The 143,480-nt window shown below is 39.0% G+C and overlaps 10 protein-coding genes across 16 annotated transcripts; 3 read left to right on the forward strand and 7 right to left on the reverse strand.

The window, feature by feature from the left end:
• The first annotated feature begins 6,066 nt into the window (after positions 1 to 6,066).
• nif3l1 (NIF3 NGG1 interacting factor 3-like 1 (S. cerevisiae)) lies at positions 6,067 to 14,974 on the forward strand. Of its 2 annotated transcripts, none has more exons than XM_060863882.1 (7): positions 6,067 to 6,197; positions 6,697 to 7,233; positions 7,340 to 7,496; positions 8,620 to 8,743; positions 12,443 to 12,581; positions 13,553 to 13,636; positions 14,790 to 14,974. In XM_060863882.1, the coding sequence occupies exons 1-7, from the start codon at positions 6,107 to 6,109 to the stop codon at positions 14,972 to 14,974; spliced, it is 1,317 nt and encodes a 438-aa protein (XP_060719865.1). In that variant the 5' UTR covers positions 6,067 to 6,106. The 2 variants fall into 2 exon arrangements, with proteins under 2 accessions (XP_060719865.1, XP_060719866.1); XM_060863883.1 differs by having other exon boundaries at positions 6,179 to 6,197; positions 6,722 to 7,233.
• Positions 14,975 to 15,085: 111 nt separating this feature from the next.
• gdpd3b (glycerophosphodiester phosphodiesterase domain containing 3b) lies at positions 15,086 to 23,198 on the reverse strand. The gene is made up of 10 exons (XM_060863884.1): positions 20,042 to 23,198; positions 19,651 to 19,693; positions 18,560 to 18,695; positions 17,968 to 18,013; positions 17,721 to 17,839; positions 17,555 to 17,644; positions 17,285 to 17,418; positions 15,717 to 15,776; positions 15,311 to 15,362; positions 15,086 to 15,223 (listed from the first exon to the last, which is right to left on the reverse strand). The coding sequence occupies exons 1-10, from the start codon at positions 20,184 to 20,186 to the stop codon at positions 15,098 to 15,100; spliced, it is 951 nt and encodes a 316-aa protein (XP_060719867.1). The 5' UTR covers positions 20,187 to 23,198; the 3' UTR covers positions 15,086 to 15,097.
• Positions 23,199 to 23,340: 142 nt separating this feature from the next.
• On the forward strand, positions 23,341 to 28,056 carry tbx6 (T-box transcription factor 6). Its single transcript, XM_060863885.1, has 8 exons — positions 23,341 to 23,410; positions 24,227 to 24,437; positions 24,742 to 25,009; positions 25,144 to 25,287; positions 25,394 to 25,464; positions 25,550 to 25,614; positions 25,704 to 25,965; positions 26,114 to 28,056. Exons 1-8 carry the CDS (start codon positions 23,341 to 23,343, stop codon positions 27,720 to 27,722), a joined length of 2,700 nt encoding a protein of 899 aa, XP_060719868.1. The 3' UTR covers positions 27,723 to 28,056.
• On the reverse strand, positions 25,746 to 35,980 carry prodh2 (proline dehydrogenase 2). 2 transcript variants are annotated; one of them, XR_009647929.1, is made up of 12 exons: positions 35,830 to 35,980; positions 35,347 to 35,699; positions 33,707 to 33,897; positions 33,490 to 33,616; positions 31,266 to 31,337; positions 31,076 to 31,156; positions 30,854 to 30,997; positions 30,450 to 30,616; positions 30,248 to 30,358; positions 30,008 to 30,096; positions 29,606 to 29,849; positions 25,746 to 25,880 (listed from the first exon to the last, which is right to left on the reverse strand). XR_009647929.1 is itself a non-coding variant. In XM_060863881.1 (11 exons), the coding sequence occupies exons 2-11, from the start codon at positions 35,587 to 35,589 to the stop codon at positions 29,668 to 29,670; spliced, it is 1,407 nt and encodes a 468-aa protein (XP_060719864.1). In that variant the 5' UTR covers positions 35,590 to 35,699; positions 35,830 to 35,980; the 3' UTR covers positions 28,446 to 29,667. The 2 variants fall into 2 exon arrangements, 1 of the variants encoding a protein (XP_060719864.1); XM_060863881.1 differs by lacking the exon at positions 25,746 to 25,880 and having other exon boundaries at positions 28,446 to 29,849.
• Positions 35,981 to 38,248: 2,268 nt separating this feature from the next.
• eif3c (eukaryotic translation initiation factor 3, subunit C) lies at positions 38,249 to 52,644 on the reverse strand. Its single transcript, XM_060863887.1, has 22 exons — positions 52,510 to 52,644; positions 51,629 to 51,746; positions 51,480 to 51,545; positions 51,183 to 51,372; positions 50,924 to 51,049; positions 50,532 to 50,583; positions 50,110 to 50,231; positions 49,160 to 49,281; positions 48,462 to 48,734; positions 48,116 to 48,257; positions 47,903 to 48,028; positions 47,706 to 47,799; positions 47,396 to 47,583; positions 43,523 to 43,747; positions 41,824 to 42,015; positions 41,563 to 41,734; positions 41,278 to 41,437; positions 41,061 to 41,126; positions 40,888 to 40,975; positions 40,632 to 40,797; positions 40,389 to 40,430; positions 38,249 to 38,571 (listed from the first exon to the last, which is right to left on the reverse strand). The coding sequence occupies exons 2-22, from the start codon at positions 51,727 to 51,729 to the stop codon at positions 38,495 to 38,497; spliced, it is 2,790 nt and encodes a 929-aa protein (XP_060719870.1). The 5' UTR covers positions 51,730 to 51,746; positions 52,510 to 52,644; the 3' UTR covers positions 38,249 to 38,494.
• Positions 52,645 to 58,706: 6,062 nt separating this feature from the next.
• ppp4cb (protein phosphatase 4, catalytic subunit b) lies at positions 58,707 to 67,202 on the reverse strand. Of its 2 annotated transcripts, XM_060863896.1 has the most exons (9): positions 67,057 to 67,202; positions 64,750 to 64,969; positions 64,509 to 64,560; positions 63,270 to 63,320; positions 62,251 to 62,352; positions 61,791 to 61,964; positions 60,516 to 60,642; positions 60,144 to 60,333; positions 58,709 to 59,524 (listed from the first exon to the last, which is right to left on the reverse strand). In XM_060863896.1, exons 2-9 carry the CDS (start codon positions 64,845 to 64,847, stop codon positions 59,395 to 59,397), a joined length of 924 nt encoding a protein of 307 aa, XP_060719879.1. In that variant the 5' UTR covers positions 64,848 to 64,969; positions 67,057 to 67,202; the 3' UTR covers positions 58,709 to 59,394. The 2 variants fall into 2 exon arrangements, with proteins under 2 accessions (XP_060719880.1, XP_060719879.1); XM_060863897.1 differs by lacking the exon at positions 67,057 to 67,202 and having other exon boundaries at positions 58,707 to 59,524; positions 64,750 to 64,873.
• Positions 67,203 to 67,744: 542 nt separating this feature from the next.
• Positions 67,745 to 79,972, reverse strand: si:ch211-136m16.8 (trichohyalin). Of its 3 annotated transcripts, none has more exons than XM_060863898.1 (7): positions 79,890 to 79,972; positions 79,452 to 79,634; positions 69,955 to 74,964; positions 69,645 to 69,858; positions 68,573 to 68,661; positions 68,329 to 68,420; positions 67,745 to 67,928 (listed from the first exon to the last, which is right to left on the reverse strand). In XM_060863898.1, the coding sequence occupies exons 2-7, from the start codon at positions 79,506 to 79,508 to the stop codon at positions 67,865 to 67,867; spliced, it is 5,526 nt and encodes a 1,841-aa protein (XP_060719881.1). In that variant the 5' UTR covers positions 79,509 to 79,634; positions 79,890 to 79,972; the 3' UTR covers positions 67,745 to 67,864. The 3 variants fall into 3 exon arrangements, with proteins under 3 accessions (XP_060719881.1, XP_060719883.1, XP_060719882.1); XM_060863900.1 differs by lacking the exon at positions 79,890 to 79,972 and having other exon boundaries at positions 69,955 to 72,482; positions 72,657 to 74,964; positions 79,452 to 79,850; XM_060863899.1 differs by lacking the exon at positions 79,890 to 79,972 and having other exon boundaries at positions 68,573 to 68,655; positions 79,452 to 79,850.
• A 616-nt stretch (positions 79,973 to 80,588) lies between these two features.
• Positions 80,589 to 95,171, reverse strand: si:ch211-180a12.2 (uncharacterized). Its single transcript, XM_060863901.1, has 13 exons — positions 95,010 to 95,171; positions 92,504 to 92,797; positions 91,404 to 91,703; positions 89,907 to 90,212; positions 89,644 to 89,754; positions 88,105 to 88,266; positions 87,687 to 87,962; positions 87,454 to 87,504; positions 87,035 to 87,292; positions 85,924 to 86,268; positions 84,958 to 85,212; positions 81,498 to 81,755; positions 80,589 to 81,138 (listed from the first exon to the last, which is right to left on the reverse strand). The coding sequence occupies exons 1-13, from the start codon at positions 95,059 to 95,061 to the stop codon at positions 81,104 to 81,106; spliced, it is 2,703 nt and encodes a 900-aa protein (XP_060719884.1). The 5' UTR covers positions 95,062 to 95,171; the 3' UTR covers positions 80,589 to 81,103.
• An 11,877-nt stretch (positions 95,172 to 107,048) lies between these two features.
• aldoab (aldolase a, fructose-bisphosphate, b) lies at positions 107,049 to 111,090 on the reverse strand. 2 transcript variants are annotated; one of them, XM_060863902.1, is made up of 7 exons: positions 110,933 to 111,090; positions 109,587 to 109,703; positions 109,162 to 109,428; positions 108,915 to 109,075; positions 108,575 to 108,833; positions 107,513 to 107,712; positions 107,049 to 107,431 (listed from the first exon to the last, which is right to left on the reverse strand). In XM_060863902.1, the coding sequence occupies exons 2-7, from the start codon at positions 109,696 to 109,698 to the stop codon at positions 107,336 to 107,338; spliced, it is 1,095 nt and encodes a 364-aa protein (XP_060719885.1). In that variant the 5' UTR covers positions 109,699 to 109,703; positions 110,933 to 111,090; the 3' UTR covers positions 107,049 to 107,335. The 2 variants fall into 2 exon arrangements, with proteins under 2 accessions (XP_060719885.1, XP_060719886.1); XM_060863903.1 differs by having other exon boundaries at positions 110,938 to 111,086.
• Positions 111,091 to 115,190: 4,100 nt separating this feature from the next.
• On the forward strand, positions 115,191 to 134,915 carry LOC132841546 (integrin alpha-M-like). Its single transcript, XM_060863905.1, has 30 exons — positions 115,191 to 115,336; positions 120,824 to 120,932; positions 121,332 to 121,432; positions 121,552 to 121,622; positions 121,825 to 121,927; positions 122,013 to 122,140; positions 122,867 to 123,000; positions 123,106 to 123,256; positions 123,460 to 123,610; positions 123,724 to 123,797; positions 123,964 to 124,087; positions 124,922 to 125,055; positions 125,202 to 125,360; positions 125,962 to 126,156; positions 127,083 to 127,216; positions 128,013 to 128,155; positions 128,285 to 128,433; positions 129,408 to 129,539; positions 129,658 to 129,731; positions 129,833 to 129,974; positions 131,284 to 131,382; positions 131,579 to 131,658; positions 131,885 to 131,971; positions 132,191 to 132,269; positions 132,363 to 132,458; positions 133,247 to 133,327; positions 133,466 to 133,576; positions 133,673 to 133,786; positions 134,236 to 134,346; positions 134,457 to 134,915. Exons 1-30 carry the CDS (start codon positions 115,297 to 115,299, stop codon positions 134,550 to 134,552), a joined length of 3,402 nt encoding a protein of 1,133 aa, XP_060719888.1. The 5' UTR covers positions 115,191 to 115,296; the 3' UTR covers positions 134,553 to 134,915.
• Positions 134,916 to 143,480: the final 8,565 nt, after the last annotated feature.

Below are 143,480 nucleotides of genomic sequence, written 5' to 3' on the forward strand. Positions count from 1 at the left end.
AATGAACTGCATTTAAATATTCATTAGACTCTGATGTGAGTATGTATCCAGTGATAAAGCCAGCAGAAGAAATCAGGAGGTTTTATACCTCCTAACTGCCAGGGGGCAGTATGTAATATGACAGTGAGACTTTTCACATACAGATATTTATCCAGGATTTATAGGTAGCTAGCATCCTTCTGTTTCATCCTCCCTACACCAACATTTTAATAAGGACTCATTTTAGGTCATCTTTAAATTATTGTATGTGGTACTCGCTGCTGTTGTGGAAAGCCCTGGGTGGACAGCCTAAAGATTTGTGAGACTACTGTGGATGGTACCACTAAAAATTCATGAAAATGGCATTGGAGTGCATTTGGTATAATCAGTTTTGATACAATGGCTAATTACCAGAGGTGGGAGTAAGTCACACATGTGCAAGTAAGTCTCAAGTCTTAACCTTCAAGTCTCAAGCAAGTCCGAGTCAATTTTTGTGAGTGTCAAGTCAAGTCAAGTCAAGTCAAGTCACTGCTTTATGTCAAGCAAGTCAAGTCAAGTCGTAGCTTGAGTCAAGCAAGTCACTGGCAAGTCATACAGATGCTTGATGATTTAACTAAATGTATATATTAAACAAAGTTAAATCTACAGTATATATGGTATTTTCAGTATTTAAAACTCTGAGTTTTATTTGCAACAAAAATGATTATATGCATTTATTTTTAAAAGGTGTCCACATACAGGTGAGTTGTAAATACAATAAAAATCTAAAAATGAATAAAAATCAAAACAACAAAACCTAAGATGTAAATGTAACAGAAATAAGGCCAACATAAAAGCATGAAAAGTTTCAATATGCCACAAACATGGCAGAAGACCATGGAAAAGTATATATATAAAAAAGTACAATGGTTTCTATGCAACCAAATGGCATTTTTTGAACAGGCATTCCCTTTTAATGGGACATGAACACATCCTTAAATTAGATCCTTCCTTTTTAACAACAGAATAACAACAACAATCACGTCAACCAAAAAATGTAAATTATTGAACACAAACCTTGAAGTGAATTAACTATTGGGGAGAGAGAGAGAGAGAGATTGGGGTGAGTATAATTTATTAATATTAAAGGGATAGTTCACCTAAAAATTAAAATTCTGTCATCATTTCTCACCCTCATGATGTTACAAACCTGTTTAAATTTCTTTGTTTTGATGAACACACATGTAGATATTTTAAGGACTGTTTGTAACCAAACCATTCATGAGCCCCATTCACTTCCATAGTATTCTTTTTTCCCCACTATGGAAGTGAATGGGGCTCATGAAAGGTTTGTTTACAAACATTCCTCAAAATATCTGTGTGTTCATCAAAACAAAGAAATTTATACAGGTTTGTAACATCATGAGGATGAGAAAATGGTAACAGAATTTTTATTTTTGGGTGAACTATCCCTTTAAATGGAATGTGTGTGCGTGTGCATGCGAGACAAGAATATGGCTGTGCTTGCAACGCTGAGTTTATATATATATATATATATATATATATATATATATATATATATATATATATATATATATATATATATATATATATATATATATATACATACATACATACACACACACACACTCAAACCCTAACACTGAAGACCAATTATAAGTGCTATTGCAAAAACATTTCCACATAAACATTTACACTACATTGCACTTGCAAAAAATAAAATTTGATATAAGTTTGTCACGAAATTGTGAGCGATGTGGTCGCATCATCACCCCACCATGGCTGAACCCCACCGTTCAACAGGTGCACTTGATGCAGGGATGGTAAATAACTCTTACCGCTACCTTGAACAAAGAGGGGAGGGTGTGCCTGTTCACAGCCTAAAACTGCAGTGAGTCCTGTCCATCACAAAATCCCGGTACCCGAACTTAATTATTTTTGGTTAATTATTGCAGCGCCTTCCATGTTTCTTCACGACTGTTGAGGTCTATTAGTTAGTGCGCGCTCTCCCTCTGCTTCAGTGGCGGAACTAGAGTTTTATACATGGGGTGGCCAGGGCAACTATAGGTATATTATGTATTTTATGTATATTATGGCTAAACTGATGAACGAACCGATCTCTCTTGTCTGATTAATCAGTTAATAGCGTCTAACGTCAATTTATATAGCGACGTAACTTTCGAAATATTTTTCTGGTAAATCCTGATGTTTAATCTCAAAACTTCCTGAAATTTGATGTTTTAGTATTAGACTGTTACAGTATTCTTCTCTACCTCTCAACTCTTTATTGTCATTGATTGATGGATTTGAAATGTTGAGCGGCGCCACGACCAAACGTCAAACAAAGACTTCTTTTGATAGGTGAAATGAGATGTCGATCAGCATCAAACTTCCAATGCTATCAAATAAAAATTCGGGGTGGCACCTGGTGTGGCCAATCAGATGTCAGGGACACCCCTCTGGCTTCGCCACTGCTCTGCTTGCCTGCTGCGTCACGTGGTTATATTACGATGCGTTCAAAAACAGATTTAAAAAAAAAAAAAGCTATTTCGAGTCTTTTAACTCAAGTCACAAGTAAGTCTCAAGTCATGAATGTCAAGTCAAAGTCAAGTCGAGTCTTTTTTTAATATTTGTCAAGCAAGTCTCAAGTCCCAAATTTGAGACTTAAGCCTGACTCGAGTCAAGTCATATGACTCGAGTCCCCCATCTCTGCTAATTACAATTGCTGTGATAGCTTTAAGACAGCAATTGCCACAGTCAGTGTCGCACTCAAGTGTTCAGCAGGGATATCTTCAACAAAATAAACTAAATGTTAAGACTACGTGGTTACACAACTGCACAGTTATAGAAGGGAATTATTTATAACCACACTCCGTTGTCACCCAGATGAACATGGGTTCTTTGTTGAGTCTATGATGAGAACTATGGGTTACTAGGGGTCATCCTTGGATCCTCTCAAGGATCTCAAGGAGTTATTCCTCACACTCATGAATAGGACTGATCAAACTCTCCCCAATTGACAGATCTGATATCAGACTCTGACTGAAGGATAGAACTGATATCATACTCTGGATAGAACTCATATTAGACTCTGACCGATGGACAGAACTGATATCAGACTCTTACTAAACGATAGAATCAGACTGACTGATGGTTAGACCTGATATCAGACTGACTGATTGATAGATCTGATATCAGACTCTGACTAAAGAATAGATCTGATATCAGACTCTGACTGATGGATAGAACTGATATCAGACTGACTGATGGGTAGATCTGATATCAGACTCTGACTGATGGATAGAACTGATATCAGACTGACTGATGGGTAGATCTGATATCAGACTCTGACTGATGGATAGAACTGATATCAGACTGACTGATGGGTAGATCTGATATCAGACTCTGACTGATGGATAGAACTGATATCAGACTGACTGATGGGTAGATCTGATATCAGACTCTGACTGATGGATAGAACTGATATCAGACTGACTGATGGGTAGATCTGATATCAGACTCTGACTGATGGATAGAACTGATCTGCTATCAGACTCTGACCAAACAATAGAACTGATATCAGACTGACTGATGGATAGAACTGATATCAGACTCTGACTAAACAATAGAACTGATATCAGACCAATATACAAAATAATTCCAGCCAGCCATGAACAGTGCTGCTGTCTCATCACCTTAACACCAGTCAGAAAGCATGATTAGTGAGAACTTAAATCCCAAACTGTCCTGGATCTGGCTGTCCTTGTAGCTGACTAAAGCTGTACTGAGAGCATGTAATAAAACCGAGACCAAAATCTGATTCAAAACCGGGGAGGGATTAACAGACAATCCGTAACGTTCAAACCTTTTATCACATATGCTTAGTGCTATGCTATTTTCTGCTATTTATAGTACATCATCTAAGCACAGGTATCAAATGACCACAGATCAGGTAAGTTCTCTTAATGATACGTGATTAAAATCGGTCACACACTGATTTTGCTATCTGAAATTCGGCTAGCTGTGATCAGAAATCCAATGGCAACCATCAAGGGCAAAAGAAACCGTAATACAACTGTAATGTAATGACAAACAGTCAATGTTTATCCACCAGTCAAGGCTTGAGAGACAAAAATTAAACAACACCATGTAAGCATGCAGAAGAGAAAGAGATAACACTGCAGATAATACTAGCACTTTTTGCACTTGATTTGGGTTTCATGTCCCCATTCCAGGACATTTCTGCTTTCTCTGCAACTCATTAATCCAAATTAATCCGCCCTTGTCTTGCCATGACCCCGTTTATACAGTAGCATGGCCACTGATCTCAGCACTTCTTCTGTACAGCTACTCTTAGCTTTCCCACTGGCTCAGTCTTCCTCTGAGACATGATTTGATTCCCAGAAACCTGAACCTGAATCTATGCCAAATAAGAATCACTACACTGAAAATCAGAGACTCCTTTAAGCTGTGGCTCAGCTGCATTTACATGGAGATTTACTCGATCTGCATACCAGATCATGCAAATTATCTGCGTGTAGTTCACACTTTAGCTGTTTTTCTTCTTTTTCTTTTAGTAGAATCATCGAAGGCAAGGATTTCCAGGGTTTAACACTGTTCAATTTCTTTCTTTAAAGACAAGTGCACCCAAAACAAAAAAAACAAACAAAAACAAATCAGGGATAGTAAATGCTGACAGAAAATGGAAATAATGTTGTGGGATTTTTCCCCTTCTATTTCTATACATTCTAGTATACATCCAATATTCTGCTGCATGAAGAGTGCAAATTCTAACTTTTTAACCATTAAGTCTAGACTTATGCTTGTGGTCTGAAAATATAAATGTCCAATTTTACTAAGAGGCTTACAGCATAAGTTTTTCATCCGGTGTCTCTTTCACATCTGTCATGCACCATGCACGTTTGTCAGAATTTAGCAACAGGGTAAAAGGTAAAATATGTGATTGGATGCAGACAAACTGGCAACTATCCACTATAAGAAGATACTGTGATACATCCAGGATGTTCCTGTACTCTTGCTGTTTATTTTATTAATCCAAATTAATCTGCTCTTGCCTCTTTCATGACCCAGTGCTGTTAAGCCGCACAGCTGGGTTTAGTGGCACAGCTGATTTAATGGCACGCCCAGTCAGCCAGGGACCATCAGAACATACCCAAACATGATCATATACATATATAATATGCATTTTTTTAATCTAAAAAACAAAATGTATCATTTGAATGTGCCTCATTGTGATGCAATGTATACATGACTGTTGTACATTACAATTTTTTTTTTTACAACATATTAAATAATAATAATAACTAGATCTGTAAAGTTCGTCGCGACAAACTTTGATGTTGGCTTTGACGAGGCAAGTATTCGCAAAGGCCGGTGCTTTTTGGAGGCGAGTGGGCATAAGGGTCAGTGTTACTTTTGGAGACAAGTGGACAGAAAGCTAGGGTGCCAAAACATTTGGAGGCAAGTGGAGACGAGCAGGTGACGTCATCCGAATACTCCTGAGGAAGCTCCCCTCATTGGGCTGAGTGTTTTGATATGTTACATGTTCATGTTGTGCTAATTTTTGATTTTCACGTGACATCACGTGATGTCATGTGACGTTATCAGAATACACGTGAGGAAGTTCCCCTCATTGTTCTGAGTGTTTTGATATGTCACATGTCCATGTTGTAAAAACTTTTTTGATTTTGCATATTTTGGGGCGGGGCTGCGGCACAACCGAAAGGCCAGTTTTACACCAATTTAACACTTTGTTCAGAGTATCACCCTAAAGGAGCTGGCCGAGTTTGGTGTAGATCGTTCGAAAGCTTGCCGAGTTATAAACTTCCAAATTTTATAATGGGAGTCTATGGGAAAAAAGGCCACTTTGAGACCCGGTACCGGAAGTACCGGTACTCGGATCGCTTAGAAAAGTAATAGCAACAAACTTCAGACCAGGTTCTACAACAAATCCGAATTTGGTGCATGTGGCTCGAAAGCCCTAGGCCACATTAAATTTTATAAATTTTTATCTAAGCTTAAATAGGAAAACAGAATGTTGGCTCTACAAAGCCAACATAATAAAAAGAAAATCATATAAGTCATACAGAGGACTTTTGTATTTAAGATGTATTTCAGCCTTTCAGTTATTCATCCAATGAGAGTTGGCGTTGTTTTGAAAGACCCGCCCACCGGAAGTGTTAGCAGTGTCACCGCTGGTAAGATGGTGTTAATATTACAATATTTAAAGCTATTTCAGTTTTAGTTTGCATTTCCTAGGCTATAAACAAACGCTTGTTTGTTTTTTGTATGGGTAATACTATTCATTTTGTCTGCAAACAGTCTATTCAACAATAGCTTTTTGTAAGGCTAATATAAAGCTCGCTAACGGAAGTGGTAGTCGCGGGCTACATAAATAAGGGCCTCGTCTCAAATCGCTTCTTGATCCCTATCCACGCGCACTGCGTAGGGTTCATGGTAACCGCTCCTGCACCTGACGTAGTGCACTGTATGTTTACCACGAAGCCAAATTGCATTCAGCCGTTTGTAAAAGTTATTGGTCATGCAAACTGCTGTTAGTTTCACAAAAATAGAAAGACAGCAATCATTTTTAAGACATTTCATTTCATATCAATATCATATAAATGGAATTTAATTGATCCACCTTTAAAAATCCTGACCAAAAATATAATCTTCTCATTGTTTATATTTTCACAGAAGTGATCTCATCCATGTTTACTAGGTTTATGAACATCTCGAGAAGTTTCTTCAGGTTCTTCGGCCTGTTTCAGTCGAATCTCATCTCAATCACTGCCCCGCGAAGAAAACACAACTTCCTGAGAGCAGCCTTTAAAACATCCTATCATTCATCCTGTTTTTTTTCTCACTCTCCTTCCTCGATGGATTTAAAGACAGTTCTGGAAGTTCTAGAGCAGCTTGCTCCTCTGTCATTGGCTGAATCTTGGGATAATGTTGGTCTCTTGGTGGAACCGAGCAAACAGCGTCCGATCAAGACGATCCTGCTCACCAACGATCTGACTGTTGACGTAATGGATGAAGCTGATGCAACGACATGTGACCTCATCGTTTCGTACCACCCACCTCTTTTCAGTTCTTTTAAACGCCTTGTTCAGAAGGACTGGAAACAGCAGTTGGCCATCAGAGCTATAGAAAGCGGCATAGCTGTCTTCTCACCTCATACGTCATGGGATAGCATGAGAGGAGGCCTTAATGATTGGTTGATAGAAGGCGTAGGTTGGTTGTTTTGATTAAAATCTAATCTCATGTACATCTCAATAATATCTTTTATTCTGGTTCTTTTTATTAATCACAAATTTCAATCGTGTTTTTTAATCTACAGGCAGTGGACAGGTGTCTGTGTTAAGACAGGCTCACTGTAGCGACTACCAAAAGCACAGACTGGAGTTTACATCCAGAAATGAAGAGGAGCTCAATACTATCATGAAGCACATAAAAAAGACAGAAAATAGTGAAACCTTTCAGTACGACATACTAAGGTATGTGGACAAAGATATGAGTTTTGATTTGCATCAACACTTGTTTAGGGGGATTGAGCTATGATCACTTCCATCTACTATCGCTAATCAACAAAATGATTAAAAGTATATCATATAGATATATCTATCTATCCATCCATCTATCCACACTGTATGGCCAGAAGTTTGTGAAAACCTGACCATCACATCCATATGAGGTTCTTCCCCAAACCTTGTCACTACAGTTGTCACACAACTGTAATAATGCTAGAGCATTAAGATTTCTCTGTTTTCCCCAGTGCACTTAGCAAGCTTCATTAAGACATGGTGTGGGAGTGAGAGATTCTTGATCTCAACCCCGCTGAACACCTTTGAGATGAACTGGAACCCCAACTGCACCTCAGACCTCCTCAATCTAGAAAGAACTCTGAAAGAACTATGTGAACCTCAAAGATCCCTGACCTCAACCCCACCTCTACACCTTGATGAACTGTAATGTCAGTGGTGCATAAGACTTTCTCACATCATACATCAGCCTGTATCTAGACTTCTTGTTGCCACCCTCTTAAATCTAGTGGAAATGCTTCACAGAAGAGTGGAAGCTGTTATAATGTCAATCGGGGACCAATATCGATATATCGACATAGGAGTGTGATGGTCAGGTGTCCACTTACTTCTGCCTGTATATTATATACATGTGGAATGGGGTATGTGGTAGCCTAGTGGTTAAGGTGTCTATCAATCGGAAGGTTGTAAGTTCGAAGCCCTGGTCCAACAAGCCACCATAGCTGGGCTAAAACATGAGATACGAATGTAAGTCGCTCTAGATGAGGGCATCCGCTAAATGTGACCTCTTCAGCAGGTCATATGTAGGGTCTCTGAGTAATAACGGCAGTATAATTCTTAAATATGACTACAGACCTGGTATTAGGTTGGAAAATTTTATTAGCAAAGCAGAATCCAACCCAGATATACAGCATCCCTGGATGGTTGAGGGTTAAGTAACACAGGTTCCTGCTACAGTTCCATGGCAATCCTTGCATTTTTGCTCACCATCCCAGACATGACAGCAATATAAGACTTCAAAGGTTAGAATTTAGAAATTTTCTAATTCAGAAACATGTTTATTTACGTATGTTTTTAGGACTGAAGAAGAGGCACAGCATGTGATCCTAAACTGTTCCAGCTCAGAACTGACCACTGCTGTTCAGGCTATATTAGGCAATGCCACAGCCGGCCAGTCTCTCAACATCACACAGGTCCAGCAGGTAAAAGAAGTCGTATTTACACCACATAGACTGACTCTATTTTCTCTTCAATGATACGGATTCCTTTGTTTGTAGCTGCAGAGCACTGCATTTTATCTCTGTGAGACAAAATTGCTCTAGAAAGTCACCAGTAGGCGTTCCTTCTACTGGTTGCCATATTAATAACGTTTATCGGTGTGTGGAGTAAGTCGATTCAAATCAGTCAAGCAGTGCGTCCTGTTTTTTACATAAACTTTTCTTAATTTGATGTGTCGCCAGCTCTAGTTGAAAATAAATGGTCTCCGGTTGCTTTGCCGCCATGACTCTCTGCACTTGTGAACACACCTTTACATAATACATAAAATACAGTTGTATCAGAGGAGGAATTATGCAAATTAGACCAAAACGTGGCAAAAATAAATGACACAAAACGTTTTGTTTGCAATAGTAATAAGTATAAGCTAAAGCAGCAATAACTGGGTTCCATGCAATCACCTTTGGCAATTACCTTTGGCAACTCTGTAAATCAAACACATACTGAAAGCTGATTGGCCAGTGCTGTCTTTCAACTAATGAAGTCATTGATGGAAATCTGATGTGAAGCTGAAGTTTGTAGCTCCTCCTACTGAAATACGAGCATAAAAATTGGTAGCCTGCTTCAGACTCATGGATTCAACATGTGCACTAAATTTGGTGTCAGTACACAGAAGGTGTGTATGGGGTTTTCACGGTCATACCCTTGGTTTTGAGGATCTGTGTACAGACAGATGTACAGATACACGGTTTACATTGTGTTCCACCATTTACATTGTGTTCCACCGTTTACATCATGTTCCACCATTTACATCGTGTTCCAAAGACGGCCGCAAAAGATAACATAACAGAGCGAAGCAAATGGAAGTACGACTGATAAGCGAATGCAAATTTGCCTCAACTCAGAGAAGGTTATATGGTTGAGGTCAGTATTTTTGCTTATGTAAAACCAGCAGTTCTCCCAAGTTTTCTTTTCTCTCCAGTAGCCTTAGGGCAGTTACAAAATGGATGGAAACATCAAACCGATTTGGAAAAAGATGTCCTTAATATAATATACTCAAGTAATTAAATTGATTTATTTATTTATTTATTTTTTTGGAAATTTGATATTCTATTTTTAAAGTACAAAGACGATAATTCTGTTATATTTGTGTTGCTTTTAGTCAATTAGTTTGAATTCTATTTTACAAGAATGCACTTGTTTTTGAAAAAAAATTTTTAATTGAATTCAGTTTTATTTGTACTTGCACAAAGATTTGAGCAGTTTAAAAATTTTAAATATTTAAAACCTTTACATTTCTTAGCCTAAATTTACATATTCTGTCACGACAGCGTCCGTTGTTAAAAGGGATATACAAATATTTATCTTAATCTAGTCTTACCACTTGATGAGCACACTTTAAATTCAATTCATTTCCATTTAATTTGTATATTGCTCTTAACGACAGACATTGTGGCAGAGGAACATATACGTTTAGGATAAGAATGACAAATTTTAAAATGTTTACGTTCCATTGTCAAAGACGCTACACAAATAACTGAATTTGATTCAAATTGTTTTTTTTTAAAATAAGCACATTCTTGTAAAATAGAATTAAAGCTAATTGACATTAACATGCAGCTAAAATCAATACAAATTAATTTTTTTGTACATTAAATAGAATAAGAAAATTACTTGAGTATATTACATTCAATTTTAATTAAGTGTACGAATTTTTTACTGAGTACATATATAGTCCCTGACAAAAGTCTTGTCGCTTATCTATTTTGTAGAAACACCTGCTATTAACCTGACTTTTAATTAATCAATTGGTGTTAGAAATAGCTCATATGAAAAGCTAAAACCCTCCCAAATGATGTTTAATGCACTGAAAAAATTAGTTTCACTGAAAAAAGATTTATCATTTAAACAAGACAGAAAAGTCAAATTTTGGCAAGACAAGTTTTGTCGCCTATACGGAAATTGAACAAATTTACTGCAAATACAAAAATATGTCAGCAAATTAAGTAGTGGTGCTGTGAGATCCAAATTTAATATCTTGTATGACTTCCATGAGCTTGAAGGACTGCATCCATGCGGTTTGGCAAGGATTCATACAATTTATTGATGAAGTCATCAGGAATAGCAAAGAAAGCAGTCTTGCATGCCTCCCAGAGTTCATCAATATTCTTTGGTTTTGTCTTCCATGCGTCCTCTTTCATCCTACCCCACATATGCTTAATGATGTTCATGTCTGGTGACTGGGCTGGCCAATCCTGGAGCATCTTGATCTTCTTCACCTTGAGGAGCTTTGATGTGGAGATGGAAGTATGCGATGGAGCACCATCCTGCTGCAGAATTTGGCCTCTTTTATGGTTGGGAATGTAAGAGGTAGCTAAGATTTCTTGGTATTTTAGACTATGGATTTTGCCTTCCACCCTGCAGATCTCTCGCACACCCCCATACTGGATGTAACCCCAGACCATGATTTTTCCGCCACCAAACTTCACTGTTTTCTGGGTGAATCCCGGATCCATGCGGGCTCCAGTAGGTCTCCTGCAATATTTGCGGCGACTGTGGTGTAATTCAACAGAAGATTTATCTGAAAAATCCACCTTCTGCCACTTTTCCAGCGTCCATCCTTTTAGCAGGCTGTGGGCCTTGGCAAATGCCACACGGTTTTTCAATTGTCTTTTGTTTAGTGCTGGCTTCTGGGCACTGATTCGACCATGGAGGCCATTTCGAGACAGAATCCGACAAACTGTTCTGGTTGACACAGGGACTTCAGGTGACCAGGTCTTGTGGAGCTCTGCTGCAGTGGAAAATGGGCTGGCCTTGGATTTTTGAGCCAACAAACGGTCCTCTCGAGCAGTTGTCTTGCGGGGTCTGCCTGACCTGGGCTTGTCCAAAACGTCTCCAGTCTCTTCAAATCTTTTTTTTATCCTCTGTACTTGATGCTGAGACACATTGAAGGTATCTGCCACATCAGCAGTGGATCTGGTCTTCAGCCTCTTGATAATCAAAACTTTAGTCTTTAGTGAATCTTAGGCATGTTTGCAGAGGTCTAGTTGCAGTTGATCTGAAGGTCTAGTGTACTGGGGTTCTTTTTATACACCTGAGACCTAATTGATCCATTATTAGTCACAGGTGAAGCTCATATGACAAGGCGACAACACTTATGTCTTTGCAAAAATTGACTCAATGGGCTTTACCAAGCTGTGAATATTAGAATACTTTTTGACAGTTTTGTTTTGCACTGAAACATTATTACAAAAACTGTTGGGATTAAAATGAGCCATTTCTTGATAATTTCTTGAAATCTTGATTAGAAATATATTTCAGGCACTTCAGGTCAATTTGTACACAAGCGACAAGACTTTTGTCAGGGACTGTGTGTGTATATATATATATATATATATATATATATATATATATATATATATATATATATATATATATATATATATATATATATATATATATACACATACATGCATTGATATGCATTATATGCATATGATATATGCATTGATCTTTTAATATATATTAAGTATAAGTTTAAAATACATGGCATTTGATATTAACTGCCTCTAGGTCTCCTGAGAAAGGAAATGGAAAAAAAATTAAAATAATTTTATTGCTTATGTCGGTATGAACTTTTGGCCAGTGCAACAGGAAGCCATCCATCTGACTGTGTTTATCTGTAGCTCCCTTTACCAGGTTGTGGTCAGGGACGTCACGCCGTGCTGGACGACCCGATATCTACAGCTGCGGTACTCCAGAGAGTAAAGAAACACCTCGGGCTGCCTTACCTTAGACTGGCTCTAGGAAATCACAAATCATTAGGTAATGATGAGCAACCGGTGTTAATAAGAACTTTTGAATGTAATATCGCTATATGTATGAAAACGTAAGACAGACAAACTGATCCGAATATTCAAAATTCAATATATATGTATATACATATATATGTGTGTGTGTATATATATATATATATATATATATATATATATATAGTGTCCATGTCGGGTGGAAACCTCCTATGTCCAAATTTTGTCAATTTCATGTTTTTTCACATATCTATGCTATTGGTCAGTCCCCATTCTCCCCCCCAGTCTCTTATTTTTACAAGTTATTGTAGCTTGAGCGCAAATCTTAACGCCATTGGACACCGCAGACTTTATTGAACACTGCTGGCAGCAGCGACGTCTGTGTCTGTACCATTCTTATCAATGACAGCATAATCTCGTATCTCCCTGCTCCCAAGTCATAAAGCTTGTATCTTCGATAAAACGTGACTTTGGGAAAATGTTGTGTAAATGTTGGTACACAACAGTATATGATAGCAATATAAGGTATAATAACAACTTTAACGATACAATGTTTAATAACTCAAAAAAAAAGGCGTTTTTTTAATTTCCTGAAAATAACGGTTTTGGAGATACGAGGATTCCGCCCGACAGCGACGATATATAATATAACATTTATTTTATTTCTTTTTGTTTTTCCTTTATTTCACTTTATTTTATGTTAATTTATTTGAATTTGTTTTCTTTCTTTGAATTTTTTCACCATTGCAAGTGGTACGCAAAAACTTACCACGCTGTTAAATTTTAAATAACAAATTCTTTTTTATCTCTGTTCCAGTTTCAGCTTTGCACAGGAAATTCAGCTTTCATAAAAAAGGGAGAGTTCAGACTTTAGCGCTAGGCTCATTCCGTGAAACTTATTGCATCGTGAAACCAGGTGTGTTTATTTCCTGTTGTTTACACTTCAGTTATTGAAGGCTGTGTGTCGTGTTCTTAATATTTCCCAAGATTCTGTGGTGAAGAGCGTAGCTGTGTGTGCTGGCTCAGGAGCGTCAGTCCTGCATTGTGTGAAAGCAGACCTCTACATCACCGGTAAACTTCACACATGCACATGCACACACACACACACATATATACACACACATGCACACACACACACACATGTACACACATGCACACAGACACGTACACATACACACACACACACACACACACACAACTCAGTTCTGTCATAGGGGATTTCCTTTATTTGATCTAAAATACGAAATTCAACAGAAACAGAAGTCATTTAACATTTAATTCAAATTTTACTTCATTTCATTTAAGCTTTGAAATAAACAAAGAATAAAAGAAAAGAACAGACATTGAAGCTTGTAGGTTAATGATCAGTATTACTAGACATAATACAGCGAAGTAAGTCAGAAAATGTTTTCCACTTAACTATGTAGACATGGAAAATACAAATTGATGTTAAACAAGTCCTCAAGCTGAGCGAGTCCATTAGAGATTGTTGAGTCCTCTGGTGACTTTACTTCAACTGCACTTCATGATAATCAAACCAGCAAAAATGACATCATTAAATATCTAAATAATTAATACATTCATTAATAAGTCTTTAAAATTTTTATTACAGATGTGACAGGTTTATGTTCTGGATCTCTCAGTCCTCATTCTGAGCTTCTGTAACTTATTACAATTCCTGGTTTGGCAGAATGGTGTCTGGCTCTAGAGGAAAGTCTTTAAAATTTGTTTCTTCTCTCTCGGAGTAGGTGTGGAAACAAATCGGAAACAAATTCAATCTCGGAACACGGTCATGTCGATACGTTTAAGCAGATTTATCGACACATTTCACTTCTTTTAGTTTTTCGAAGCGACTTTGTTTTAAAATTAAAACGATTTGCATTCGTGTCTTTTTACGACAGCGTAAAATTTCTATACAATCTACTACCTTTGTGTAATTTTAGGAGGAGGAGTGTTACTGTATTTTGATTTCACGAAAGATTTATTTATTTTATTTATTTATTTTTACAAAAAAGATAACAGTGACGATTATAACGGTCAAGTCCTCATAAAGATATCATTTGTTATTCTATAGCGATAGTAGGATCAATCCAGACATTTGGGGACTTTTTTCAGGACAATGAAAAAGACTGGAGTAAAATTAGTAGCGCATCAATTCTGAGATACAGTGACATCTGTAATACTAATTACGAAAGAAAAGGGTGATGTGTGTTTTATTTCTCAGGTGAAATGTCCCATCACGAGGTGCTGGATGCTGTGTCTAAAGGCACGAGCGTGATTCTGAGTGAGCACAGTAACAGCGAGAGAGGTTTTCTCCCTGTGTTTAAGGAGCGGCTCACCGCACGTCTCTCAGACTCTGTTCGCGTGATCATCTCCCAAAAAGACAAAGACCCGCTGCAGGTCGTGTGATCTCATTATCTCACACTGAGGTACTTTACTGGAGAAATGTCTGAAATGATTTCACAATAATAAACACGATTACTATGCAACACGTGTCACTTTTCTTTCTTTGGCAGATCTTTGTCACAAACTTTAAACAGGAGGATGTTTTTGTAGGTACTCTGACAGTACGGTGGGATAATCAGACATCACTCCTGTAGCGCCGACCGCGAAAGCCGCAGCAATATCCTCCTCATTGTTGCACACGAACAACTGCACCTGAGGACGAAAGAACACAGGACATCTCAGTTTTAGAGTTTCACGGCTGTATGATTTAAACCTGTTTACAGAGGAACTGACACACACCTGCATGCCTCGCTTCACCAAGTGCTCAAACAAAGACTTTCTCATAGTCAGGCTGGAGAAGAGAAAAAAAATGCACTCAACCTTTTCTGTCACAGGGCATCATGTGTACAGGCAAACACACACACATAAATACACTCACATATACACACACATTTACATTTACATATACACATGCACACAGACACATACATACACATACATGCGTACACACACAGACACATATACACAATCATAGACTTTTACACAGAAATATACAGACACACATGAATAGCCATGCATAATCTCATTCACACACAGATGCACGTACACACATTCACACACACACGTACACATACACGCATGGCCATGCATACACTCATTCAGACATTAAGGCACACGTTAAACCAGGATGAAATACCTGACTTACTTTTCAATAAGAGAGACCACAAATTTTCTCTTAAGGAAAGACTCCTCAGGAATGTAACTCCTGTAAGAGTAAAAACAGGTTGCACAATATAGCACATAAATCTTCTGCACATGTACATGACTATGATGTTTGTATGTGTTTTTTTTTGAGCAACCTATTCCAGATTTATAGGTGTTGGAGCATCAGTGAGGAGGTCTGAGGTTCAGTCAGTGTTTCAGTTCATCCTAAAGATGTTCAGTTAGAGTCAGGGCTCGGTACAGGACACGCGAGGTCTTCCAGTCCAACCTTAACTCATCATAGCTGGATCTGGATATCCCTACTGCTCTATATACAGTGGGTGAATAGCAGCAAAGGACTAGTATGTCCAGATTCTCAGTACCCATAAAACAGAATCAAAATGAATCGAAAGCAGCAGCTACTGAATCAAATACATTAGGAAATGAATCAAATGCAGCAGCTTCTGAATCAAATGCATTAGGAACCTGAATCAAATACATTAGGAAATGAATCATATGCAGCAGCTTCTGAATCAAATGCATTAGGAACCCGAATCAAATACATTAGGTGCTGAATCAACAGAAGCAGCAGCTACTGTATTAAAAGCAGCAGCTACTGAATCAAATGCATTATGTCCCGAATTAAATGCAGCAGCTACTTAATTAAATGCTTTAGGTACTGAATCAAAAGCTCTGGCTCCTGAATCAATAACATGAGGTGCTAAATCAACAGCAGCAGCTACTGAATCAAATGCATCATGTACCAAATTAAATGCATTAGGTACTGAATCAAAAGCAGCAGCTACTGAATTAAATGCATTAGGTGGTGATTCAAAAGCTCCAGTTCTGATTCAAAAACATTAGGTGCTGAATCAACAGCAGCATCTACTGTATTAAAAGCATCAGCTACTGAATCAAATGCATTATGTACCGAATCAAATGCATTACGTACTGAATCAAAAGCTCCGGCTCATGAATCAAATGCATTAGGTACTGAATCAAAAGCAGTAGCTACAGAATCATATTTGGCAGCTATTGAATTGAATGCATCCAATCAAATGCAGTAGGATCTGAATCAAATGCAACTGGTACTGCCACATTATGTGATTTCAGACGCAGCTCATGTCTTCATGGAGCTTTGTGCACAGGAGCATTGTCATGCTGGAACTTCTTTGAGCCTCGTGGTTCCAGTGAAGGGAAATTGTAAAGCTACAGTCAAGAAGTTAAAACTGGTGTCTGTTATTCTGAGGCATTTTACTGACATTTACATTAATGGCATTTGGCAGAGGTGCTAATCCAGAGCGACATACAAATGTGCTTTGAAGTCTAACAGCTCATTCACCTTCATCCTATTGTTAAACATTTCTATCCCGATGGGCGTGGTGTTTTACTAGATGACTCCGCCCCATTTCCAGGGCATGAAGGCTCACTGAATGGCTTGAAGAGGATGAAAATCTGTATTTAAATCTGGGCTGGTAAAGTTCATTCATTGACTAAAATCTCAGCATAATCTCAGGAGCCGCAACTGCACAACTACAACTGGAAATAAAAGCTAAATCTCTCGCTACTGACCTGTTGATTACTCTGGGCAGGTAGAACTGGAGTAGACTTTCTCCCAGAGGGCAGAAGGGCAGAAGGCCAGTGTAGTAAAGTGCTAGAAGAAGGATTCCTCGTCTAATGGTGAAGCTGTATGGCATGAAGGGATTCTGTGAATGCAGTTTCACAAGTCAGTTCATAGAACATACTTTGGCCATTAACATACTTCAGCTGTATAAATAATAATAATAAAAATAATTGTGATAAACAGCGTCGTCTACATCACCGACACGTGTACCGCTGTACCTGTTTCCTGCATTTTGCCATGATGTGAGAGTCTTCCGTAGCCCAGACAGTGATGCTGTCCCTGTTGTACTTTTTCACCAGGAAGGACACCTAAAGAACACAGCGCTGTCATTACAGCTAACATCAGCTAACATCTCCTAACGCTAATCAGTCGAACACTAAATACCTTTCGAATTAGCAGGTCGTTGTTTTGTTTAACCTCGATGTTGATTGGCATTTGGGGGAATTTTTTGAAGACATCCTCCAGTAGCGCGATTCTTCGGTCTCGTCCTGTACTGTTTTGCCCTGATGTTGATTTTTTATATTTATATTTTTGTGAAGTTCATTCTAAGAATTTTTTTTGATTTTACTCTTCATAGCATTAACACCACATAGTGTAACATGTTCTTGTTCTGGAATCTCAGCCAACTTACCAACACTGAAGGTGACCTCAATCTTCTCCCTATAGAGAGGCAGGTCCTAAATAATAAAGAAGAAAACATGGTGTTAAACTGTAAAGTAAAATCAAACCAAACAAAGGAATTTGTTCTGTCTTTCTTTCTTTCTTTCTTTCTTTCTTTCTTTCTTTAATTTCTTTCTCTCCTTTTCTTTTCTTTCATCTTACTTTCGTTCTCGTTTTTCTTTCATTTGTTCTTTCTTTCTCTCCTTTCTTTCTCTCATTTTCTTGTTTCTTTCTTTCGTTTGTTCTTTCTTTATTTCTCTCCTCTCTTTCTCCTTTTTTTCTTTCATTTATTCTTTCTTTCTTTCTTTCTTTCTTTCTTTCTTTCTTTCTTTCTTTCTTTCTTTCTTTTTCTCCTCTCATTTCTTTCTTTCTCTCTCTTTCTGTCTTTCACTCTTCTTTCTTTCTTTCTTTCGCTCATTCTTTCTTTAATTTCTTTCTTTCTTTCTTGCTTTCGATCTATCCATTTCTCTATAGAGAGACAAGTCCTAAATAATAAAGGAGAAAACATGGTATTAAACTGTAAAGTAAAATAAAATCAAATGCAGAATTTCTGGAATGCCCACCTGAAATTGAACCAAAGAGATGTCCAGGTCAGATCCGGTCTGTCTTTCGAGGTTTTTGTCATGACACACAACGACATAACCATCTCGAGTTAAATGACAGTCCAGTTCCAGCATCTGGGTTCCCACGTCCACCGCACTGAGAGTGACAGCAGACGACTCATTAAAGTATCACATCATTAATGTCAACATCAACATTTCCTTGAAACACACTTCCCCAGAATATCTGTCAGTTGGACTCCATTGTTTTATTTAAATCTCAGCTGTAAACTCATTTGTTTAAGAGGCTTTTTGCATGTTTCTGCTGTCTGCTGTTCCAGTGAATCTGAATCCTCCCTCTGATTCTACACTGTCTTAAACTACTAAAGAAAAACAATTGATATTGGTATATTGTTGTTATTATTCATCATAATAATTATATTTATAATCTAATATAATATTAAATAATATAATATAATAATAATATATACATGGTTTTTAGAATGAAAATTCATTCATTAAAAATCACTCATATAAAAAGGTAAATGTGTGTTTTTAAGGCAAGAGCAGAAGGTTTAAATGTTTAAAATAATCATTTAAAAAAACATTTTTTAAATTGATTTTTCTTTCTTTTTCTCTTTCACTCTTCTTTCTTTCTTTTTTCTTTCTCTCCTTCTATCATTTCTTTCTTTCTTTCTTTCTTTCTTTCTTTCTTTCTTTCTTTCTTTCTTGCTTGCTTGCTTTCTTTCTTGCTTGCTTGGATTATTTTATATAACAGCTAGTAAATATCCAGAACTACAAAAAGTCTCCAGATATATATATATAAATATATATATATATAAATTTTCAGTAAAGCAGTGATGTGAAACCTCTTACATATTTTTCATTTTATTTTCAGCATTCAAAGGGTTCAAACATGTTCCACTGTATTGTAACCTAATGTTGGATTATAATAATATTAGAACAGCCCGATGGTGTGAAGTAAAACAAACTATATAAACGTATAGAATATATTCGTATCAGTTGTCTAAGAGGTTTGGCGTATAAAACGAGAGACGGAGAAATCAATGAGAGAGAGAGAGAGAAAGGGAGAGAGGGAGAGATCTGTTACTTACTGCATAAAAGCCTCCATGGTGTTTTCTATCCTTTCACCAGCACCTGAGCAAAATGGACACACAATGCATCTTATCACTGTGTAAGACGATCATCAGTCAAACACCTTCTAATATAATATAAGTTTATAATACTTTTTATTAATTGTTATTATTAATATTGTTATTATTATTAATAATATTATTATTTATATTTCTTTTATGTTTTATTTTATTTTATTTTTATTTATTTATTTAATAGTTTTTTATTATGAATTAATATTTTTTTTTTTTCCATGAAACACTTATATCTATATAAAAAAACAAACAAATAAATAAATAAATAAACCCTGAACAGTGTTTTAGGTTGATGGTAACATAAGTATGTAACCTAGTGAATAACTGGAGCACTCACCCCCTCTGTGAGAGATGTGTCTGCTGTAAAAGGCTAAACGTTTCTTCTTGTGGAGAACAGCTGGGTTACGCAGCAGATACACAGAGCATGAGATGTAAAATACTACAAACACAACCAGCACCGCGACCCCAACCTCGGCCTCCATGGTGCGATGAAACGATTCCTCAACTGTGCAGCAGATCTATTTATCTGTCCCGGACTCTGAATCTGATCATGTTGTTCATACATGACCTGAGTTTCCATGTGAGGGACCATGTGAGTGTATGACACAACCATGTGAGGGTATGACACAACTTAAACACTTCTAACACAATTACAGAGTATGTGAAAATGGTGTCTAATGGAGCGTGAAGTGAAATAAATACAACAACAAAGAGAAAATCCTGAAAGACACAACCACAAACCATCTGTTTTCCACCAGACGTCACATGGACAGTTGACCTCTTCATAAGACGTCTGGGATATCCTCTTTCTAAAAGTGTACACTATTGCACACGTCTTGGTGTCAGGGTTAAGCGCTGTGGATCACAACGGACACCACAAATCTGCTTACCACAGTTACACAATTATGGTGTATTCCAGCTCGACCTTAAAAGGACTTCCTCAGACAGTCTGGATTTTGACTTAAAACAATATATTTGAATGGGATTAACAGGTATTTAGCACTCATGTGTTACAAATGGTGTGTTAAGTGCATTTAGTACGGTTCACTGTTCCAGCATAGGAAACACACACACACACACACACACACTCATTACCAATAATATCATGGAAGTGTGTCTTGTACTGCTACTGGTTCTAGAGCAACACACCTGTCCACTCGTAAACACATTAAAGGTCATTACACTTAACAATCTCTGATCCCACACTCCCTTACACACACACACACACACACACTCTTGGGTATGTATTGACCTTAAGGCTGTGAGACAAACTTTAGGAGGCGGAGCATTCACACCTCAATTTCCTCTCTCTCCCAGTTTGTCTTTCATTAAACCCCCCGTCAAGCAGCAAATAAAAACAACAACTACAACAACACGGAAAATGTGGAGCCTGTGGACATGGAGAGAGAGAAGTTCATCTAGAGGAGATCTTCCTGAGGTGGAGGTTTAGACTTCCTAGTCAAGGTCGTCACATTCTTTCAACACATATAGTGTTGTTTGAGTTGAAGAAGAAGATTATCTGTATCTGAATGTAGAAAGGACATTATTCATAATAACACACTCTGTTGTTTATAACAGTTTATAATCACACCCTCCAGTATCACCCAAATGAGGATGAGGTTCCTTTTTGTGTCTGGTTCCTCTCAAGGTTTCTTCCTCTTCTATCTAAGGGAGTTTCTCCTCACCACCGTCACCGTCACCCGACTTGTTCATTAGAGATCAATCCAAAACACATTTGAATATAAGTCTGATATTAATCTGGAACTTTTTGTACTATATACAGTATCTTATGTTCTGTAAAGCTGCTTTGAGACAATGTCCATTGTTAAAATCGCTATACAAATAGAATAGAATTATTAGTTTCACCTTTGGGTGGGGGGCGCGGTGGCTTAGTGGTTAGCACGTTCGCCTCACACCTCCAGGGTTGGGGGTTCGATTCCCGCCTCCGCCTTGTGTGTGTGGAGTTTGCATGTTCTCCCCGTGCCTCGGGGGTTTCCTCCGGGTACTCCGGGTTTCCTCCCCCGGTCCAAAGACATGCATGGTAGGATGATTGTCATCTCTGGAAAATTGTCCGTAGTGTGTGATTGCGTGAGTGAATGAGAGTGTGTGTGTGCCCTGCGATGGGTTGGCACTCCGTCCAGGGTGTATCCTGCCTTGATGCCCGATGACGCCTGAGATAGGCACAGGCTCCCCGTGACCCGAGGTAGTTCAGTTAAAGCGGTAGAAAGTGAGTGAGTGAGTTTCACCTTTGGCTTGTTCATTAGGGAGTCCTGTATTTGTTATATCTCAGGAGAATAAAACTAAAATGTCTAACAATACACTCCACACTATTCACCTGACTAAACACTATTAAAGGCTTTTCATGGCTGTGGGAAGTCGTTATTTCTTCCAGCACCTCGTGGGTTGTTATTCCGAGGCTCAGTGTTATTGTAAGGCTGTTTCAGTCACATGAGGATGCATGGTGTCTGAGCTGCAATGTTTACCTAGAAGACCAAACTGCAGCAATAAGACCAAATTGTGCCACATGCTTCCAACCGAAACCCCTGCCCTCTTCACCTCCGTCGGAGGGACGGAGAAGTATAGATAAAGTAAAAAAAAAAAATAATGTTCAAATTCGGAGTGTGAGATATCTGATACTGTTTCATATCCTGTATTCTGGTAAAAGATTTCCTGACCACCTTGTACTTGACTTTTTAAACATATTCTGATAAATTCAACCAACAACAGTGACTTATAGCATTGTAATCCTCAGTACAAATGAATTTAATGACCCTAAACCTGCAGTTCAAATATTACACTTGCTTGGTTTTTTGTGAATGTCAACAAAAACAATTCGCTTGTCCAATGAAGCCGTAGAGATTTTTAAATTTTATTTCCTGAAAATTTCTACTTGCGTAACACGTTTCAATTAGATTTCAATAAACGTTTGTAGGCCTCAATGTTTTCGAGTTTTGAAAGGTTTGGTTGATTTGTTTAGTCTGAAACAAAGCTGTGAAGCAAAATATTAAAGATGACAGTTCCCACTTTGACACCTGCTCACTTCTTACAGATTTATGGAGACGAACAAAGAAAGTCTAAGACACGTTTTAAACCCTGTACTCATCAACTATTCCATTTTCAGCAGAACTTCTCACTCAGCATGATATCAATAAGAATTATGAGCTGAAGCTTAATCTACACACGACTATATAACCCCGATTATGGAACACACTTGAAGTCTAACCTAACTGTATAGAATTAATTGCTCCATATTGTGTATTTTTTTTTTAGGTTTGTTTGTTTTGTTAATCCCGAGTGTGTGAGAATTTTGTTTGTCTTCGTAGATATTTGCATGCGTGTGCCTGTGAGTGTGTGTGTTTGCTTGTTTAAACAGTATGCAAAGGACAAGAGTGTGGTCCTTATGGAGACTGAAGGAAAGGGAGGGAGTGTGAAAACTTTGCCATTTGGTTGATATGCTAATCAAGACTCACCTATATAACACAGAGACGCAGAGCCACTGGCTGCTAAAAGAAGCAGGAGAAGAACAAGAGAATAAGACGTAATAAGCAAAGCATGTTAAGACGTTCTAGATAAATTCGAAAAAACTATAGAAAGGATTTGTCGAAGTTCTAAAGGGACCACAGGACAGGCAAGAGGATGTTGGGAGTAGAGATGTATCCCAGTTTAGCTCTCGCGGCACAGAGACTCGGAGACTGTTGCTATAGAGGTAAGAGAGTGTTTTGCGTTTAAAGGCAAAAAGAGAAATCAAGCAGCCATTAAATAAACAAATAACTCTTGAAAGCATTTAAAATCTCAGAATAAGATGAGCAGTTGAGTCGAAGAAGAAATTGAATGTCCAGGACTTGGAGATTTAATGAAATGGAAATGATCTGGGAAATTTCAATCACATATTCCCAGGTGTTTTTGATCACTGTGTATTATTCACTCTGTGTGTGTGTGTGTGTGTTGCGTAAATAACTGATATTAAGAGTATTAAATCAAGCAAGATTGACAGATAAGACATGTCAGTTAATGAAAGACTGCTCTAAGATCATTTTGATTATGTATTGATAAGCTGAATGAAGGACAATAAACAGCTAAAGGTAATAAGCAAGTATTCAATATTACTGTGTTTTATGTGTAGACATATTTCTTGTAATAACTAGAATTAAATTCCTGGTCACATTTTTAACAGTTATAGACGTGACTGATTTATATTTACACTCTTATAATGTCACTCAGGTGAGGATGGGTTTCCTCTTGAATCTGGTTCCTCTCAAGGTTTCTGCCTCATAATGTCCTCACCACTTTCGCCTCTGGTAGGCTTGTTGACAAATATGACGAATTTCTATCCTGAATTTTATACTCATGTCCATTGTTAAAAGCGCTATAGAAATATTATATATAGGTTGTGAACACCTCAGATAAGAGAACGCTGAGATGCGATCATTAACTGATATACCAGATATACAGGAATAAACTGTGCCAGATTCTACTGCAGATGCTCTATGCATGATATAATTATCATTCTTCTGCCCTCCAGATCGAGAGCCACCGGCCCATGTGCCCCTGTACCCTACATCATGTGACATGGCGGCCCGGAGCCTGCCACCCCATCTGCTACCCCCACCCCCGGCAAAAAGAGATAACTTTGGGAAATCTGAAGACGTTATAAAGATAGAGCTGGAAAATGTTTCGCTCTGGAAACAGTTTAGCACTGTTGGCACTGAGATGATCATTACCAAGAAGGGCAGGTAGTGCATTGTTTTAAATTATTATTTGATGCATAAATTGACATGAAAGCTGCTAAATTCATTTCAGAACTATGGAACTAGTTTTTAGTAAAAATAATGGTTATTTGTATCCCATTTGCATTTCCATACCCTTTAACTCTGTCAAATTTGTTAACATTTTGAACATTTCTTTATGAATAAGTAAAACAAAATAAAATGGTATATCTTCACATAGAAGTGAAGATTTACCTCACATTTGAGTGCTGAAGATGAACGAATGACCTTAATGTTATTAAACATTTCTATATTCATTTCTCTCCATCAGACGTATGTTTCCTCAGCTAAAAGTAAAGGTGTCTGGCTTGAACCCATCCCTGCGTTACATCCTCCTGCTGGACATCATACCCGTCGACTCCTTCCGCTATCGTTTCCAAGATGACAATTGGCAGGTGGTGGGAGGAGCTGAAGCTCGACTTCCAGACAGGGTGTTCATCCACCCAGACTCTCCTGCAACTGGTGAACACTGGCAAAACCGAACCATATCTTTCCATCGAGCCAAACTCACTAACAACACACTGGATGGACAAGGATATGTGAGTATATACATCATGCTTCTCAAATTTTCCCTAAGAATCACAATTTTTACAATCACAATCACTCTGTAATTAGAAGGGCAAGTGTCTCTTTAAAAAGCATTTTACCCTTCTTTGTAATCTCTGTCCACCAGATCATTCTCCACTCCCTGCACAAATACCAAGCAAGAGTGCATGTGGTTGAAACCAGGGATGTGATGATGTGGGGTGGAGCTCAACATACCTTCACCTTCCCTGAGACCCAGTTCATCACTGTTACAGCCTACCAGAATAACAAGGTATAAATATATTAATGTTAATGGACAAACAGACTAGTATCAACCACTGGAAGAGGGTCATCCCACCTTAATAGTACTTGATAATAGTCTTCTATTTTTTCTTCAGATAACTGAACTGAAGATCAATTCCAATCCCTTTGCCAAAGGTTTCAGGGAGAATGGAATGAACAGCAAGAGGTAAGTTATGTCCTGTCAATTGTTTATAGAAGAACATATGTATGGAAAAGCATGGGGTTATTAAGCATATCCTTTTTTCTTACAGACAAAGAGAGGCAAGGCAAAAGAGGAAATTAACCCACCCCAATCAAGAGGAACCTTTAGACATTGGTAGCCAAACTCACTTCAGATTTATCAAAACAGAAACCAAGTAGACTGAATTGTTTCTGTCACTCACTGTTTGTCTTTCTTTCCACCAGAATCATGTGACCCATGTGATTCCACCGAGGTGTTACCACAGCCCATGGGACTTGAAAGCACCACTCTGTCCCTGTCTGATTCAGGTTTCTGCTCTGATGTGCCATCTTTACCAGAGCAGACAGTACGGCAGCATAGCTCAGGTCGAGATTTTCTGACTTCCCAGATGACCCAGATGTCTGAAATGTCAGAGATTCCAGAGTCAGCGGAGAACCAACCTCAGTCGACCTCTAATAATGAGGTGAACAATGGATTGCTTGATGGGTGAGTTTTATACTACCAATAAACCTAGAAGAGCCTATTTATAAAGTGTAAACTGTAGTAGTATGCATCTTTAAATCTATTTAATGAATTATGTGAAAGAAAACACTAGCAGTGAAATGTCAACCTTTCAACTGTATCTTTTTTGCAGGTCAAACCAGATGATGGGCCTTTCCACATACACTACATATGCAGCTCCCTCAATTACACCCTCATCTCACCTTCCAGTGCCTCTATCAGAGCCTACAGCCCTTTATTCATCTTTGTCCTCAACTCAGACTGATCTACCATCCTCTCATTCCAATGCAACATCTGTGCAAAATTATTCATCAATAGCTTCATCTCACTATCCTACCATGGATTCGTCTTCTCCAATCACCTCTTCCTCTACATCTCCTCATGATTCTACACATACCTCTATGTGTCACTCATCTTCTTCACCCCATCTGCCCTCTTCCTCCTACCACCCTATTCTGCCACCCCAAGAAAACCCTCACACACCCACAAACCCACCTTTCCATTCTCTTCCCCAACCTTCTTGCCAGTCCATCAACAGTTGTGAGTCTGGTCTTACTGTTGACACAGCTCAGAACCAGGCGATTGGTGGCTTGGCTTCCTCCAATTCTACACCTTCTGCTGTCCAAGACTCCACCCCAACAGCCTTCCCCTTTCCACCAGTGCAATCTTCCAATAATCCAGATTCCACTACTCCCCCATCCCAAATCTTAACCCAAACTGCCTTTCCCTTTCCTACAGTGGGGCATCCAAATAGACAACCAGATTCAAATCAAGTCTCAACGGCATTCACCTTTAATTCTGTGTCAGAATCCACCTCCACCCCTCTAAATACCCCATCAGATCAGGATAGCAACACCACTGCTTTTCCTTTCCCATCACAACCCAGCAATACAAACTCTTCAACCTCTTTGCCTGTACAAACTATTGCACCTTATTCTTTACAGACATCTGCAACTTCTCATATGAATCCTTCAACTTATCAAAATCCTACAAATTCAGCACCTAGATCCTTTGCCCAAATGTCTTTAAATTCTATAAATGGAGCCCGTTCACAGGTCTTTACCAACCCCATAGCCAATTCAATCTCTCATGTAGTCCCTGGGTCCATTTCTAACTCAACTCCAGCTTCACACATATCGTATCCCTTACCTGCTTCAATCCCATCTGGTCCCCCTCCTCTCCAGAATGTAGCAATTCCAAATTTTGCATCTTCTCAGGTTGTTCCAGCTCTTCCAAATATATCCCAGGTCCAGCCAAATATGACTCAGTCATTCTCAACCTCTACTTTGTCCAATATTCCTCCTCAGTTTGCAAACACTTCTCAAGTCCCATCTCAGTGTTTTGCTCCTATGCCAACATCTACATCCTCACTTCTTCCACATTCAGCCCTACAAAACCACCCCATCCCACCAGGATCAACACATACACAGTACCCTGCCACTTCCACTGCATATGCTCCAGTAGCTCCATCAGAAATAGGGTCCTTTCCTCAGCTCAATGCAGCTGCCCCCTACCTAACTGATGTGGTATTGCATCCTTCCCTTCTCCCTTCATTAGATAACACTCTGCCCTCTTCTGCTACATCCCTCTATAACCCGTTTCCTTCTTATCCCCTCCGACTCTGTCAGGACCCCCGATCTTCCTTTCATTTACAGCTAAGACACATTTACCGGCAGCCCCAACACGTACATGCTAACAGCCAGGGGTCCTACCTAGACCTTGCAGGAAGGCCTGCATTTTGAAAAGAGTCACAGAAGGAATTTTTGGTTGACATCCTTTTATTATAGGCTACGTCTTTAAATTTCTATGTAATGTATTTAGTGTTATTTTTGCATTCAGGATTGCTTAATCAAATGTATCATTTTTACCTATTTTAAAAAAATCTGTATACTGAAACTAGGAAATAAAGTCTGTTTAACTATTTTCTTTCTGTTTATTTATGACTGAAAATCACAAAATATGAACAAAAGAAATTCAAACAACATAGTTAATGTATTTTCATGTATGTACCTTTATAAATTCATTGAAGAAAACAAATTCCATATACACAATTAACTCCTTTTCATTTTAGTTCTAATCATTTTCATGTACACAGAAAACACTGAGACATTCTTCAGTTTATATTCAAATAAGAATTACATACACACTTCAATTCATGTTAAACCTATGACATCCGACATTTCTCCACCAAAATCATCTATTCAAGTAAAATGTGTCAAGCAGCATGTAGTCTGGCCACTTCACAGCTTCAGGGCATTCCATGTTTCCTCCATGTCCTCCAACACACACAAACATTGCCCCTTAGGTGTTAAAAATTGTGTGAGTGTTTGTGCAATTAGTGCCTTGCAATGGATTGGCATACCATCTAGAATACCTTCCTGCCTCATACCTAGTGTTCCAGGATAGACTCCAGATTGACTCTGACCCTGACAAGTTCTTACTAGATTTTTGAGCCCCATTCTAGATTTTGAAGAAAGACTTTGATTTGTTACAGATATTAAGACATGGCAGTTTAACAGATTTGAGGAATATTTCATAAACAATCCTTTAATTCACCAGACTTTGAGGGCTAAACTTTCTCTTGTACCTTCTATAAGAGTCCATAAGTCATGAGAAGTTAGGTGAATGAACTGGAACACTTCAGACTGTAAAGTTGTGTCCAGTGTCATTTTGAATACAAAGATTAAAGATACCCCATAGAGCCGGCCCTGGAGCATCGGTGTAAACCCATAGATTATATAAGGAGATGCATATGTTGAAAACGTCTATGGGTTCCACCACTCCTTTAGATCCTTCAGAAAGAGTTTTGGTTCCCTACCCCAAGGGATTCAACTGGCTTTGACGGACACTCACGCAAGGTCCTGAAAAAACTGTGGATGGCACTTGTAGATGTTCATGTTTGTCACAGATTTCCTGTTGCTCAAATTTCTATTTGGTGTTATTTACACCATGAACTTTGAACCTTTGAATTTTTGCCCTTTTTTCTTTTCTCATCAGTATATTTGTCATCCTGCAGAAGAAAAGATTGCAGGTCCATTTGCTCAGGAACAGGTTTTGAATGGGAGTGAACTGGCTGTAGTTCTGAAAGTCATTAAAGAGCATGTGATAATGACTGCAGAGCCCTCCTCTCTTTTTTCTCTCCATTTGGTGATGCAGTGGATTGGAGAAAAAGCAGAAGGCTAAGTAAACAATTCTTTGAGGAAAAACAACAGAAGCCTTCAAGCTGATGAAATACGAGCAGAGAGGTTTGTAGGAAAACACCACGTCGAGAGTATACATACTAGTCTTGTTACATTTAGCAAACCATACCTCTTGGTTGTTTATTAAAAACACTTATCAGAAAATCATGTTTTCTCTTCTATTTTTGTACCAATTGCTCTGTGCTTGCCCTGCGATGGGTTGGCACTCCGTCCAGGGTGTATCCTGCCTTGATGCCCAATGACGCCTGAGATCGGCACAGGCTCCATGTGACCCGAGGTAGTTCGGATAAGCGGTAGAAGATGAATGAATGAATGCTCTGTACTTTTACTTCAATTCAAGTCAGCTAGCAAAAACTAGCAGTTTAACTAAATTCCAATTAATTTTCTAAAGGAATGCCATAGTCCCTTTTTTGTCAGATTCCTACCTCATTCATACCTCAGACCCTTATCTTCTCTGATTTGTTGTTTTTGCTCTTTCTGCCTTTCTTTACTTGGCTCCAGTGATCTTCTCCCGGAGTCTACGACGTAGCTCTTGCCTCAGCAGGTCTCTCTCTTTGCGGATCCCCTGCAGCACGGTGCGGTTCTCCTGAGCCCGCCGGACCAGATACGGCAGGGTGTCATCCACTGAGCCGTAAGGCACTGACTTGTACACGGGGAAACCCTGCTGAGCTGGAAGGAAGTCACATAGTCAAAAACAAATCAGCGTTTGGATTATACAATCTAAGCCATATAATTGAATTAAACTGGTGTTTTTTTATTTTCCCATAACAGCACTGGCCATCTAAGATTATTCCTTACATCATAGAGGTGAATGTTATGATATTTACCCAGAGTAAGAGATACATGATCGCACATCCCCAGAAGCTGACCAAAACACACTGAACCCCCTTCTCGAGCAATCCCTAACTCGGTCATCCTGAAAAAGATATTCATTATATTCTCTGCACAAATGTTTCATTTCAAAGCCACAGAACTAAACATTTCCATAATGATTGGAAACAAGAAGAAGACCTCATGAGCAGCCTCATCATAATCAGAATCAGAATCATGTGTACATCCTGCCATACCATGTCACTGCCTTTCTGACGGATTCTTCATTATGAGTGGCTACGATGATCTTGTAGCGGTCAGGCTGCTGTGAAATCAGGTTAAGCATCACTTCAAGAGACCTGTTATAGCTGCAATCAAAAGTGGGCACAGCATGAAAACAGTAACCAGAATGCAGTACATTTCTGGATTCTTAACAAACTGAATGTGTGATTCATTCACCTGTCGTTTGTGTGCTCCCAGGACTGGTGAATCGGGTCATCTCGTCCTTCCTTGATCGCCAGCTTCCTCTCCTTGTCCATGTATGCACCTCGGACAAGTTTAACCCCGAGGCAGAAAGACTGGTCCACAGAAAGACGGATAGCATCAAAAATGAGGTCTCTGGACTCCTGGAAAGAGACAGGAAAGCATTCATTCATCCATCCATTCATTCATTCGTTCATTCAACAGCTTTATTCTCAGGATTTTGGAAACCATAGGGCATCCTGGGAAACACCTGGAAGGAATATCATATGGACTAAGTACCCACATTCACACTTAGGGACAATTTGGCTTGTTTTGGGAAAGTGAAAGCAGAAGAAAGAGCATATCTGTGCATAAACTGATTAAATTAAAATTAAACTAACCTTCAGGTAGCACTGGTATGTGTTCCAGATCCAGGCGCTATCCCGATTGAACTTCTTCATCATGGCCATAGTGACGAGCGAGAGTGCAGGATTCATGTACGTGTACTCGGCATCCACTAGCACCCTGACTTTGTTAACACTTGCCTGTTGATCATTTCTTGGTCAGCATTTTTTTTTTAAATGATCAATATTTTCTTTTTTAAGTGTCGTAATATTTGGTACCTCTCCGATTCGGTTTAGTCTGTTGAGTCCAAGTAGAACATGTGTGTTTTCAGTTTCACTCAGTCCAGGAAATGTAATAAACTGGTTAGGGAAAGCGTTTCCAAAAACATGCAATGTTAATCAAATCTTTATTGGATTTGTAACTATAGAACAAAAGGAACAAGAGAATAAATTCTCCAAGCTTTTGTACCTCTCCGTCCATAGCTTTAACCACAAAGTCAAGATCATAATGATGTTTCTTCAGCAAGGACGTCAACTTAACCTAAACATCGTCACAACATTTAACAAAGCAGTAAACAGCCAATACAGTAAAGCATCAGGTCCAGCTGATATACTTGAGCTAGGACGTTCCTGGATAAAACCTTCCTGTCCAAACAGTCTCATTTCCTGTTAATAAATACTGTGGAGAGGGGCATGGTGGCTTAGTGGTTAGCACGTTTGCCTCACACCTCCAGGGTTGGGGGTTCGATTCCCGCCTCCGCCTTGTGTGTGTGGAGTTTGCATGTTCTCCCCGTGCCTCGGGGGCTTTCCTCCGGGTACTCCGGTTTCCTCCCCCGGTCCAAAGACATGCATGGTAGGTTGATTGGCATCTCTGGAAAATGGTCCGTAGTGTGTGATTGAATGAGTGTGTGTGCCCTGCGATGGGTTGGCACTCCGTCCAGGGTGTATCCTGCCTTGATGCCCAATGACGCCTGAGATAGGCACAGGCTCCCCGTGACCCGAGGTAATTCGGATAAGCGGTAGAAAATTAATGAATGAATGAATGAATGAATGAATGAAATACTGTTGATTACTTTTTCCCTTTGCGTGTGTCCAACATGTGTCTATCCACTACGGTGGCCGGGAAGTGCAAAACACATTAACAAATCCGAAAACACATTAACAAATCCCAAAACAAATTAACAAATCCGAAAAACACATTAACAAATCCCAAAACAAATTAACAAATCCCAAAACACATTAACAAATCCCAAAACAAATTAACAAATCCGAAACCACTAACAAATCCCAAAACAAATTAACAAATCCCAAAACAAATTAACAAATCCCAAAACAAATTAACAAATCCGAAAACACATTAACAAATCCCAAAACAAATTAACAAATCCCAAAACAAATTAACAAATCCCAAAACAAATTAACAAATCCCAAAACAAATCTGAAAACAAATTAACAATTCCCAAAACAAATTAACAAATCCGAAAACACATTAACAAGTCAGACAACCCAGAAGCGGTTGGAATAGTTTGTGAATGGAACAAGACACCTTTCATTCACCTGTATATCTTTAATGACAGTTGTCTTGTCCAATGATCGGTAAGTTTCCATTCACAAACTATACCTACCGCTTCCGGGTTGTCTGAATCGTGCATGAAACACATTAACAAATCAGAAAACACATTAACAAATCAGAAAACACAATGACATTTCAGGCAACCCGGAAGCGGTTGGTATAGTTTGTGATTGGACAAGACACCTATCACTCAAGGTACACATGAATTTCAACAGTCTGCCGCAGGGAAAAGTTGGAATGGATTACTGTGGATTAATTCTGTTATTTTCTTATATTTAAACGGAGAACTTTACACATTACACATAAGGTTCCATACCTGTATATCTTGAGTGACAGGTGTCTTGTCCAATGATCGGTAAGTTTCCATTCAAAAACAATACACTACCTTTTCTGGGTTGTCTGACTTCTTGTTTTTTCGGATTTGTTAATGTGTTTTCGGATTTGTTAATTTGTTTTCGGATTTGGTAATGTGTTTTCGGATTTGTTAATGTGTTTTGGGATTTGTTAATTTGTTTTGGGATTTGTTAATGTGTTTTGGGATTTGTTAATGTGTTTTGGGATTTGTTAATTTGTTTTCAGATTTGTTCATTTGTTTTGGGATTTGTTAATGTGTTTTCGGATTTGTTAATTTGTTTTCGGATTTGTTAATTTGTTTTCAGATTTCTTAATTTGTTTTCGGATTTGTTAGTGTTTTCGGATTTGTTAATTTGTTTTCGGATTTGTTAATGTGTTTTGCACTTCTCGGCCACCGTAATCCACCCATCCACCCATCAACCCATCCAAATCCATCCACCCAAAAATATAATAATGGGAATTATTCAAATAAAATTTAGCTAAGATACCACAAAGCTGTTTTTTTAGCTAACTGACATTGTTATATTCATAGTTATGGCTAAACTGCATGATCGATTCGGAACACCAATTATGTTACAAAATAATTTTCATATGATTGTGGTATCATCACGGTACCTGGAAACTACACCCATAGGAACCAGGAACTAGTGCATCAATCTTTATGATGAAGAACAGATTTGGTGCCCATTGGAAGTAAATTGTTTAAGCATGTCTCACAGACACATTACCAAGTTAATAAGATTAATATTTGAGATCAGTCACCTACACAAAGCTCGGGGTTGATCAAGGCTGTTATTTTCAGCTGCATCATGGGATCTTTGCACCAGGCATTGCTGTGAGACATGCACACACACTCCAACATGGCTGCCAAGTTGTCATCATACCTCTTCTCTCTGTTTAGTTCAGACAGGCAGTGACAATTTTACACCTCTTTCTTATTTTAAACGTAATAATGTCCTTATGTCCGGTGTTTGTTTTACTACCCAGAGCTTTCTCCTAGATCCTCTTCAATGGGAACAGCCAACATTGGACGTAGTCCTAGAGAGTTCATCTTCTCCATGGACGCTGCAATCTCACTCTCTGTTTCCCCGGCAACAAACTGAGCGTACACAAACGGCCGAAGGACTGCGGCGAATACTCTTTTTCCCAGGGCGGCCCGTGTGAGGGACATAAGCTGAGGGAAAATGGGACATACATAAAAATTGACATATAGTAAACCTTATATACTATTACATTTTGAAAGGTAAATGTTCATAGTGGATACACATTGAAAAATATCATGACATACTTGGACATATGTCTTATATACAGTACATACAGCTTTCTACGAAATGATTGGAACCGCATAACCAATTTCTTTTGATGCAAACTGAAAACATTTAGATTTGTTATTAATATGAAACCATAGATCAGACTTTTCTGCTTTTATTTCCTGATTTTTAAATGTAGTTGGGGGGCAGTGGTGGCTCAAGTGGTTAAGGCTCTGGGTTGTTAATCAGAAGCCCCAGTGCTGCCAAGCTGCCAATTTTGGCCAATTGAGACAAGGCCTTTAACCCTCCCTACTCCAGGGGTGCTGTATCATAGCTGTCCCTGCTCTCCAACCTCAATCTTCTCATTGGGGATATACAAAGAAATGAATTCCATTGTGCTGTAATTTATATGTGGTGGTAATAAAGGCTTCAATGCCCCAAATTTATTTCATTTTTGTAATGTTTATGATACAAGTATTTAAATAGATCATATGAAATGCATTCCAAAGTGATGTTCAGAAATAGTTCAGAAGATGTTGCTAACATCTGGCTTGAAAAAAATTTGTAATCTGGGAGAAAATGTAAGAATTTGACTCACTGACTCATATGAGCTAGAATTTCTATTATTCAATTCAATTCAAATTTATTTGTATGGCGCTTTTTACAATTGATATTGTCTCAAAGCAGCTTTACAGAACATAAAAATAGAACAAAAGGCTAATATAAAGAATAATATAAAGATTAATAGAATACAAAATTTAAGATTAATATTAAATATATATAGTTCACAATGTGTATGTATTTATCTCCAATGAGCAAGTCTGAGGTGACTCAGGCAGCAGTGGCAAGGAAAAACTCCCTTAGATGGTAAAGGAAGAAACCTTGAGAGGAACCAGACTCAAAGGGAACCTCATCCTCATATGGGTGACACTGGAGGGTGTGATTATAAATATACAGTCTGACAAATGTTGTATTGATGCAAAAGACCACATGGAGTTCACATCTCCTCATTAGTAACGCAGAGTCCAACTGGAGCTGGTAGATCTATTATTATTACTGCGATTTGACTGCATATAGAACACATAACGTGTGTAATAATAAATACACGGTATATAAAGTATATCTATTATTTACTGTAGCACTTATCCTACACAGGGTCGTACAGAACCTGGAGGCTATCCCAGGGGGCTTAGGATACAAGGTGGGAGACATCCTGGACAGATTGCATGTATAACGTATGTCTTTGGACTAGAGGAAAGGTAAATATGTTCATTCACATTGATGCTGCTTTAGACACTATCATCTTTTACTAGCACATAACTGTATGAAATGGAAACCATTGAGAATCCTTACTGAGGCTTGGACCCACTCACCTTGTCACAGTTATTGACCAGCACAGGGTAAGAGCAGAGTCTAAAAACCCCAAGTGCTCGTATAAGTTCCCAAAAGCTCTTAGCCTGGAACGCTCGAGGATCCTTGAAAGTTAGCAGTGCAGGCGGAATTGGGTCCCTGAGCTCGTGACCTCTGATGGGCATGAACCCTCTGGCCATCCGTGCTCCTGTTACGCGAAGAAACCGGAAGTGATGTAAAGTAGTCGAGCGGAGAACAGAGTACATCTTTGTGGATTTTGTGCAGAACGTTGTGGATGTTGAAGCCCTGGATTAAATCATTCCAAATCCAAAACTTTTCTCCGGTAGAACTTACTAGTTCTACTTACTTACTAGATCTGTACATGAAGAAGGTGTTAGTGAAAGCTTTAACATGTAGTTATTTCCTTACAATGGAAGATTAAAATGTATACAAAACTCCAATTATCTAAAAGTCAGTGAGCAAACAGCAGAAGTCCAAGATCATACCTTCTCAAGTCTGAGCGTTACTTGAAAGTAGAAAGACGAAAGAAGATTATTATTATGAGAATGTTGAAAATCTGGAAGGTTGCTGAATATTCAATTTGGATGAAAGAGGAGAAAGGATAGTGGTTTGGGGTTTATGTTGGGTCTCATGGTTAATTACTGACAAACAGAATGAACTTTGGGCCAGGACAAAACCTCATCTTTTCATTTTGGTTGGTGCACTTAAAAAAATGGCTGAACGTGTTCCAAAAGGACACGGTGACGTTACTGGTTAATGACATGTCCAACTCAAAGCAGACTTTGATCCAAAACTGATCCTGCAAACAAACCAGGGGCCAATAATGAACCTACAACATGCAGCAGTACCCCTAAGTTCTGACCCCTAATCACACTGCCATGATTTCTCATCATTCATTCAAATTAAACAATAAAACGAGTTTCAGTGAGAATTAAAGTGAACACTAATCATGATTTGATTCATGACTCATCTTTACTCTTATCTATTAAGATGATAAAAATAATAATAATAATAATAAGAAGAAGAAGAAGAAGGTGGCTCACAACTCAAGCACATTATTGGATTTCATTCCCGAAGAATCTTCACCGTTCTTCGCCTTCAGGGATTTCATGTAGCTACTTTTTAGTAAATGTTCTAGCTAAATACTTTATGCCACTCATGAGTTCCATCCATCCTGAAGCCCTAACCCTGGTTGAAGTCTCATCACTTGTTGGTCACTCTGCTGGGGAGCGATCTGCATGGACAAACTGGGACCCATGGAATGGGATTACAGTAGATAGAAACACTTTAAGACAATCACCCCATCTTTGATCTGCCATTGTCTTGATCATCTTTGTGCTCAGGTCTTCATCAGTGAACATTTGAAGACTTCTCCAGGAAGGAATTAGTGTTAAGTCTGAAACGATCTCAGAATTGACTCGGACCTGTTAGTTCATCAGGAGCTCTTGGTTCCACATTTCCACTGGACTATAAACTGTTGTAGAAAGGAGATTATTTACACTTACTGTCCAGTGCCACCTAAATGAGGATGAGGTTCCCTTCTGAGTCTGGTTCCTCTGAAAGTTTCTTCTGTGAAACCTCTCACAAGTCCTCCTCACTACTTACTCCTGACCCTTCTTGACCTCATGAGCCCTTTTAAGGGTTAAAGGCAGGGTCTCTCCGAATTTGAAAGCCAATGTTGACATTTGAAATCACCCTAACCCAAATGGGTCCCACCCCTGTATCGATAGCTCCGCCCACACATACATACGTAACCCAGGCAACTAATGGAAAGAAATGTGTCTATCATAGCTGAAGGGAAGAACAATACGATTGCAGATAAACAAACAAGCAAAAATGACACACAAGCATAATCATGCAAAGGACGGCAAATATTAGTTCTGTGAAACAAAACAAAACCAACGTTACTCACCTCTCGAGAAGGAAAAAAGTGCCTCGGCGTCTTAAGTAAAGTTGGCCGCATATTCACAGATTTGAGTTTCCCGAGTCAATAACTCCTGAGCTAAACGCTGTTACTAGCAAAACAAGGTTGAAGCTGCCTCTCTACATTACTACGATAGAAAAGAGGTGTTATTTGTGTCGTAACAGCGTTTAGCTCAGGAGTTATTGACTCGGGAAACTCCAATCTGTGAATATGTGCCAACTTCCCGCTCCTTCAGTTCTCTCCAGCGCTGGAAAGCTGATCCTATATTAACACGGGTCCTACTTCTTGCCTTATCGTAAGCCTTTCATCGCTTTCTTTGTTTTTATCCTCCATGTCAATGCTAAAACCGCTTTCTGCTAATGTCACATGCGCACTGAACACTCTCTCCGCCGCATATTGACAAGCCTGCCCCTCATTGGCTACACGTTTGTTTTGATTTTTATTATTCGGCCCGACTGAAGCATTTTCTGAAGCATTTCTCAAAAATCGAAGACCCTGCCTTCAAGATGCTTTATGAATAACTTATTTAGGTTCTTCTAGGAATTTCGTCACTAGGTAGCTTTACGATAAGAATTTTCTGACCTGACATGTAATTACTTCCTCTTTATGACAGATTTTAATAGAATTTAAACCAATATACTACTGCATTTATTACACAGGTGTGTTCAGGTAATGAAAAATAAAATCATGTTTCAAACGATCACCGTCTCTCGATTCACCCTAAACACGCTGCCTGCGTTCAACTTTGGTGGTTCGAGCAAATATTTGAACTGAAGGACCTGCACATTGACCTGTATGTTGCAGTGTTGATCTACAGGCAGCAGTGTTGCTGTTTTGCACGATTGCACTTTTTGCCCAACACGGTTAAAGAAGGGAAATGATTTACATTTTAAGGTTTCTCTCTCACATCATGGAGATGGAGGGGAAAAATAAACACACAAACAAGAAATAAAATAAAAAAACTCAAAGAATCAAGCAGATTGATCAGCTGGATATTTATTGATTTATTGATCACAGGAAAAAGAATGGGAAAAAAAAAAAAGCTCCCCATGCCTGCTGATGTTCTACCTTAAAATCTGCTCCACCCTTTAATGCGTTCAAACCAGCAAAGGGGAAGAGGAAGGTCAAAGATCTGAAAACTTCACTGGAGAAAAAGTGGTCAGTGTGGTGATCCTGGTGAAGCAGAGGAGATGAAGTACGGAATGAGAGATACACTCTGAATGTACTCAATAAGAGCTCTGGTTCTGGTTCCGGTAGGATCCTCGCTGGTAGTTTTGTTTCTGTTGGTAGGAACCTTTCTGATCTGAGAACGAGAACGAAGAGAAAAAAGGAAGGAAACCTTTAGAAACGACAGCGCGGAATTAACCCTTGTATTGTCCTCCTATACAAATTAGGAGCGCTGAGTCAACTTGACCTTGTCTGTTTTGACTGCTTATAAAAAATGAAGTATATATGATAGCCTTTTTTTCACCTTTTTAGTCTAACTTGTTTCCAACATTTTATTTATATATATATATATATATATATATATATATATATATATATATATATATATATATATATATATATATATATATATATATATATATATATACACACATACTTTTTTTTTCGGTATAATAATAAACCTTATTTATATACCAAAATGCCTCATTGTTTAGTAAAAAAAAAAAAAAAAAAAAAAAATTTGAATTATTTTCACTATCGAGGCACAAAAGTTGATGCACAATTACAGGCTGCTATATTTCAAGGGCAGGAGATTGTTTTGAAACCATTTTGACCATTTTTAATGTCAGCAAATAATAAAACCTGTTTTTTCTAGGCCAAATTGACTTGAATGCTTATAAATCAAAAATTCTACAATTATCACCATTCTGTGTGTAATATCTAATTTTACACTTGTAATATCTATTTTGCCCACCTGATGTCATCTGATCAACCAACAACAGGCTACACACACACACACACACACACACACTCAAAAACATGCCATAATTTCATGTGAATAAAACTTTGTTTACCTCCCTATGTTTTTTTTAATTATACTTTATGAATTTATGAATGATAAACCTTATGAAATTTTGCCATGTTTTGAGTAAAATAAGCAGACATTATTAAATATTATTTTGGATAACCACTGACTGATACATGTCAAACATTACTCAGCATATCTCCAGGCCAAAGCTGACTGATGCAACTAAATTCATAAATAAGAGAGAGGAAACAAACATGATTTCAATATGAAAACACAGTGTGTGTGTGTGTGTGTAAAGACTGTTGGTAGAAGAAGAAGAAGAGAAGAGAAGAGATTGTCCCCAGCTGGACAAATGCATATAACAAGTGTGAAATATTTACAAATGATTGTTTTTGTTTTTTTGGTGGCCCAATGAATTGCAATGCCCAATGCTTGTGTGTGTGTGTGTGTGAGTGTGTAATGAAATGCAATGGCAAATTTGTGTGTGTTTTGGGTGCGTGTGTTAGTGGACATTTTACGTGTGCATTTTTGTGTCTGTATGTATGTTCATTGCGCTCAAAAGGGCAAAAGTGTGACCTATTGCCCCACTAAATGTGGCCAAGTCAAAATGACCCAAGCAGATCAAAAACGCGTAGTATATACACTAGTCTGATCACATAGTTCAACGAAAATAGACAAAATTAATTTTGCTTGCAAAGTTCATAATTTGGAACAATCCTGCTAAATGTCAGGCAAATATGTGGAAGAAAACCCAAGTTATGACACAAATTCTTCCAGCGGGGTCAAAAAGACCCAGGGACAATATTAAGGTTAAACGGCCGGATTTATAAGAAACTGTAATGTAATACAAACAATAAAAGATACATTAAAGAAAGAAAAACAAAGCAAAGAGCACCGGCTTCATCTTGTTTCGCTATTGAGTAGTTTAACACGTATGGAAGGAGTCTCCGGTATTGGTCAACTAACAGGAACTACTACAGACCATTAAATGTAACTATAAACAGATATAAAGTATGACGAGCTCTTTTTTTTTTAAAAAAAAAGTGAATTTAAAAATAGAGAAATACAGAGGTAGGGGTGTGTGTGTGTGTGTGTGTGTGTGTGTGTGTGTGTGTGTGTGTGTGTGTGTGTGTGTGTGTACCAACCTCTCTGGTAGCCCTGCTTCTGTTGGTATCCTCCTTTCTGATCTGTTAAACAGAACGAGAAGTGAGATTCAAGAGTCTTGGAATTTCTCAGGACATAAGAAGCATCATAAGTGGAGAAACACATGAGCATGGAAAGCTATGCTCCAGTTTTCCCTTTACTTCGATGCCACGTTATTTTCAGAAACATCTGATCTCTTTTCTCAGAACATCACGTCTTGATGTGTCTGGTCCGCGCCCGCTCACCTCTGTTGAAGTAGCCTCCGTAGACGCCCTGTTTGAGGTCAAAGACTCGCTCGTTGTTCTCCACCAGGCCGCCCAGCTTCTCGGCCAGCTGCAGCGCCATGTTCTGCAGGCACGTGGGCTCCGTCCTGTGCATCACCACCGTCTGAGTTGGCTGGTCAAGAGAAGCCTGGAAGAGAGAAGCGGCAAAAGGTGAAACGAACCTTAACAGGAAACGAGCAACTCCGGCGTGATGGTCAGCAGTGTTAGTGGTGTTTACCATCAGCTCCTCGTTGATGATCATCTTGCTGATGATGCTGTGCACTGTGGGTATCTCCAGCTCAAACATCTCAGATAGAATTGCCATACTGTTGAAACACACACACACCATGTTAGTGTCAGGTCTCAAGTGATACTCAAGTAGTTATGTCTAGACCGCACGCGTAGTTGTACCTGATAGAGTCGTAAACGCTGCTGTAGGTAAACAGGTAGGTACGTAACGACTCCTCCTGAATCTTCCTGTAGAATTAAAAAAAGGAAGAAAAAAAAGTTTAACAATAGCCATTTCTTATTTCTAAGACTCCCAAATCAAAGATTAATTATTAAGCAAATTTCTTGCCTTAGGTTAGTACGTTTAAGACATGATGGTAATCACGAACGATGTCTTTACCTGACGAGCATTTCACGTACGCACTGTGCCTCAGGGAACAAGTCCCACACTTTACTGTTCATCTTCTCGTTGATGATGAAGGAGTGGCACGTGCGCCAGTCGCCCATCTTCATGGCTTTGCTAGCAGCCACAACATGCTCCCTCATGCTCTCAGGAGGACCTGAAGATTGACAATGGGTTTATTTTAGCGGTAATGTGACCCTGAGTGAGAGCGTGTCTGATTGGGAGTCTGAAACGTAGCAACTAAATGGAAGAATCTCAGACAGAATGCACTCGGGCACTCACCCAGTAATGGCTGTCTCTCGCCTACACGCAGCTGGTGGTGAAACTGTTTGCTGATCATGCGGCGACGGGCGTCAAACTCATGCGCTGCCATGTATGGGATCTCCAGCAGCATGGCTGACACCAAATACACACACTCCAGCAGCTCCAGGTTGATGTGCATGTGGAAAGGCACCTGAGCAGGAAACATAAGCAACAGAGTAAACCCTTTTGCTCAAAGCTGCCATCGTCGCTAACAACTCTCTGCCACTTCTCTACGCGTACCTGTCGCCTCTTCTCGATCTTCTCTTGCTCTGCGTTTCTCTCCTGCATGTTCCTCATGAGCAGGCCCTGACCAAGTAGTTCCTTCGCTCTGCCGCTCGACTGGATGTCCAGCAGGGCGTTGTGAGCGTCTTTGATCATGCCCTGGCGGAACGCGCAGATGCCCAGCTGCACCATGGTCCTGTTGTAGAGGATCTGTGGGGCAAAAACTTTTCAATCAATCGATCCCAGAATGTTGTTTATTAAGTATTTATTACGTATGCATAATGTTTAAGGTTTTCTTGGTTTAGGATCTAATCCATTATGTATGTATTTAGTACCACAGGTGCATCTCAATAAATTAGAAGCGACTAAATGGATGATTAAATGATTTTGGTTCACATTTAACAAAAACCCACCAATTCACTCATTTCAAAAACAGAATATGGTGACATGTCAATCAGCTAAATCAACTCAAAACACCTGCAAAGGTTTCTTGAGCCATCAAAATGGTCTCTCAGTTTGGTTCTCTAGGCTACACAATCATGAGGAAGACAGTCATGAGGCTGATGTGACAGTTCATTGTTCACAATCATTGACAGCCTTCACGAGGGAAAGCAACAAACATTCATTGCCAAAGAAGCTATACACAGAGTGCTGTATCCAAGCATGTTCACAGAAAGTGTGGAAGAAAAAGATGCACAACCAACCGAGAGAACCGCAGCCTTGAGAGGCTTGTCAAGCAAAATCCATTAAAGAATTTGGAATGGACTGAGGTTGGGGTCAAGGCATCAAGAGCCACCGCACACAGACATGTCAAGGAATTTGGTTACAGTCGTCTTATTCCGCTTGTTAAGCCACTCCTGAACCACAGACAACATCAGTGGCATCTTAGCTAAGCTAAACAGAAGCAGGACTGCTGCCCAGTGGTCCAAAGTCCTCTGAGGCTGGAGGAAGGGTGGAGAAGCTCATAGCCCAAGTTGATTGAAGTCCAGTGTTTAGTTTCTATAGTTTGTGATGATATAGTGTACAATGTCATCTGCTGGTGTTGGTCCACTGCGTTTTTTGAAAACCAAAGTCACTGCACCCATTTACCAAGAGATTTTAGAGAACTTCCTGCTTCCTTCTGCTGAGCAGCTTTTTAAAGATGCTGATTTCACTTTCCAGCAAGATTTGGCACCTGCCCACACTGCCAAAAGCACCAAAAGGTGGTTAAATGACCATGGTGTTGGTGTGCTTGACTAACCAGCAAACTCACCAGACCTGAACCCCATAGAGAATCTATAAGCTATTGTCAAGAGGAAAATGAGAAACAAGAGACCAAAACATGAGCTGAAGGCCACAGTCAGAGACCTGGGCTTCCACACCACCTCAGCAGTGCCACAGACTGTTCACCTCCATGCCACACTGAAGTGAGGCAGAAATTAAAGCCAAAGGAGCTGCAACCATGTATTGAGTACATACAGTATATAGTAAATTAACAAACTTTTTTTTATTGCTCTTATGAAGTATTCAAATTTTTTTGACATAGTGAATTGCTGGGTTTTTGTTAAATGGGAGCCAAAATCATAACAATTAAGAGCCAAAGACTTAAAACTACTTCAGTCTGTGTGTACTGAATTTATATAATACACCAGTTTCACTATTTGGAGTTCACTTTACCAGAGCTGCAGCTGTAAATGACCGTAACAGAGTAAACGGAACCCAGTTCGCCAGTGTGTACCTGTACAGGAGGGTCAGCATGCTGAATGTTGTCCTGCAGGTGACTCATGAGCATGAGGTCCCGAGCCTGGTACCAGCGGCTGTGCAGCGCATGGTGGTAGATGTGACACAGGATGGCGCAGGTGCGGATGCGGTCGGTGCGGTCCTTGGCGTAGATGAACTTGCACAAGCGGTCCATGATGATGGCGCTGTCCTCCCCTTCACTCTCCTCCTGGTCCTGCTCAGACTGGGGGAGAGGGGAGGGATGTTTATAGTTAAGAGCCAAAAGCAACAAAAAATATGCTTTTACGCTTCTAATTGTTAATAAAGCCCTATGACTAGTACACACAGAGACAGACAGACACACACACACAGAGACAGACAGACACACACACACAGAGACAGACAGACACACACACAGAGACAGACAGACACACACACAGAGACAGACAGACACACACACACACAGAGACAGACAGACACACACACACACAGAGACAGACAGACACACACACACACAGAGACAGACAGACACACACACACAGAGACAGACAGACACACACACACACAGAGACAGACAGACACACACACACACAGAGACAGACAGACACACACACACACAGAGACAGACAGACACACACACACAGAGACAGACACACACACACACACAGAGACAGACACACACACACACACAGAGACAGACACACACACACACACAGAGACAGACACACACACACACACACAGAGACAGACACACACACACACACAGAGACAGACACACACACAGAGACAGACACACACACAGAGACAGACACACACACAGAGACAGACACACACACAGAGACAGACACACACACACACACAGACACACACACACAGACACACACACAGAGACACACACACACACACACACACAGAGACCCACACACACACACACAGAGACCCACACACAGAGACCCACACACAGAGACCCACACACAGAGACCCACACACAGAGACCCACACACAGAGACCCACACACACAGAGACCCACACACACAGAGACCCACACACACACACAGAGACCCACACACACACAGAGACCCACACACACACACAGAGACCCACACACACACAGAGACCCACACACACACAGAGACCCACACACACACACAGAGACCCACACACACACACAGAGACCCACACACACACACACACAGAGACCCACACACACACACACACAGAGACCCACACACACACACACACAGAGACCCACACACACACACACACAGAGACCCACACACACACACACACAGAGACCCACACACACACACACACAGAGACCCACACACACACACACACAGAGACCCACACACACACACACAGAGACCCACACACACACACACACAGAGACACACACACACACACACACAGAGACCCACACACACACACACACAGACCCACACACACACACAGAGACCCACACACACACACACAGAGACCCACACACACACACACACAGAGACCCACACACACACACAGAGACCCACACACACACACACACACACAGAGACCCACACACACACACACACACACAGAGACCCACACACACACACACACACAGAGACCCACACACACACACACAGAGACCCACACACACACAGAGACCCACACACACACACACACACAGAGACCCACACACACACACACACACAGAGACCCACACACACACACACACACAGAGACCCACACACACACACACACACAGAGACCCACACACACACACACACACACACAGAGACCCACACACACACACACACACACAGAGACCCACACACACACACACACACAGAGACCCACACACACACACACAGAGACCCACACACACACACACAGAGACCCACACACACACACACAGAGACCCACACACACACACACAGAGACCCACACACACACACACAGAGACCCACACACACAGAGACCCACACACACAGAGACCCACACACACAGAGACCCACACACACAGAGACCCACACACACAGAGACCCACACACACAGAGACCCACACACACAGAGACCCACACACACAGAGACCCACACACACAGAGACCCACACACACAGAGACCCACACACACAGAGACCCACACACACAGAGACCCACACACACAGAGACCCACACACACAGAGACCCACACACACACAGAGACCCACACACACACACAGAGACCCACACACACACAGAGACCCACACACACACAGAGACCCACACACACAGAGACCCACACACACAGAGACCCACACACACAGAGACCCACACACACACAGAGACCCACACACACACACACACACACAGAGACCCACACACACACACAGAGACCCACACACACACACAGAGACCCACACACACACACAGAGACCCACACACACACACACAGAGACCCACACACACACACAGAGACCCACACACACACACAGAGACCCACACACACACACACACACAGACCCACACACACACACACACAGAGACCCACACACACACACAGAGACCCACACACACACACACACAGACCCACACACACACACACACACAGAGACCCACACACACACACACACACACAGAGACCCACACACACACACACACAGAGACCCACACACACACACACACAGAGACCCACACACACACACACACACAGACCCACACACACACACACACACACAGAGACCCACACACACACACACACACACACAGAGACCCACACACACACACACACACACAGAGACCCACACACACACAGAGACCCACACACACACACACACACACAGAGACCCACACACACAGAGACCCACACACACAGAGACCCACACACACAGAGACCCACACACACAGAGACCCACACACACAGAGACCCACACACACCCACACACACACACACACACAGAGACCCACACACAGAGACCCACACACACACACACACACAGAGACCCACACACACACACACAGAGACCCACACACACACACACACAGAGACCCACACACACACACACAGAGACCCACACACACACACACACAGAGACCCACACACACACACACAGAGACCCACACACACACACACACAGAGACCCACACACACACACACAGAGACCCACACACACACACACACACACACACACACACACACACCCACACACACACAGAGACCCACACACACACAGAGACCCACACACACACAGAGACCCACACACACACACACAGAGACCCACACACACACACACAGAGACCCACACACACACACACAGAGACCCACACACACACACACAGAGACCCACACACACACACACAGAGACCCACACACACACACACAGAGACCCACACACACACACACAGAGACCCACACACACACACACAGAGACCCACACACACACACACACACAGAGACCCACACACACACACACACACAGAGACCCACACACACACAGAGACCCACACACACACAGAGACCCACACACACACACACACACACAGAGACCCACACACACACACACACAGAGACCCACACACACACACACACAGAGACCCACACACACACACACAGAGACCCACACACACACAGAGACCCACAGACCCACACACACAGAGACCCACAGACCCACACACACAGAGACCCACAGACCCACACACACAGAGACCCACACACACACACACACAGAGACCCACACACACACACACAGAGACCCACACACACACACACACAGAGACCCACACACACACACACACACAGAGACCCACACACACACACACACACAGAGACCCACACACACACACACACACAGAGACCCACACACACACACACAGAGACCCACACACACACACACAGAGAGACCCACACACACACAGAGACCCACACGCTGACATACTTTGCTCTCCCCCTGCAGGCCCAGGCTGCGACGATGAGCCTTGTAGTCAAACTTGTAATAGGTATGCATGATGCGGCGCAGGTAGACACGGCACACTTCCTCCGTCGTGCCTTTGCTCTCCAGGTATTGCAGCAGGCGGTCGATGATGTTGCAGACGTGTCCCTCGTCTTTCAGGTTGTCCACGTACTCTGGAAGAGCGAATGTGTATGTGAACTGTTAGCTGTCCGTGATCTCCGTATCACGTTAACGGTTTATTAGCAGGAACGATACGCGCTCTTCATTAACCTGTCAGCTTATTTATTGAACTCACCCTGGGAATGAGGGTCTGTGTTCTGCATGATCTTGGTGAACTCCTCATCCATTCTCTCCACCAGGGTCAGGATGCAACCACGCACACGGAACGGCTGCAACACGAGCGAAAAAACAAATGAGGAATTGTTTTTTTATTTTTTGGGGGGGAATACTACAGCCATAGTACAGTTAGGCTTTTTTAAGAGAAACGCTGACCTGGTCAGAGACAGCCAGGTTCTCGCTGTCCTCAGCGATGTTCTCGCCAATGAAGATGTTGTTGTTGGCGAACAAGATGTCCAGCAACTCGTCGATGCATTCCAGGCACTTCTTCCACATATCCGCCTGAGAACAGAGAAGACAGACAGGAGGACGCATTTATGCGTGACTGACTGGACACTGGAATAAAGTGCGTCTAGAAAAATCACCCACCTTCATGAAGGCAGCCAGATTGGGGTTGTAGTCGTACAGAGAGGCGATGATGTTGAACTTGATCTTAACCAAGATGCCTTCACCCAGGTTGTTCTCGTTGGAGATGCCCGCAAGAGCATGTAGGAGCTCGATCTGAGCCGCTCTAACACACACAGCATTTCAATACTACTATATACAACTAATCTGCGGTAACAAAATCCTACACAGACTGACTAGTGGACATGTTGCAAATTCTGGCAAAGCAGAATTCAAGAGAATTCAAAAAAAAGAAAAGGAAGCTGCTGATTGGTCAGTGAGATATTCTAAACTAGCTAAGGCCAGCGGTGTGTGAGGAGTGTGTGAATACCTGTCTGTCCCCTTCTTTCCTCGTGCCTGCAGGATCTCGTTGAGTTTCTTGACCACCACGGCAGTGTTAATCTCTGTGCCCTTGGCGAACATCTTGGGCTTCTCCTTGACCAGCGGCACTCCTCCTCTCACCTTCTTCCAGCCTCCTTCATCGCCGTCCGCTCCCTCTTCCTCGCCTTCCTCACCCTCCTCGTCGGCTCGCTCTTTCTTTTTGGTCCTCCGCTTCCTGTCGTCCTTCTTGCGCTCGCCCAACTGCTTGTCTCCATCCTGGGTCCTGAGAAACACGGGTTTAGTTCACTGTGACGGTGACGACTGAACTAACAAACTAACATGCGTTCAGCTAAATATGTCCATTACAGAAGACATTATAAGACAACCTCAAATAAATACATTTCATGAGTAAGCAAATAAACAGTTCAGTTAATTACAAATACAATCAATAAATGATTGATTAATAAACAATAAACAATCCAAAAGTATAAACATACCATAAGTGTATAAACATGCAATAAATAAAAAAACAATCAATAAAAAAGAAAACTATATAAACAAACTAAATAAATTAAATAAACAAAATTAAACAAAGCAAAAACATTAATACCATCAATAAACAAAACCCAAAATATATATATTTTATATACACACACAAAAGAAATAAAACAAATAAATAAAACAAACACACTCCAGTGTCAGGTTTACTTTTTGAGAAAAGCGGTAGCCAGGGACGTAGTGTTGCCTTCGTTATCGTCGCTTTCACTGCTGCTGTCCATGGAGTCGCTGCCCCAGTCTTCGTCATCGCTGCTGCTCTCGGATTCCTCATCCTGCGGTACAGAATCGTCAGCCGACACCACAGACAAGCACTGGACATGTTATAAGATCAAAGCGATCGATTTTATCAAGATCACATGAGCGGCAGTGCGGTTAATCCTACGGTTAGACTAAAAGCATGGCCGTGACTCAGCTGCAACTATTCAGTATAACCTCATGGGGACGATGTTGCTTCGCATAGAACAGTTCTAGAAATACTGAACCGATCACATTGGTCGACCAGCACTAACTGTTATATAAAAAGAGTTTTTAATGATTGAAAAAAATTATAGATTATTGCCTCCTGACCAATCAGCTTCCAGAATTCATGGGCGTTGTGTGTTAGATTTCTCTACCCTCTAACTGGACTCCTAAGTTGCCTGTTACTATGACAACTTGTGGATTCCTCTGCTGCCTAACAAGCAGCATATTTAAAGAGTACACAAACAAACAAACTAGATTCATAAATAAATCAGATAACACTCAGTGTGTTTGTATGTATAGAAACACCAATTTGCTGTCATGCAATATACATAACGTGTTAAAAATCTAAACTTTTTTGAAATTTTTGTCTAATTGTGACTTGGTCCCCCCATGCACCAAAAGGGCCTGACCATCAACTCATGTTTTTTTTATGTATTTTTAAATGTATTTTTGTAGCTTTTTATTTATTATTATTATTATGATGTATTTTTAACCTATTATTTTTGTAGCGATTGTTTTTATATATGTGTTTTTATAGCTATTTTATTATTATTATGTATTTTGTGATTATTGTTTTTTATTTAACGCATTTTTGTAGCCCTTGTTTTTCCTGGTATAAAAGTGAGAAGTTAACTCACAGCTGCCCCCTTGAGGAACTTGCTGGCTTCTGGCGCCGGCTCGGCCGTGGGCTTCTTCTTCATAAAACTCTTCGCTGTGGCGCTTTCTCCTGCTCCCTCTTCATCACTGTCTGAGGACGAACCTGCACATCACACACAGACAGAAGAAATGTGTTTAATCACAGAAAATGATCCAAAAAAATTAATGAATACAAAATAAAAAGGACATCTGGACAATACGATAATTATAATTCCAAAAACAGAAAGGAATTTACGCCACACTGGGAAATATTCAATTTTGTATTAATATCTAAAATAATACATAAATAGATCCTCAAGCTGGCTAATGAGTTTCACTAGCAGTTTCTCAACACGCGTCATGAGCATTTCAGACTGGTAAGCGTGTGATACTTCCAAAGCCATGACACAAAGCCGTGACGTACCTGATCCGGCTTCCTCCTTCTCTTCCTCTTCATCAGCAGACTGTTCAGGGTTCTAAGGGCACAGAAGAAGGCAGCTTAAGTATTGAAGATTTAAATATTAAAAACGACTCAAAGGTGAAACAACAGGAACTTCACCTTTAAGACAAAAACTGTCAGAGACAGACACCACTAAAAATCATAGATCAGTTCCTAAATCATAATTATTGTGTTATCAGTTCTTCCATAATTCCTGAGGGTTTTCTTGTAGAAAACTTCTCAAAATGGTGAAATTACGAACGCAGGATTCTTCAGTTAATGATTTTTTCCTATGATCGCTCTATTCGTAGCCCTCTACTCGAAGGCTTTGGCTGAATGTGGGTTGTGATGACATCATAAGTGTGATGTTGGCTGACCTCCTTGTAGGTGGCGATGTCCGTCTCGAAGTCGCGGTTGTACTTGCGGATCTTCTGGCGCAACGTGCTCAGAGCTTTGGCGTTGTTTTTGTTCATCTTCTTCTTGCCCTCCTTGTCCTCCCAGAGCTGCAACGGCAAACCACACGCGTGTGTTCAACTCTCAAGACATAAAAAGTCACCAAAATGTTCTCAAGGAAATAAAGCTGAACCAAAAAAAAAAGCCAATGAAGAGACCTTTACTCTTGTTTCTCTCCTGTACCTGGTTGAGGTAATCCTCCAAGTCGGCCAGCAGGCGAATGTAGAACGGTGGAACTCCTTCTTTATCTACAATCGCTTTGCTCTTGAGGAACGCTCGACACAGCTGCTCAAACTCCTCCAGACACTTGGCCATGTCTCGAATCTTCATGGCGTTGCGGATGGTCTTGATCAAGTTTGTCAGCTCCTCAAACCTTAAACAGAAAAAAATAATTTTATCGTCAATATGCCGACTATATGTATGTCTCACGTCGTTATTTCAAACCGAATTTTGAATTTACACGCACAAACCCGTGCTCACCTCTTGTCCTTGGCGCTGCGCACCACTCTCTTGGTGTCTTCTTCATCGTCACTCAACAACAGGGCTCTGAGAAGGGAAATAAATATACTATATCAGAACAAAACAGGATGTGTGTGTGTGCAGAATGTGAACGTGAGATTAACACTGACTGTTTGTTGAAAGTAGTCCCAGTCGCTTTAGGGGCGAGCTCGTCGGCAGACGAGGACTCTTCCGACTCGCTGTCGGATCCGGTGGCGAAGAAACGGGACATAGTGAAGGCTGTTCACACTGGGAGCAAAACGAATACGTGTTTAGCACCAGCGAATAAATCCGCAGACACTCCACATACTAATTCTAGTCTACATGCACGAGTTGCTGCTGTAGAAACAATGTCGTATCAGAATACGTGCTTTCATTTTAACCTAGCGTTTATATTACAGCCGAATGTTATGCACGAGACCTCAACGCACACCATCGGACCAATCCGATTCGAGGAGTCTGCAGCGCCATAATCAAAATTTACATAAATTTACATCTCTCTGATGGCGCGTGACGTCACGCAGTGCGCACGAGCGACATTTAGCTAGTTTCCCCTGAAAAGGCCTGGAAACGCTTTACTGTGCTGTGGGCTGTGAAAACACGGATATATTAACGATAAATAAGTAAATAAATACATAATAAATAAATAAACTGTCGCTTGAGCACGAGGGAAGAAATGAATAAACATGAAGCTGAAATTTAACCGTTACATTTTACAGCAGTTAAGATGCTAAGTGTTTATAACGGGAATAAGTAAATACCATCCGAAAAAAATGCAGATTAGTCGGAATAAATAACACACTGACTCCTAGAACAATGACAGTAACGCGACTGTGATACTGATTACGCCGAAATCCGCCGCTAAGCTCGTTAGAATGCTAGCTAACGCACGACCGCTGCTTGCCGGTTAGCATGCTAGCTAACGCACGAGCGGCTGCTAGCCGGTTAACATCTCCACATAAACATTCACATCCTCGGTGTGAATCGATCACAAACCCACACACAGACTCACCTGTTATCTGACCAAATTAAACGATTCTTGTGTTAGGAGTTTATTTAGACCCGATTTATAATCCAGGTTTTCAGATTTTCCAGCTCAAATGGCGCGTGCGTCAGAGCCTTTCTGGCTACTTCCGGCGAGAGAGGAAATGACGTTGCGTAGCCCGACAGAGCAACTGCCACCTGTTGTTGTGGCGAATAAACACCAAACTACACCGCAAACCAGCAATAAACTGCCATTGATTCGTTTAAAATATGTCTATGTTTATGTTTAGTACAGAAATTATCACTTTAATGCACGATTTGGCCAACAGTATGTGATATTAATGCCATGACAACTGAACGTTGCATCCAAAAGCAATGGGCTTTAATATGGACTCACTTTTCTGGAAGGCTTCCTACTTGGTTTGGATGCTGTGTTGATTCATCCTCAGAGCATGAAATGTTCAAACACGAGTCTATGTCACTGTGCATCTCAAAATATTTTCAGTTGGGTTGAGAACAGTGAGATTGGACCTCCAGTGGGATGAGGCAGACTCTGTAGGAACCTGAGAGGATCCTGAGGTACCTAGAAATTGTACCAGCTCAGATTGTCTTCCGTTCCATGAAGATTTTGGACCTCTACTGGGATGAGGCAGACTCTGTGAGGATCCTGATGCATCTAGAGATCTACCAGCTCCAGTTAGACTCTGCGATACTAAAGAGGAGATGCTGACTCCATGTGGTCTTTGAGGACAACAATTTCCCAGACTGTATATTTATAATCACACCCTCCAGTGTCACCCATATGAGGATGAGGTTCCCCTTTGAGTCTGGTATCTAATATTAATCTTGAATTTTGTATTATATTAATATTTATATTATTCTTGATAATAACCTTTTGTTCTATGTTTCTGTTCTGTACAGCTGCTTTGAGACAATGTCAATTGTAAAAAGCGCTATACAATAAATTTGAATTTGAATTGAGATTGGATTGAGACCAATCTCCATTCGAGTTCTTCTACTACAAACTTGCCTTTAAGAGCTTTGCCTTGTTTGGGCCTCTTAGTTTCAGGGAGGAAAAACTGTAATATGCCATATTTACTATACAACCAAATGCTTCCAAGTTTGTTGTAACTAACTGGAAAGGAACCACACATGGGTGTGATGATCAGGTGTCTACAAACCATTGATTTCAGTTTTACTTATACATGTGTGAAATATTCCTCAAAACTGTACAATTACTATACAGTGATTTCTCGAGATACGAATGCTTTGACATACGAATCTTTTAAGATGCGAGCTGTGATTCGACCAAATTTTTGCCTTGAGATACGAGCATCCGAGCTGCCGCCGAAACAAAGATCCCCAACAACCACGTGTGCTCTGTTTCCCCCGCCTCAGCTTCCCGCGTCTCACTCGGTTAAAGCCGCCTTTCCAATGCACACGACAAACGTCGGTCGATAAACTGGAAGTCATTCATTTCCTATGGAGAGTCGCAAAGGCGCTGCGTGAGGTGCCGATCATCAGCGGATCCGTAATTTTCGGATCCGTTTTGAGCGTTGGATCCGTTAAATAATTTAAAAAAAACTTGTGCGACTACACCGCATCTGATATGCCGACCGGACAGGTTTTTATTAAAACGACCGGCAGATGTTAGTGAGGAAAGAGTGACAAAAAAGGCAAAAACAAGTGAAGAGAAAAGCGATGAAGAAAATTAAGCAAAATTTATGTAAAGAAAACAGAAATTGTAGCAATTAAGTTCAGTTAAGTTAAGAGAATTTCAGTTCTGTCAGCATCACTTTGTCAAAAGAGAATTTATTAGATGATATGCATACAGTTAGTGTTGGCGGTATGGTTCTGTTCTAGGCAAGAATCCACGCGCTCGTCCGTGCGAGCAGGAGAGGGAGAGCAGCGACTAGAAAATAGAATAAACCCTCCGTATAACAGAACCACTAATCATGCACAGTATTAGATATGCTCGCTTACGCGTTTTTGGAAAGTAATAAATGAATGAATGGATAAATAAATAATTACATAATTAGAGGGGGGGGGGGAAAGTATGTGGAGATTTATGACGTAAACTGGTACAACGAACACGGGTTCCGGCATGGTGGAGTCGGGGTTGGAGGAGGGAGTTTAGATCGCAGCAGCAGCGAAGCGCTAGAGCGACTCAATGAATGGGAATTTAAATGGTCGGGTAATATGGATGTCGTAACCGGATTGGTGCGCGTCGTGGACAGCTGATTAACAGCTGATGCACGCTTGACGACGTGGCCTGCCAGAACTAACGCGATGCTTGATTTAAGTTCGTTAATTTTAGTGAAGTTTAGTTAAATTCCATATAAGTGTAAAGTAGCATTAAGAGTGTACAGTAGCGAGTAAGTGAACGAAAGCGAAAGTGTTCGTACAAGACAAAATTCCTCCGCCTGTTTACTCCTCCCTCAACCTCCGTGCGCATCTTCCGTAAAGTAAAACCAGTTTATTTTTTTAACATTCTCTTTTATTACTGTATGTTTTTATACAATATTTGTCATTCATAAATACAGGTACTGTACATTTTTCATATTCAAAACACATAAACAAAACAACTGGAGTGGAATTTTGCGAGCTGGAATGGATTAATGGGATTTCAACTAACCCTCCTATTGTCCTGCTATACAAATTAGGAGCGCTGAGTCAACTTGACCTTGTCTGTTTTGACTGCTTATAAAAAATGAAGTATATATGATAGCCTTTTTTTCACCTTTTTAGTCAAATTTGTTTCCAACATATTAACATCTATTTTGCAAAAAAAAAAATAAAATAAAATAATAATATTTGGTATAATAAACCTTATTTATATACAAAAATGCCTAATTTATTAGAAAAAAAAATTGAATTATTTTCACTTCAGAGGCACAAAAGTTAATGCACAATTACAGGCTGGTATATTTCAAGGGCAGGAGATTGTTTTGAAACCATTTTGACCATTTTTAATGTCAGCAAATAATAAAACCTGTTTTTTCTAGGCCAAATTGACTTGAATGCTTATAAATCAAAAATTCTACAATTATCACCATTCTGTGTGTAATATCTATTTTACACTTGTAATATCTATTTTGCCCACCTGATGTCATCTGATCAACCAACAACAGGCTACACACACACACACACACACACACACACACACACACACACACACACACACACACACACACTCAAAAACATGCCATAATTTCATGTGAATAAAACTTTGTTTACCTCCCTATGTTTTTTTTATTATACTTTATGAATTTATGAATGATAAACCTTATGAAATTTTGCCATGTTTTGAGTAAAATAAGCAGACATTATTAAATATTATTTTGGATAACCACTGACTGATACATGTCAAACATTACTCAGCATATCTCCAGGCCAAAGCTGACTGATGCAACTAAATTCATAAATAAGAGAGAGGAAACAAACATGATTTCAATATGAAAACACAACGTGTGTGTGTGTGTGTGTGTGTGTGTGTGTAAAGATTGTTGGTAGAAGAAGAAGAGAAGATATTGTCCCCAGCTGGACAAATGCATATAACAAGTGTGAAATATTTACAAATGATTGTTTTTGTTTTTTTGAAGGCCCAATGAATTGCAATGCCCAATGCTTGTGTGTGTGTGTGTGTCTGTGTTTGAGTGTGTGTGTGTGTGTGTAAAGCTTGTTGGTAGATCAGATTTTGCCCCCAGTTGGACAAATGCATCTAACAAGTGTGAAATATTTACAAATGAGTAGCTTTTGTTTCTGGAGGCCTAATGAATTGCTATGCCCAGTGCTTGTGTGTGTGTGTGTGTGGCATCATTTCTGTAGATCATATTTTGCCCTCTGTGTAGCTTTTTTTTCTGGAGGCCTAATGAAATGCAATGCCCAATATGTGTGTGTGTGCGCATGTGTGTGCATGTGTGTGTATAAGTGTGTGTGTGCGTGTGTGTGAAATGTTTACAAATGTGTAGCTTTTGTTTTGTCTGGAGGTCAAATGAATTGCAATGCCCAATGCTTTGAACAGTATTTGACTGTGTGTGTGTGTGTGTGTGTGTGTGGCATCATTTCAGTAGATCATATTTTGCCCTCTGCTAGGCGAAGGCATATCAAAAGTGTGAAATATTTACAAATGTTTGGCTTTTTTTTCTTTTCTGGAGGCCTAATGAAATGCAATGCCCAATTTGTGTGTGTGTTTGTGTGTGTGGGGTGTGAGTGTGTGTTTTGGGTGTGTTAGTGGACATTTTATGTGTACATTTTTGTGTCTGTATGTATGTTCATTGCGCTGAAAAGGGCAAAAGTGTGACCTATTGCCACACTAAATGTGGCCGGGTCAAAATGACCCAAGCTGTTCCAAAACTCAAAGTATTTATTTTACGAGCACATAGTTTAACGAAAATAGACAAAATTAATTTTGCTTGCAAAGTTCATAATTTGGAACAATCCTGCTAAATTTCAGGCAAATATGTGGAAGAAACCCAAGTTATGAGACATTACAATCTTCCAGCCGGGTCAAAAAGACCCAGGGAAAATAGGAAGGTTAATTTAAATGGGGAAAATTGTTTTGAGATACGAGCAATTTGAGATAAGAGCAAGGTCACGGAACGAATTAAACTCGTATCTCGAGGTATTACTGTATATATAATCCTACAGCCTTACACAGTAAGGTAACAACAAATTCATTTCAATAAGCACTCAGATATGAAGCTTGCATGACCAAAAAGGCCATGTACATTAACATGGGAGTGTGCTGGGTGTTCGTGCAGCACTGAGCAATGTATTTACTACAGTAAATACTTTGTCCAGGTCATGGTGTTTTACATTACTTTATTTGTATTTGAAAATATCCCTAGAATATGCAGGAGTGGGTGGCATTGTTCAAACCTTCTGCTGGAGCAGATGACAATTCCTAAAGGCATAGACAGGGTAGGTGGTATTGGTTAGAATTCCTCCAGTAGTGGGCTGGATTGATTGGAATTCCTTTGAGAGTGAATGAGATTGGTCAGAGTTCCTTGGGGTGTGGGTGGGATTAGAGTTCCTTTGGGTGTGGGTGGGATTAGAGTTCCTTTGGGTGTGGGTGGGATTAGTGTTCCTTTGGGTGTGGGTGGGATTGGACAGACTTCCTTTGGGTGTGGGTGGGATTGGTCAAGAGTTCCTTTGGGGGTGAATGAACAAATCCCACCCACTCCCAAAGGAAGTCTGTCCAGTCCCATCCACTCCCAAAGAAACTCTGTCCAATCCCATCCACTCCCAAAGGAACTTTGCCCAATCCCACCCACACAAAAAAAAAAAAATCACCACAGGATAACCACTGGCCAGCTGTTAATTAGGGGGTGGATCATTCTCAGCACAGCAATGACACTGATATGATCACATGTGGGTATCAGATACAGAAATAATACTATGTATGCAAACATTATGAATTATTATACAGTCCGAAAGATTTACAAATATTCATCTTTTATCAGCACATCATTTTCTCAGCTTTATGAATATCCACTTGTGATCACAGCATCACTGGTGGCGGGATATTTTTAATTATGCAGTTGTTCTTCAACCCAGCTGCATGTAATACAGTAAGTGTGCTGAGTAGGATCACACGTCTTAAGTCATCGATTCAGTCCTGAGCCTATGTAACTCTTTAGGTGTGGAGAAGTGTGTTAATGTACAGTATGTGTACATAGTGACTGTGACAAACTGTTGACACAATCAAAGTGTAGCTCTTGTGCTTGGCTGACACAAGTAGAACCTGATGTACATTTCTGCTCATCCACTTCAAGGTTTGATGTGATGCGAGTTCTGGGATGCTTTTTTCAACGCAGTTGAATTACTATAGACTTTCTGATCAACTCAACCCAGTCTGATCAGCATCCTCTGGTCTCTTTCAACAAAGTTTTTTTTCCCCCCTTTTAGTATTGTGCAGCTGCCATAGGACTGGCTGATCATGGTTAAACTGTGTAAATGAGAAGATTTAGAAATTTTCCTATTCAAGTAGAAGGTTAAGTGTTTAAATGTAATGTATAACATTATGATTATTAAAACCTTATATACAGGAACCCATGCATCTTCATTCAAATACAGTACATAAAAAACAAAAAAACAGCATTTTTGTTCATACAAAAGTACAGTTTATTGTCACAAATAATAATAAAAATCAACGTGTCTTCTATTGAGAGAAGTCAGATGGGAGAGGAGGGGAAAAAAAAAAAAAAAGCATGTTGCCTTAAAAAAAAAAAAAAAAAAAAAAACAAAAAAAAAAAAAAAGTAGTTTGGTTTTGTTCCAATACTTTCCAGTGTGGCTGCTGATCACTGCAGGGAACGTAGGCATTCCGTCACGAAAGTCAAAAGTAAGACTACGGGCTTAAGAGGAGGAAAAAAATAAGATGCATAATATATAACAAGGGGCAGTAGTGTCACTTTTGCTTGCCCACACATTTAAAATGAAGGGTCGAGAGAAAGAAAGGAGGATATAAAAATAAAAAAAAAATAAAACAAGGTAATGCAGATATCCGATACTTTCCTTAGACACAAGTGAGGGCCCTTTGCAGAGTCGGCGAAACGCCGTATCTGTCTTTACCTCCATTTCCCTGCTGCTTTCAACTGACCATAGTGCGATTCACATTGGTTAGAACTGCATACAGCTACAGTGTATTTGAGAGCAAGTGACTTTTACAGCAGTATGAGGAACTACAATGTCAGTCTCTGTACGTGTATGTATTCAGGTGACAGTGTGTGTGGCTAAGAAAGAAAATAAGCAGAAGGACAAAAAGAACGGGAAAAACAAGTAGAAAAGTCTTTAAAAAAAAGCACAGTTAAGTTGGGCAGGGGAGGATGGGACAGAGAGAGATACAGGTAAATCTATGAGATGACGCTTCCTGCAAAAGGCGGCGTCTCCTTTCCTATGTTCATGGCAGGCTCACAGGAAGTAGTCGGCCACCGGCTTTTTGGAAGGAATGCCTCTGGTTTCCTGCGGAGCGGCTTCAAATATAATAAATTCTTTCTGCAGGTGCTCGTCTAGCTCCAGGATAGCTGCTACGTTCCCACACCTGACAGGGACAAGAGAAAAATTACTCAGCAACCTCGGGACAAGAGAAAGTCATTCTCAGCAAATAAAATAAATCTGGCTCCATAAGATGAACTCGACTCGACAGACCAACAGCCATGTCTCAGAGCCGTTTACATGACAGCCGATGGAAACACGAACAGAACACTGAGGATATATGAAGATCTGTCTGCTTCCAACTGAGTGATTACACACACTGGTGAAACTACGTGCTGCTTTGTAGTAAAGCTAACAGATTTCCTGGCTCTGACCCAACATCTGTGGAAATGGTACATTAGAGACCCTGTACTAACGAGTTCAGCGTCCACAGTATATTAACCCTCCTAGACACTTTGGGAAGTTTTTGTCCATTAGGTGGCATAGTTTCCCCATTTTCTGGACATATCTTTCTTGGTGTTTCAGCTAGAGGAATGACAACATGTAACATGCACTATGGAAATAATACAGGTCTATAATATTCTGTATTAAAATATCACCCTTACGTAAGCCTTGAGACCAAAAATGTCCATTAATTGAATTAATTTTATAATAAAACAGACTTCTTCAAAGTCTTTTTGTTTGAAGAAATAAATAAATGGAAACGCCTGCACATGTGTGCGCACCTGTAGCAGTAGTTGGGTGCAGACCAAACAGTGAGCACGGTCTCGTTGAAGTGCCACTTGTAGCCCTCCATAACAAGCTGGTGGGCTCGACAGATCATGTCTATGTCGTTAGCGGCATTGAACTGGGCCACAACGTCACTGCCGAACAGATATCCTGCTCCTCTTGGGCTCACTCCCCAGCCCGTGGTATCTGTGGACGCACAAAACCAGAGCATCAATTAGACACCTAAAACTAAAAAACTATACATTTCATAACATAAGGTTTCCAGATTTTTCTGAAACGTCTTCAGGTGCGTAAATCTATGCTTGAAAATGTCTGAAGTGGAACTTCTAACGTAACCCTTGTTGTCAATCAGAAAAATCCTGCGTTACCTTCAGGGTCTGACCACAACAGGTCACACATCGGACCGTCATGCGGCACTTCCTGTTTCCTGTCGATGGTTCGGATTTGGTCCAAAGTCTGGATGGAGGGCGAGAGGCCGCCGTGCACACAGAAAATCTACAGAGCAAACGAGGACCACAAAACCATTTATATCAGTTTAGACTATGATGATTACCTGATTTCATAAAAAAAGGGCCAAGTTTCATGATGGCTATAGTGGCTAAGGTGTTGGAATACTGATCGGAGCTGCCACTGCTGGGCCCCTCAACAAGGCCCTTAACCCCCAATTGCTCAGTTGTATAAAAAAAACACAAGTCGCTCTGGATGAGGGCATCTGCTTTGACTTGTAAAGCTAGTATACATATAAATAGTAAAGTTTAAGTACATTTGCACCATTTGGCAAACACAGTAAACAGAGATTATAAATGGTGGTTAAAAGCCCCAAGGTACATGCTGACGTGCGGTGGAAAATATGCGAGTCATGTTCTCCTCTCGTGGTAAAAGCTGTGCAAAATTAACCGGCGTGTTTAAAAACGTCCAAACAGTTTCTGTAGCAGAAAATGGCTGCGTTAGTGACGGATGAAGGATGTGTTTAGTCTAATGGTGCATTTGACAAGCACAAAATACAAAGGAACTGTTTTATACACAGGTCGTTGCACACACACGCAAATACACCATTAGCTCCTAGTACAAAAATGTTTCAGAGCAGAGGTTAGTTAAAAATAAGTTAGCCGTGTGATATGACAATATAAAATCATGAAAGAGTTTCTCTTCAATTATTTTTATAACACAATCTACCATGTTGGTCAAAAAAATGTTTGATTATAATCGGCTACTTGATTGAAATCGTCCGTAAAAAAGTTTCCCATGATCAAGTATGAAGCAACTCACACCGGTCTGAGACACTAATACTTACACTAACACCGGTCTGAGATGTTCAGAGTTCATCCATTTAAACAGTTTACATTTTCCCGAAAGTACGCAGACGGACATGATGGGGTGCCGGTGGGAAAAGTGTGCACTAGCACGTCTCTTTTACCCACAATCCCGCTCTCTGACTATTTAAAGAAAAAGTATAAACTGGCCTTTGCTGATCAGGTAAGTGTTCAATCTGGATTAAGTGGCAAGGGCCTTTAACCCTCTCTGATCCAGAGACACTGCATCACATCTGAACCCGTGCTCAACTTTCTAAAAAAAAAAAACTGGGATATATATATAAAAACACAAAGTAAGCTGGTGAATACTGTTTTTTTTGTGTGACTGACCTTGCCATCGATGATGGCTGACAGGGAGAGGTAGTCGAAGATCTCTGTGCAGTACCTCCACACTGTGACAGAGCCATACTTTCTTAAGCACTCATCGTAGAAGCCATAAACCTGCGTGATCTGTCTGGACTCGTGGTTGCCTCGGATCAGCGTGATTCTGTCTGGGTAGCGCACCTGAGATGGACGGATAATTCACAATAATCTAACATTAGCTTTTTATAAACCATTAGCTCTGATGAAAGCTATAGAAACTATTTCTCCCCACACCAGGCTCTGAGATACTAAGTGATGGAAGTCATTATTCATATACCAGAACTGCCAGAGAACCGCTGCCAGCCCCTGACCCTCAACTACTCTGCTTTATTTATTTCTACAAGCTTTAATTAAAAATAGCCTCAACACATTTGAACCCAAACCACAATACCACAATAAGGACAGCGTAGAGAAACCAATTACAAACCTTAAGAGCCAGCAGCAACAGGAAAGTCTCAACACTGTAAAAGCCCCGGTCCACAAAATCTCCCATGAAAAGGTAATTTGTCTCTGGAACGTCTCCTCCGACCTGCACAGAAAACTCGTCCGTTTTGAGCAGGCGTTTAATCGAGCGACAAGCACGCACGTTAACTTTTAAAGAATAAACGGAACCAAAAGAGCAGGTTTCTGTAAATGAAACTTTTGAGATTATAATCGGTTATATTATGTTATACATCAGGAGTGGACAAATATGGAAATAAGATCCTTAGCTAGTGCATGGGAAAAATAAAAGCTCAAACATTCTCCTAATCCTAGGGCTGGAAGTCTCATTAACTAGAGTAAAGGTGGGAAATAACACAGTAACTTTTTTTTGGATAATGTCACTGTTGATGAAGCTTTGTGTTTGTGCCCTTGACCAAAGAGGAGAACGTCTTTTGTTAACGACTTCATTCCTGAGGAGACTTCCTTCTGTTTTCCTACCGACAGCTGGATCACACCCTTGGTGTGCGTGTGTGTGTTGTGTGTGCATAGTACAGCAGTTACTGAGATTACTAAATATGTGAACTAACTGGGGCGTGTTGGATTTCAACAAGAACATCACATTCTTCTTAGCACAAGTCAATGGACTTGAATTTTTCTGACAGAGGAGTGTAAAATGTTAAGGACAGTAATATAAAGAACAGCTTGTTGAACCTGTGTGTACACACCAGGCAACAAAACAAAACACTCCTACAGCCCTGATACAGTCTGCATGGCCTGGGCAGGGAAGTCATGTTTCCTCTCCGGGCTGTATTGTTATTGAGATCACTTTATCGCGATCCTGTATCGTTTTTCTGCTCTTTTTATGGCGCGGTTATAGTTTAATATGAAGATAGAGGCAGAGTGCTTAAAATCACACTCTCGATTTCTGATTTATAGCTCACACTAAAATTCCAATAGTATCCGATATACACAACTTTTGTGTCTGCACTGAGCACATTACATGGGTGTGAATGCAAGACTCACTCTGAACAACTCTTTCAGGTCATAAAACTGTCCATGGATATCGCCACACACCTGAAGGGAGAAAAAAAGTCATGTGACATTACATCCATCTGAGGCGCCATTTATTAAATAATTTTAATAAACCCCCCTCAATAACATGCTATACAGCACATCTTGTACATAAAACAGTTAAATCGTGAGGCATTTTTTTTTAAATGTCTCCATTACCACAGCATTAAAGGACGCCACATCGCACATTTTAAATCAGTTACAATCAGAGACAAGTCATTTCCCGTTAATAAAACAGACGCTCCCTCAACAGTCGCTTTTTTCGTTTACCTGAAGTTAAGACTAGGCTTGTCACATTTCTAAGAAACCAGAAAGCTCAAACTCCTGGTCCATGTTCAGGACTAAGATTTAAAAAAGTTATAAAACTTAAATAACCAGGCATCAGTTTTGTCAGATCAGCTTACATAGAGTGTTCCAGTGAAGTAGTGGTTACTATAGAAACACTGCCATACCAGGCATTTAGCAATACATTTCTGTGGAACTTGACGGCACAGCATTTGCCCGCAGGTCCGATAAAGAGGAGGGTCGGGAGTTCGAGCCACGTCACGTCAAGTAAACACAACTGCTCACAGTAAATAAAGCCTTGCAAACAAAGTCTTTGTCAGAGACATGCTAAGTCGTAGTGCTGCTCATGCTAGGTCACGAGGCGGTGTGATGTACAGAGACGACTGTGCTATCCACCCACATTCCGCATACTAAAGCTCACAAACAGCCACGAGTGGTTAGTGCTGCAATGACTCCTGTGTGCCATCTTCGGGATTCGAGTTTGCTGTAAATTAATCGACATACAGACATATTCGTTTCTAAAACATATCAATGACTATAAAGATCGCTGATCACAGTTAAATGCCTACACTGCACTACGTAACGTACAGTAACAAAGTCAGTGATACCCAACTCTGATTTCCTGCTTTTGGGGTCAGTCGAATGCAGCAGTAACATTTTTACAAATTAAACACGAATAAAATCTAAGGATTTTACACAGATGTGTTAGAGGACAGGACAGGTCAGGAGTCAGAAAACCACTATTTCATTCTTAACTGATGACACCAGCAGGAGAGAAAAAGACTTGAAAATAAATAATAACAATAATAATCAATCATTCACTTGAGTTCTATGCATCATTAAATTCCAATAAAATTCTAATGAGTCATTTCATTACAATGATTCAGAGGTATCGCCTTTACTTACTGTGACTGGAGAATCCACCCGCTGTACATTACTCTCTTCTACGAGAATCTCTCTAGAAAACAAACAGAGGAAAACAAACCCACGCTGCAATAAGGAAAGAAATACCCACAAGTGTGCTTTTCTTCTGAGGTCATTTGTCTAGACTAGCATAACTTCACCTGCTTCCGAAATCTTGGTTATAGTATAGTGTTAAGTCAGCGATTTCATTTCATAGCTCGGTCACATGACCGTTGTTTAGTACCTGGCTTTGGCACACAGAGCCTTGACCTCGTTCTCTTTGATGAGCTCACATCTCCTCAGCTGGTCGATCTGTCGGTCCAGATCACTGATGTCACCCATGGTGAAGCACACAGAGCAAGCTGAACGGTTTTTCTCCTACCGCACACACTCTCACTCACTCATACACAGACACGAGGTAAGACACGGCACTGGGGTGGCAGGGATCCTGATGGGAAAGACACCTGTGGAACAGAGTAGAGAAACAACAACAGTAGTTCGCTTAATGGCCAGTTTATTAGATACACCAACATCTGTACCACTAGTTTAATACACAAGTCTCTTTGCATGTATGAAAATAAGTAAATGTTGGAGTGTAACAGACTGTGCAGCTGTGTTAGATGTCATGGCTGTTCATGTGGTAACATTTCTATTTCAAGTCAACAAGCAGACTGTTTTACCAGGCCAAAATAATATATTTTCATTCGGGTTACTTTCTAAGCTTCCTTTCGCTGTCTATCTTGGACAAAAAGGAAGCATAACAAATCAAATCTCAAGATTCCTCCATAACAAACAAACAAACCCCCTTTCTAACAGAGTTTGATCTCAGAGTGAATGTCAGGGTTTTTAGATATCGATGACAGCAGAGCTTTCACAAAGGTTTCACTTTTTTAATGACCCAAGAAAAGACTAAGAAGAAAAGCAGTTACTGATGACTGTGCGAGATGAGGAGACTTGAGATTCTAAAAATGTCTGGTTAAGATATGAAGATGATAAATTCGGATGATAAATTGATAAAAATAAAAAACTTTCCAAGCTTTATCCATCTATCTATCTATCTAGAGAGAGAGAGAGTAGAAGGAAATTAAGTGTCAGTTTTTTTGGTGCATAAAAATTTAAATAAGGATAATAAAAAAGGCAAGAAACTGTTTAGTATCTAAAGCTGAAGAGCGAACGATAAAACAAAAGATAAGTAAAATCAACAACAAAAAAAATGCTGATTATGCAATTACATGGAAAATAATCCCAGGGAGGTTCATGTAATTATAATGGGAGTGTACAAGGTGTACTGGATTCAGCCCAAAAGTGCTGCTTTACATGTCTTTGTACGCCTTAAGGGCAAGACACTACTGTGTAAGAAGAACATCTCATCTTATCTGTACAGAAGAAAACAACTACGTGTGTCAGTTTCCTTTATAAACCACATTCACTAGAGCAGGAAAAACAAACACAACTTTCCCCTTGTATTCAGAAACAAAAATCGCAGTTTCGAAGATGCAGGAAAATTTTCGAAGGGGAAAAAAAAGCAAGATTATTTCATGGTAGTTGGAGGAAAATACGACTAACCAACCAAACAGTTCCCATCTTTAGAAGTGTGTGCATGTGTGTGATCATCATCTGAGCTGAACAATAAAGCTCTAACAAACTTTACCCTCAAGAGTGCGTCCACAGTGAAACCTTTTAAACCCCAATAACATCAAAGATTTGTAATTAAGTGTGTGAAAACTCTAAAATAATTCGTCTAAAGCGAATAGGGAAAGTAAAAGTGAAATAAGAAGTTTGACGAATCTATTGAAACTTCTAACATCGTTCATTGACCATAAAAAAACAATTTCGGCAGTACTCAGCAAAAACAACTCCCAAACAGGCTAGAATATACTCTAAATAAGTAACAATATCTTGTATGGATGTAAAAATAAAAAAAATTTTTAACGTGGCAAAAAAGTGTTCGTTTGTGAGCCACTGTGAAAGTTCTGTGGAAAACCAGTTTCAACCAGCGGAACCGAACTCTGACGCAAACACTAATAACGAGAATATTAGCTTAGCATAACGTATCTTAGCTTAACATAACATAGCTTAGCATAGCTAACCCGCACAGTGGAGATAAGATTATCGTTTGATTACAGTCACTATTATAAACAATATATGAAGGATTTGGATACGGATTATTGAGAGGTAACGTTTATAAAAAAGTGTAGTCCAGGCTGTTCAGAACAACGTTAGCTTCTCGCTAAGCGACACAAGCTAAATCAACGTGACGGGACAAGGACACAATTTTAACGCGTTTTCATGGCTTTTAAACTTCAAACTGCATCACAAACGACACTTTAGCGTTGTTCTAAACGCGAATCCAAAGAGACGGGTTTTAAAAAAAGAAAGATTAAAAATCTCGGCTAGTGTGCTTAAGTAAAGAAGTTAGCTTAGTTTAGCTTAGCATAGCTGGGCCTGGAACATTTTTACGACCACGGCACTTTGGCTAAAACCTACAACTGTACGATCCTGAACTCAACACAGTTATGAGAAATCGATTAAAAGTGGTTGTTTAAATTACCTGAAACACCCCAATGCTGTAAATGTGAGTTCAGAATAAACCGAGGAAACTTCTGCCTTAGCGAGTCGTTTTCTTTCAACCGGCTCTCCGTTTTTTCATTCGACACCATCTACCGGCGTCTGGCTCCGCCCCCTCCGCCCAGCACCCTCACCGTCATCATGCCGCCCAGACCATAACTCCGTCCCAAACCGCTCCCTACTGTACATGTCGTGCATTGCAATAGGGCACAACATTATTTAATTCGTACACTGCATAGTGCTTTTGTTTAAGCGATTTAAACACAGCCCGCTCTTAAAGAGTAGTGAGTCAAATCATTTGATTCAGCTCTATGAGTCGACTCTTTTGGCTTGCAAACGGTTAATTACCCTTTCTTCCAAATCCGATAATAATAATAATAATAATAATAATAATAATAATAATAATAATAATAATAATACAAAACGGCTCGGCAGAAGATGGATGGATGGCTCATATACAAATCCGCTGTTAAGGTTCACCCAAAAGAACCGACTCGTTCCAGAACGACACATTATTTCTAAAAGACAACCAACAGCTGGTTATTTTAAGGGAGAAAGTTTCTGTGTGAGGAGTAATGAGAATCTCTACATTCCTAATATAGGGGGGAAAATGGCTTATTGTCTGTGTTTGTGTGTCTAATGTTAATAAACACTTACACCACAGCAAGGAATCACATTTTGTACGTATATTTTAATGATAAACATGCATTAAATCTCTTTTAGACATGAATTTATTTACATTCCATTGCACAGATGAAAAAAATAAGCATAATTCATCTGTTAAATATTGTTTACTCTTTTGCAGGTTTTTTGAGTTTGCTCTTCAGCTCTGCCATCATCAGGGGGTTGCCCATCCTGCACACACAGTACCACACAAAGGGAAAGTTATTTGCCTAAACACAAGAAACTGTAGTCATGATTTTCACATGATGTGAAATTTTGCCTTGTTATGTGACAGGTAACAAATTAAAGGAAAAAAAAAGGACTGTAATGCTATGGAGGCAAATAATATTTCTGACATGGTTTTGGGTCCACATTTAGTGGGAAGATGCAACTATTCTATCCTGATGGGAGTGGTTTCTTCCAGGTTGATTCTGCCCAGGGCACCAGAGTTTGGACCAATGGAATCAATGCTAATTTTTGAACATTAAAGATATTCTGTTTTTTTTTTGATATAACATCTTACTAACCTACTTTATACTGGTTTCCCTTTAATTTGTCACCCATCTATACATAATAAAATAGACAGCTGTACCCAGGTTGTCTTGGTGGTGTCCATTTTGGTTTGTGAGGTGATGTCTCTTGCTTGACGTTATCATCTGCTGACTGTGAGCCTGAGTCAGATTTCTGCATGATAAACAGTAGGAACTGTAGTCATACTACTGCAGCTACATCTAATAATTCAAATCCAATGATATACTAATCATTAATTCCAGTAATCTCATTACTCAACACGCCATACAAACATTAAAATGAAATTTCAGGTTTTATGCCTATACCTGTGATGTTGCACTCACTGAATCTTCCCCGTCTATTATTTTTCCTCCAGTTTCAGTTTTCCTCAGTGCAGGGAAACCTGAACCTAGACCTCAACAACAGAATGAGAGGAAGTCAGTCATTATTTCATGACATCTAAATAATAAATATCCACGTATACCTTCTTTTTCAAAGTACATATATCCATGCTTTGTTATGATTTTAACTTTTAACAATAGCCATTGTACCTACAGAAATCAGGATGCAGAATTAGATCCATAATGAGCAAGCCAGAGACCAGGACCACCCGTAACAACACGAACCCATGATTAGTAACACATGATCTACATTATGCATGGATACAACATATGGTACTCCAAGTGACTTGATCTGAGTTTACTGTATACATCTGCAATTCATTTTAATAAACAGTGAGTAATAGATACGTAACAGAGCTAATGGATGGACTCCTACTTCTTAAAAATTAACATTTAATTTTTAACATTTTTAAGAAATGGCTGATTGCCTGGAATTTTTACATGCAATGATCTGTAAAACCAAGGAAAAGCGATGTACATAGTAAAACCTTGCTGATGCAAGAGGTCAGAGAATGGTTCGACTGGTACAAGATAATTAGATATGGGAACTCAAATAACAACTCTCTGCAACAGTGGTGAGCAGAAAAGCATCCCAGAATACACAATACACTGAATCTGGCTACAGTTGGTCTGGCTACAGGAATACAAGACCACATCGGGTTCTGCTTGAAGAGGAATTAGAGTCTGCCAGTGTGACCAGTATGACTGAAAATGGACAGTTGAACACTTGCAAAACATTGCCTGCTGTTTCTATTAAAATGGCCAGTCAGTGTTTGTCAATAAGGTTTGTCATCTTTGGTCATGCAGGAACCAATATGGAGTCAATATGTTCTCGCTATAAGTGTTTTGCACTTGTCTCTTGTCAATGAATGGAAGCTTGGTTTAGGACTGGGATTGAACATAATCACTTGTGCGTCTTTGGATTATAATAATCATATTTATCAACTCACCAGGGAGTCGATAAATATGATTATAATAATTATATTTATCAACTCACCAGGGAGTTTGAATCCAATCACACCTTTGCTTGGTAGTGATGCACCTTCTAAATGACTCTTTTTTACAAAGCCAGTCTGTAAAGGATGAGGAGGACGAGTCAAGGGTTCTACAGAAGCCATGTTTATAAGAGTACGCGGGTCTTTAGGTGGTCGAACAAGAGGGTTTTTCACAGCGATCTTTGACTTCTGGATTGTGAAGTCCAATGATGAAGCCTGTAGAAGTGAAATAAAAAGAAAAATTGGTTAAATTCAAATCCCAGAAACGCTCATGTATAGTTGGTAGTCCAATTGCATTAATCAGTATTATACCTGTGATGGAGGTAAAAGATCTGTTAATACAGATGGTTTATCCTTGTCATTGACTCCTGCAATTTCTTCAAACCCTCTCTTCAGTCCAGATTTGCCTCTTCTTTCGACGTCCTCCTTACCATCTACTACTGATTCTCCGTGTCTGACTTGTTCGTCCTGTTCTTGGCTAATTTCCTTGGATGCTTCTGATTCGGAAATATCTAGATGCCGCTTATCCGTTCCTTCGTCTTGGTGGATTGGTTCTTCCGTTTCTTTCATTTCTCCACCTGTTTGAACACCTGTCATTTCTTCTGCCAATTCCTTCTCCCATTCCCGTGCATCATTCAGTACTATGTTACTCTCTGACGTTTCCTCACAGCCTTCAAGATCACTTGTATGTTCTTTTCTTTCATGGGCCTCCATTTCCTCAACACCCAAACAGGTAGTCACACCCTTTATTTCATCTAATATTCCAGTCTCTGCTTCCTCAGCCCTCTTTTGCTCCTCTGTTTCTTTCTGCGAATCTGTCTGCATCTCCAGAGTTTCCTGTTCTGATTCGATCTCTGGTAAGTACAAAGCCTTTGAGAGTCCATGTGATGAGGCTTCAGCAGCTAAACCTTGCTCTGTGAACTTATCCTGATTGATCTGATCTTCTACTGGGGTCTCATTGGCAATCGAGTTATCACAAGTGTTCTCTACAAGAGAAATTTCATGATCGGGTTGAGCTTGCTTGCTCATTCGTGTTTCAAACATTTCAGCTGTACGATCAGGGAAGCTGGACGTTGCTTTTAGTTTTAGTTCATCTTCACTGGAGCACTCATCCAGTTCCTGTAATGAAGAACTTTTCATTTCATCAAGCGACTCAATTACAGTTTCCTCCACTTGTCCAAGAGGAATTGACTTTATTATCCCACTAAATGGTGCTTCATTTATTCTTGTATCTGCTGATACAAGGTCTTTTAGCAAAGACCCTTGTTCAAAGAAGCATTGGCCTGTTATTTCCTGTACAGCTACTTCATCTTTATCTACAGGCTGCTCATGAGATATAGTCTCTCTCTCAGCTGATTTCTTCACATCCACTGCAGCAACTTCTGCTCTGACATTTGATGTGGTTTCAGCAGTTTCTGTTTGGTTTCCTGTCCCTGTTTCTGGCTGTGTAATGACAGCCTCAAAGTCTTGTTTAGTCATTGTCACTGGTCTTTGTGATCCGTCATGATCATGAATTGTATCAGATACATTCAATTCCTCCTCAGATGTGGCCTTTTGCTCTTTACTTTGTTCTAACTGCTGCTTTTTTATTGTTACAGCCAAAATATTGTCCTCATCGTCAAACTTGTTGATGGGTTCAAACACTTTCTGGTACGTTTCTGCAGTTTCAATCTGCATCATCTCCACATCTGTATCAATATCTTCAGGTTGTTTCGAAGTTTTTTTCATTTCCGTGTCAAAGACTTTCTGTTCTTTGCCAGTGTTTGTGAATTTCTCACATGTAGAGAAGCCTTCATGGTGTCCATCTTTCTCATTTCCCTCTGCCTCTTGCCTTGTTTCCTCACTGCGGACTTCAATCACTTCCTGTTCATGTACATGCATTTCTACCTCCAGCTTGAGGCTGTGGTTTAAAGGGTCTCTCCCTTCCCATGTTGAGGCTGACTGAATAAACAAACCCTCATCCACCATTTGTGATTTCCTTGCTTTGTTGTCATGATTGTTTGATACATGACAGCTTTGTTCTTCCACATTTAGCTCATTTTTTTCCTGATTATAAACATATTCCTTTTCTATTGCGGGCACAAGGACCTCTGCTTTAGCTCCCAGATCAAACACACCTGCCTGTTCCTCGGGATCGAATCCTTGGTCAATAAACTTGCCTTTTGTTGGTTCTTCAGTTTTATCAATCTCTCTCCTCAAGATCATCAAGTCATCAACACTTTCCTTGTTCCAGCTCTGATCTGGACTGTTTTCATTCCGCACCACATTTAGACCAGCTTCCTTTGACAGTAAGAACTGGTCAATTAACTCATCTTTACTTGGTTCTTCTTCAGTTTCATCATTCTCACTCTTCATTTCACCAACATCATCCTCTTCCTCTTCCTGTTTCCTTCCCTGTTCCTGATAGTTTTCATCCCTCTCAACATCTAGATCAGCTTCCTTGGACAGTAAGCCTTGTTCAGTGAACTCACTTTTGATGGGTTCTTCTTCAGTTACATCATTCTCTCTCCACATTAGTTCATCAGAACCTTCCTCTTCCTCTTCCCCTCTCTGTTCCTGGTTGTCTTCATCCCTCTCAACATCTAAATCGGCTTCCTTGACCAGTAGTTCTTGCTCAGTGAACTGGCATTTTATTAATTCTTCTTCAGTTTCTTCATAGTCTCTCCTCACTATTTCATCAGCACCTTCCTCTTCCCCTCTCTGTTCCTGGTTGTCTTCATCCCTCTCAATATCTAGATCAGCTTCCTTGTACAGTAAGCCTTGTTCAGTGAACTCACTTTTGATGGGTTCTTCTTCAGTTACATCATTCTCTCTCCTCATTATTTCATCAACACCTTCCTCTTCTTCTTGGCAATTCCTTTTCTGCTCCTGACTGTTTTCATCCCTCTCAACATTTAGATCAGCTTTCTTGGCCATTAGGACTTGCTCAGTGAACTGGCATTTCATTGGTTCTTCTTCAGTTTCATCATTCTCTCTCCACTTTAGCTCATCAGCACCTTCCTCTTCCTCTTCCCCTCTCTGTTCCTGGTTGTCTTCATCCCTCTCAACATCTAGATCAGCTTCCTTGACCAGTAGGTCTTGCTCAGTGGACTGGCATTTCATGGGTTCTTCTTCAGTTTCCTCATAGTCTCTCCTCATTATTTCATCAACACCTTCCTCTTCCCCTCTCTGTTCCTGGTTGTCTTCATCCCTCTCAACATCTATATCAGCTTCCTTGGCCAGTAAGCCTTGTTCAGTGAACTCACTTTTGATGGGTTCTTCTTCAGTTACAACATTCTCTCTCCACATTAGTTCATCAGCACTTTCCTCTTCCTCTTCCCCTCTCTGTTCCTGGTTGTCTACATCCCTCTCAACATCTAAATCAGCTTCCTTGACCAGTAGGTCTTGCTCAGTGAACTGGCATTTCATTGGTTCTTCTTCAGTTTCAACATTCTCTCTCCACTTTAGCTCATCAGCACTTTCCTCTTCCTCTTCCCCTCTCTGTTCCTGGTTGTCTTCATCCCTCTCAACATCTAAATCAGCTTCCTTGACCAGTAGGTCTTGCTCAGTGAACTGGCATTTCATTGGTTCTTCTTCAGTTTCAACATTCACTCTCCACTTTAGCTCATCAGCACTTTCCTCTTCCTCTTCCCCTCTCTGTTCCTGGTTGTCTTCATCCCTCTCAACATCTAGATCAGTTTCCTTGGCCAGTAGTTCTTGTTCAGTGAACTCACTTTTGATGGGTTCTTCTTCAGTTACAACATTCTCTCTCCACATTAGTTCATCAGCACTTTCCTCTTCCTCTTCCCCTCTCTGTTCCTGGTTGTCTACATCCCTCTCAACATCTAAATCAGCTTCCTTGACCAGTAGGTCTTGCTCAGTGAACTGGCATTTCATTGGTTCTTCTTCAGTTTCAACATTCTCTCTCCACTTTAGCTCATCAGCACTTTCCTCTTCCTCTTCCCCTCTCTGTTCCTGGTTGTCTTCATCCCTCTCAACATCTAAATCAGCTTCCTTGACCAGTAGGTCTTGCTCAGTGAACTGGCATTTCATTGGTTCTTCTTCAGTTTCAACATTCACTCTCCACTTTAGCTCATCAGCACTTTCCTCTTCCTCTTCCCCTCTCTGTTCCTGGTTGTCTTCATCCCTCTCAACATCTAGATCAGTTTCCTTGGCCAGTAGTTCTTGTTCAGTGAACTCACTTTTGATGGGTTCTTCTTCAGTTACATCATTCTCTCTCAACATTATTTCATCTTCACCTTCCTCTTCCCTTCCCAGTTCCTTATTGTTTTCGTTCCTCCCCACATTTAGATCAGTTTCCTTGGCCAATAATCCTTTGTTAATAAACTCACTTTTAATCAGTTCTTCTGTAGTTTCGGCTTCCTCTTCCTGTTTCTTTCTTTGCTCCTGGTTGCTTTCACTCCTCTTAACTTTTAAATCTGCTTCCTTGGCCAGTAAGCCTTGTTCAATAAACTCACATCTAATCAGTTCTTCTTTAGTATCATCATTCTCTCTCCTCATTATTTCAATACCTTCCTCTTCCAGTTCCTGATTGCTTTCACTTCTCTCAACATTTAGCTCAGCTTCCTTAGCCAGTAAGTCTTGGACAATAAATTCACTTTTAACTGTTTTTTCTTCAGTTTCATTATTGGCTCTCTCTATCATTTCATCAACATGTTCCTCTTCCTCTTCACTTCCCTGTTCTTGATCGTGTTTCCTCCTCTCATTCAGATCAGCTTCCTCGGCCAGTAAGCCCTTGTCAACACACACACTTTTAATGGGTTCTTCTTCAGTTTCATCAAACTCTCTCTGCATGATTTTCTCTTCCTCTTCTGATTTCTTTGTCTGTTCCTGACTGGTTTTATCCCTCTCAACATTTAGATCATCTTCCATACTTCCAGAAAATGTTCTGTCTTGGTTCTTTACATCTGCATCAATGTTAGCAGGTGAATCATCTGGTTCAGTAATTTGGCCATCGTGAGTTTTTCTAGACCCACTTTTATCATCCAGCGGTTTTTCTTTATCCTTCTTCATCTGCAATTTCCTGTCTCCGGCATCTGGGTCAGTGAAGGTGTGTTTGCTTTTGACTTTTTCTTCATGACTATGATGAACAACGGTCCTTTTTTCCCATTGAACAGCAGCAGCCCGCACGGCAACCATGGGATACTGCAGATCTTCTCTCATCTTTGTTTCATCTTGTTCTTTTTCCTGTTCCTTTGCCTTCAACTCCTTATAACTCTTACTGATGGATACAGTGTCTTCTTGTTTAATTTGTATTTTCTGGGCTTCTTCATTCCTGACCTCTGGTCTGAGATATCTTCCTACAGCGCCTGAGAGGTAGCCCTGTACAAACACAACAGTAAAAACATTGAAATTTTTATTCTGTTTCTATACTTCTGTAAAGTTTAAAATCAAGTTACTAATTATCTCTAACATTTTTCCCTAATTATCAAGCCTAAGGTGATTATGGTGATTAAAAACTCAAGAGAAACCTTGAGAGGAACCAGACTCAGAATGGAACCTCATCCTTATTTGACCGTGACCCTGGACAGTAAATAATAATAAATAATGTCCTTTCTACAACAGTTTATAGTCCAGTGGATTTGTGCAACCAAGATCTCTTGAGGAACTAATATGTCAGAACCAATTCTGAGTTCTTCAACACCAAGTCCTCCTTGATGGTTTGGTCACATGCTGATTAGATTAGATTAGATTCAACTTTATTGTCATAGTGAAAGGAACATGTACAGAGCCAATGAAATGCAGTTAGCATCTAACCAGAACATAGATAGTTTATTTACAAGTGGCAGTGTAATAAATAAGGGTATGAGGTTATACAGAAGGTGTAGTAATATGACATTTACATATTAACATGTAAATATAACTGAATAAAGATATATAAAGTGTGGTTTTTATATAAGTATGATACAGTATGAAGTGGTATGACAGATATAGCTGTAAAAATGGAATGTCATTATGAATATATACATCTATATATATGTATACACAGAATAAACAAAATAAATATGGATTGACATACAAAAGTGTAATGATAGTTTTTGGGTGGTGCAAGGATGCATGGTTTTAAAGTGGTGCCAAATAGTGCATGCTCTATAGTAGCCAAAAAATACTGATAGTCTATAGTAGCCAAAAAAGGGAATAAAGCCACCTTTATGGCATAAATAAGTAGGCTTAATAGGTCCCAGATACTTTATGATGACCCCATATGTAATACGTATTTATTTCTTGCCTCAATCTTGTTCAAGCTTTTACTATGTTGCAGTTCAGTACAACAGAGCCTGTAGTTTTCATATGAGTGTCACACACTGCCACATTGTGACTATCTTTGTTATTGTGTTGCCATAATTAATTTGACACATTTCAGATATCATTTGCCTAGAGACAGCAAGACAGAAAATCACTGATCAATAAATATATGCGAAACCATTGGATGAAAATGGTTTTGGCCAAGAGGTTGTTACTTTCTTCACATATCCCAACTATGAGGTCAGAGCACAGGGTCAGCCATGAAAGGGATAGAGAGGGTTAAGGGCCTTGCTTAGTGGCCCAACAGTGTCAGCTTGGAAGTGTTGGGGTTTGAACCCTGATCCTCCAATCAATAAACCAGAGCCATAACCCCTAGAGCCACCATTGCCCCTCTCCTGATCTTCCGAGATTTTTTCCATGCTTTGTCCATCTCCTTGCTGATCAGGCAGTAGAATGAAACCAAGAAACAGCTGAACTCTATGTGGGGTTAATTTGAATAATTGAATTAATTACAGACAGCTGTATAATATTTAGTATTGAACATGAGATTGTTAATTCTGAACACAGCCACATCTCCAGTTATGGTCAAGTGTTTCTGACTATTTTTCTATGTTGTAATTTCAAACTGAGGCTGAAAAAAGTTCTCACATAGTGTATAGACTTTTTATATCTATTGTCCCTAGAACTGTGGTTGAGATTTATGCAAAAGGGAGAAGAGTATAATTTTAGATCACTGTAGTATTTAAAACTATATACAAGTGCATTAGTGAAACTAAACCCAAGCTTTCGGCTTGTATCTGCATGATCTTTTTCACTGCCTGCAGCCTCGTGACTGACTGATTACATAATGTACAGGTGTTTCTAATAAAGTGCCCAGTGATCACAGTATATTTCCATGACTGAATATACAAGTTATGAATCTTGTGAAACGTTCACTCCTGGCTGCAGATATTTTCTTTCCTAAGTGTACAGCTACGCCAACATACATATTAACTCCAGTCCCGAAGGCCCTCTACCTTTCACTGTATACCCTCAACACCCCAGCCCACTTTATTAATTAGCAGATCAGAAAGACTGGGTATGTGTATGGTAGAGGCAGGAAGTCATCAGGATTGGTGTTAAAAACCCCCCTGGCTCTAGAGATCTATAGAGTGTTAGTAACAAACACTGAGTACGATCAGCACCTCAGGTCATACTGAACCTTTTGTATACGTTTCCAAGGTGATAACTCTGCAATAAAAACATCACAATTGCACGTAAGGGGAAAAAACAGGACTGTCAAATGTCTGGGACAGAACACAGGGGTATTTCTACTTATACCAATTATTGGGTTAACCTATTTTCACAATAAACTGTGTATTTCACAGAAACATGATAAAAAAAAACAAAAAACGAGGGGCTTCGGCTACGTGAATCAACTTGTATTTGTTCTGTTAAACATACATTTCACCTTTCAATCGTATGGATTTGCTGCTACACATTTAATAATAGTTAAGAAAAATAAAAGCCTTGACATCTTGCTTAATGCACCATGGGGGAGTCAAAGCTGTACACTGCCCTATAGAGCTGTGGCCTGTCAATCAGCACCATTATTATTAGTGGCATTGAAAACCACACTGCAAAATAATGGGTTAGGTGTTGGCTCGGAGAGTGCGGAAATTACTTCGCAACACACTTCCGACACATGAGCCCAGTGTAAAGCTTGTGATACAAACAAATATGGCAAACTGAATCAGCTGTGCTGCAGTTGTCATGAACACGGAACAGAGCGGACCCAAACGCAGGATAGCATAAATAAACGGGGTTTAATGACAAAACACAAAACAGGAACACAGACTCGAGACGGGACTAAACAGGACTAAGACCACAGTAGATGCCGCGCTGCACGAGGTAACGCGGCACAGTTAAATACAAAAAAAGACAATGACACAATAAGGATCAGGTGTGATGACAGGGAGGAGCAGACGAAGGCGGGGCAGACACGTGACGAGAAACGTAAACAAGCGCACGTGGCCAGAGTCCGGGCAGAGTCCTTACAGCAGTACAGTAGCCTGGTGTTGCTGGAGTAAAAATCTGGTTATTGCACACATGCACATCTGTGTCCCTATCTACATTTATTCTCTCATCCTGATCCTCCATCTAAACACGTTTCCTCGGCTCCTACATATACATTACGGAACTACCTTTTTATTTTCCAGTAAAATTCTACTTTGCTTTTCTTGCTAAATACAGTATATGCGAGATATAATTCATCTTAACCCCCTGATTTTCTTATCATCCTTTAATGAGCAAGCCAGAGGGGACCGTTCCATGGAAAACCTTTCTGCCATGACATGAAGAAGAACCTAGAAAGGAACCATACTTGAAATGGAACCTTGCCTCTAACATAACGGCTGATTGTCTTTTCATCGATTTGACATGAAACTTTTACATAAACCCATACAGGATGTTGACAAAAGGCTGATTTTGGTAGTTTATTTCTTTTATATGACCACAAAGCTCTAGCCCATGTCAGAGATTCTTTAGATATTTAGTGAGTGGTCAATCCAGGTCAGTCCTAAGGTAGATCTGAAGCTTATCTTGGAAACAAAGGGTGTGAGGTTGGAGTACATCCTGGGAGGGACGCCTAGTTATCTCAGATCACACATATACGCACACCCACACACCTAGGGGCATTTTTTTCTTTTCACAGTCAATCCACCTACTGACATATTTTTGGGTGGATGGCTTGAACCCTGAGAACCCAGAAGAAACCTACGTGGACATGAAAAGAACATGCACAGAGTCTAACCCAAGCTCAAAACGGAACCAGGGACCTTGAATCTCTGAGGCGTGCAGTGATCAACACCTTAACACTCCCTCAGCTTTGCTTTATGAACATAATCTCACTCCTCAAATACGAAGCTCATTATTTAACCATTTTTATTAGAATTTGACGCATCGAGCCGCACCTCTGGCTTGAAGATCGAACGGACAACTGGATAGTATTTACACACAGACACAATAGATTATGTTCACAAATCATTGCCACTTGGTTATCTGCTTGTGCTTGCTGTACTTTAGCAACAGTTTGGGAAAAATATATATAGAATGTAATCAATCAATCAATCAATCAATCAATCTATCAATCTATCTATCTATCTATCTTAGACAATACATTAGGTTACAATTTGATTAATTATAGACCTGATATTCAGATTTAATTTATTCAATTCAAGTGACCAGTAGAAATTACAATAAGAACTTAATGATAATTAATATAATAATAATAATAATAATAATAATAATAATAATAATAATAATAATAATAATAATAATGAAGAAATAACATTCACAGACATTGACAGCCTGTTCTACTTAACTGGAGACTAATTTAAAGACATCTAAAAGTTAGTAGTTAAAGTTAGTAGTTACAGTTAAAGTTAGTAGTTAAAGTTACTATTTAAAGTTAAAGTTAGTAGTGTTACACGCCTCCAGGAAGCATCTTTTGAACCCAGGGCACATCATTTACAGATAAATATATAAACATTTATGGATATATATATAATTAGATAATCACTCACCCAAACGGTCCACACAGCACGACCAACTCTGTTTATTGCACTTTCGTTGCCTTCCATTTCTGATCAATTTGAAATAACTCTTTAAATCGATTCTCAAAAATGAATCGAGTCGTTTAAATGTCTTAAATGAACTACATGCAGGATGTCGGTCGGTCTTCAGATCCTAAAGTCGAGAAGTCGATTCTTTAAAAAAGAAAACAGCAAAACAGATTAGGTTTGGTCGAAGAGAAGCATATCAGAGATGACAGAAACAGCACGTAGCACTTTCTGTGGGTTTGTGGCTCAAAATATATAGAGATCATAAAGAGATATTAGGTGTTAGATATCCACACGGTACAGTTCCCTAAACAGACTGCTGCTGTAACATGAGTGTGTGTCCACTTCCCTATAGTTAGAATTGATAAACCAGGAAATGAGCTGCTGCATGTAGAAACAAACCTAAAGTGATGTAGCACAATGAAGCCTGTTGTTTGTTGTGGTTTGCGTAGGTTGTATAGTGTCAACTATTGCAGAAATGCTTTTAACTATTTTAAGTGTGACGCCACGCCTTATGCACTAGTACAGACAGACCACGAGGAGCCTGAATCCTAGTGATGGGAATTCTGACTCTTTTCAGTGAGTCAGATTAATATGTTCGGCTCACCTATAAGAGCCGACCCTTTCGGTCGATTATAGTGGAACCACTATACTTTTATATGTATCCCATCTACAGTATTCTACATTCTGATTAACATTACAACAATAGCATATACTTTGCATAGTTTTTTTTTTAAATGTAATTTTTTATCTGAATAAATCATAAAACCATCATATCACATTGACAGTCTATAAACTATAGACTATAACAGTAACTGCCCCAGCTTCAGTATGAACACATAAGTAGAAGGCATTAACTAGTTGTATGATAATTAGTCAGTCAGTCAGTCAGTCATTTTCTACCGCTTATCCAAACTACCTCGGGTCACGGGTGTATGATAATTAATTCATTATCATATTTACTCTTCAGATACGCGAGTCGGCTCAAAGAGTCGATTCGTTCGCGATTCGTTATCATTTGTTACATAAATAGGAAAATGATGTATGTTATTGGCATCATTTTGTGATATGATGGATAATTAAAGACAGAACACGGAAATATGTTTTTATTTGCATTTTTCAGTTTATCCATGTTTATTAAACAAAGCATTTTAATAAACTCATTTTTCAAAACTAATTTTTTTTTATCAGTTATGCTACTTTCATTCAGTTTGATGCTTCATAAACAACAACTTCCACTTTCCAGTTCACCGTGATCCAAGAAAGGCACTTTAGATCCAAATTCTACATTTTTGCAAAGCTTTATTGCCCTAACATGCCCTAAACCACCCAGTCCCTGAACCCCAACACATACACACTGCCCTCATACAGGAGTGTTACACATTAAAACACATCACCATTGAAAAGTTGAATGTTCAGAATGTTCTTTATAAATTAACAGACACAAAAATAAGTTATTTTTTAACTAAAACAAATATATCATGTTAGAAATAAAAATCCACACACATATAAATTAAAACACATGCTGTAAGTTTTAAACATAATGAGTTAAAAAGAAGCAAATAAAAAAAAAAACATTTTATTTATATATTTATTTACATAATTTTACTTCAATGTTACTCCTGTACGAGCCTCCTGTTCTCTCCAGGCTCTGTAAGAAGAACAAAGGCATAAATCACACATTTATTCGAATATTTTAAAGAAACCTTCATTAACAATTTCATTTGATCATGAAGATTTACAGAGAGGAATAAGAAATATTTCAATGTTTGGTTGAAAAACACTACATTAATATTAAAGATTTAATATTAAGGTCATGACTTTAGACACGTTTACATTTCCTAATTATTCTCCCTGTATTCAGGACACAAGATACAGCTTTTTGTTTCTTTAAATATTGTATAATCTAAATCAAATCTGAATATATTGGATGCATTTAAATTATAAAAAAAGGCGATTTAATAGCCCTCATTAATAAAATGATGCTCGTTTTAGTCGTGTGTCAGTTACCTGTCCAGGTGCAGTACACAGGCAGAGGAAGTGCAGGATGGGAAATCTCCACTGTGACTCTCAGGCACTCTCTCTCTACCCGTTTTCCTTTTCCCACCACATATACGGTGTTTATGTACAAAGACTCATGTTCGGTCTGCACAGCTTCCCTTGTGGTCTCCTGTGTCAAGTCTGGTGTCTCTGCAGCACTTTCTGTTTGCTGCTTTTGTCCTCGTTCACTGTCATTTGTTTCACTCTGCAATACTGGACACTGAGTATCTATTACAAAAAAAAAGGTTTTCATTGTGGTTTGATTACACTAAGATAGGGAACATGACCCATTTGTGACATCATTTATCTACAGATTGTTCCTTGCTGGTTCCTGATGCACAATTCTTCATTATTCGCTTGCTGTCTGACATTTCTGTGACGTATAAAATAGGAATCTATCAGCAGGAATTTGATTTGACTGAAATTGTTTCTCTTATGGACTGCACTCATTTACCTGTGCTCCAATTGTTTTAAACACGGTTGTGTTATTTGGATATTTTCATACAATAAAAGTCTTTATTTTGTCACATTACACATTACAGCACAGTGAAATACTTTCTTCGCATATCCCAACTTTGGAGGTTGGGGTCAGAGCACAGGGTCAGCTGTGATACAGCACCCCTGGAGCAGAGAGGATTAAGAACCTTGCTCAAGGGCCCAACAGTGGCAGTGCTGGGGCGTGCGATATTTTCCTGCGAAAGCAAAATCAAGCTACAAATCATGCAGAGCAAAACTTTAGCCATCATGACAGAGAAACACCAGTGTTAAAATTTTTAATATATTTTAATTTTAAAATATTCCATCCATCTATCCATCTTCTACCGCTTATCCGGGGCCAGGTCGTGGGGGCAGCAGTCTGAGCAGGGACACCCAGACTTCCCTCTCCTCAGACACTTCCTCCAGCTCCTCCGGGGGAATACCGAGGCGTTCCCAGGCCAGCCGAGAGACATAGTCCCTCCAGCGTGTCCTAGGTCTTCCCCAGGGCCTCCTCCCGGTTGGACATGCCTGGAACACCTCCCCAGGGAGGCGTCCAAGAGGCATCCGTAACAGATGCCTGAGCCACCTCAGCTGACTCCTCTCGATGTGGAGGAGCAGCGGCTCTACTTTGAGCTCCTCCCGAGTGACCGAGCTCCTCACCCTATCTCTAAGGGAGCGCCCAGCCACCCTGCGGAGGAAACGCATTTCGGCCGCCTGTATCCGGGATCTTGTCCTTTCGGTCATGACCCAAAGCTCATGACCATAGGTGAGGGTAGGAACGTAGATCGACTGGTAAATAGAGAGCTTCGCCTTACGGCTCAGCTCTTTCTTCACCACAACAGACCGGTATATCGACCGCATCACTGCAGCAGGTACACCGATACGCCTGTCGATCTCCCGCTCCATCCTTCCCTCACTCGTGAACAAGACCACAAGATATTTAAACTCCTCCACTTGAGGCAGGAGCTTTCCACCAACCTGAAGGGGCAAGCCACCCTTTTCCAGCTGAGAACCATGGCCTCGGACTTGGAGGTGCTGATTCTCATCCCTGCCGCTTCACACTCGGCTGCAAACCGTCCCAGTGCACGCTGAAGGTCCTGATTTGAAGAAGCCAACAGGACAACATCATCTGCAAAAAGCAGAGACGAAATCACGTGGTCCCCAAACCGGACTCCCTCCGGCCCCCGACTGCGCCTAGAAATCCTGTCCATATAAATAATGAACAGGACCGGTGACAAAGGGCAGCCCTGCCGGAGTCCTCAAGTCTCTGGATGTTGTGGGGCTGTCTTGGTTGACACGCCTCTGCAACATCGCGTGGCGGCTGGGGACAGTGCCTCTGGACTGGCAGACTGGGGTGGTGGTCCCTCTGTTTAAGAAGGGGGAATGGAGGGTGTGTTCCAACTACAGGGGGATCACACGCCTCAGCCACCCCGGAAAAGTCTATGCCAGGGTACTGGAGAGGAGAATTCGACCGATAGTCGAACCTCGGATTCAGGAGGAACAATGCAGGTTTCTTCCCGGTTGTGGAACACTGGACCATCTCTATACCCTCACCAGGTTGCTGGAGGGTTCATGGGAGTTTGCCCAACCAGTCCACATGTGCTTTGTGGATCTGGAGAAGGCATTCGACTGTGTCCCTCGTGGTGATCTGTGGGGGGTGCTCTGGGAGTATGGGGTCCGGGGCCCTCTGCTAAGGGCTGTCTGGTCCCTATATGACCGGAGTAGGAGTTTGATTCGCATTGCCGGCAGTAAGTCAGACTTGTTCCCGGTGCATGTTGGACTCCGGCAGGGCTGCCCTTTGTCACCGGTCCTGTTCATTATTTATTTATATAATTTTAAAATATTCATTCATTCATTTTCTACCGCTTATCCGAACTACCTCGGGTCACGGGGGATCTCAGGCGTCATCGGGCATCAAGGCAGGATACACCCTGGACGGAGTGCCAACCCATCGCAGGGCACACACACTCTCATTCACTCACACAATAACACACTACGGACAATTTTTCCAGAGATGCCAATCAACCTACAGTACCATGCATGTCTTTGGACCGGGGGAGGAAACCGGAGTACCCGGAGGAAACCCCTGAGGCACGGGGAGAACATGCAAACTCCACACACACAAGGCGGATGTGGGAATCGAACCCCCAACCCTGGAGGTGTGAGGCAAACGTGCTAACCACTAAGCCACCGTGCCCAATATTTTAAAATATTAATTAATTTAATTAATTTTAATTTTAAAATATTTAAAAGTTCTTCTAAAAGCCACCGAAATGAGGACGGACCATGGTGAGTTAACGGTAGAATCACTGTAGCATCAATGACCAAATGTGAATGAAAGATAATAGAGAGAAGAAATATCTTTAATACTCCAAGCTCACTTTGAATGCCTGTATTCAATGGGCCCAGATTGCTGACGTTAGGTCAATATAATTATCTGTAATCTCAGGTCAATCATCATCATCATCATCATCTGTTATCAAATTCAAATTTGTCACATACAGAGTATGACATGAAGTGAAATGCTTTAAGTTTTCGCATATTTATTATTTATTATTTATTTTGGTTATTAAATAATAACCTGGGGTCAGAGCACAGGGCCAGCCATAGTACAGCACCCCTGGAGCAGGTGAGGTTAAGGGCCTTGCTCAAGGACCCAACGGTGATGTCTTAGCAGCTTGTGGGCTTGAATCCCCGACCTTCTGATCAGGAACCCAAAGCCTTAACCTCTGAACCATCACGTCCTCAAGTGGAATCATCTTATATAGTGTGAGAAGTAACAAGACCGCTGTCATCAAGCTCTAAACCAGGCTTGACTAGCTTGCTAAGACATTTTTCATATCAAAATTAAAGATTTAATATCAATATTAACATGTATTATTAACCCTTGTACACTGCATGTATATTTGACTTTAAACATTTTATCCAGTTTATCCATGTCTGGCCTACTCACTGTACAGATTTTGAAAGTTGGCTTCATTTCCTTGCGGTAATGCACACTTCACCAAAGCACAGACACTGTGTAGCTCTCTTCCTTCTCTGTCTGTCACTTTCTCTGTCTCTCTGGAGATGAGTGGGATGAAAGTGTCACCCCCTGCAGCCCACTGCAGCTTGGGATGTGGAAAGCCACCAGACAGGCACAAGGAAAACACCCCTACACCATCATTATTCCAGCTAACAGACAAGGATGGAGGGATGGAGGGAGCCACTGGACGGATAAAAAAAAGACCAAATAAATATTTTCATTTCGTACAGTCATATTCACTAAGAATCCACATAACTTAAATCATGCATGTTTGTATAGTTTTCATGGGTTTTTCTGTAGTCAGTCATAATCCTAACGAAGTACATTTCAAATTTATTCCAATATAAAATGAGGAAAACTGTTCAAGGAGGGTGAATATTTCTCAAAGCCAGTGTATGTCTGAGGGATGTGGTAGCACAGTGGTTGGAGCAGTAAGGGTTAAGGGCCTTGCTCAAGGGCCAAACAGTGGCAGATTGGCAAGACTGTGGCTTTAACAATCCCAAATTCCACAGAAGTGGGTCCCTGAGCAAGCAAACCCAGACTCGTCCGTCGGACTGGCAGACAAAGCAGCGTGATTCGTCACTCTAGAGAACATGTCTCCATGTATATGTACCAGTGGCAGTGTGCTGTACACCACTGCATCCGACACTTTGCATTGCATTTAGTGATGTAAGGCTTGGTTGCAGCTGCTCGACCATGGAAACCATTCCACGAAGGTCTCTATGCACTGTTCTTGAGCTAATCTGAAGGCCACATGAAGTTTGGAGGTCTGTAGCTATTGACTCTGCAGAAGGTTTTTGTGTTTGCTAACTTAAATTTGTGCTTGATTTGTGCTTTACTAACTAACAACATGCTTTTCAACTCTAAACTATTCCTACATGAAAAGTGCCTTACCAAAGTGAGAGTTTGTCCAGACTCGCTCTATGGGCTCGAGCAGAGAGCAGTGCTCGATTCTGCACACAATATTTCTTTCCTTATCTACTTCCTTCAGCTTGTTCTCCACTTCCGTTAGCACAGCCATGGCTCGAAAAGTCCTCAGCTGTGTCTGGATCGGCCCCCATACTTCCATCAGTGCTTCCTCTTTCTTAATTTCCAACTCGCCATTGTTGGTTTGTTTCAGCCATTTCACTGTAATGTCAGGAGGGTAGAAACTCGCGATACTACAGGCCAGAGATAAATGCTCTTGTTGTGGCCTTGAGGCGCAGCTGATTTCTGAAACAATGGGCTTCTTTGTAAACCCTGTACAAGGAGAAGGAAATGAACTATATTATCAGTTATATTCATATATATTTATTTGATCTATCTTAAATTCGTCAGTTTTCAATTAGTGATGTGTGTTACTTTTATGTTTGTACAGACAGTACCAGGGAAACAATACAATCCATAAATAAATAATACATTGTTTTTTCGCACAACCCTGAAATTATGTACGATTTTTTTTCCACCTAATTATTAATCAAAAGAAAAAACAAGCAGACAAACAAATAACAAACATAAATAATTGAAAAAGAATTAAGAAGGACCAAGCAAATAAATAAACAAATAAATGTGTTATTTCAGCACCAACCGATGTAATAAAAATAAAAAAATACAAAACAAAATGAAAAAAAAGCAACAACAGACAAAACAAACAACAATAATTGTTTTTAAAACAATAAATGTGTGATGTGTAAATGTATAAACAAATAAATAAATAAAAAAACAAATGTATTTGTTAAAATAAAACAAACAAATAAATAAATAAATACAAACCAACTCATAACCAACTAATCAAACAAATAAACAAACATGTTACTTACACATTACTGGATATTTGTAAAAGGTTACACACCATTAAAATTTAAATACATATAAACAAACAAACAAATAATTGAATGTCATTTTTTAAATGAATAACTAATGTAATATTTAGACATTAGAGTGAAGAAATAGAATAGGTCTAAATATAATGTACGGTAAATATTACCCAGATGTTTTCATACACAGTTAGCTTGAACGCTCTCACCTCTGGTCTTTCGTGTGATTGGCTGTTTAAGAGACATGTGATGGACGGTGACCCACACTGCAGTTACTCCCCTTTCCAGCTCAGACATGGGTAACCTGCACTGGCTCCGGGCTGAGAAGAAGCCTTGGGTATCAGGACGTGGTGCTGCCAGGGCTGCTGGGACAGCGACAGGACACAACTCTCCTCCTTCACAGAACCAGCGGAAGGTGATGACGTCAGGGTGGAAGTGGGATGCTTCGATGGTCAGTACCACAATACCTGTAGAAAGCATTGTGTGTCAATATGACACACACACATACACACACATACAAATAAGCTGACATATAAGAAAATACTGACTTCTTTGTTTTGTATGTGTGTGTGTATGTGTGTGTGTGTGTGTGTGTGTGTGTGTGTGTGTGTGTGTGTGTGTGTCATACCTGTCTCTTCATTTGGTTCGGAAAGTTGGATTTCTGAGACCTCGGGTGGAGCTAGGCGACATTACAGTAACGTACACAGTCATAAAGGAATATAATAATACTATTAAGGAGTGTGTATAAGAACAACATAAAGATGAAATACAGACTTATAGAAAATATGCAGCTTGTTTGTTAAAAGAAAGGTTTATCTGTAAAAAAAAAAAAAAAAAACAGTAGAAAATCCGTTTCCTTACACAGAACAGTAAACTTCTCTGACACTCTCTCCATCACTATCTTGTCTTTTCCTTTATAGGAGATTTGGCATTTGAAGACAGCCCCTTTATGAACAGACAGGTTAGGGATGAAGGTGAAGGAGGAAAGGAGTTGTTTGTTGGGGCCAGTCGAGTGCAGGGGCTTCCGAGTGTGCAGTTTGTAATATCCCAAAGCAGTTGATGTCAGCAAAGGGGCTTTTTCTGACAGTACTGATAGACGCGATGTCCTCGGTGTATGAATCCTAGAGCTGTTGCTTTCTGCTCGACAGAGAGGGAGAATAAGGAAATGAACATGATGATGATTAGTTAATCAATTTTCCTTAACTGCTTAACACTGATCTGAATATATAAAATATTTTTTTATCACTACCTCTAAAAGTATGTAGGGTTTGATGGTTACCTGTATAAGACGTATCTGTTATAGGGACATCGTTGAGAAACCAGACAGTTTGGACTTGATCTGCTCTCCTGCCTTCTATACTAATGGTGACCCGGCCTTTTTGTCCCACCACCACCCTCGGGGGCAGGATGATACAAGACACGCTTAAACTTTTCTGTTTCTCTACAAGGAGAACAGAGATATTTGGAGACATTATAGAAAATGAGAGAAGGCAGAGATGGAACCAATCACTGTGCTCTTTACCAAATTTAAGACCAGACCTGAGTTTGTATAGTAAAAACATTGGCAGTACATTGTATATTAAAAAATATTATCATTCTCTCCATTTACAACAAATTCCTATATCCAGAGCATTACATTTACCTTGCTTATACAGCTGAGCAATTAAGGATTAAGGGCCTTGTTCAGGGGCAGCACTGGGATTCAAACTCAAAACCTACTGATCAGTAGTCCAATGCCTTAACCACTGAGATATCACATCAACACAGACTTCACCAGACCTGTCAGTTCCTTTATTCTCTGTCTAGCTTTGTTTACACTGTGATATCCGAAAAAAAAGCAAAAGAACCAGAAAAATCCAGCCATTATATATATTATATAGAATCCTAGGTGAGAGTTCATTCACATTGCACGTATTTGTGAGTTTTGTGTGTGTGAGAGAGAGTGTATGAATAAAGGAATACATATGTGAGTGTACTCCGTCCAGGGTGTATCCTGCCTTGATGCCCAATGACGCCTGAGATAGGCACAGGCTCCCCGTGACCCGAGGTAGTTCGGATAAGCGGTAGAAGATGAATGAATGAATGAATGAATATGTGAGTGTGGTGTAAGAGGAATGTCTGTCAGTCATTTGACCAAAAAGGGCTGTAGTACAATGCCACCATTACTCAAATTCTAACTTGGACATTTTGGCAGATGCTCTTATCCAGAGAGACTTACATTTTATACAACTGAGCAACTTACTCAGGGGCCCAGCAGTGGTAGCTTAGTGGACCTGGGAGTTGAACCCACAACCTGCCAAATGGTAGAATGACACCTTAATCACTAGGCTACAACATTCACATTAAAGAGATAAATACTATCTATTCATAACAAACAGAAATCCTCAGCCTCAAATTAGCACTCAGTAAACATTTAAATTTTGAGCTCCTTTCATGATGTCTTTTTTTTTATCTTTTTTTATTATGTCCAAGTCCAAGGTAAAGGAAAATGTGACTGGAATGCTCCAGTAACTAAAACGATCATGAATTATGAATCAGAAAAGCAGCTCATTTCAACATGCATTGATTTGGATTATACTCTGAGGCTACCCTGAGCACAGGCCCATTGAAACTGGACAGTTTTTAGCATGTTATTGTTCTACTAAGCATATTTTTTGGTCCGGCCCACACAGCAATTGAAAAATTTTGACACCCTTAGTCCCTGGTTCAGAGATTCCTAGGAGTCCAACCCCAGACATCCAGTGTCTGAGTAATGGCAGCAAAAAAACTAGTACCAAGTTTTTTCAGTTTGCATGTTTGTATTTCCATGCTGTCTCACCATCTCTCCTCTTCCAAGAGAAGCCAAAGCAAAGCAGAAGAACGAGTACCAGGGAGATGATCATCATTGCCACTGAGGCTTTTGCAGATTTAGTCAGAACGAGCTTCTGCACTGAGAAAGAAGGACAACAAACAGTGATGTGAAGATAATAAACTATGAAAAAGCTCAAAAAGCTAAACACTGAATTGTTCTCAGTGCTGATTTTTTCCAGGAACGCTCTTCAAGACCGTTCCCTTTACATGCAGTATATTTATGAAAGTTACCTAACGAATCAGCAGCTGATGGGTCGATGGAGCTCAAAGCTGGTTGGGAAACATGAGGTTGTTGAGCCACACACAGCACTTGTCCAGATCTTTCTCTCTCCTCTATGCTGAGAGTATGAAAGTGACGCGTTTTGTACGTTCCATCACTGTTCTGTTGGATCTGAGGAGTCTCGGGCAGGACGGTACCATTTCTGAGCCACAGCACAGACACATCCTGTGGGTAGAACCCATTGATATCGCACACCAAAGTGAGTGCGGATGAGCGTGAAGAGGACGGCACAACAGACACACTGACTTTGGGGACAACTGGAAGGTAGGAAAAGCAGGAAAGAAAGGAAAGTCAGGCTCATTTAAGTGTTGTTAACTCATCCCACACACACATTTATACAGTGGGATGATATATGAACATGTGCAGTTATACTGAAAACAAGTAGGGCTTTCATTCAACCATAGGCACAGGGAGTGTGATACTGCTATTGTGGAAGTCTTAATTAATAAATGAATATCGAATAGCTGACATTTCTGACAAGGTATGGGTAAAATAATTACTTTAATTTTATTCCAAGAGAAGCCAAAGTCACTGATTGCCTGTTAGCTAGTTGGCTCATACTCATGTGCTCATTCTTTCTGTTTTCCGTAAAATTAGCGTCCTTATTTTTAACAAGGGTTTTTTAAGTCAGAAGCTATATTTATAAAAAACAGAACATGTATCCCTGATGATGTCACTAACACTACAGCAGTAACAGTTTCAATAGGATTGTTGCTTTACATGACGGTCACACACAAGCGAAGTGATACAAAAAAGTGAAACGGTCCAATGCGGATTTACTAAATACAAGCGCTTTTGGAATGCTGTTCATTATATAAAGGACTATATTCTGCAGAGAACTAAATTAAGTGGAATTAATTTAAGATATGAGCAAGTGGGGAAAAAGTAATTATAACCATTGCAGTTACTCTTAACCCATCTAGTTAATAGAAATAAAGTAGGGATCAGTTTCGCAAAAATATTCCTTTCCCAGCATATATTTAACTACAGTATATTCAAAATATCTTATCTGCTGATGTGACGGGTTATGGGATGTAGATGCATTTGTCAATTTAGCCTCAAAGTCTTTTGACTTGTATTTCTAGGCCGTGGCAATCCCTAAGCACACCCAAGCACAGTCTATAGGTTTACACTCCGTAAGCCAGCGTAAGTGTATGAGCAGGTTATGCAAGCAACAACAAAAAAGAAATCCTTGTTGAACAGCAAACACAAAGTTTCTCAAACAGGATTAGTGAAGAAAACAGCAGGTAACCATGTGACAGCTCCAAACTCATGCTCCCTACTTCTCACTACTATTTGCGTTTTATTTGGAAAGGCTACGTGCTACAGGTGTCTAGTGGCTGGGATGAGTATAGCACCCAAAATACAATGCATTAAACAGTGTGACAGGAAGTAACTCCTTAAACTTACAGACTTTATTGATGTCTCTTGTTATCAGTGATACTCACTGGTGATGTTTATTCTGAATTCTCTCACGAGCGGTTTCTTCAGAGTTTCATGGTTTACCATACAGGAATATGTAGTGTTTCGATCAGCAAGTTCGGGAATGAACACCAGCTTGCTGACACCTTCATATAAACCATCCTCTGTGTGGATTGTTTTGGAGTTTTGAGGAGCTCCGATCTCTTTGCCTGCTCGCATCCAGGAGAATGTGATATTAGGAGGACTGAAGCCTTTCGCCCAACATTCTACTAAGCTCTCTCGCCCCAACACCACCTCTGGAGAAGGCACAAAGATGGACGGTGGAGCTACAAATAAAGAAAAGTGACAGATTGGATATCATGTATACCTGCACATTCATATAGAAAAGGAGATGCTAAACAGAAATCCTTTGTCTATCAAGGTGTTTAATTGTCCAAGTGATTTTATGTGCCAATTCATAACCTAGAACTGATGAAGCTTCTCAGCAGAACAATGAACCAGCTTTAAATTTCTACCTATTTTATGTTATTTCTGTTTTTCTACTCTATGCTTATAGAGGTGGCTCACAGAAATATATTAAAAGTAAATGCAAATATTATTATTATTATTACCAATTATTATTATTATTACCTCTATATATTTTTGTATACTGTATTTTTATAACAGATCGAAAATTGTTATTATTTCTATTTTTCACTGTATATTTATAGTATATATATTATATACTATTTTTATATATATGTACTCTGTGTATATCTTTTATGTTATATCTTATCTTTTGTTTTAAGGGTTCACAAAATGAGCCACAAAATACACTCGATCTTCAACGAGTCATTTACAGCATTGAGTAGATACATTTATCCCATTTTATACAAGGGAGCATCTCTTCAAACTCACAACCTTCCTATTGGTAGTCCAACACCTTAACCACTAGTCTACCACATCCCCTATCAGTAGTCCAATGTCTTAAACTCTAATCTACAGTCACTGCCCAAAATAAGTGTTATTCTTGTGATATTGACTGACAAGGTCACTTTGAAAGTACAAATCTTTTACTGAAATTATAGATCGAAAGTAAATGGTCTTAAATAAAAACAATGTCAAGTAGGTATCTTGTGTAACTTACCCAAAATGTTCAGGGTGACATTGCTGACCTGATTGGTTAGATTGGTCTGCACATGGCACTCATACACACCCTGACTGTGTGGTGTGGCGTTATACAGCTTCATCAGGGAAAATCCCTTTGATCGGGTTTCTGATGCGATCAAGTAAGTTTCATTTTTTGTGTGATAATCGGATGCGATGACGGATCCGTTGAAGGACCAGGTGATGTTGAGTACCTCATCGTTGGATAGAAGATAGAACGAACAGGGCAGGATAACAGAGGAGCTCAGGTTCACAAAGATCTCTGCAAGAAATACTGAGAGGACGAAGACAGAAATTGGATATTAAACGTCAGCGGAAGTAGAAAACAGATGAAAAAACTGCACCGTGAATAATTTGCATATCAGGATTAATAACGAATGTCTGATACCCAGTGGTGCAAAAGATATAATTTATGATATTGTTTAGCCATTTAGCCAATAGTTCATCTTAGTCTTTAATCTGTCCAGCTCTTTCATTTCCTCATCTGTACACTTAGCTCAGGTTCTTCACCTTTCATGGCAATGCAATCATCACTTCCATTTAGCATTTAGCAGACACCCTTATCCAGCGTGACTTACAGTTTATTTCAATTTATACAAGGCTAAGGGCCTTGATCAGGGGCCCAGATGTGGCAGCTTGGTGTACCTGGGATTCAAACTAATGACCTTCTGGTCAGTAGTCCAGTACCTTAAGCACTAGGCTACCACATCCACTAAATGCCCACTGCGGAGAACTATATATATATCAGGAAGCGATTAAATAAATAAATAAATAAATAAATAAAATAAAACACATAAATTGGGTGGCCACATTTAAGGGTGGGCAGGACTTCTATCTGAATTTAAATTCCTCAGATTCTGATTGGCATTTCATGTGGAAAAAATAATAATACTAATGCCTTTATATCAATTATTAGTAAACTAGTACTAATCCCAGGAAAGGAAGGAAGGAAATTACTCAACAACTGGTTGCCTCCTATTGCTCACTTGCGCTAGTCAAACCCTAAACCAGTGTATACTCACAATTAGCCTCCAGGGACGGTTATAAACATAAGCCTAAATGTTTATTCATTATGCGGAGCAACCGGTCACAAAATCAATCGTTGAGCGAACAGTATCTGATAAACGTATAATAAAGGTTTATATTTTAATAAAATATTTTATATTTAGTTAGTTAAATTCAACAGATATTGATTTATATATAAAAAAAGTTACAAATAACAGGAACTCCATTCACACTACATTAACTCTATAAACTTTTATAGAAATAAGAAACCCTGTGACATTTACAGTAGGGTTTTGCATTTATAAGTAAAGTAACATTTTTTAATTATGTCTATAATATTTATATAATATTTTCCCTTTAATTGAACAAGATATACAAGTCACCCAGTCTCAGAAACTTTAGACGAGAAGGCGTGTATTTTGGTACGTAAGAAAATTTAAGAATCGCTTACAACGTAGTCGAAGGGACAAATAAGTCTAGAAAAAAAACAAAAAAAAAAACACTGTCTCATATTAGAGAAAGCTTTTATATGAAATGTTGCCTGGTTTTAATTGTGCTTCAATCTTAAAATAAACATTTATGGCTGTAGTGAAGAATTAAATAGTAAAAGTCATTTCTAATAAGGTACCTGTGAAAGATAATAAATGATGAATTGTGCACTAAATAAGATACAAATTTGAATATATATATATATATATATATATATATATATATATATATATATATATATATATATAACATCAGTAAGCTCTGTATATACGACTGGATATATATATATATATATATATATATATATATATATATATATATATATATATATATATATATATATATATATACGACTGGATGGAATTACTCTGTACAGTACAACTGCGTCATTAACCTCTGTCTTGTTATCTGATCATCTTTTATAACAAAAAAGCCTTGTAAATTACTCCATCGTGCTCTTTAATCTTACGACAAATATTTATGATTCTGGTCATTTATTAAACTAATTTATTGCCTTAGACATCTAAATGTCCGTGTTGCATTTGTTTAGGGACATTTTTTTATTGTGTGTTAAACAAATTTATGTAACCACTGATAAGGGAGTGAATGAAGGAGCCGCATGCCAAGAATTAAGCGAACATTCCCAGACTTCATGTGTCAAAGCAGCAATATGAGTCCAAATTTTTTACAGTGAAAATTAATAAAAAATTTTTTAAGCAGTTAAAAAAATTCCATTTCGTGCAGGTTTAAAACAAAAAAAAAAGTAAATAATTAACAAACAAACAAACAAGGAAATGAATTAACTAGGTATTTATGGGCGATATGTCAGATTTTTAACTTTGATCAAGATCTGTTGCTCCATTAAGATGAGTACAAGTGCATTGGCATTGACTGTGATTGTGATAAAGATCCTTCTAGAAATCTCCACCTAACACCGTCTCACCTGTTTGATTAAACACTGAACAGAATGATCATTGCATTTGAATACTCACCCTGTTGGATTTGGCTCAGCACACAGAAACACAACAGGACTTTAAACTTCATGGCCTTTTGCTGCTCTGAGGAAACATACCTTATCAACAACTTTTTTTTACTCCCTCTCTCTCAGATAGTGACATGCTCTTATATAGACGGACGAGACGGTGGGCGTTTTTAGAGCTGGTAGAGAATCAAAACCTGAAAAGAAGAGTGGAGAGAGTGGAGAGTTGGTAATGATCATTGTCTCCAAATAACACTGTCAGAGTGAGAGAGACAGAGAGAGACAGACAGAGAGAGAGAGAGAGAGAGAGAGAGTGAGAAAGAGAGAAAGAGAGAGATGGAGAGAGATGGGAAGAGAGAGAGGGAAAGATTTTAGGACAGTGGTCACTTAAAATTCAATCTGGCTGCTCTCCAGTGTTTTAGGCTGCTTTATATTCACAGCGTATAGTGACCCAGCTAAAATCCTCGTTCACTGGTGACCTCACGGTGATTTATTACATGTCGAGTCACAGTCGAGCTGAAAAATTACTGTAACGACTACAAAGGACTGAGCAAGGAGGAGAAAAACAAGTCAAAGAAAAGAAGGGGTGAAGATCATCACTAGACTAATATTCTCTCTCTCTCTCTCTCTCTCTCTCTCTCTCTCTCTCGCTCCTTCTCTTTCTCTCTCTATCTCTTCCTCCTTCTCTCTCTCTCTCTATTAAATGATCAAGCTTATGAAGTCTATGAGACTTAAAGAGAAAATGTATTTTAGGAGCATGAGAGCATGTTTGTGTATTTGTCTCTCTCTCTCTCTCTCTCTCTCTCTCTCTCTCTCTCTCTCTCTCTCTCTCTCTCTCTCTCTCTCTCTCTCTCTCTCTCTCTCTCTCTCTATTAAATATCAAGCTTATGAAGTCTATGAGACTTAAAGAGAAAATGTATTTTAGGAGCATGAGAGCATGTTTGTGTATTTGTCTCTGTCTTCCTCTCTCTCTCTCTCTCTCTCTCTCTCTCTCTCTCTGTCTCTCCAACAAATTCTCTCTCTCTCTCTCTCTCTCTCTCTCTCTCTCTCTCTCTCTCTCTCTCTCTCTCTCACTCTTTCTCTCTCTCTCTCTCTCTCTCTCTCTCTCTCTCTCTCTCTCTCTCTCTCTCTCTCTCTCTCTCTCTCTCTCTCTATTTAACTCAGTTGAACTGTGTATTGTTATTAAAACGAATCCCTGACTTTAACTCCAGTCAACTGTCACAAAAGCTCAGCATCAGGATTTGTTATTTGTTTGAAAAGCATTTTTGAATGACTTTAATTTCTTCACTGTTTAGACCGACATTTAACTAATGGCATAGTAGTTAGTCTCTGTGGAACATTAACCATACTAGACAGGTTGTGTGTGTGTGTGTGTGTGTGTGTGTGTGTGTGTGTGTGTGTGTGTGTGTGTGTGTGTGTGTGTGAGAGAGAGAGAGAGAGAGAGAGAGAGTGAATGAGTGAGTGAGTGAGGGAGAGTGTTGGTATTTGGTAACATGTTAATAAGAAAAAAATGCATTATATATTATGACACAGACGGTAGACAATAAATAAAAAAACTCCAGAATGGAAAAGACAAAAAGAGCAAAGACTCAAAAAAAAAAGCAAAAAATTAATTAATTAATTAATAAAAGCTTTTTATTTTTATATTTTCCCCTATTTTGTGGAGAGAGAGAGAGAGAGAGAGAGAGAGAGAGAGAGAGAGAGAGAGAGAGAGAAAGAGAAAGTGAATGAGCAGAGGAAGATTTAGAGGACTGAGAGAAACACAGCCTCCTCACAGTGAGAGTAAAAAGAAAGCCAGTGTTACACAAACTTAATGGAGCAAGTGAAAACTCCAGCTGGTTCAGACTTGACCAGCTGCATGAAAAATATCTGATATTTGATGTTAAACAAATAAAAACGAACCTCTGAATGGTGTCATTTAATCATACACAAAGATGTTAAAAATAATTTACTTTTGTGTTCATGAGAAACTCTACAAATTTCTGCTTAATAAATATTTTATTAATGATTTTATTAAATGTTATTATTTGTAAATGAAAAGTATTGGAACTAATTATTTATGTGGTCAAATATTTATGAACATATACCTATTATTTATGTGTAAAATAAAATAAAATACATTTTGCAATGGCTTCAGGTCCCAGAGTAGTTCAGGAGATGATGACACAGATGTCGAGCCAGAGCCAAACAAAGAACAGTGGTTTAAACCTTTCAATTCAATTCAATTTATTTGCATAGTTGCATATTTGCATTACTTTTTTGAATAAAATACAAACCTTTAATTTGTCACATATACATTACAGCACACTGAGATACTTTCTTCACATATCCCAATTTTAGAGGATGAGATCAGAGCACAGGGTCAGCCATTATACAGCACCACTGGAGCACAGAGAGTTAAGGGTCTTGTTCAAGGGCCCAACAGTGGCAGCTTGGTACCAGAGTGGGAGTAAGTCACACATGTGCAAGTCACAAGTAATTCTCGTCACAAATGTCAAGTCAAAGTCAAGTCAAGTCTTTTTTAAATATTTGTCAAGCAAGTCTCAAGTCTCAAATTTGTGACTTAAGTCTGACTCGAGTCAAGTCGAGTCCCCCATCTCTGATTCATTTAACTCAAGTCTGAGTCAAGTCACAAGTCATGAATGTCAAGTCAAAATCAATTTGAGTCTTTTTTTAATATTTGTCAAGCAAGTCTCAAGTCTGCAACTTAAGTCTGACTAAAGTCAAGTCATATGACTCGAGTCCCCCATCTCTGCTTGGTAGTATTGTGGCTTGAACCCCATTCGCCAGTCCACTTAAGCCACGATTGCCCAAGAAAAAGCTTGCGGTTTCCTGAGTTCAGGTTTGGACCAAGGACCCTGGAGCTGTAAGGCAGCAACAATACCCACTGCACCACCACCCACTTATAACCACTTTACTATTTAACTCTTACATTTAGCAATAATGATCAATCCTGAGGTGATGGTGGTGAGGAAAACTCCCTTAGATGATATGAGGAAGAAACCTTGAGAAGAACCAGACTCAGAATGAAACCTCATCCTCATTTGGATGACACTGGACAGGAAATAATAATGTTCTTTTTACAACAATTTATAGTTGAGTGGAATTGCGCAACCAAGAGCTCCTGAGGAACTAATAGGTCATTGTCATTTCTGAGATCATTACAGACTTAACACTAATTAAATCTTCACGTCTTCAAGCCTTTCTGCCGTAAATTATCATAGATGCTGTGCAGAACTGAAAGTGAAGATAAGGGAGTGCAAGAATTATGACAGAAAGAAACTGGAGTTGAAACTGCAGTAGAATAATACCATGGGTGTGTGAAATGGTATTAAACTGATCACTGGCTCCACTGGTTTCAGGATGTCAGAATCTCTCACTCCTATCTGCTTATCTATCTATATGTAGCTTAAGTTCTTAGGGTTCAGGACAGAGGAAAATAGAGACAGACTTGGAACAACATAGTCCTGTCTCAGCATCAGAGGGTGAGGACCGCTCATGTGATGACCAGACATGCCTTCTCTATTGTGCTCGACTTGCTCACTCGCACCGAGAGCTACCTTGGACATGGCCTCCAGCCCCCTGTTCAATGTGTCTGGATGATGAAAAAGTAGCTTATCTCATCAAGCATGATGAAATAAACCTGTCTACTCAACCAGATCTGATGTTCCCTCTTTAGGGAGATTAGTCCAGGCTGGTTATATCCAAATAATTAGGCACAAATCTGCAGCAATAGGTCGTGAGCCTCAGAAACTGGTCGTAGGTCTTGGTCAGGCTGCAGTCGCTATTGTCTAATCAACTTGGGGATCCATTTGTGCATGGCAAGTGGAAACTTAGATACCGTACAATCAACCCATCTAATTGCACACTTTGCTACCTCTGGTGTTCTATGAAATTAGTGCAATAGAAACAAGAACATGTCAGAAAATTCCTGCTGCAACCTAACAACCTCCATGAGTTGGGAAGATGAGAGGTGGTCTCCACAAGGGCACGGGGTAACTCATGCCACATAGACAACCTGTTTGCCATAGGCAAAAAACCATGCCAAAGGTTTGAGGGTGTTGAGGTGGGTGGTAAATTTTCCACATCCCGCCTCTATCCCTTTCCCTGATCTAATAGTCGAAAGCCCTGTATCACCATGTGACCTCAAAGGGTTCTTCTTACTTCGTAAATAATTTAATCAACGATTTTACAATGCAGTTGATTGCGCACCAAACTGAGGCTTCATTCAGAAAACAAAACTGTTTCTGTTTCATTCAGGGACTGTGTTTCAACCTGAAAATTGCTTAATCATACACCTGACTTTTGGCATGTGTAAGAATTAATGCTGATTTGAAGCTAAAGAAAAGTCACACCAAATATTGATTTGATTTAGATTTTTTTTCCTGTTCAATTACTTTGCATTTTGGGGGGCATGGTGGCTTAGTGGTTAGCACGTTCGCCTCACACCTCCAGGGTTGGGGGTTCGAATCCCACCTCTGCCTTGTGTGTATGGAGTTTGCATGTTCTCCCCATGCCTCGGGGGTTTCCTCCGGGTACTCCGGTTTCCTCCCCAGGTCCAAAGATATGCATGGTAGGTTGATTGGCATCTCTGGGAAAATTGTCCATAGTGTGTGATTGCGTGAGTGAATGAGAGTGTGTGTGTGTGCCCTGCGATGGGTTGGCACTCCGTCCTGGGTGTGTCCTGCCTTGCTGCCTGATGACGCCTGAGATAGGCACAGGCTCCCCGTGACCCGAGGTAGTTCGGATAAGCGGTAGAAAATGAGTGAATGAATTACTTTGCATTCTGTACATTGATAAAAATATACAATAACAAATACATATTTCATTTACAGCATTCAGAATTTTACCACACACCTGCCTAAAACCTTTGCACAGTACTCTATTGTATGTATGAGCGTAATTGCTGTGCTATAATATTTTCTATGATCTTGAAGATAAAGGGGATGTTTGATATTGGTTTATAGTTGGTCAGCTAAAATGGGTTGTTTTTAATCAAATTTTAAAGAAACATGTAGGTAAGGGATCTACTTTAAGGGATCTACTTTCCAAGTTGGTAATTTTCACGAGTAAATTATAATGAAGAAATATTCTTTTCTATTCATGGTCTATTGAGAGGGAGTAAAACATACCGGTTAGTTATTTTCATTACACTTCAGCAGGAAAAGCACATGTACTTGTGATCAGGTTTCTGACAAAAAGGTGTGAAAGGATGTGGTGTAGATTAAAGAAGAGATACAGAAATGTGTGAAATGGAAAGGAGAAATAAATAGTATTTGGACCTATGCAGAGAATTGTAAAAGAAAAAAAAACTGGAACTTTTGGAGAGCTGGGGACAGCTGGAACTGGTAGTGAAAAGGAAAATCAATAGGTTTTCTGTCACAATCTACAAACATTAAACACAGTTAATGTAATTAAAGCACTGAATGACATGGTTATTAACATTAAAATAGTAATGTTATAGCTCGCATTAGCTTTGTCCTCCACTAGATGGCGCCTACAGATTCTTTTTCTTTTTTTCTTTTTCTTTTCTTTATTTATTTATTTATTTTTTTGTTTGTTTGTTTGTTTATTTGTTTGTTTGTTTATTTATTTATTTATTTATTTATTTATTTATTTATTTATTTAATGAAACTTTATTTATTGCTTTTTGTGGTCGGATGTCAAGTGATGGAACACAGAGAAGAGATTTCCAGTAAAGCAAAGTCAAAACAACATGGTTTCTTGAATTTTCATGTCAAGCTGTCTGTACTGGAGCCCTCATTGTTGTGTTCTAAGCCCCCTGCTCTTCCCATTGTACACATGTCTGTGCGGACACCATCATTGCTGAGTTTGCTGATTTGGTGACAAGCTATAGTAAGTGGAGCTGAACCAAGGCCAGGAAGATGGTAAAGGATTCAGCAATCCCAACAATGGACTCTTTTTTCTGTTGTGATCAGGGAAGCGCTTCAGGAAGGCAAACACAGAGAAAATGAGGAGGAACTTTTTTCCGCAGGCTATTTGGGCCCTCAACCAGGAGAACATCTAGAAGAGTAAGGGACTTTTTCTGGACTTATGCCGTAACACACACTACCTCAGCTGGACTTTTGCACGATTGCACAATGGTGCAATTACACTACATGCAATTTTTTTGCACTAATACAGGCAAAAGGTTTATTCAGGTGTGGATAGTAAGAGTACTTTAAAAGTATATATATATATATATATATATATATATATATATATATATATATATATATATATATATATATATATATGTGTATATATATATGTATACTAATTGTTTAATTTTTTATTAGTGTACAAAATGCAAAGTAAGCAAACAGTAGAAAATCAAAATCAAATGAATATTTGTTGTGACTTCCTTTTTCAAACCAGCATCAGTTCTAACACTTGCACAAAGTCAGGGATTTTTTTGGATCAGAGTCAGCTATATGATATGTAGGTTGAAACACAGTCAATAACTGAAACAGAAACAGCTGTGTAAGAGCTTCACTGGGTGAGGAGTTGAACTCTGTTACGGAGGTGAGGTTGTGGAAGACAGTTTAATGTCACAGGTCATACACCATGACAAGACTGAGCACAGAAACAAGACAAAAAAGTAGCTATACTTCATCAGCAAGGTCTCTCTCAGGTCTCTGGACTGATGAGTCAAAATTTTAAATCTTTGGCTGTAGCAGAAGGCTGGTTGTTTGTTGAAAGTCTGGAGAGTGGTACAACAATGAGTGTCTGCAGGCAACTTTGAAGCATGGTGGAGGTTCCTTGAAAGTTTGGAGATGGAGATTTGGACAGGATTAATGATGTCCTCAATGCTGAGAAATACAGACAGATACTTATCCATCATGTAATACCATCAGGGTGGCCCCAAATTTATTCTGTCATTGATTGTAGTCTTCAGCAATGTCATTGATTGTAGTCTTCAGCATAGAGCAAGAACAAGGAATTGTGGAACTGATGGTTAGACCCCCATAGAGCCTTGATCTCAACATCATCGAGTTGGTCTAGAATTATATGAAGAGGCAGGATACATCCACAGAAGATCTGTGGTTAGTTCTCCAACACTAACATGTTTGGAACAACCTACATGCCGAGTTAAGGACAGTTTCCACCAATTTTTAACATTATAATCCTCCGAAAGCACATAATAGATGATTCAACCAGGATCGGTAGACCTGCCAATTGTAGTAACGATTCCACAGACACAGGATTTCACAGAAACTTGTGTGAACAAACATGATTTCAGAAGAAAAACAAATATAGAATTTTGCAGCAAGAAACAGAAACAGAGAAAAACGAATATGGGTAAAATCTGTAAAAGTACACAACATCCAGTTGGTTATGCCCATGATCAATGGAGGAGCAAATCAAGCCCGAAATCTGGCATAAAATCGTCCCATGTGAAGCCAGATTTAATGTTCCCACATGGAACAGCATTTACGTACAGCTCTTTTGTAGCATAATAAAGAAAAAATATTGGTGAAAATTTGAACTGAATTTGCTGCCCATCAGTTAATCTGACTAGATCTAATGTATGTCCCAGGATCTCATCCAATGACTATTCCAAGGGGCAATCTCTGAGGCAAATCCCCACATATATGTGGCAGCAGATGCTGGGAGCTATATCTGCCCGAGTATGTCATTGACGTTGACCTGTGACATTGATGTCATCAGTATATGCCATCATTTTCTGGTCAGTTATTGTTGCCAGGTTGCCTGGTTTATGGTAAGATGGTTGATGGAATATGGATTGGTGACATGTCTTGTGTTATGGTGGGTTTGTGGTTGAGCGCAGGCTGCCGATTGATATATGGACTGGATCGTCCATAAGTGAATGACAACAATATCGGACCCGATACTAATATAGGATCAGATCGGGCCCATCTCTATTTTTGTTCTTTTCTTTGTGGTGACTTTTAAAAGAAGGGATTTTAAGTTGTTGACTGTGATTTTTGATTTGTTTCATTTTGCAGTTTGTGGATTATTCATTTAAGACTGTTCATAGGAAATGAGACATCTTTAAATTTTGTTTAATGTGTTGTCTCAGTTATGGTGTCTTGCCTTGTTTGGATCTTGCTATTCACAGCCTCTTTAGCAGCTGCAAGCCTTTGTTGGTGCAGGGACGCAAGACGCATTCCTTCTGTTGGTGCTGGTGACCTAAAGCTTCACCTAGTGCTTTGGCTTGCAGTGTGCGCCAGGGATAATGGCAAGTGGCTTGGTGATTAGATAGTTTTGTCTGCGTTTTGTGAGGAACCTGTGCTTAGACTCATGGGAAAATTAGGTAAAATTCCCAGGGTGGCATAGTCTGTTATTAGTATTACTTTTTTTGGGTTGTTGATCAGAAGGTCAAAGTTCAAGCCCCAGCACTGTCAAGCCAAGCTGCCACTGCTGGGACCTTGAACAAAGCACTTAACCCTCTCTGCTTCAGCAGCATTGCATCATAGCTGAGTCTGCATTCTAACTATAACTTTCAAAAGCTGGGATATCTGAAGAAAAGTATTGTAATTTGCTGTAATATAAGTCAATAATAAGTTTCTTTTTCTTTAATTGGAAACTGGACCTAAGTCCACTGACTGACCTCACTTAAAAGGACTCGAGTGTGCTATAAACAAAGTGTCCTTTGAAGATTGAAAGAAAATTCTTTTTTTGACTGAGGTATCAGTAATTGAGTAATTAATGCTAATTAAGAAATAAAGCATTCTTGGATGTGCTGTTAAATAATTAAAACTGGAATGTTTAATCAACAATGGGATGGTCAGTTCTAAACATATACTCATGATACTTGTATTCCATTTTTGCTTGGAAAGTCCACAAATCAAGTTCCTGTTAGCTATAAACAGTTGTTCCTCTCATCAGTTTCTGCTTTTTCTTTTTCACGAATATTACAATAAAATGTTTGACAACGAAGCCAGATAACCGTCCGTCATGTATTGTTTACTGTTTTTAAAAACTGCACAGTTTAATCTCTTAAAGTGTTCAGTGGAGACTCCTTCCAGTAAAAGTGTAGGACTACTCCAAAGTTTTGGGAAAAAGGAACTAGGAGGCAGGCATGGAAGTTCAAAAATGTGCTATATTTTAAAGTTTTGCTTTTCAGTATATAAACATGTACGTTCACAGACACAAAGCTTTGACGCACTCCATGCCAATTTATTCAAATTCTTTCAAAGGGGATCTTGACTATTGGTAATGGGAGCAATGACGCTTTCTTGGGTGGCCGGCATATTCACCACTGACATTCACAACATGCCCACACCACCTGCAAACTTTGCAGCGAATGACTGACCTTCATTCTGGAGGTGAGTTCTCAATGCGAATTTGTATTGGGAAATTTGTATTGGGAATTTTTCCATAGGAAATAATGTAAATGCAGATTAATCGTTACAGCAACCTAAAAATATCACCAGTGTTACCAGTTGCTTATCGTTGATGCTGACCATCCGTACTCGCTAAAAAGATTGTTTGTTCTTGCACCGGCTGCTATTTTAGCGATGATTTCTTTCTAAATCTCCGCTGAAAATGGCTCCCGTTTCTTTGAGCTTCCATCCTTGCCAACGTTCTTGGGACCCATGGTGCTATGTCTTCATTTAATCTTTTTTCCATGTACTAGCCGGGGTCTCAGATTTTGGTTGTGATGGGATGAGAATGTGAAGAGGTGGGATGTCTGTGAATTTGAGTTCATTTGATTTTATCAATTTCCTATGATCCTTTAGGCAAGCTACCTAGAAGTTTGTGACTGACATGTTAGTGGCCCCGGTTTAGTGTTTTTTTGTGCTCTAAGTGCCCAGATATGACTTACAGCTGTGTCATTTCTTTAGTTTGAGTTAGGTGCATCACTCAACATCATTGATAATTGAAAGGTACGGGTAGGAGGACACAACATTTGGCTGCATTCATCAGTTACTTTATCTTTGTGGAAGGTGTGCCAGAGAGTTTCATTCTGCAATTAATTTAGTAACTAACCACCACCTGTATACTATGATTTTGACCCCTTAATTGAATAATGGGGTATTTATGAATGTCCACTCAAGACCAAAAAGGAAGTGAGACAGTTTTTGGGCCTGAATGGCTGGATATTATCCCAGACTTTGTCTAATTATTAGGATGTCTCTAGTCCACTGACTAATCTCACTAAAATAGTTGGCCAGATTAAGGTCCAATCGATGGAGACATTCACAGTGGTAAAAGCCACCTTCAGTTGTGGGCCACTTCTATCTCCCTTCTGTTTTGCAGACAGATACATCATGCAAGGGGCTAGGGGCTGTATTGTCCTAGTCAGTGTAGAAAGAAGAATGCCCCAATGCTGTATTATGCTCTTGGTGTGAGAGAGCAACTAAATTCAGCATTAAAGTCTTCAGACAAATCCTATGAAAGCCTTTAACAAATTGGAACACATTAGCAGAGATAATTGTTGTCTCTGGATAGTGTTTGGGACTAAGTTACATTTGAGTTACAGTGGATAATGCAATGAAAATATTTCTTGTAAACTTCCATTTGAAGTTGTTCCAAATTCGACATTATATACAATTGGTTCAGATCACAAAGTTCAAATTCTCATGACCAAACTCACACACACTTTGGCTGTTTTTTTAGCAGTGGCTTCACTAGTTGTCACCCTCTACAGGAAGTGGAGTGCTGTAAATGGAGACATGAGTGAAATGGTTACAGAATGTGAAAATGATACAGAGCAGACATACAAGAAACACACTACCTATTTCCAGTTTCCAAAGGAGATGGAGTCTATACACTATAAGATAAGAACATTACCCCTCATTATGTAATTAACATTTAGAATTCACCCTGACTGTACTTATATTCTAAATCCCTGTAAACATAGCAAAATAGATGTAGTTATATTTATCACAAAATAGAAGCCTTTTTTATTTCTAGACAAGGGAAGTGGTGGCTCAAGTGGTTAAGGTTTTGAGATGTTGTTCAGAGGTTCAAGCCCCAGCAGTGCCAAGCTGTCACTGTTATGCCCCTGACCTAAAAAACTTCTGACATTATGAAGAAACTTATAACTAGCAGAGATGATAAGCGTGTTTGTAGTTAGCTTGCAGTGTTTATTTAAAATAAAATTTATGAAATAAAGTAAAATAAAATTTATAAATAAAATAAAATAAATATTTATGAAATTTAAAATAAAATTTATGTAAATCACTCAAGAACAGAAAGTGTAGTGCAGTAAATGACTTGTGTTGCAAGACGTTGCAACTTTTAGTTTGTCTTGTATAGACTAGCAGATGGAAGCAGGTATTTCACACATACAAAGATTTTGAGTTTCTGTCTCAAGAGAGCTGTATCAAGACACCACTCATCCCCCATTTCTACACAATATAGAAACAAGAATTAACAGAATTAGTTATGCTCACTGAGAGCAGAGTGGTTCAGGAGGTAGTGCATTGCTGTTACCTGCACCTTATTACCATTTACTTATTATGACTAAAGAAAACAGAATACAATCTTATGTGTGACATTATAAAGAAACATAAAATGGAGGAAATTAGCAAAGATAAATGATGTGTACAGTTAGCTTGCAGTATCTAAATGGTTAAGGAGCCACATCCCAAAGGAACCTCTCCTTTTCTGTGTTACTTTTGATATCGCAATGAATAATGTAATAATTACAAAGTTTTCTAGAGTAGAAGAAAGAAAATTAATAGATACAAATGGTTTCTGGATTGTCATAAAGCGTAAAGTGGACATGATTTTGAATTTTTTGTATGTTTTAACACAATGCAAAAGGTTTGCCATGTGTCTGTGTGTTTTTCTTTACAATCTCCAAATTCATCAGGTATAAAAAATAATTTTAATGTAAGGTGGTGGTCTATACATCACTGAAAACCCCTGACCCTCATTGTGTCATTGATTATTAAAACCTATATTTTGTTGCACTCATATTTGACTTGAAGGTAGTTGACTCACAACATTACGTTACATTTAAATAGTTAACTTTTACATATTTATCCTTGAGTAAATTGAAGATTTTTTACATTCACTTTCACTTCACAACACCTGTCACAATGTGGAACCAAATGATTTGACAACAAACCACATGTTGGTGACTAAGTTCTTTATTTATTGGTTTTTATGCATCAGGAACATCATATGAAAAGATTGTGTCATTTTACACCTATAAAACAGGGAATTTTCCGGCTACAGGTTTTTCGGTTTCTCTCACTCTCTCAAGATACCACTCATCCCCTATTACTATACTAGAGAGTAATTATAGGACAGATTTGAAGAAGCTCAGTGAGAGACATTGGAAACATCAGAAGTCCAGTTATTTCAGAAATGGAGGTGGTGCAGGAGTGTTGGTTGGTGTGCTGAAAGATTTGGGCTTTTTTAATAAGCATGATTTGCCACAAACAGGGACTCTCCTGCTGCTGCTCCTTTATCTCCACTTGTTTCATATTTACCAATGCATGCTGCACTGTTGGCCTGGTGAAACAACAGGTGACAATTTTAGTCTACAAACCTTAACAACTAAAAAAACCCCCACAAGTGTAGAGATCTACATACCAAGGCTCTCTTGATGTACTCTTCCTGGCAGGCCTTGCCATTCTCCTTCTTGCCTCCCCAAGCTTTGAGGGCTGAAGCCTGAAGGGCACGGCCATAAGAGAAGGTGAGTGCCCACGGTTTGTGCAGGGGGCATGTGTTTATGGCGTTCAGGTTGACTGTGGCCTCCTCCTCACTCTGCCCTCCAGAAAGAAAGGTAATACCTATAAGGAGAAAATAAGGAAATATTTTCACTATAATTATGTTGAAAGGCTGGCTTGACTCACATATTATCCACCAGTCATCTGTCAGGCATTCCTACTTTTCAGATATTTCAATTTTGGAATGTGCCACAGCACAACCTTATAAGGCAACATTTCTGTTCACATTTGAACACTGCTATTCAGACCTCAAACCTAAGCATGAAAGTTCCCACTGACTAGCTGTTGTACAAGAGTTACTAATGCGGGGTGGAAGTTCTCAGTTCTGTGATATTCTGATCACTCAGTATCGCCTGATGCAAGGAGCAGCATTACGTCCAGTGTTGTAATTGTATTCAGTTTTATGTCACTGCAATGTCATGGTGATGTGCAGCTTAATCTGATATAATAGCAAAAAATAAACAAAAACATTGATTTTATTTTATAGATTTCTTAAAAGCTTGATAAAATAAATTTGGTCCTAGTCTTAGTTCTAGTCCATGGACTAAGTTGAACTTTTTTTCTTTTCATTCATGTATCACCATTTTCAGCTTTTTTATTTATTTATTTTTTTAAAAATATGCTTTTATGTTACATTTTGCTTTTCTGTCTTAAGTCGGCATTCTCTATTCCTGTTTTTTTAAGGCTTAAAGGCATGTGCTTGTGTTTAAATGTCTTGGTCTAGACACTATTGGGAAACCTTGTCTCTTCTACATATTGAAAATCTGGCAACCGCTGTGGCTTGATCTACAAACTGGTATACATTGAAAAATATTGATGGAAATTTCAGACACAAGTCACCTTTGAATATTTAAGTGTGGTGATAATATGGATGACTTTTTTTGCGGCCTGACAGTACTTGAGCATGTGTATGAGCAGGACTAACCAGGAACAGCTGGGGGCACAGTGCGGCGCAGGGCAGTGACAGTGGCCATGGCAACCTCCTGGGGGGAGTACTTGTGAGAGCATGAGTGGCCTGCTGTCACCATGTTAGGCTTGAGCAGGGTGCCCTCAAGGTAAACATGGTGCTCAGACAGGGCTTTGTAAACAGCTGCTAAAACCTTCTCAGTTACATACTGGCACCTCTTCAGGTCATGGTCACCATCAGGTAAGATCTCAGGCTCCACAATTGGCACAATGCCATGCTGGTGAGAGAGATGTTGCAGTATAAGACCTCAGCAAAAAATTTGTTCCTTTCATTTTTTGTGAGAATATGTGAATCTCACCATCTGGCAGATGCTCGCATAGCGTGCTAGGACATTAGCATTTTCTTTGATGGCTAGACTGGAGGGGGTGGTGGGGGTGATCTTCAGCACACAACGCCATTTGGCAAAGTCGGCTCCGTCCTTCTTGTACTGAGCGCAACGCTCATACAAGCCATCCAGACCTGATAGAGGGGCAATGGAAGAGAAAAAGGTCATGAAAGACAAAAAAGCCCAATGAGTTGGTACAAAAGGAGATTTGAGAACCTACCCTGGGTGGTTGTCTCTCCATTAGTTCCAGCCAGAGGGACAACACCTTTGTCAACCTTGATGCCGACTACCATGCCTCTCTCCTTGATGAGTTGAGGAAAGAGCTTGCCATCATCAGTCTTCTGGTAAAGGGTTTCATGAAAGAAGATGACTCCTCCAATGCAAGGTTTGACACGGTCATCAGCAGTGAAGAGCAGTTGACGGTAGAGCCTCCGATTCTCCTCAGTGTTCTCGGCATTGATGCTCTGGAAGCGTTTGGCTACGCTGCCTGTGGTAGTCGTGCACCATTGATGGAGAAGGAACAGTAAATAAATTGCATTTCTTTGGATTAAGACAATTAGCATGTATTGAAGATTTGCATACTGATACAGTCTATTCCTATTGCCATGTGTTTAATACTGTATTTGACAGTGTGTACAAGCGAACCTGTGGATTCGTCAGCGGCGAGGATTCCTTTTCCAGGTGCAACAATCCTCTGAGCAATGTCACTGAGCTCTTTCTTCTGCTCAGGGCTGAGGAATGGGTACGCGTGAGGCATTGTCACTATAATTGTGAGTCAAAGAGAGTAAGAAAAGTTACAACAGACAGATAAAACATTTGTGCAATATCCTGAAAAATAGCCTGTCAAAATGTTACTCATTACTTTAATGAGAGGGGAAGTGAGGCCAGAGCAGAGATGTAAATAGAGGTAAGTAATGTGTGACTAAAATAAATAGAGGAACTTGTATCATGCTAGCAACCATCATTTCCATGACTTCAACTGCACCACATTTTGTAAATCACTACATGCCTTCAGATAAGCCAATCCTACACACCAACAGCATGACATTATTTCCTTTTTTTAAGAAACATTTTTCATCTCACTGATTTCTATCACTTGCTATACAGGGACAGTGTGAATCTTCAGACAATCAAGAGTTAACTGGAAGAACCATGACCTTTCTATTCATTAACACTGATATAACTCACACCTGACTCCCAGTACAAGTGGCACTGTGTGACCGACTGCTTGCAGTCACCTTCTTTCTTATCTTTGCTAGTTAGAAACACTTACTGTTGACCTTCAAACATATATAGCACACCCCCGTCTCTGCTCTCATTTTCCTTCCACTCTATCGAGATATCTCTTCAATAGGTCAGGCTATATATAAATGCTCTTCATGACAGCTGCTCTTGTAATGCCCTAGCTTGTAATGCCACAGGTCCAAGCAGATCAGTTAAATTAATATGATAATGCTTAAAGCTTTTAAAAAATGTACGGGTCAAGGTGATCAGCCGCTGTGACCAAATAAAATAGAAAGTTTTATAATTATAATTTTTTTTACATCAATCATGGGCCAGTTTGGACTAGGCCTGTATTTACCAAGCTACTCTAAATTAAACTGCTGATCTGTGATCAGTTTTTGCCTTTTACAGACTAACAAATTAAATATTGTCAGTCCCCGTTATTTTACACATATAGCAGGCAACACAATAGTGACTACGTAGCAGGGAACACAATAGTGACTACGTAGCAGGGAACACAGTAATGACTACGTTTTACATCATAGCTAGGTTAAAAGAGGCAACATCCTATCATTTTTAATGAAGAAGGAGATGACTGCATTATATGTGATACTATGCTATTGGTTACTCTAGTCTGTGTTGCTTAGTTGCACTTGTGGCATAAACAAGTAATATAACTTGTGCATTAACACATCCATTGTCTATGTGTCCAGCTAGAATTTTTTATTTAACCGAAAATATTCTAGATGATCTTTGAAAACTCTTACCTCACCAGTTGAGAGAACAGCTGAGGGAATGGAGAAACTCTCAGAGAGAGCGAGAGAAAGAAGCGCAGTGGAAAAGATCCGGCTCTAGCTCGTGACGCCTCCTAATCAGCCTGGCCACTGTATTTATCTAGCATTATGACCCCTCACATTTGAGCTGTTTGGATAAAATTAGCCCCAACCTGATACTGGAGAAGGGCGGCAACATTCCTCCATCTGAAACAGAGAGAGAAAGACAGAACAAGGCAGAGTATTTAAAGCAATACACAAAAATGTGGATAATGTGGAGGTTATGAGTTACTGGGTATAGAAAGATAAAGCCTTGGAGGAAATTGCAGAAATGCAGATTAGACACAAATATGGAGTATTTTACAAGATTACAAAAGTACGGTTAGTTAAAATGCAACACTATGGTTTTATTATAAGACTTCATGTTGTGTTCTTTGTATGCGGGCCAAGACTAGAAGAAACATATGACTGGATGGAAATTGAAAATCTGTTGTCTATGCAGACATGCTCATTTATGACTTACTTCATAGGCAGGAAATTCCACTTCTATTCAGTGGTTTCATTATGTCTTTTTTAATCATTTTTTTTAACACATAGGGTGTATTTACACTGCAGCAGCAGTGCAGGGGTATCATTCTATCATTGTTCGAGCATGAACAGTGTGAATACACCCTATGTGTTAAAAAAAAACAAAAAAACACACAATCTCTCTACGTGCATTAACCTACTGAAATAATGCAATTGTTCTGTTTCAGTTAAAGTGCTTTCATGTTGCTTCATTTGGCAGTGTGGCCAAACTGCTATAAAAATGTAATCCAACCAAGGCAAAGATGATCCTTCACCTTTTCTCGACCTTTCTATGACCTTTGCATGTAGAGGGGCAGCAAAGGTTACACATGCTCAGTCATATGGCATGTCTGAATATCTGACAGGGGTCTGTGAGGTGTAACCTTATGCATATAAATATAATTTTATATATATATATATATATATATATATATATATATATATATATATATATATATATATATATATATACACACACACATGCACATGTACACACAGTATTCGAGTGTGGCATGCACCCTCAACATAGATGCAGGATATGCTGCTAGGTACAGTAGTATACTTTTTCTGGAAGAAAAAATACAACGCACTGTGTACAGGTACATGCAGGTGAATCACCTTACCTGAAGTACTGCCTAGCTGCAAAAACTGCAAGTACATTTATTGTGTGCATATATAAGCATTATTTTGTATATACAAGACACTCCCTGACAAAAGTCTTGTCGCCTATACAAGTTGTTGGAACAACAAATAATAACTTGACTTCCAGTTGATCATTTGGAATCAGAAGTGGCTTATATGAAAGGCAAATTAATTATTTAATTAGGACAGAAAGGTCAGACTTTGCTTAGACAAAAGGATTCAACCAATCACAGATTAGAGTGTCACCTGCGAGAAATACTGTAATTAAAACATTACCAGGTTGTAGAAGAAGAACCCTGGCACAAGCAACCTTTATTTGAAATGCATCCTGACCTCTAACAGCATGTCAAAGATTCAACCACAGACCAAAGTGCTGATCATCAAGAGCCTGAAGACCAAGTCTCCTGTCTCCTGCTACTTTAATATATTTAAACGTCAAGTGGAGAGGATAAGAAAAAGATTTGAAGAAACCAGTGAAGTTCTTGACAGGCCCAGGTCAGACAGACCCCGTAAGACAACTGTTCGAGGGGACCATTTGTTGGTTAGACAGTCCAGGGCCAGCCCTTTTTCAACTGCAGCAGAACTACATAACAACTGGTCACCAGAAATCAGCATTAAACAGAAGACAACTAAAAAATCCCACAGCTTGCAGGAATGATGGACTGTGGAAAAGTGGCAGAAGGTTGATTTTTTCCAATGAATCATCTATTGAACTGCCCATTCGTCGCAAATACTGCAGAAGACCTATTGGAACCCGCATTAACCCAAGATTCACACAGAAAACAGTCAAGTTGGGTGGAGGAAAAATCATGGTTTGGGGTTACATTCAGTACGGGGGCGTGTGAGATATCTGCAGAGTGGATGGCAACACCAACAGCCTGAGGTATCAAGACATTCTTGCTGCCCATTACATACCACAGGAAAGGGCAAATTCTTCAGCAGGATGGCACTCCTTCTCATACTTCAACCTCCATATCAATGTTCCTGAAAGCAAAGAAGGTCAAGGTGCTCCAGGATTGGCCAGCCCAGTCACCAGACATGAACATTATTGAGCATGTCTGGGGTAAGATGAAGGAGGAGGCATTGAAGATGAAACCAAAGAATTTTAATGAACTCTGGGAGTCCTGCAAGAATGCTTTCTTTGCCATTCCAGATGACTTTATTAAAAAGTTAATAAGATGCAGCCCTCGAAGCTCATGGGAGTCATAGACAAAATTAATTCTTTTTCCACTGCATAATGACTTCATGTTCTGTACTGTACATTATTTCTGTTAAGTGACAAGTCTTTTGTCTAATCAAAGTCTGACCTTTCTGTCCTAATTAAATAATTAAAAATCAAGGCATGATAAGCCACTTCTGATTCCAAATGATCAACTAGAAGTCAAGTTATTGTTTGTTGTTTCTACTTTTTTTCATAGGTGACAAGACTTTTGTCAAGGAGTGTATATATATATATATATATATATATATATATATATATATACATATATATATATATATATATATATATATATATATATATATATATATATATATATATATATATATATATATATATATATATGTGTATATGTATTAATTAGCACAATCCACTGGTCAGTTTCTGTTCCCCTTCCCCTATACTTCTGCAAATGTTTACTCCTGGCTGGCTTAAATATTATTTTTTCATAAAACAAAAGTGTCATGTTTATGGGAGATGCGAATAAACCCACATGGACATGGGAAGAAAATTGCTCACTGACCCAATGTCTGGATTTATTTCAAAAGAAACTCATACTTAATGCACTTAATGCTTTATGCTGCTTTTATAAGGGTTTCATCCAGAAAGAAAAGAATAAAGAATGGGTTCTTTATAGGTTTCTTCTCTTCTCTTCTTGACACATTCTCACCTTTGACCGATTACAGATTTTCCTGCCATTTTTAGTGGCTATAACCAAGAACTGTAGCATATCCACCAGTCTGTAAGGAAAAGATGCTGTGTGGTGAGAGTATTGTCTGAACACCACAAGGCATTTGCATTCACAGCTTCAGGCTAACACGAATGCTTCTCCATTTTGTCCGAGGTGGTGGATGGTTTTCAAATCAATTCAGTTCAGTTTTATTTCTATAGCACTTTTAAAAGTGGATTTTATTTCAAAGCAGAAATAAAGTACAAAAAGTTCAAGATTAATATTAGACTTTTAAAATGATTACATTTAAATGTGTTTGTATTTATCCCTAATGAACAAGGTGACTGTGGTAACTGTGGTGACTGTGGTGAGAAAAAACTCCCTAAGATGGAAGATAAAGAAACCTTGAGAGGAACCAGACTCAAAAGGGAACCTCACAAAAGGGTGTGACTCTAAACTGTTGTCAACACCAGAGAGTGATATTATGAAGACCGCCACCTGTACTGTACTGTATGTTGCAATTACATCTCTCAAACCAAACCTGAGACATAAAATCAAGAATAATCAAAGTCTCAGATATTAGATTTAGCGGTCCTGTTGATCTAATTGGCAAACTTTTAGGATATGCGACATGAGTTTGGACCAACAAAGATTTAAACCCAATGATCATCTTTGGGACTAACGGCTACTTCCAAAAACCTCCATACATTAAAGTAACAGTTAATAATAATTCCGTGACTGTGCCTCCGTATGTGGTAGCCTAGTGGTTAAGGTGTTGGGCTACCAATTGGAAGTTTGTGAGTTTGATTCCTATGTCCAACAAGCTGCCACTGCTGGGCCCCTGAGTAAGGCCCTTAACACTCAATTGCTCAGTTGTATAAAAATGAGATAAAATGTAAGTCGCTCTGGATAAGGGTGTCTGCTAAATGCTGTAAATGTACAGTATGTACCTCATTGATTTTACAGATAAAACTGTGCAAATATGTAAACCTTTCTTATGCCACTTTTATAAAACCCTAAATTGGGAAATGAATCCAAAATTTAATTAGGAAGTAAAAAATACTCTCAACTTTATTAATCTACATGATGTGAAAATATTTCTACAGCATTTCCCTGATTTCCTCTAAACAATTTATGCCACTCCCACAGTGGTGTGCAGGGCTTACTACATCGAGTATACAATACATTTTCAAAACACTTCTTCTGTTTCTACTTCCTCAACTTTACCCAGTTATTCTGAACCTGATGACAGAATAGAACATGGACTGGAATCTTGCATTGTACATGTTCCTGATTTCTGGTAAGATCAGACAAGGTGTCTTCATCACTTCTATAACTCTATTTCTAATAAATGTATTCAAATTCATGTCCATTTTGATCTCTTCTATCATTGAAATACATGTTATTTTTTATGAGTACTATATGAACTATATGTAAGGTACGTACGTACATATATGTTATTTATTTATTTTTTATTTCTATTTATTTTTGGTGCTTTTTGCATAGGTGGTACAGCATATGGTATGGAAATAAACTTTGTCCAGAGAATATAACACAGCTTTTAAACATTCAGAATGCCCTTTTATGGAAGTTGATGGAATGTACAAGGTTTAGCCACTTCCTAATTATTCTGCTTTCTTTTTCTTTCATTTTTTATTTTCATAATTCATGCTTTGTTGGTTTTACTGCTGCAAAGTCATACCAAAGCTTTAAAAAAGCTACAGTAAGATTCTTACAATACCGCTAATGGAAAAAAAATCTCTTCATAAATTTATGATATATATTATTATTATTATTATTATTATTATTATTATTGTTCCACCACACACTGTATGCTTTGTGACAAAGATTAGCATTGCACTGCATGGACACACAACGGTTTACATTGTGATTGTTTCTAGCATGATGAATTGTGTAGTGCTTCTATGACATTAAAAATCTCTAAAATCCAATCTCTTTGCATGAGAGCGTGCAATAACAATGACAACACAATTCCAGACACAGAGCACAGATGAAGAATATAGAATAGTTTTCATGTCCGAGCTTTCTTTGCCAAACATTATATGAAGATTGAATTCATTTTTTTCATGTATTTACTGAATTATTTGTGTGGTGTAGACATTGTTCATTGTTACCTGATCAGATGTGGCTTATTAAATCAGATTATAAAGTAGAAAGTAACATGGGATGTTGTAACCTAGTGGTTAAGGTGTCAGAATACTGACCGGAAGGACCGGAAGCTGCCACTGCTGGGCCCCTGAGCAAGGCCCTTAACCCTCAATTGCTCAGTTGTATAAATTGAAATAATAAGGGGGTCTGCTAAATGCCATAAATGTAACATTTTTGGAAGGAGTCTCTACTGTCAGTGGAGACATACAATTTCTCTATGGGAAAGAGTTCAGGACTGTTTCCGGTTAACAGGAAAAGTTGCCCCTGTACATCACATCCACATCCATATGTGAGCCACAAGATTTGGGAGAAAAGAAGTGTATAAAATGCTACACCATTTTATTTCACCAAACTATAATGCCCTTGCACACAAAGAAACGTTTAAAAAGATATGTTTTGCCTAGAATTTCGGTCTCTACAGCCCCCATGTGATCACATTTGGCATTAGCACACCAATTAAGTACAAGGCCTCTGCAGCCTTAGTGCCTGACTTCATTAATTCTCTTGTTGCTAAAAGACCAAATCCAAACGGTTCCTCCAAAATGTAGTGAAAAACCTAATGGAACAGCGTGGGTGACTAAATCTATAACAAACAATAGAGTGTACTTCACATATGCATACATAGTCAGATATAGAGATAGATTTATTTAGCTGTTCTCTAACATTCCCCTTTTTTAACACATTGAGCATGTTGTAGCACTTGGCGTATATTTAGACATCATTTTCACTGCTGGCTTGAGTTTCTGTGGTGAAGCAATAATCTGATGTGCAAACTGTGCAAGAAAAAACTTTAACCTCAGTCTCTATACAGGAATGATGACCATGGTTCTCTGAATAGATAAAGATCTAAACATTCTAAATGGGTTCTGTTGGCTTGCTATGGGAATAGAAGGGTTTAATAAGGTGTCCATTAAACGTACACTTCAACCTTCATTTTAAAATTCCTGCTTAACTGTTACACTCAAATGTTTTGAAGTGTTTATTAATAAAGCGTTAGCTTTGACAGAGGTCATCTTATCCGGAAGAGATAATGTACAAGATGCTTTTTAATTGTTTGTACTTTTCATACCAGTTAGATTTTGAGGTGAAAATTTGAGTTATTAATGAAAGTGACATGAATGCACCTTGAACTAAAAAACTTTACTTTTAAGTGTAAAGGGCATTTTTATGTACATTAGAGTAAATATATTTGTCTCATGTGAAACAGAGGCAGAAATGTACTGTTTCTTAATGGAAGATATACAAGTTTGTGTGTTTGTGTGTTAGAAAGTGAATATTCATTGAGTAGGCAAAATAAGGGCCTTAGATAAAAATACAAACACAGATGCACTGGTTAGTTTATTAGTTTATTAGTAATATAGTGAGATTTTAAGGCCAAAAACTAAATGAAATTGTCATTATTCTTCTGTTGTTGTAGATAAGAGTGTCTGCCTTTATGTATGTAAATGTCTCAAATGTTACTTACTTTGGATAAAAGCTTCAGGAACATAAACAAACGTATTATGCATTACTGAAAAAAAAAGTGTCACACACACACACACACACACACAAAAATACTTTCTTGTTGTGACCTTTAAAACTAGAATCAATGTCAAAGCTACCATTCAGAAACACTTTGTATATGATCTTTCTTGCATCTGGATGGATTTATGCTCATGTCTAACTGTGGGATTCATAATGGTCTGGGATGCCATCTTGTGGAATTTAGTTAGACCAATGATTTCTTTGCACCAGTTAGTCTCATTGTTTTGAGGTACATCTGTTTAGGAGTCTTCATAACAAAAAACTGTCAACAATTTAAGCAGCAAGTGTTGGTCTTATTAGCTTTGAGAAGGAGAGAGAGAAAAGAGAAGCTTGTGAGGTAACTACAGATTACCAAGCAGGGCTCTCAAGTTTTGAAGACAGGCAAGAGTGACATTCACAAAGCCTTCCATTCACAAACACCTCTGCTTCCTTATAACCCCAACATCTGCCTCAGGCTGGGGAGCTGTCTGGCCTGCAGCTAACTTCCCCTTCGGTGGGATAGGAGGTCTCTCACAGCCATCTGTGCACTGGGCCTGTGGAACTGGAAGTTAAAAGGCTGTATACTGTAGATAGATACCAATGATCCTCATGTTGGTATCCTTCATGTGTTGGAGCCACTGGAGCAAGGGGTGGTCCAAACAGAGGGTGAAGGCCCATCCCAGCAGGTACTATATGAGAGTGAGGAACACCCACTTGATGGCCAGGCACTCCTTCTCTGTTGCTGTGTTTAGTTTCCCTCACCAATAGTTTGTGACTAATATACAGCACAGGGTACTCCTCCCCTCCTCCACCTGGGACAACATGGCCAGCAGCCATGTCTGTTCAGTCTGTGAAACAAAAGGGAAAGAGAAGTCAGGAGAATGCAAAAGCAGTTCAACACATCATGCAGCCTTTACCTTAGTGAAAGTCTGCTGGCATGGCTCTGTCCACTGGATAAAGGCCGGGCGCTTCCTTTTTAGCAAGATTAGTCAGTGGGCTTGTGACATCCAAATTGTTAGGTATGAACATATGATATGAGGTATAATAGCCAGCCAGCCAGCCCCAGGAACTGTTGCACCCCATTTTGAACTTGGGTCTTGGGTATATCTGTGGTCTTGTCAATGTGGGGTGCTCCTGCCCATGACCCAGAGGATTCTGTTGATGAGCCGCTGGGGCTCTGACCAATCCAAAAAGAACTGTGAAGAAACCAAACTTTGGTGTAAACCAAAGAGTTTTTAAAAGGCTGTTTTTTGCAGGACATTGGGGTATCTGTCAATGATCCAGTCACCGAGTTGACTTATCTACACAGAATCGGACCAACCCGTCAGACTTTGGCACCAAGACCACCGGACTGGTCACTCACTGTGCTACTCCTTGATTAGCCCTATTTTAAGCTTGGCCTGAAGTTCATTCCAAACCACCGTTTTTGTGTGTGGCTCAGCTGCACACTGTGACCCCTGGGGGTGTCTTAATGTGGTGTTCTCCATGAGTTAGAAAGGTGAAAGGTGGTCTGGAATGAAAGAATTTGATGATTTTAATTTTAGCTCTGGTCCCAGCTTCTTCCTCTCCGGAACTTTCGCCTCTTTCCATGGTTTTAGGAGGTTGAAGTGGTAAATTTGTCATTGCCCCACGTCTATCCGTTTGCTTAACCTCATAGTCCACAACTCGCTGTGTGACCTCAAAGGGCCTTGCCACTTTCTGAATAATTTGGAGTTTGATGTGGGTAGTATAACGAGAACTTGATCCCTGGTGTGAATTCTCATAGCTGGGCATTCATATTATTAGCATAGCATAATCCACTGGTCATTCATATTATGTTGCATAATCCACCAGCATTAACACAAACTGATATCCGCATGTCAACTGCTCTAAAGAGACCTTGATTACCGGTAATGGGTGTAGTGGCACTTTTGGGGTGGCTGATGGATTCACCAATTGACATTTGTGACATGCTGCACACCACTAGCCAACATTGCTGCAAATGTCCGGCCAATAAAAGTAAGCCATTAGATGGTTCAGTGTTTTAAGTGACCCAAGTGATCGGCCATTGGATTATAGTGACGGCCTTGAAAAGTATTTCTTCAATTACAGTACTCTCACTTGATCATAAGTGTGCCCAAACCTTTTGTGTCATGACTCCTCTAGAGAGAACTCCCTGAGAGGGATTATCTGGAAGAAGGGAGATGCAGGGCCCTCTACCTCCTCTGAGCTCTCTTGACACAGTGCTGACATTGATGGCTCTGGCAGTACCTCTCCAGTCAACGCAGAGCAAATCCCACCCACACTGTCCCTCTCTCACAGGACCTCCACACATATTCCCCTTAAAAATGAAGAAAATGCTAGACAATTTATCCTTAGGATTAGGATATAGGTGAGGCAGGGACTAACTGCCACCTTAACACTATGCTCCTGTGCTTAAAAAAAAGAATGTTGGCCACTAAAGGATATTTGTAAAGACATTATTTTTCATGCTGCCCCAATGCCTAATTTTGAACCAGGCTTTGGTGGATTGAGGTCAGTGCACACCCTGAACCCACCACGGAGTAAGGAGTACCCCCTTCTATACTTATTAGCAATATAAATCAGAGGTGTGTGAACCTTACCACATGTTCCTGGCCATGCCTCTGCTTCCACAGCATGCCTGTTGATGCATGTTATTAAGGTATTGGCACCATCCTTTTACTGTACCGGACATTTTTCCAAAAGATATTCTCTTATTTTGTGTTTTGATGATGACTCTGAAGGTCTATACAATTTCATCCTTTCCAGTTGTTCAGTAAGCCCTCAGGCCCTGTGGATGGAGTTGAGTCATTCTAGAAGAGGCCATTCCACCTGGAGCAAAATTCAGTGCTAAATTTATGAATGATTGAGCATGCATTAGCCAGTTTTTACACATCAATAGCATTCAGCCTATTAAAGATCAAATGTATTTTTAACTCAACTCTGAATATGGACCAGAATATTTTATACTCATATTTCAGTAATAATAAAATGCATATACTCAAATTTATTCTAATGTTAACTTTCATTTAAGTAATACATGAATAATCTTGTTTACTATTGAAAGTCATGTATCCTGTTTTTTTTTAATTATTTTAAATTATTTTTATTTTAGTATCTCAGACAGTGTTGGCTTTCAACATTGATCCAAATCCATGGAAAGATTTTACCCAACCCCAAAACATAGCCTTCGGCTACAAAGTGATACAGCGAGATCAGGACAGGTGAGAAACACAATACTCCAATAACACGTGCCTTCTACTGTAATTTGTGGTCTATACATTTACAAATGCAATTGCAAATTGTATATAATGCAAATATTCAATTCAAATAAATACAATTTAATTTGTATAGCACTTTTAACAGTGGGCATTGTCTCAAAGCAGCTTTACAGGATTAGATTCTATGGTGTAAAGGAAAGACTTCCTGAGCTGATATGAGGAAGAAACTAAGAGGAACCACACTCAAAAGGAAACCCATCCTTTTCTCTGTGACATATTTAATATGTGGTTTTTTGGTGCAATAAATAAAGTTAATTAGCAAAACTCAATGTGAAAACAGCAGATTATAAGAGTCGGGTAAGGTCCATGTTCATATCGCTAACATTTTCCTTTTCTTCTCAGTGTGATTGTGAGTGATCCATTACTCCAAAGTCAGAATCAAAGAGGGAAAGTCTACACATGTGCTGTTAGTAACGGAAAATGTTCACCAATGCAAATTAATGGTACTAATGCAGACACAATTTTAATCAATCATAAGCTTATGCGATTTTTCATTAAAAGAATATCCCAGAAATGGTACTCCCTTGACCCACATTTAATAACATGCTAAATCTTGTCACAGTTCCCTCTGAGGCTGTCAACATGTCACTTGGGCTGTCAATGACTAAAGATCGCAAGTCTTCAAACATATTGGTAAGATACACAGATATTTCAATTCAGGTAGAGAAAAACTCTGTATTTCAACTCAGGTAAGAATTGATCTTAAATAGTGGGTCTGATATCTCATTGTATGTTTTGCTTCTATATAAAAATCTAGATTTAAATTATCTGTGAAATATGCATTTTAGAGTCTAACCATTTCCCATTAAGTAAAAGGAAAAACATTATTTTTCAGGTCTGTGGCCCAACCATTCCCAAGGACTGTAAACAGTTTACTTCATACAATGGCATGTGTTTTAACCTGGTTTCCAATAGTCCTATACCACACACTTTGAGAGGTATTTCATATGAAGAGCTAGCAGCAATAAAAATCCAAAACTTTTGTTCTCTATTCTTATAATTTTGTTTTCATGCTTTCTTTAGATTGTCCATCAGGAACAGATATTGCTTTCTTGCTGGATGGCTCTGGAAGTGTTATCCAGAGTGATTTTACTATAATGAAGAACTTTGTTATAAACATGATTAACGAGTTCAAAGACAGAGATTTTCAGGCATGTGCAGAAACCTCTTTGTCTATCTAATATATTTGAATGATTTTATAGTTATGGGACTGAACACCCTGTTGCCAGATACTACAGCTACATGATTATGCATCTTTAAATACATTCCAAACACAACTCCAAGTACCAAGATAAAATTGTTAAGAAGAAATAATTAAAAACAATATGGGTCCTAATTAAGGTGGCAGAGCTGCTGACCATCATTAGTGCTACATGAAAAGAACAGAGAGCAGAACAAAGAACCAAGTTTCTGAAATTCATTTGACAGTCCTCCATGAAACGATTGGAATAGTAAGGCCAATTCATTTGTTTGTGCTTGACACCAAAGACATTGGGTTTGAAACAAAAGATGGATATGAGATGAGAGTTTTGAATTTCTGGTATTTATATCTAGAAGTGTTAAACAACATAAAACACAAAACCTTTTGTAGTGGACCAGATATTTTTAGGTTAACAAAAATATAGGAACCAATTGTTAGAGATATCTGGTTAACACTGGCCTAAATAAATAAATAAATAAATAAATAAATAAATAAAATAGCTTACTGAAGCAAAATGTCCTTCTGGACTTATGGGGCTCATTATCAAAGTTTAATTTATAACAAACAGCCATTTAATAAAGATTTAAACTTTCATGCTGGTTTTGCAAATTAGATTTTTAGAAACTTGCTGTAAAAAGAAAATACAATTTAGTTTGAATGTTATTTTCCATTTCAGTTTGCAGTTGCACAATATTCTGATAATTGTGAAATACACGTACAATTCAACACGTTTTCAAGCACTGAACAAATACGTAAAATCAGACAAAGGGGTAGTCTGACCTACACAGCCTCTGCTATCAACAAAGTTGTGTGAGTATCCTGAATGCATCTAAAAGCCAAAATGTTTACAATGCTTTCTTATTAAAACAGATACGTGGATGCAATGTTTACAATCAGTTCATTTGTTTTGAGCAGGGATGAAGTATTTACCAGTAGGGCAGGGGCCAGAGAAAATGTTAACAGAGTGTTGGTGGTCATCACTGATGGCGAATCAAATGACAATATTCCACTGTCAGTTGCTGTTCAGAATGCAGAGAGAAAGAACATTATTCGCTATGCTATAGGGGTAAGAGATTCCCCTACATTACCCATTCATAAAACTATATAAACTCATAGATCTGTAAAGTCTACTAACATACTATGATATAATATTTATAACTAGTTAGCACTTAGTACTACTAAGTATTAGTGTATAGGAGAGATTCAAAATTTTTAACTATGCTGTGTTCAATGTGTCTCTATTTATGCTGTTATTTTTTTCTTCACTAGGTCGGCAATGCCTTTCGAAAGTATGCAGCAGAACAAGAGTTGAATACTATTGCGTCGGATCCAGACAATAAACATGTATTTAAAGTGAATGACTTTTCTGTATTGAAGGAAATTCAAAAAACACTGGAAGCGAATATCATTGCAATTGAGGGTATGCAAGTAAACCTATCTTCAGAATCTATTGTAGCTACTGAAAAAAGAAAAGATTTGATTTTCTGGTGGCGTTTACAATAAGTGTCATTCGTGGTATTATTACTTTATTAGGAACCCAGACTTCAGGAGACTCCACCAGGATGGAATTTGCACAGGATGGCTTCACTGCAGACTTTGATGAAAATGTAGGAAAAGCCTTTCATTTTTGTAACCAGTATTGATTGACATTAATTTAATTATTTATTTATTTATTTTTTTTAACTTTTAATTAATTATTACCAATATTATCTAGTCTAGTATCACATCAATTTTGAGTCCTTGGTTTAAGTTGATATTTTTATGTGTCTTTAGAGTAACGTGATAATGAGTGCAGTTGGAGCATTTCAGTGGAAAGGTGGTTATCAGAAGTACAGCAGTACAAAAGGAACACCACTAAACTCCTTTCAGAAGGGCAACGGTAATGAAAGTTATCTAGGTGAGATGCCCTTCTAAACTAATCTAAGTAACGTAAATTTAAATCGGGATATTACATGAAATATGTTTTGTTCAGGTATCCATAAACGCTTAAAACACTATAGAGACAAAATTTGGCAGGCACCTGACCCTCATGTGGGTCTTCTGAAAAACTGTTGCCGTAAAGTCAGAGTCACACTAAAGTTAGAATGTCTTTGAAGGCTGTAACATTAAGATTTCTTCATGGGAACTAATGGCAATTCCAATGTGTATTAGATATTCAACACTTAGGTGTCAATATACCTTTATCCATGTAGTGTGGGTTTGCATTGTGATGTTTATATACTGTCAATATACATAATATGTGCTTTAAACATCAAGGATCAAGGATTTTAAAGTCTTCAATATAAGAGATTTGACAAACGAGTTGAAGGTAGTTCACTGTTGAATCTGCTAAGTCGAAGGTCAATCAATCAATTAACTCAACGTCTTTATGTACTATGTTCAGTACGAAGGGCTTCTGGAAACACTTCTTAGTTAATTAGAGAATGTTTTAACTAATGAGAAAAGAAGTCTGAATTTTTTAATGAAACCCAGCCGAGATGTTAACCAGGAATCAATAACCGGATTTGTTTATAACTTTTAGCACTTCTTGGTGAATTACTTGCTACTTTTTTCTTTTTTAAAATAAAAAGAAAGAAATCACAGGAGTTTGGATAGCTGTTACAACTACATTTTCTGTATATCAAATAATATGTTTGTATTGAATCTATGAATTCAAAAGTAGGGATCAGACTGTGAGCAAACATGTAACATGACCAATCAAAACTCCTACCTGCTTGTTCTGTGTTCACAGGTTATTCCATGGCAGTAGCACAAACAACCTTTGGCCAATTCTACATCATTCAGGGAGCTCCAAGAGATAAGCACATGGGGGCAGTGATCATATACAATGGAGACAATGTCTTTCAGGCACTGGAATCTCCTGAGGTAATTTTATTCATCTAGTAATAGCAGTAAAAAATGCTGCATTGAGATACAGCTCCAGCACACACTGTTCAGTCCTAGGCCTAGTAAAGTGAACTGTGTATTTCCCAGTCTCAGATGAAATTGAGACCCTGTCACCATTTTTTCAGCCTCAAATTGGTGCCTATTATGGTGCTGAGTTATGTGTTGTGGACTTGAATTTGGACAACTTCGCAGACCTCCTACTTGTTTCTGCTCCACTGTATAATGAGGAGGATCAAGAAGGAAAAGTCTTCATCTACACCTTTCAAAGATCTTTTGTGTCCCAGGTAAAAAGTAAACACAACAGTGATTTGAGTCTCGGAAGTCTCCACTTTTATCACTTTGTAAAAGAAAACTTCATTTTGATCAATAAATTAAAGTTGCTTCCTGTTTTTAATGTAATCTGTATAGAAGCTTTTCACAATTAATTTTAATACAATTATCTTGGGTACTAACAACTCCATATTCATCCCATACTGGCCCAAAATTAACTTCACCCTTAAACCATCACGTCGTTGAGCATTAATTGCTTAATTTTTTTATAATATTTTTCCCCAGCTTGGCCAGTAATATTAAATAGTATACCCATGGCCAAGTGGCTTCTTTAGTCTAGAAACAAGTATCACATAAATTGTGTAAAATTGCTATATTGCTACATATGGGTCAATATTCAACTGTTTAGATGTTATGTGATCTTGAGCCATCAAAATCTTATTAAAATGCTTATGTAAAAACAGGACTTCCTAAAATATATTGTTTAAAAAAAAATTGTTTTATAAGAAAACTGGCCGGTACAGTTTCTATTAAATATGACTGTATACCAGACATCTTCCTTAACATGAAGAATTCTTTAGCAACCTGCAGACATTTTCTGTACATGTTTTACAGCTACAATACATAGGGGCAGTGAAAGGAATCCCAGGACAAAGGGGGAGGTTTGGCCTGACGCTGGCGAGCCCTGCAGATCTAAATGAAGACAGCCTGGTGGATGTAGTGGTAGGAGCACCTCTAGAAGAGAATAACCAGGGCAGCATCTACATCTTTAATGGGAGAAATGGAGACATTGCCCCCACTTTCTCCCAGGTCAGACAGGAACAAGTGTACAGCATCCTATTATGATTATGGTTTATTTAAAATGTATCATAATACATAGAGTTGTGAAAGACCTGATGATTCACATAATGTTTAATTTTGCATTGGACATTTTTGCTTTTTGATCAGATGACATTTTATGATCAGATGACATTTTGATATATATATATATATTTGACCCAAAACATCATTATAAAGCAGCCATAGATCTTCTTCACAGGGAATTATGTTTGAATTAGTAAACCTCAGGAATAATTTATAAATTTATTCTTGTAAAATTTATTTGCCATTACATTAAGCAGGATGTTCTTAATTACTTTAATTTTCAATACTGTAACTTTACTTATGTCCAACAAAACAAATACACTATACATACTTAACAAACAAGACTTCAGTTGTAAGAGCTCTCTTCACTACATCGAAGAAAAAAAGGGGGTATTTTGTCCGGTCAAGGAAATGACAGTCCTCTCTGGACCAGTAAATTAGGCATGAGGAGCAGAACCCCATTCCCTCCACAACCCCCTGTCTACATCAATGTGTATATTTTGGCTGGAAGTTCAGCTAACACTCGCATCTATCCTCTACAGACTCACATACTGTATGATCTTATTTGAGGTGGAGGCACTCATGAAGAAGAGCATAAACACTCAACAACTGGTCTTGAGACATTCTCACTAGAATCCATGTGCAGGGTATTTCGTAACAAATTCTAAATCAGTGTCAAAATAGACCCTAGTCAAACACAACAACTCACCCACACAGACAAAAAATACAGATTTAAGATCAAATACTTAGAAGCATATAATGCATTAGAAGCATATAACATGCAAATAATAATAGAATTATCATGATTTGTAATTTTGTAAATAATACTCCAGTAAATTTCTTTTTCTTTTCTTTTTTTTTTTTTTTGACAGAGAATCACAGGCTCGTCTGTGCGCAGTGGACTGCAGTTTTTTGGTATTTCTCTGAGTACATCTGCTCTGGACCTTAGTAAAGACCAACTGCCAGATCTTGCTGTCGGTTCCAAAGGAGCTGTCTTGCTTTTAAGGTCTGGCATTTCAGTTCTGATATGTTAATCTGGGTTATGAAGGGATGACGTTATCAAGTTTAGCACTTTTCATTGTCACTGCTGGGTTTGGGGCAGTCTGCTCTAAACCTAGATATGGACTGAGATTTTTTAAATTTGGTATACACAATATTTGGGTAACATTTTTCACTATGAGATTTTAAGTCATACTATAATAGTATTCACCTTTCCGGGTTAATACTTTATAGAACAACATTGATCTGCAAGATATCTTTCCCACCAGACCACATACATCTATTCACATTTGAATCACCAGCATGAACCCTGAATGTAGAATCACTCTTCAATAAACCCAGCTTTATGTAGTGTTCAGGCAACCAGCTTCTTCCATCTGAACTTTGGATCTCACCAGCAAATACATTGTGGTCTTAATTGTGGTCTCTTGGTTGCTTCACTGACTACGAATACCTTCCTTACTCAGTCATTGACTAGTGGTGAATGTCCTTCTCTGGGCTCTCCTGTGGCTTTCCAGGAACAGGTGTATTTATAATGAGATAATGTGGAACTCACTGAGGATAATTGAAGACAGATCAGCTAATTATGTCACTTCTGATAGCAAATGGCAGCACCAGAACTAATGCTTCTGCTCAACAGAAGTCTCAAAGTCTTTATTTTGTAAACAAATTTGATTTTGCCCCTCTGTGTAATAATATGGACTTTTAAGGTCAAATCCAAATTAATGTGGAAATGCTGTTATGTAGTTTGATGTTCCATATGCATATTTACATATGGTGTTGTGTTTTGTGTAAATGTTCAGATCCAGACCCACTGTGGATTTACAGAACACAGTAACTTTCAGCCCATCCAAAATCCCCACCAAAGATGTTGACTGCAACAAACCTTTAACAAACACAGTAAAATTGTGTTTCAAAATGACGAGGCCGAATACTGCCAAACAAGGTTCCAATATTTTTCTACATTTTTTAAACACATAACCTTTGCCTTTTCCATAAAATTACAAGGGAAATGTTTGACTTTAAGAAGCTTATCATTGTGGTTATTTCTTTTTCTTTTATTGTGTTTGTTTAGATTTGTCTGCAAAGATAAGCTATACATTAACGCTTGATGCCAAACGAAAGAGCTACCGGGCCTACTTTTCAGAAAAAAAACGTATTCTAACTGACACGATAGATGTGTTGCTACAAGAGAAGTGCAAAGAACATGTATTCATTCTAGAGGTATTTGAAATGCTCCTTTTAAATCTTTTAAATATGTGCAATGGGGTGTAGTTGAATGACAAAATTGCTGATTAACTTTGATGACAAATTAGATTTCAAGCTAATTATTTTTACATTATACCTTCATTTATAAATATGTTATATATTTTGTGTTTAAACATGAATTACAAAGGGTTACTGAGTAATAGACAGGATCCAGAGAGACAGTAAATTGCATCCTTGGTAATTGCTCAAGCCCCTGAATAAATATAAAAAATGATCTATAATATACTTATTTAACCAGACAATCTTAATAAAATCTGACATTTTCAATTAGCATTATTTCAGCCTAAGAAATGTCTTTATTTATTTATTTATTTATTTATTTATTTATTTATTTATTTATTTATTTAATCAATTAATCCTTACCAATCCTTGGAACACTGCTCTAGTGTAATATGACTTTTATGAATGTCTTCTTTAAGAAAAATTGTAAGCAATTTTCTCTATAAGCAATGCTCTACAAGAAACGATTGAGTTTTCAAACTATTTTGCATTAAATTTCCAAGAGGATTATTAATAGACATTTCCCCTAATTTGTGGCGATTCTTCAAAATTAGCTATATCACTACTAACTACTATTAAACAATAATAATTAACATGCATTCATTTTGACGTATCTTCATAGACGTTTTTGAAATACACTGTATTAAACATCGATTTATCGCCAATATTTCATGTGTTGTAGTGGATGAAATTTGGCCATGAAACATTTTATTAGCTAAGAGTTCTGACAGACATCTTGTGTAGGATGTCTAATGGTGTGTATATGAGGTTGAGGTACCGTAAATACAAGAGAGGATGCGAACACATGTCAGCCAGCACATGTCCATAATTGACATCATTTTGACCCTTACTTTGGTTCTTAAAATAATAAATATGATTGTATTGAAAGTTTCCTTTTCTGTAACTAATTATTTTCTCTTGCCTTACAGGCCTGCCCTAATGATGCATTAAATCCAATAATTAATGAGTTAAAGTATACATTTGAAGGTCTTCCTATTAATCAACAGGATAATTTGCGACCGATACTGCGGCCTAATACAAAGAATACCTCAGATTATAACGTAAGTGCTGAGAGACTTCAGCATTTCATATTAGAATTAATACCAGCAGCAGCTCTCTTTCATAGCTTTTTTCTTGTTAATAAATAGGTGTCTTGTACTGTGTAAACGTTTTTTACAGCTGGATTTTGAAATAAACTGTGGAACTGATAACATCTGCATTGATAATCTCAAAGTGGATTTTAATTTTTCTGGGTAAGTGGAAACAGTAACACTCAAAGAAAACACTCAGCGTCCACTCAGAGATCTAAGAACGAGGATTTGACCTTGTGTTTTCTTTTTCTTTCCATTTTCAGATACTCAGTCATACAAGTTGGAATAATGCAAGACCTGAATGTAACTGTTTCCATAGTGAACAGAGAGGAAAATTCTTACAACAGTCGAGTAATTCTTAAGTACCCTTTTGGACTGTCTTTCAGGAGATCTGGCACTAAAGAGGCAAGTTTATAACATAACAATTTTGCCACATTAAGTGTTGAGTTATACTGTACCATAGATGAATAATGAGGTATTATTAAGATTTGACACACAGTTGTCAGAGGTGGGTAGTAACGAATTACATTTACTTCGTTACATTTACTTGAGTAAATTTTTTGGGTAACTTGTACTTTTTGAGTATAATTAAAGATGCGTACTTTTACTCTTACTCAAGTAGATTTTTAGTGGAAAAACGTTACTTTTACTTCGCTACAATCGGCGGCATTCCTCCGTTACTCAAACGTTAATAAATATGAGATTTAATAAATAATAATTAGTTTATATGACAAGTCTCGCGAGACATTGGAGAGGCTGCTTCGTGAGAGTATGCTGCGCATCTCCCGCTGAAGTTTAGCACACCTTTAGTTGGAAGATGCTTGGCTGAAGCAGAGGAAGACGTTGGCGCTATATCAAAGGCAGATCACCCGTGGCCTCAAATTAATTCTATATTTTCACTCCAATATGTAAAAACATAATAGCTTTATAATGCGATGCATTCTGTGTGCACCAAAACAAAAGACATCGCAGCTTACAAGAATTCCAGCTCCAACCTAAAAAAACACGTAGCGGTAAGTGACAAAATTATGCCTATTTGATGGTAATTTGGTAACTATGGGCACTTTGACCTTAACGTAATACTACATTTCACACATTGTCTGAATGTTTTCCCTCATATACGCTCTCGTGCAATCCTGTGAACCCTACAAACAACACGTTCTTGAACAAACGTTCATTATAAGCGTCTGCAGTTTTCATATCCATGTTCCACAAAATAAATTGAATTGCATGCTGTAAGATGTTTTGCATTTATACGCAAATCCTGACATCTCACTTAAGTTTTTTTGACTAAGTTTTTTTTTTCACTAAAGTGTATAACATATACAAAATAAAAACGGGATTATACTTTGTTTTATCCCTACCTAAAAAATACATGTACTTACTTATAAAATGTAACAAATGTAAGAATAAAGTAAATTAATCTTAAAAGAAAGAGCAGGTTAGCCCAGCACATCATTCATTTACATCATTAAACCATTAATCACAATATATAAAAAATATTTAAGCATTTAACCATTATGCTTTATAAACTATTTATGCAGTTATCATGAATGTGCTTGGAGGATTCAACGTATATATCCTGCAAAAACTGTGCTAATTATTTGTAACCTTTATCAATGGGAATTGTTACAATACAATGACTTAAACAATGGCAAAGAATTTGGTTCCTAGAAATGCTGTTTACTTTCATTCTAAATGACTGTCTGAGCAGGGTAGAGTGGAGTGTGAATCTGTGGATAGTGATGAAAAAGCTACACTGGGGGAGACGACTTGTTTCATCAGTAAACCAATTTTCAAGACTAATGGTTTGGTGAGCGCAAATAAGTTTATACTTTATTTTTTCCTTTTATAGATATTTAATGCATTAAGAAAAATGACTAGGTATTATATTTCGAGTTATGTCTAGGACAAAGATGAAAGTAGTGTAGATTTTTAAATATTGGCTGGTTAAATAGAAATAAGGGAAATGATGACGCAATATCTGAATTCCTGTGTTACCCCTATAGGCTATCTTTGATGTTACATATAGCATAAACAGAGAAAGTAACTTTGACAGGATGATGAAATTCACTGCATCTGCTTCCAGGTATGATCTTATATTATTTTAATTAAAAGAGCGAGTACTAGTATCTATATTTTTTGGGTTTTTCACGTTTTTGTTTATTGTTTAACTTTTGTTTATTGTTTGTTTTAGAGTTTTTTTGTCCACGGTTTTGAAAATCACTGATATAAATAAATTAAATTAAAACCATAGAGAAAGTATCACAACAAATATTTTTACTGAACTAATAAAAATATTCTGATATTTACAGTGACAATGACAAACATTCACCTGACAATGAACTCTTCAGAGAAAAAACCATTGATGTTAAATATGCCATCTACGTTGCGATGATCAGGTCAGTTGACCATTTGTTTTGCTGATTTATAGTTTAAATAAATATGTATATAAGTTTGATATACTCTTGGTTACATCTATCAATAAATGGTCAAATAATGTAATCTGCCAGGAGAACACACATATATACATATATTAATGGGCTTTAACTGTGTGCAATTTCTGATGTTTGTTTAATTGTCTGTGAGCAATATCTCACTTTATATGATTTTATGTCAAGGCATGAGAATTCCACTATTCACATCAACTTTACTGCAGGAAAAAATAACCTTGAGAAACCAGTTCACCAAATATTCAAGGTATAAATAAATTAAAAAAAAAAGAAATAAATGAATAAACCAGTTGATGTGCCATTTTTATTTGGATATTATAAAATCTTCACTTCCTCTCAGGTGGAAAATTTCCTCAGGGATTTGAGCTTCAACATTTTCATCAGAGTACCCATAAAATTAGGAGTTAAGGACATCTGGACTAATAACAACTTGGAGGTACTGTAAATTGACATTAACGTTACTGCAGATATATATCTTTGACCGACTGTTTATTAGTATTTTCATGTCCACCATGATGAATTCACTGCTGAGCCAGCACAAGACATCCTCCCACATACACGTCTTTTGAACTTCCTCTTCATTTCTAATATAGGAGATTGAAACAAGTGCTGGCAAAACAAAAAAATGGAAATAAGCATAAACCAGACAACCTTCACAACTGACTATTCACAACTGATACTCATAACAACAATCACAAACTGCAGACACTAAACCTAAAGTGGGGGCTGGGTGTGAGGTTGTGTGTGAGGATGAAAGGCGTAGGAAACTGATGAAGGGGGAAACTGAATAAGTGTTAACAAACAAAGGAAATTATTATGTGGGAGGGTACCCTTGGGTCGCTTTGTGGTGAATTATTCATGGTGGTTAACTAAGTTAATTATGATTCATCCTGACCTGTTAGTGGAGGTGGGAGATTGCATTTTGACTGATGTCAGCTGTCCAACTAAGTCAGTATCAAACTGATCCTAGAAAGGTTTGTAGCAAAGAAGTTTTTCTGATCTACATTTCAGTAACATTTGTGGAATATCACTCAGGATTTAGGCCTCATTATAGCACACAGACAATGCTGGTTAAAGTCGTAAATGACCAACTACTTGGCTTTGATCGGGGTCAAACCTTCTTGGTGTTGCTTGAACTTTCTGCAGCTTTTGACACCACCGATCACACTATTCACCATGTTAGGCTAAAATTGTTGGAGTTAAGCAAACAGCTGTGTTTCTTAGATTCAAGGCTGCAGTGCAGACAAAGAGGAGCAACCCACAATCCAAGATTTTGTAACAGCACTGAAAAAACAGCCAGAGGTGGTGAGTAACTGTTATGTCTTTCTATAATCACCTATTATTTTAAACATCTAGCAGAGAATCACTGTTTTCTCAAGACTCGTCATATAAATAAATACATATAATTAATTAATTTATTTATTTGTGGTGTCTGGGTTTTAGAGTTGCTCTGTAGCTGTGTGCAGAGTGTTTAAATGTGCTGCAAGTCTCCTTAAAAATCAAGCAAAATACTACAACATCTCTGGTAATGTCAGCTCTGGATGGCTTGAGCAGGTATATCAATGATGCACTATTACATTACTGGTATTTTCACCGATTTCCACCAAAAGTCCTACATCTCTGCATTAATCATTCATGTACACCTTTTAGATCGGACTGAAATCAACCATTTTTGAGCTGGTCAGTACAGCAACCCTGGACTACAACAAAACAACCTATATCTACTCCCCCTCTGGTTCTATAAACACTGCACCTATTGGCAAGGTACGTCAGTGGGCTGAGACTTTAATGAAATCATTGAAATAAATAACTATAAATTCATATGACTTTCATGGACCTGGTGTGGTGGTCAATGGACTCAAAGTAACAGGGTGCAGTGCAGCTATAGGATTCGATGTCAATAGTTGGGCGAAGGCTCCATCTGGCGAGTAGGAGAGGGATTAGCAGGCATGGTTGTAACCATTAAAGATTGCAGGTTAATTGTAAATATTTCTATACTGTATGGAAGTTATTCCTGATGGATCAGTTCTTAGACTATCCACAACACCACCATGCCAACCTCAGCTTCAAGTGGCTTCTTAAAATGACATGTTTCTTAGAATATTATTATCCAACACAGTACTAGATCCTATTAGGTGCAGTTTTTCAAATTAAAACTTTGATAGATTCTGAATTTACTTACCAGATTGGCTTGTTATTGCAACTGTGTGCAGGTTAATACCCAGGTGGAACTGTATGAGGAGAGATTCCCACTTAAGGAGGTAATTGGTGGTGTTGTAGGAGGAATTGTGCTTTTGGCTGTTATCACTGCTGTTCTCTATAAGGTCAGTGCAGAGATGATCATTATTCTTCAGTTTTTTCTCATTTTTACATTGGAACACAACAACCTTCTGCACTCTGTTATATGTTGCTTGAACTTTTCTATCACTCCTAGACTGGGTTCTTCAAAAGCAATTATAAGAAGATGTTGGAGGAAGCAGGAGCAGCAGCTGGAGACGGAGGAACCGGAGACGGCCTCGTGGCAGAGTGAAAAGAGATCACTCTGCTTCACATTCATCACATTAACTGCAAAATTGTGTTTAATCTTATTACACCTAGTATAAGGTGTCAGTCAGGTGTTGCTAACCGTATATCTCATGAAATCTTTCAGGAGAGTGCACAATGCTATTCAGAAAGACCTCATATGCTAAAAAAAACTAACAATTTACAATCAAATTTATAAGAAAATCTGCTTAAAGTTTCTTTTATGGCTGTTGCAGCTTGTACTGATTTTAGGCAAACTTACAATACACAGTACTATGGTTGGCATGCTATATTCACCATGTGTTCAGGCTTTGAGACCACATTTTAATTAGTGAAATTGTCTGCTCAAAGAGTAAAACCTATTTGTGCACGTTTTGATGTCTTGGTTATAATACTGAACTATTTCTTATGACTAATGAAATCTATTTTATATATTGACCTATATATTGTTTTTTAGTTGTGTTTAGTTGTTTTATACATTGTTCAGATGTGTTTAACATTTAGCCTAATGTGTAATGGTGGAAAAAAAAATATTTGTATTCGATCTAGTCAGAAATTGTGTACAGTTTATGTGATATATTTTTAGTACAGCTTAATGCAATTTATTTAATCAGTTGTCCAAACCGGGGGCACGGTGGCTAGTGGTTAGCACGTTTGCCTCACACCTCCAGGGTCGGGGTCCGATTCCCGCCTCCACCTTGTGTGTGTGGAGTTTGCATGTTCTCCCCGTGCCTCGGGGGTTTCCTCCGGGTACTCCGGTTTCCTCCCCCGGTCCAAAGACATGCATGGTAGGTTGATTGGCATCTCTGGAAAATTGTCCCTAGTGTGTGATTGTGTGAGTGAATGAGAGTGTGTGTGTGTGCCCTGCGATGGGTTGGCACTCCATCCAGGGTGTATCCTGCCTTGATGCCCGATGACGCCTGAGATAGGCACAGGCTCCCCGTGACCCAAGGTAGTTCGGATAAGCGGTAGAAGATGAATGAATGAATGAGTTGTCCAAACCTTTTAGTTTTCTTGTCACAGATTTTTATAAAATATAACTTCTATCATAGTCTCTGGGAAACTGAAGAGAATCCCAAAGTTTATAAATTAATGTGATTTATGATTATGCCTCAAACATAATAAAACAACAACAACACACATTATGAAATATATACGTTTTTCTTTAAATATGCTACACTGCTATGGGATACAATATTACCTGTTGATACCATGCCCCCTTGTGGCCATAACTAAATAAAATCCATTTATTTCAGAATGTATTCAGTTCGTTATTATCAATAATCAATCATGTTTACTCCAGCAACAAATTTAAATAGTTTAATGTTTTTTTTAAATCATTAGCATCTGATGAATAGAAATAGAGCAGAGTTTTCCAGTGTTTACTAAACTACTGAATTGAGCTGACTGTAAATTCCATTTGAAGTCTATTCAGATTTGAGACGCCAGTTTCTGCGTTTTCAGGCAAAACCTTTAGCATATAGTTAGTGATGTAAAAATAATGCAACTGTTCCAACAAACTTAACAGTTTGAAAATTTGTAGTTCTGAAGAAATTAAATAACTTTAATCAATAAACTCGAGTTTTACATTATAAACATATAAATAAACTGTTGTTATTAAGAGTTATGTTGTCAGGTTGGTAAGGATTCCAAGTCACTTATCAAGTCAAGTCACTTATATTGTCACATCACCACAGCACATTTGCCTTGGTGAGTGAAATTCTTGGGAGCGAAATCCAGAAATCGCAGAACAATTTACATACAGTAATTAAACAGAAATTAAGAATAGTTTAAGAACAGTTTACATACGGGTGAAAATGTGCAAAATGCTCAATACCAGGTGAAATGTGCAAATGTGAAAAAGATGCAATATGCTCGTACATAGTCAGTACACATAGTGTACTATTAGACATATTTACAATGCACTACACATTATATACAGTATGTACTGATATATATGTATGTATGTATGTATGTATGTATGTATAAGTATAAATATATATGTAATATGTTAAGGTGCAACAGACTGTACAGATACAGAAATATCCAGTGGTAACAGATAGATTAATGTCAAATGGATTATTATATTAAATAAAATGCAGTGTGTATGTATAGTCCAGTGTGTATAAATGCAGTATAAATGCAGTGTGTGTATAGTCGAGTGTTGAGCTGTTGCAGTTAAAGTGCAGTGTGTGGCATACCATATTGTGGAAGTATGCTGTAGGGTGTATTAGTTTTGACTGTTAATTAGTCTGATAGCCTGAGGGAAAAAGCTATCCCGGCTAGTGTGGGATCGGATGCTGCGGAGGCGTCTTCCTGAGGGAAGCAGAGAGAGCAGTCTGTGGGACGGGTGGCTGGAGTCACTGATGATCCTCCGAGCTTTTCATATACACCGCCTTGTGTAGATATCCTGGAGGGAGGGAAGCTCACCTCCAACAATGTGGCTGGCAGTTCACACGACCCTTTTCAGGGCTTTGCCAGCGGTGCTGTTTCCAAACCAGGCAGTGATTCCACAGGTTTGTGTAAAACCTAAAGAACCATGTTAGATCAATAATAAAGAATAATAAAAAAAACCTGCATTTCATTTGAGCACATGCATCAATGGAGGGGGAAAGACCCTGGAGAAAAAAAATCAGAGCTTTTTAATTTATTTATTTATTACAAATTCTCTTACATTTAAATGTAACGGGAACAATTATTCTCGTATAGTAAGGGAATAAATTTGTGCTGCCCTGGAAGACTGAGTAACGAAAGGATCTTTGTCCCCGCCCCCAGTGCTTTTAGTCTCTGTACACGATGGACTTTGTATGTTGTTTCCTACCTTATGGGTGAATGGCCCTTCAGACTGACAAGGGTAGGCTCCAGTTAGTGTAACGTCACGAGAAAGCCTTCTGAAGTAAAACTATGTGAGACAGAATTATATATAAAGAGTTCACATACTCCTCCCTCCCCAAGTCTATTAAGGTAGGTGAGACGCCCTTACTCCCTGACAGACTTCACTTAAAGATTACACTTCAGGTAAGTATAAAGAAATATAAACCTTGTTTATTTTCTATATATAATTTCTTAAACAAGAATTAGTCTCAATACTCAATATAATGAAAACATCAAAGAAAATAAACAGAAAAGTTACATAAACAAATGTATTGCATGGATTTCTTTGTACTGTCACCCAAACACAATCACTTTCAATATATTCAGTATATAGTATAACACTTTAGAAAAGAAAACACGCTTCTTTTCGTCAAAGAAAACTCTTATTTTCCTTGAAATTCAAAATTCACTTAGAACTTCAGAATTAAATCACAACACTTAAATTGACCTTTTGAACACAAATACACTCAAAACAGTGAGAAAATAACAGTTCTCAATGAGCATTCACAATTTCACACACCAAAACGCTCAACTTAAAGTTTTAACTGTACCGTCCATCAAACCACGATATCCCAAAAGAACAAATAGGAAATACCAGTCTGTAGAATGAGTAGAAATACGTTGTCTTGACGTAGCGTGCGTTGCAATTAACTCGAGAGATGTAATTTAATTCCCTCTTTCAATAGCAGTATCCCGATGAATCGATCAAATGAATCACAAAGGAGTGAATAATAAACAAATCACTCTTGAGACGAATCAGCTGAGATGTCGTTTGGATGGCAGGGTAAACTCAAATTCAAATCTTCTCAAAACAGTGCTCCACACCACGAACACACACAGCAGCCGACACTGAGCACCCACGAGCGTGCTTGCAGCTAGCATAAAGTTGCTGCCTCACTCCAGCGACGGCTAAACTTCTCAGGAACCAATCGACCCAAAACGGAGTCCTTAACTGTGTAGAACTTACAGTCCACAAAACAGTGCAGTAAACAGTCCTTTATCCGACTAAAGCTCCGATTTAATTTAGTTCTCTTAAAGAAATTTTATAGAACAGCTTCTCAGACGTGACACGACACTCACTTCTGCTAACCCCTTTTTTTCCCGCTGCGCGCTCCCTTTTTTTCACACTCGCCACACGCATGAAAACCAATCTGCTCGTCAAAATAAAAGTCTCTCAAAATAATTACTATAAAAAAAAAGGTACCGTTACATAAATAGTGTGCAAGAAATTCTGCAATTTCTTAAATTTCGAATAGTGAAAAGGTTGCATATTTAATTTAATTTAGAATAGTTTCATATTCTAAAAATGTGTTTATTTTATTTTATCTTAACGTATCACAAGTACATCTCTCTCTCAATCTCTCTCTGTATATATATATATATATATATATATATATATATATATATATATATATATATATATATATATATATATATATATATATATATATACGTATATATATATATACGTATATATATATACGTATATATATATATGTATATATATATACGTATATATATATACGTATATATATATATACATATATATATATATGTATATATATATATATATATATATATATATATATATATATATATACGTATATATATATATATATATATATACGTATATATATATATATACGTATATATATATATATGTATATATATATATATATATATATACTGCTCAAAAAAATAAAGGGAACACTTAAACAACACAATGTAACTTCAAGTCAGTCACACTTCTGTGAAATCAAACTGCCCACTTAGGAAGCAACACTGATTTCACATGCTGTTATGCAAATGGAATAGAAAACAGGTGGAAATTATAGGCAATTAGCATGACCCCATAGCAAGACCCTGCCATGAAGGAGCGGTTCTGCAGGTGGTGACCACAGACCACTTCTCAGTTCCTATGCTTTCTGGCTGAAGTTTTGGTCACTTTTGAATGCTGGTGGTGCTTTCACTCTAGTGGTAGCATGAGACGGAGTCTACAACCCACACAACTGGCTCAGGTAGTGCAGCTCATCCAGGATGGCACATTAATGCGAGCTGTGGCAAGAATGTTTGCTGTGTCTGTCAGCGTAGTGTCCAGAGCATGGAGGTGCTACCAGGAGAAAAGCCAGTACATCAGGAGACATGGAGGAGGCCGTAGGAGGGCAACAACCCAGCAGCAGGACCGCTACATCCGCCTTTGTGCAAGGAGGAACAGGAGGAGCACTGCCAAAGCCCTGCAAAATTACCTCCAGCAGGCCACAAATGTGCATGTGTCTGCTCAAACGGTCAGACTCCATGAGGGTGGTATGAGGGCCCGACGTCCACAGGTGGGGGTTGTGCTTACAGCCCAACACCGGGTAGGACATTTGGCATTTGCCAGAGAACACCAAGATTGGCAAATTCGCCACTGATGCCCTGTGCTCTTCACAGATGAAAACACGTTCACACTGAGCACATGTGACAGAGTCTGGAAACGCTGTGGAGAACATTCTCCTACCTGCAACATCCTCCAGCATAACTGGTTTGGCAGTGGGTCAGTAATGGTGTGAGGTGGCATTTCTTTGGAGGGCCGCACAGCCCTCCATGTGCTCGCCAGAGGTAGCCTGACTGGCATTAGGTACCGAGATGAGATCCTCAGACCCCTTGAGAGACCATATGCCGGTGCGGTTGGCCCTGGGTTCCTCCTAATGCAAGACAATGCTAGACCTCATGTTGCTGGAGAGTGTCAGCAGTTCCTGCACGACGAAGGCATTGATGCTGGGGACTGGCCCGCCCATTCCCCAGACCTGAATCCAATTGAGCACATTTGGGAAATCATGTTTCGCTCCATCCACCAACACCATGTTGCACCACAGACTGTCCAGGAGTTGGCGGATGCTTTAGTCCAGGTCTGGGAGGAGATCCCTCAGGAGACCATCCGCCAACTTATCAGGAGCATGCCCATGCGTTGTAGGGAGGTCATACAGGCACGTTGAAGCCACACACACCACTGAGCCTCATTTTGACTTGTTTTAAGGACATTACATCAAAGTTGGATCAGCCTGTAGTGTGTTTTTCCACTTCAGTTTTGAGTGTGACTCCAAATCCAGACCTCCATGGGTTAATAAATTTGATTTTCATTGATAATTTTTGTGCGATTTTGTTGTCGGCACATTCAACTATGTAAAGAACAAAGTATTTAATAAGACTATTTCATTCATTCAGATCTAGGATGTGTTGCTTAAGTGTTCCCTTTAATTTTTTGAGCAGTATATATATAATCATGTATATCTGTCAATATGCCTGTACTGCACTACAACTTTGCACTTTTGGTTAGATTCTACATTTTGTTGCCTTCTTCCCACGTGCAGTGAAGTAAACAATAATTTACTGATTAGTCGAATCTAATCTAAATAATTCTAATGAGTTTTGAGGCACAACATTAGTATTTGTTTAACTACGCTAATTTGACATGTCAGGATAGTGAAACAGACTATCTGTTTCAATATAATAAGCCATCCCAATATAATAAGCCATCCACTGTTAGTTTAAATGTTACCTGTCTGCACCTGAGTCCCAGTAATGTCCATATTTGATATTTCTAATAATAAATTATAAACCACAAAAAAGGAGGAGATTTTCTGCCATGATCCCATTTATAAATCATGTGGGATTGTGACCCCTAGTTGGAGCATCTGAGGCATACACGTCTTTATTCAGAAGAAACACTAGATAACACTAGAAGCTAGATAGATTGAACCAGCTACTGACACCCAGGATGCCATGACCAAGAAATGTGCTGCTGTATTTGACACCATTTGGCCTGCAACAGTAAAAGGAAATGTTCAATTTACTGACCATGTCCTGTTGTTTGTTAGAGCATTCAATAATAAGTTGTATAAGGTTTACAGAATGCTAAAAGCTAATGGTAGTTTTGGATCCTTTGTAATTACTGTAATCTTAAAGCTACACAGAAGGTGAAAGCTTGGCTGTATAAACTCACCTAGGCCTAGCTGCAGAGTGTAAAAGATGATGCCCAGTAAACTGTTTGGTTGGTTCAGAATGCTGTCCTCTTCAGCAAACAGCTGAATGAGACCAAATCCACGTCCCCACCTGACAAAAAACATGCAGAGGATATCAGGGCTGAACAGTGGCTAACTACAGTAGCTACAGAATGATGGTTCATGTTTGTGACGTTCACCAAGCCTGTCTTTATGCTTCTTAGAAACTTTCTTGCTACATCTGGTTAGTCTTAAACGACTTTAGTGATTTTTATTAGATAAAAAAAGCCTAGCAACAAATTTAGTGACTTTTAGAGCAGATATTAGTGCCTGCTAATCACCATTTTTACAAATGCCTAATCACTGACCACCATTTTTACCCAAAGCACAATCACTAATCACAATTGTTCCCAATGGCCAAAGACTAAACAATATTGCACCCAATGCCCAATCACTATTGTTCCCAATGACCAATCACTGTACCAATGTTATCAGTGCCAAATCACTAATCACCATAATTCCCAATGCCCAATCAACAATTAACTTTTTCCAATGCCCAAGTCACTAACCACAATTTTCACTCTAAAGCCCAATCACTAATCTCCATTGTTACCAATGACCAATCACTAATTCCCAATGCCCAGTCAATGACCACCAGTTTTTCCCAAAGCCGAATCAATAACCACCATTCCTCCCAAAGTCCTATTACTAATCACCATAGTTTCCTCTGCCCAATCACTGACTCATCACTGTTCCTAACAACCAATCACATACCGCACACATCCGTCTTGGTGGTTTTAAACACTCTTATTGTCTATAAAATAACAGTACGAACAATAATTCTATTCCTAACTGTTTCTTGTATATGTATATAATACATAAACTGTTTGTGGCTACAATGACATTTATTTAAAATAGATTATATACATATCATTTTCTATTCTGATAAAACTCTATTCTATTCTATCATCTAAACCGTTTTGAAAAAATCTTGGAGGACCATACGGGGCATCTTTTGTTGATTGTTAAAAAAAAAGAATCTATGGGTGTTTGTTTTGTCTAGAATGGGTATTCTGTAATAGAAATGTCGACAACATTGCACAGTGCAGGGGATGGACATGAACCTCCGGTTGATTTCACTGCCGTACCTTTTACCACTAGAAGAGATCCAACTCAAATAAAAGATCTTATAAATACTTTTAGTGAACTGTACCTTATCTCGGATGACGAAGAGGAATCCGATGTTCACTCTGATATTAATCTTCTTCCTCTTCTTCCAGATGACCTAGTCTTTTTTTTTTTTTTTTTTTATTTAACCTTTATTTAACCAGATTAGTCTCATTGAGATATAGAATCTTTTTTTCAAGAGAGACCTGGCCAAAATAGCAGAACAAATTAAATCACACAAGCACAAAACAAACAAAAAGACAAAAGTCAACTCAAGTGCATTTCAATTTAAATAAAAGTGCCATTAATTAAAACATTTGCAAGTGTGAATGGACTCATGTTCTATAGATTTAACATAATGTTTAAAATCATTTAAGGAAATTAGACATTGTAGCTTTAGTGATTTCTGTAGGTCATTCCAAGTTAAAGTCTTTCATATCAGCTCTGTTGAGACGCATGTTCAAGGCCTGACTGAGCGACTTACAACTTCAGAACAGGATTTACAAGCTTGTCTACAAAAGTTAAGTCAGTGCTGTTCCCAAACTGAGTTTAGCAGCCAGTGTAAGCTCCTTGAAGAGAAATTGACTTATAAGATTGAAAGAGAATGTCAACAAGCAGGGTCTCGAATTAAGCATTCAAGATATGGGAAAGTCGATGGTAGATTGCCTGAAGAGGAGAGATGCTCAACTTGATGCTAAGTTTAAGAGTTATATTCCTAATGCCTCTACTCCAGCTTCTCCTCCGTTACCTACACCTACAAATACTAAAAAAACCCTTGCTAAACTTCCCAGACAATGTGTAAAAACTGAATTTCCCCAGTTTGATTCTGATGATCCTGCGTCATTCATAGAATGGTGCAAAGAATATTTTGCAATTGGACATCTATCGAATTCTGAAATCCTAGCATCTCTTAC

Source organism: Tachysurus vachellii, chromosome 2, assembly GCF_030014155.1.
Source record: "Tachysurus vachellii isolate PV-2020 chromosome 2, HZAU_Pvac_v1, whole genome shotgun sequence".
Classification (NCBI taxonomy): Eukaryota; Metazoa; Chordata; class Actinopteri; order Siluriformes; family Bagridae; genus Tachysurus; species Tachysurus vachellii.

Excerpts from the sequence above, each read along its gene's own strand:
- ppp4cb (XM_060863897.1), bottom strand. The coding sequence starts at position 64,847 with ATGGGTGACATCAGTGATCTGGACCGACAGATCGACCAGCTGAGGAGA. Across the intron at positions 60,643-61,790 it reads CAGCCATCATCGATGGCAAG|ATTTTCTGTGTGCACGGCGG; the intron begins GTCAGTCACACA and ends TTTGCTCTGTAG. Across the intron at positions 60,334-60,515 it reads GTTGTGGTCAGACCCTGAAG|ATACCACGGGCTGGGGAGTG; the intron begins GTAACGCAGGAT and ends GTGCGTCCACAG.
- si:ch211-180a12.2 (XM_060863901.1), bottom strand. The coding sequence starts at position 95,061 with ATGAAGTTTAAAGTCCTGTTGTGTTTCTGTGTGCTGAGCCAAATCCAA. Across the intron at positions 89,755-89,906 it reads ATCAGCTGCTGATTCGTTAG|TGCAGAAGCTCGTTCTGACT; the intron begins GTAACTTTCATA and ends CTTCTTTCTCAG. Across the intron at positions 86,269-87,034 it reads AATCACACGAAAGACCAGAG|GGTTTACAAAGAAGCCCATT; the intron begins GTGAGAGCGTTC and ends CTCCTTGTACAG.
- LOC132841546 (XM_060863905.1), top strand. The coding sequence starts at position 115,297 with ATGGACTGGAATCTTGCATTGTACATGTTCCTGATTTCTG. Across the intron at positions 129,975-131,283 it reads GGAGATCTGGCACTAAAGAG|GGTAGAGTGGAGTGTGAATC; the intron begins GCAAGTTTATAA and ends CTGTCTGAGCAG. Across the intron at positions 131,972-132,190 it reads ATCTACGTTGCGATGATCAG|GCATGAGAATTCCACTATTC; the intron begins GTCAGTTGACCA and ends TTTTATGTCAAG.
- prodh2 (XM_060863881.1), bottom strand. The coding sequence starts at position 35,589 with ATGTACTCTGTTCTCCGCTCGACTACTTTACATCACTTCCGGTTTCTT. Across the intron at positions 33,898-35,346 it reads TGGTCAATAACTGTGACAAG|CTTATGTCCCTCACACGGGC; the intron begins GTGAGTGGGTCC and ends ATTTTCCCTCAG. Across the intron at positions 31,157-31,265 it reads TTAAAGCTATGGACGGAGAG|TTTATTACATTTCCTGGACT; the intron begins GTACAAAAGCTT and ends TTCCCTAACCAG.
- tbx6 (XM_060863885.1), top strand. The coding sequence starts at position 23,341 with ATGTTGGGAGTAGAGATGTATCCCAGTTTAGCTCTCGCGGCACAGAGA. Across the intron at positions 25,010-25,143 it reads CACTGGATGGACAAGGATAT|ATCATTCTCCACTCCCTGCA; the intron begins GTGAGTATATAC and ends TCTGTCCACCAG. Across the intron at positions 25,615-25,703 it reads AGAGGAACCTTTAGACATTG|AATCATGTGACCCATGTGAT; the intron begins GTAGCCAAACTC and ends TCTTTCCACCAG.
- eif3c (XM_060863887.1), bottom strand. The coding sequence starts at position 51,729 with ATGTCCCGTTTCTTCGCCACCGGATCCGACAGCGAGTCGGAAGAGTCC. Across the intron at positions 48,735-49,159 it reads GCTACCGCTTTTCTCAAAAA|GACCCAGGATGGAGACAAGC; the intron begins GTAAACCTGACA and ends CGTGTTTCTCAG. Across the intron at positions 41,438-41,562 it reads CGAGAGACAGCCATTACTGG|GTCCTCCTGAGAGCATGAGG; the intron begins GTGAGTGCCCGA and ends GTCAATCTTCAG.
- gdpd3b (XM_060863884.1), bottom strand. The coding sequence starts at position 20,186 with ATGGAGGCCGAGGTTGGGGTCGCGGTGCTGGTTGTGTTTGTAGTATTT. Across the intron at positions 18,696-19,650 it reads ACCATGGAGGCTTTTATGCA|TGCGGTGGACGTGGGAACCC; the intron begins GTAAGTAACAGA and ends TGTCACTCTCAG. Across the intron at positions 17,645-17,720 it reads ACGACCTGCTAATTCGAAAG|GTGTCCTTCCTGGTGAAAAA; the intron begins GTATTTAGTGTT and ends TGTGTTCTTTAG.
- si:ch211-136m16.8 (XM_060863898.1), bottom strand. The coding sequence starts at position 79,508 with ATGGAAGGCAACGAAAGTGCAATAAACAGAGTTGGTCGTGCTGTGTGG. Across the intron at positions 69,859-69,954 it reads ATCTTTTACCTCCATCACAG|GCTTCATCATTGGACTTCAC; the intron begins GTATAATACTGA and ends TCACTTCTACAG. Across the intron at positions 68,662-69,644 it reads GATTGGATTCAAACTCCCTG|GTCTAGGTTCAGGTTTCCCT; the intron begins GTGAGTTGATAA and ends TCTGTTGTTGAG.
- nif3l1 (XM_060863882.1), top strand. The coding sequence starts at position 6,107 with ATGTATTTCAGCCTTTCAGTTATTCATCCAATGAGAGTTGGCGTTGTT. Across the intron at positions 7,234-7,339 it reads TTGGTTGATAGAAGGCGTAG|GCAGTGGACAGGTGTCTGTG; the intron begins GTTGGTTGTTTT and ends TTTAATCTACAG. Across the intron at positions 7,497-8,619 it reads TTTCAGTACGACATACTAAG|GACTGAAGAAGAGGCACAGC; the intron begins GTATGTGGACAA and ends GTATGTTTTTAG.
- aldoab (XM_060863902.1), bottom strand. The coding sequence starts at position 109,698 with ATGCCTCACGCGTACCCATTCCTCAGCCCTGAGCAGAAGAAAGAGCTC. Across the intron at positions 109,429-109,586 it reads CGCCGCTGACGAATCCACAG|GCAGCGTAGCCAAACGCTTC; the intron begins GTTCGCTTGTAC and ends CGACTACCACAG. Across the intron at positions 108,834-108,914 it reads ATGCGAGCATCTGCCAGATG|CATGGCATTGTGCCAATTGT; the intron begins GTGAGATTCACA and ends CTCTCTCACCAG.